The sequence below is a fragment of the Panthera uncia genome, chromosome E1, assembly GCF_023721935.1.
Source record: "Panthera uncia isolate 11264 chromosome E1, Puncia_PCG_1.0, whole genome shotgun sequence".
In the NCBI taxonomy this organism is placed as follows: Eukaryota; Metazoa; Chordata; class Mammalia; order Carnivora; family Felidae; genus Panthera; species Panthera uncia.
Window position 1 is genome coordinate 60598039 of NC_064814.1, and position 128826 is coordinate 60726864.

Sequence of the window (128826 nt, forward strand, 5' to 3'; positions counted from 1 at the left end):
GGGATGGCTATGGTGTTCAATTACTGCCAATATTGCTTCTTTTTCTTAAAATTGTGGTGAAAAACAACATATAAAATTTACTATTTTTCAGTGTATAGTTGTTAGGGACATTCACACTGTTGTGCACAACCTTATTGTGCAATCCTGAGACTCTATATCCGTCAAACAACAGCCCTTCATTTCTTTCCCACCAGTCCCTGGTAACCACCATTCTACTTTCTATTAGTTTGACTTTATCTTTTTTTATTATTATTATTTTTTATTTTTAAGTAATCTCTACACCCAGTGTGGGGCATGAACTCACAACCATGAGATCAAGAGTCACATGCTCCTGGCACCTGGGCAGTTCAGTTGCTTAAGTGTCTCTTAAGTGACTCCTGATTTCGGCTCTGGTCATGATCTCAAGGTTCATGAGATCGGGCCCCACATTGGGCTCTGTGCTTACATTGAAGAGCCTGCTTGGAATTCTCTGTCTCTCCTCTCCCTCTGCCTTTACCCTGTCTGTGCATGCATGTGCACACACACTCTCTCCCTCTCTCTCAAAATAAACAAACAAAAAAAGAATATAAACTTAAAGAAAAAAAAACCCCACACAAGAGTCATGTGCTCTACCGACTGAGCCAGCCAGGCAATTCCCCCCCCCCCCCTTTTCAAATCATTATTATTTTTTAGGATTTTTCTTTTTAAGTCTGATTATTATACCACTATATTTACCACAGAATATATATCATTAATATACCACATTTTGTTTATCCAGCAACAGCCATTTGCGTTCTCCCTCCTCTTGGCTGTAGTGAATAATGCTGCGCTGAACACAGATGTGCAAATATCTCTTTAAAGCCCTGCTTTCAATTCATTGGGATATATACCCAGAAGTGAGGTTGTGGGATCATATAGTACTTACATTTTTTTGAGGTTCCTCCATACCGGATATTGCTTTTAGAATTACAATTATTAACAGCTTAATATCATCTGCTAATGTAGATTGTTTAAATCTATGGTATGCAGTAATCTCTTTTTGCATCAGCAGAATTTGCTTTATAGTCTCCCGGGAGGGGACATTCAGACATTATGCATTGTAGTTCAAATGTAAATCAACTGTAGATCTAAAACTATAAAAATCTTAGAGGAAAACACAAGGCAAAAGCTTCACAACACTGGATTTGACAATGGTTTTTGGTTTTTTTTGGATATGACGCCAAAAGATCTAGGCAAAAAAGAAAAAATCATGAAAAATTAAAAAATCTGTTTATCAGGGTGCCTGGGTGGCTCAGTCAGTTGAGCATCCAATTTCGGCTCAGGTCCTGGTCTGCTGTCATGGCAGAGCCCACTGCAGATCCTCTGTCCCCCTCTCTCTGCCCCTTCCTTGCTCGTGCACTCTCTTTCCCTCTCTCTGAAAATAAACAGTTAAAAAAAAAACTATCATGGGGGCGCCTGGGTGGCTCAGTCAATTGAGTGATTCTTGCTTTCAGCTCAGGTCATGATCCTGGGATCAGCGTGGAGCCTGCTTGGCATTCTGTCTCTCTGTCCCTCTCCCCCTCTCCCCCACTCTCTCTCTCTCAAATAAATAAATAAATAAACGACTCAAAACCACTATGAGATACCACTTCACACCCAATAGGATGATGCTACTACCAACAAACAAAAAACCCTAGAAAATAACAAGGGTTTTCAAGGATGTAGAGTAATCAGAACATTTGTGCTGTTGGGAATCCACAGTGTGTTGATGGGAATGTAAAATGGTACAGCCACTGTGGAAAAGAGTATGGTGGTTCCTCAAAAAAATAAAAATAGAATCATCGTATGATCCAACAATTCCACCTCTGGGTATATACCCAAAATACTTGAAAGCAGGGTCAGAAAAAACACATTTGTACAACCACATTCATAGCAGCATTATTCACAAAAGCTAAAACATGGAAGCAATCCAAGTGTATGTTGATACATGAATGGATAAGCAAAATGTGGTATATACATATAATAGAATTTTATTCAGCTTTAAAAATGAAGGAAATTCTGACACATGCTATAACATGGATGAACCTTAAGAACATTATGCTAAGTGAAATACGCCAGTTACAAAAGGACAAATAGTGTATGATTCCACTTATATGAGGTAGTTAGACTAGACAAAATCACAGAGACAGATGGGAATGCAAGCTGGTGCAGCCACTCTGGGAAACAGTATGGGGGATCCTCAAAAAACTAAAAATAGAACTACCCTACGACCCAGCAATGGCACTACTAGGTATTTATCTAAGAGATATAGGTGTGCTGTTTCAGAGGGACACATGCATCCCAATGTTTACAGCAGCACTATCAACAATAGCCAAAGTATGGAAAGAGCCCAAATGTCCATCGATGGATGAATGGATAAAGAAAATGTGGTATAGGGGCATCTGGGTGGCTCAGTCGGTTGAGCGTCCGACTTCAGCTCAGGTCATGATCTCACAGTTCATGAGTTCAACCCCGCGTTGGGCTCTGTGCTGACAGCTCAGAGACTGGAGCCTGCTTCAGATTCTGTGTCTCCCTCTCTCTCTGCCCCTAACCCACTCGCATTCTGTCTCTGTCTCTCTCAAAAATAAACAAACATTTAAAAAAATTTTTTAAGAAAATGTGGTGTGTGTGTATATATATATATATATATACATATATACACACACACACACACGATGGAGTATTACTCGGCAATCAAAAAGAATGAAATCTTGCCATTTGCAACTACGTGGATGGAACTGGAGGGTATTATGCTAAGTGAAATTAGTCAGAGAAAGACAAAAATCATAGGACTTCACTCATATGAGGACTTTAAGAGACAAAACAGATGAACGTAAGGGAAGGGAGATAAAAATAATATAAAAACAGGGAGGGGGACAAAACAGAAGAGACTCATAAATACGGAGAACAAACTGAGGGTTACTGGAGGGGGGATGGGCTAAATGGGTAAGGGGCACTAAGGAATCTACTCCTGAAATCATTGTTGCACTATATGTTAACTAATTTGGATGTAAATTTAAATAAATAAATAAATAAAATCATAGAGACAGAAAGTCGAATGGTGGTTGCCAGGGGCCTAGGGAGAGGAGGGAATGGGGAGTTTGTTGTTTATGAGTGTAGAGTTTCAATGGATGGTGGTGAATCAAAATCAAAATTTTGAATCAAAAATCAAAATTTTTGCAAGAGGATAGATGAGGCCAGATTCAGTGCAAACAACAAATTCTTAGATCTAGTTATCTGCCCCTGAAATGACTGTTTATTAAGATGCATGTTGGGGGTACCTGACCAGCTCAGTTGAAAGAGCATGTGACACTTGATCTTGGAGTCATGAGTTCGAGCCCCACCCGGGATTTAGAGATTACTTAAATAAATAAAACTTCAGAAAAACAAGAAAAAATTTTTAAATGTCTATTTATTTTTGAGAGGGAGAGGGAGAGAGAGAGGGGGAGAGAGAGAGAGAGAGAGAGAGAGAAAACTAGTGAGTGGGGGAGGAGCAGAGAAAGAGGGAGACACAGAATCTGAAGCAGGTTCCAGGCTCTAAGATGTTAGTGCAGAGCCCGATGTGGGGCTCAAACTCACGAACTGTGAGATCATGACCTGAGCTGAATCGGACACTTAACTGACTGAGCCACCCAGGTGCCCCCCTACCCTCCCAAAAAATGTTTTTATTTTCTTATTTATTTTTTAATTTAAAAAAATGTTTATTTACTTTGGAGAGAGAGGGAGACAGTGTGAGCACATTGAAATGTTTTCAATGTGCAAAATACATCACAAAAATTGGGAAAAACACTCCATATCCCATCCCAGAGAGACAGTGCAACCTGCATTATTATTTCGTTGTGTCTCAAATGGAGGTGCACCAATGTATTCTTGGAGCTCTGAAGTTTTACTATACCTAGTGATCTGATTTTTTACAGTGACACGTGAAATATTTTGACAGACACAAAATCTGACTTTTGTGGTGATAATTTACAACCAAAGGGCATTTTCATAGAAAAGACTGTCATTTGCTAAGGTGATGTTTTTCACATTGGAGTCCACTGATTGCCAGAGGATCTGGAGCTTTATTCTCCGTGTCTGTAATCTTTGTTTGTTTGTTTCCTTTAAAAGAGTCCCTTTCGGGAGCACTGGGGTGGCTCAGTCCATTAAGCAGCCGACTTCGGCTCACGTCATGATCTCATGGCTCCTGACTTCAAGACCCACAACGGGCTCTGTGCTGACAGCTTAAGTGCCTGGAGTCTGCTTTGGATTCTGTGTCTCTGTCTCTTTCTGCCCCTCCCCTGCTCCCACTCTCTCTCTCTCTCTCTCAAAAATAAACAAACATTAAAAGGGCCCCTTTCACTTCTCAGGTTTATGAAACATTAAGTTTAAGCCTCATTTGGGCAGAATAATATTTAGCTGCGAGCCAGAGACACCTGTGGTTTATTTAAAAGGTCGTTTAGGAAATTATCAGCATGGAGGTCCCCCTGGGGAACACCCAGGTGATCAAGGCGAGGACGCCCCATCCCCCATCCCAGTGTGACACTGCATCTCGATTATTTTGTTGTTCTGTAAGGAAACTGCACCCACACGGATGTCATTCGTGCAGGGTCACACATCTGAGTTACACATTCCACACCTCCTTGGAATTGTCCCGTATCCTCTTGGAGAGGAAAAGAAATGCTACAACTAGAGAAACAGCTGCCTCTTGTTGCCTCTGAAGAGACTGGCTCAGGCCCTTCTGTCTTCCCTGGAAGGGACCCTCACTCACCAGGGGAGGAGAGCAGCCAGCTCATGGGGTGGCCATGGACTCTAGTCCTATTGTGGTTTGGGTAGTCAGAGTCTGCAGGAAATCACCGACTAGACCATACTTCAAATTCCTTACTAGCTCTCACTGATCTCACTGCCTCAGGAGAGTGGCAAAGAGCCCAGTGGGACAGGGTAGCGACAAGTGCAGAGGTGGAGTGAGTCTTGTGCGCCTTTTGCAAGTAGCATTTGTTTCTCCTCAAAGCTACGGCTTTTGGCTTTAGACTGGAGAAGGGGGGTGGGTGGGTGATGGACACATGACACACTCTGCCTGGGGGCCATGGGGAGGCGTGGCCCGCCCATGTGCTCATTCTAGTTTTTGGCAACAAGCCTAGGATGGGTCATTTTGTGTCCTTTAACAGCTGAAGTCCTTGGAAGGCAGTGAAACATTCTGTAGGTGGGGTGGTAATAAATGCACGCCCTGCCCCGCTTTTGTTGTGAGAAGCAGAGGAGATTCAGCATGAGAAAGTACAATGTAAACTAGTAAGGGCTTTTCAACCAGAGTTATTGATCACAATAACAAGAAGGTGCATGGTTTAAAGGGAAGAGCTCTGGGTTTTGTTAGGGGCCTGAGTGTAGATCTTGGCTCACCTATACACTGGCTCTGTGACCTTGGATGAGTTCCTCATCTTTCAGAGTTTGTTTTGTTGTGGGCGGATGTTTTTGTGGGGGGGGGGGGGGGGGGGGGGGGGGGTTGCACAGAGATGCGGGGGTGGGGGAGGAGTCCCTATCTAAACATGGGAATATTAGTCTTTGCCTTACTTCAAAAGATTGTGATCAAAATAGAAAATATGACAAAGTTCTTTGTGAACTGAAAAGAGAATGTTCTTGAAAAAATTGTTTTTAAGGTTTATTCATTTTTTGAGAGACAGAGCATGAGTGGGTAGGGGCAGAGAGAGAGGGAGACACAGAATCCAAAGCAAGCTCCAGGCTCTGAACTAACAGCACAGAGCCCAACGCGGGGCTCAAATTCACAAACTGTGGGATCACGACCTGAGCCGAAGTCAGACGCTTAACCGACTGAGCCACCCAGGCACCCCTGGAAAGAGAATGTTCTTAACACAGCTGAAGTTTTCAGATCTCTCCATAGCCACCAAGTACCTGAAATCGGTCCCACAGACATTTAAAACATGACACGTCCAAACAACAGTGACTCGCCATCTTTCTCCCCAAACCAGCTCCTTTCCTGCGTTTTTCAGCTTAGCGGTGGGGGAACATAAAGACGCTTATTCACCGGCCCCCAACAATTATCAAATCAAGATGATCCAGGTACCATGGACCAAGGACCTCTGTTGTGAAGATTTCCAGAGGCTTGTAACTTACCCATGTTTACTAACTGTATCATCTCCGGCTTCTCTATAGTGACTAGCAGTGAAGGGGACCTTGTACAGACCTAGGCTGCTCTCATCAGGGAGTCTTTCCGGAGGCCTCCCAAAAACCTGTCTTCCTCTCCTTGGGTAGCCACCATCACCCACTCCATTTCCTTGGGGTTCTCCGCTTCCTGAGAGGGCATGTGGGCTCCCCAGCAATCAGCCTTCCTGTGATCCCCTAAAATAAGAACGCACACCCCCTTTTAGTGTGGAATTTTACTGTTAATCACGATGCGGAAATAGATGGGGGGGAAACTAAAATACCAAAAATATGAGGAAGTTACAAAGCTGACAAAAGTTTTCATATTAGTGAGCTCTTCTCTGGTACCTAACTCCCTCTTACGTGGTAAATGCAAGTCTCTTTGCCTCTTGCTGTCAGCATTTACTCCTGAAAGTTGTACTTCTCAACCCCAACCCTCCCCCACTCTTTCCCCCTAGGTTTTGTGCTCCCTGTTGGTAAGTAAAAGTGCCTGAATCCTGCCTTGGTATTCTCAGTGCTTACCACAGAGCCTAGTACATACAGCTAACATGTACTGAGTACTTACTATATGCCGAATACTGTATGAAGCCTTCACAAGGACTATCTCAACTCATTCCTCAGATGGTCCTTTGAGGTAGTTACCAATATGTCCCCGTTTTACCGAAAGGCAACTGAGACACAGAGAGGTAAACTAAGTTGTCCAAGGATACACAGCCGGTAAGTGGCAGGGCTGGGATTCAGTCCCTGGCAATCTGACTCCAGGGCCCATAATCTTTTTTTTTTTTTTTTTTAATTTTAAAATTTAAGTTCATTTACTTATTTTGAGAGAGAGAGAGAGAGAGAGAAGAAAGCACATGAGCGAGTGCGTGCACACAAGGGAGGTAAGGGCAGAAAGGAGAGACAGAATCCCAAGAAGGCTCTGTACCATCAGCGCAGAGCCCAATGCAGAGCTTGAACTCATGAACTGTGAGATCATAACCTGAGACGAGACTGAGAGTCGGATGTTTAACCAACTGCACCACCCAGGCACCCCTCTTTTTTTTTTTTTTAGAAGTTTATTTAAGCAAACTCCACATCCAATGTGTGGCTCGAACTCACGACCCAGAGATCAAGTGCCACATGCAGGGCACCCCCAAGGCCCATATTCTTAATCACTATGCTGAAAACATTTAAGTATCGATTGAATATATTCAATGAACTCGTTTCTCCACTTCTCACTTCACGACAAGCTTTGCATTCTCTAAAAGGCCTCACTGCTAGCTTCCCTAGCCCAAACTCTCAACTTCTCCTTATATTTTACAATAGCCTTGTAACTTTTTCACTACACCGGTGGTTTTTAAACCTTTTTGAATCTCAGAGCCTGTGGAGAATTTGATCAATGAAAGCTATGGCTATCTATGCAGATTAACATCCACATCCACAAAAATTTGGGTACAATGGGTAGAAGTGGCAAAGAGCACACTTCATCTTAAACCCATCAGTGAATCCTCAGGTTTCCTTCTTATTGTTTGGGGTGGTGGTCGGGGGTGTGTAAGCTGAAACTCCTTAGTAACGCTTACTGGGCCAGATTCCAGCCTCATCTCCAGTCACACACCCTAAGTTTAGGGCTTAGGCAAACAGGGCAATCACTTTCGCACCTCTGAGACATCTGCTTTTGAAGTGTCTGCTGCTTGGAATACTTCTCCCCTCCATCTCTATCTGACGCACTTTTCATCAAAGTCCAACTGGAATGTTACCTCTCAGATGTCTTCCCTGACACTCTAGTCTCCGCAACTTGTTCCAGAAACCCCTCACTTCCGTGTCTCTAACACGGTTTATATCTACAAGAGCACTGATCACGTTATGTCAGTTGCTAAGGAGCCGGTCTCTCTCGATTCAGAGTTTGCTCCCCCGAAGCAGGGATGGCATGTCATTCACCGTTGTATCCCCAGGACTCGACAACGTGCGTGAAACACAGTAGGTGCTCACCAAGTTTATTAAATTCGTTTGTGCGGGGCTCGGCTTTCCCTTGGCGACTGGCAAGTTCATCACAGGTTTGCAGGAGCCTTAACACGCTCAGGACAGAACCGAGTGATCAAAGTCAGCCCCGCGGAGAATCAGCTAGAGAGAAAGTGAGCTTGAGGCCAGGCTTTGGAAGTAGCGCAGAGGCCCCCACGAGCTCACGCTGACACAAAGTGAGCAACACTCACGCAACACTTACAGCATCAGGTCAGGGGGAAAAGACCGCGCACTGCATGCTGGGACTGCGCGACTGACGGCAGCATTGCACGCCGGGATATGTAGTCCGGCCCTTCGCGGGGATCCTGAGACCAGTTATAACCGAACACACTCAACCACGTATCTACATAGATAAGGTACAATATTGGCCATACATCACAGAATGACGAGGTCCTTCACGGCACGCATACCTAGTTGCACCCCTCAGAGGAAGCCTCATTTCGTTGTTGGCAACCAGAAAGTCGCATTGGGTGCTGCTGCGCATGCGCAACGCTTGCGCTTGTGCGTGTGCGCGCGCACGGGCCCCGCCTCCGGAAGCGCCATCGCAGCGCCGGCGCGCTGTCTTCGCGACGCCTCCTTGAGACGGGTGGCGCAGGCGCAGTGTCCCTGGGCCAAGATGGCGGCGCGGTGCCCCGCACGCTGGTTGCTGGTGGCTGTGGGGTCCCCGCGGCTGCCGGCTACAGCGGGGAGAGGAGCCCGGCCGCCCAGGGGGGACGTGGTGGGGGCTTCACTGGGCCACAAGCTGAACGTCACTGCATTCTCGCCTTCCCTGAGAGCTCGAGGCTCCGGGGCGCTGCTGACATTGAGAACTGGTGTCAGCTTCAAAGGTGAGGGCAGGCTCCAGCGCCCGAGTGGGGGCTCTAAGGCCCAGAAGGGACTGACTCGATTCGGCTACGGGGGTAGCGGGGTGGACGGTATCTTCTGACCTGTATGCAGAATTTCTTGGAGAGACCGGCGAGCAGGAGGCAGAGAGGCCCAAATGGCTACTGAGAAATGGTAAACCAGGGAGAGTTGCATGGAGCCCTCGGCGGCAGTAGTGAAATGTTCCGTAGGCCTACAGTCTTCTCTTCTCTATCAACATTTCTAGAAGCCTCTTTCCAGCCTGCCACTGCTCCCTTACCCTATGCCGGTCCTGTCTCCTCCCTTCACCTTATAGCCGGAAGGGAGGAGGTAACTGCCATTCGGTGAGCACCTGTTACGGTGCTAGGTACTTTGTGCCCCATCTCACTTGGTGGTAACAACCCTGCAAGAATGGAGTCGTCATCCCCATTTTAAAGAACGAGAAACTGAGGTTCTAGCAAGAAGAATTGACCCGCCCAAGGTCATAAACCTAAAAGAGTAGAGTTGTCCTTTAATAGCTCACGCTCTTTCCGTCACGTGGTTTTAATCGAAGGATACACTTAGTAGTCTTTTATAAGTTCTTAAATTGGCAACTGTAATAAAAATACAAGCTAACATTTATCGAGCGCTTTTCTGTGTACCCGGCATGGGTCATTTCCATGTGATAGATGCTATTACATTTTATAGACAAAGAAGCTTAAGCCTAGATATTAAACGACTTGTAGAAAGTGACGAAGTGAAAAGATGGTAGAGCCCTCATTCAAAACCAGCTTTCTTAATTGATGGAGGCGATACCGAAGTGATATGTATTAAGCCTTTAGGTGCTTGTCTGTGATGGTTCTGCTCTGTGTTGGATGACTTCTGTTAGGAGGAAGGAGGAAACACTGAATAACCAACCATGTGTCTGAATTGTCTTACTGGTTGTGTTCCCTACAATTTGTGCAAGTGATATTTATCTATATATTTACAAAGGTAATGAATTAACAGGCCCTGACAAGATAACCCACACAAGATAATTGCCTGTTGGGGTGCAATTTTGTAATGCTTGTGTAATAAGGGAGTCATTAAAGCATCACTAATCGTTATTCTTTTGTAAAGTGAACAAACTCACCTCTACCAGTGTGTGTGTGTGTGGGGGGGGGACCTGGGTGAGTTATTTAATCTCTTTGAACCCCTGTTTCCTTAACTGTAAAAATTTGTTCATTGACTCAGGTATTTATTGAGAGTCTGCCATATGCTGGCCACTATTCTAGTTACTGGGGATACAGCAGAGAACAGAGAGATTGGATGAGGTTTTGGTCAAGTGATCCCATTTTTTAATTCTGCTCTTGCCACCAGTATTTCCTCACGGGTAGAGCAGTAGTCTGTTCAGGTTTCTTCAGGGTTATTCGGAGTGATGTCATGGTGTATTTCTCAGTATGAGCAAAAGTGGTAAGTTTCAAGTTTTGCTAACTTTTTCTAATGTCAGTGTTGTTTTAAATAGAATTTGGCTGCATCTTTTTGTTCATTTATTCCTTAGGTAATTATTAAGCTATTTCTGTTCATAGTACATTTGTACCAGTTTGGGGAGCATTTTTGTTGATTGTGTATATATGAGAGAGATAGGCACTGAGTACTGAGCCTTTGGGGGACCCTTACTAAGGAACTGCAATCAGCACATAGCCCAGAATGGGCATGTTTTGTATCACATGATGAATATTTTTGAGAGATGACATCCTTCAAGACACACTCTTGTTATTACATCTAAAGTCATCAACTCAGCTCCCAAACATGGGTCTTTGATGTTCTCTCAAATCTAGTAATACAATTAGAGGACATAAAACAACACTTTAATTACAACTTTTCTTCCAGGGCAGAAAAAAATGTAGTTATTTGACTCTGGGTTAGTCATTCTTGGAGTGACTTGGAGGCTGATCCTATTCTGGGTTCTAAAAAGGGCAAGACATTGTTCTTGGGGGAAAGTTTGTCTATTAAATGAACTTTAATTATTTTTAAAAATTTTTTTTAAATGTTTATTTATTTTTGAAGGAGAGACAGACAGAGTGTGAGTGGGGTAGGGGCAGAGAGGGAGGGAGACACAGAATCCAAAGCAGGCTCCAGGCTCCGAGCTGTCAGCACAGAGCCCGACGTGGGGCTCGAACTCACAAACCGTGAGATCATGACCTGAGCCGAAGTTGGCTGCTCAACTGACTGAGCCACCCAGGCGCACCAAATGAACTTTAATTATTGTTAACCATTGGTGCTTTTTGGATAATGTCAAAAGTCATCAAATTTGTAATAGTTAAATGTGATTTGTCTTTATTCACATGCAGTTTTGCACGTTACGTTGTTACATCCCAGTGTTTCTTGAGTCCAAGGTCTCTGCTCACGTTCTTGGAGCTGCCACTACCAGTCTCTTCCTGGATTGTAAGGAGCCTGAGGGTGGTGGGGGCTGACAGGACCAGGGCAGCCCCTCACTCCTGAGTGAAGAGGGACTCAGTATAGGAGCACTAGGCCGCTAGCTCTGTTTCTCTCAAATCTGACCAAAGAAAGACCTCTCTGGTCGCCTAACTCCCACTACTTCCCCGCTGTCTGCTCCTTGTGTTCTGGGGTGTCTAGGGTGCGGGACAGGAAACAGTATGAGGATACTGAAGGTCGAGATTGACTTGCTGCTTCTGATTTCTCATCATTCTGACTCTTTCCTACTCGTCCTCCTGTCTGGTTACCTTGGCCCCCTTCCTGGATATCCCTCAACACTCCTGGTTATGTTTTGTGCTCAGATTAATTTTAAGTAGTCTCCCAGTCCTCCAGTTTGTTGTGGGTTGTTTTTGAGAGCTCTTTCTCATGCAAAGGCGTTCCCTTCCCTGTTTAACACTTGCAGTGACTCCCTGTTGCCCTCAGGATAAAATCTTGACTCCTTAGGATAGCTCAAAGGCCCTTTGCCTATTCCTAGGCCTCATTAATCAGCATCATTATCTCTAACCACATCTCTACTTGTATAAAATGTATACAAGTTACATCATGCAGTTATTAGGTGCATGTGAACTTTCATGTGAACCAAAGATGATCTATGACTTAGCAGCCAAATGAGGCACTTTTGAAAATATAAGGGGAATCTGTTGCAAATGACATAAGGACTACAGGTGTAATTCTGGGCAGATTCATACCTTTCCTTAGCCTAGCTAATTTCTACAGTTTAACAGCAGCTGCCTTAAAAGGCCTTTCCTGAACTTTTTCAGTTGGGTTGTCAGTGCTTCTCAACTGGGGATGATTTTGCCCTGCAAAGGACATTTGGCAATGTCTGGAGACATTTAGTTGCTCTCTTGTGACAGGGGTAGAGGGGCAGTAGAGTGTACTACTTATAAGATGTTGGTGCTGCTGAACATCCTTTGACATATAAGTAGTTTAGTTTGCCAGGGATGCCATAAGAGAGAACCACATTTATCCTCACATTTCTAGAGGCTAGAAGTCCAAGATCAATGTTTTGGCAGAGTTGTTACACATCTTACCTCCAGGGGCACCTGGCTGGCTCAGTCAGAAGAGCATGAGACTCTTGATCTCAGGATTGTGACTTCTAGCCCCACGTTGGGTGTAGAGATTACTTAAATAAATGAAAACTTAAAATTAGGATCCTACCTCAAAATACAGTCACATTCTGAGGCACTGGGGATTAAAGCCTCAACGTATGAATTAAGAGACATAGCCCATAACAATTGGAAAGCCCCTTCACCAAGAGGAATCCAATACCATCCTCAATGTTGTGAGGTTGAGAAACCCTGGTTAGGTGACCCTATGTGTGTTCTCACTGTTCATGTCCTTGTGTACTGTTTCTTTGTACACTGTCTCCCACGCTCCCTTGTGGACTGTAAGCTCCTTGAGGGCGCTGGCTTTGGTCTTGTCTTCACATTGTATCCTCCCTGCCACTACAGTATTAATATCTTGAATAATGTAAGCTCTAGGAAGGCAGTGTCTGAATGGTCTGCTGCCTATTCCCAGCACAGAACTCAGTGCCTGGCAAGTAGTACATGTTCAGTGAGTATTTACTGAATGAATGAATGGTGCATCCAGAACCTTCTCTGTAGGCTGAAGTTCGACTTAGAAACCTGGAGCTGTCATGATCTTCATGCTCTTTCTTACTTGGCTCCCTTCCGCTCCCAGCCCCGTGTCTTCAGTTGTCACGGAATGGGTTGGAGGTTAGGCAGGGCTCAAGTTGTGGGGCAGCTCCTCCTGCTTCACTTGGTGACAGACCAGTCCAAGTTAGTTCTCTGCTCTGTGCACAGAGGGCAGTTGAGTGGATGTGTCCGCCAGTGGACGTTCCTCCTACTGCTGATGCCAGAAGCATGAAGGGGGGCAGGGCATGTGGCTCTCTGCCTTGGGCTTTGACCCCAGTTAGCTGTTAGTTAGTTTCAGGCATAGGGCCTTTTAACCCCGTGTGTCTATTTAGGTGGTTTTTTTTTTTGTTTGTTTTCTTTTTTTTGGGAGAGGGGCAGCACTTTTATCAGATTCTCTTAGATCTGTGACCTTAAACACTGAGAACCATTTTTTCTTCTTTTTCTTCCTTTCTCTCTTTCTTTCTTTCAGAGAGAGAGTGCGAGTGGGGAAGAGGGGCAGAGGGAGAAAGAGAATCCCAAGCCAGCTCTACACTCATCACAGAGCCGATGTAGAGCTTGATCCCATGACCCTGGGATCATGACCCCAGCCGAAATAAAGAGTCAGCCTCTCAGGGTGCCTGGGTGTCTCAGTCAGTTAAGCGTCTGACTTCGGCTCAGGTCATGATCTCGTGGTTCGTGAGTTCGAGCCCCACATCAGGTTCTGTGCTGACAGCTCAGACCCTGGATCCTGCTTCAGATTCTTTGTCTCCCTCTGTCTGCCCCTCCTCCATTCACACTCTGTCTCTCTTTCTCAAAAATAAATAAACGTTAAAAAAAAATAGGGGCACCTGGGTGGCTCAGGGGGTAAGCATCCAACATCGGCTCAGGTCATGATCTTGTGGTTCGTGGGTCAAGCCCCGTGTCGGGCTCTGTGCTGACAGCTCAGCTCAGAGCTTTGTCTCATGCTCTGTCTCAAAAATAAACATTGAAAGAAAAAAAAATTTTTTTTAATTAAAAAAAAACTTGGCTGCTCATCCGACTGAGCCACCCGGCACCCTGAGTACCGTTTCTTTAGTTCTTTAGTTCTCACATTGAGCATGTGGCAGAATTGTCACCTGGAGGGCTTATTAAACACAGCCTGCTGGACCCCACCTCCAGAGTCTCTGATTCAGCTCAGGGGTGGGGCCTGAAAATGGACATTTCCAACAAGCTGATGATGCTGCTGGTCCAGGGACCACACTCTGAGAACCACCCCAGAACCACATCCCCAAGGTTGTATGGTGGAGGCAAAGAACCTGGAGAATTGTTAAGCATTAAGGAAGACAGCATATGAAGGTACGTGGCACATGGCAGGTGCTCAGGTAGTGTGACAGTGGAGCTAGGTCCCTTTCTAGTCATCCCCCCCGGTGTAGCCCCCATCCAGGGTGCAGACATGAGGGTACGACCTCACTGTGTCGTGATCCAGCAGAATTAGCCCTGCCCAGTACTCTTCGTTTTATGTTCATTGTACACAGTGGCCTTGGCCATCTTTGAAGTGCAGTGAGTTTGGTCTCCAGCGGGCTTGGGGGGAAAGCTGACCCTAAGCTGTGACCTCCGTTCCTTCATAGGTGTAACCTGGCTGGGTGTTTACTCACAGCTTCCTTTTGTTGAGCACATTCCCAGAGTGATTGTCTTTCCTTTTTTTTCTTTTTTAGGAGTAAAAAGTTACCCTTTTGTTCGTACTGCATCCTTCCACACGAGCTCCCCTTTGGCCAAAGAGGATTATTACCAGATACTAGGAGTGCCCCGAAATGCCAGCCAGAAGGAGATCAAGAAAGCGTATTACCAGGTCTGTATGGAAGCCAGATTTTAGGGACAAGACTGTAGAAGGGATGCTGTCAGTCTAGTCTGCTCACCAGTGCAGCGTGTATGCCCATACGTGTAGGTGACATGTGGCTCACAGTGTAGAATGAGGTGATGGGCTTTGCTGGACTGTCCCTCAGGTGCATAGTGTCCCACTGGTTAACACTTCAGAAAAAGAGGCAGAACCCAAATTTTTAAAAATCTTTTTCCAAAGCTGTTTTCGTATTTAAAATTATTCTGTGCCTTGTAACTTGTATGAAAATTCACTACAAGATTCTTGATTTTTTTTAAATTTTGTTTTCCTTTGTGTGTGGGGGCGGGGGAGGGCGACAAAAACTTTGAACCTAATATTTGTGAACTGATACTGATCAAGACCAGACCTAGCAGCCATGGCTTGGATAGCCAATCCCTTCCCTTACGTTTTTTCAAAGCGTACAATTCACTGGTTTTTAATGTATTCATAGAGGCTTTACAACCATCCCCACAATCAGTACATTTTCAACTGCTTAAAAAAACCCCGTACCATCAGCACTCACTCCCCAGTTTCCTCTCTCCTCTGCCTTTGCAATTACTAACCTGTTTTCTGTTGCTATGGATTTGCCTGTTCTGGGCATTTCACAGAAGTGAAGTCGTACATCGTGTGAACTTTTGTGATGGGCTCTTTCACTCTGGAAAGAAGCTTCATCAACGCTGTGGCATGTATCGGTTCTTCATTCCTTTCAGTGGTCGAGTAATATTCCATGCGTGGATAGGCTACATTTTTATTTATCCATTTGGACATTTGGATCGTTTCCACTTTTTTTTTTTTTTTTTTTTTTTGGGCTGTTATGAGTAGTGCTGCTGTGAACCCCAGGTATAGGTTTTGGGTAGACTTACATTGTAATGGAATGAGCAAAGGCAGGGGGTTAGGAAACAGAGACCCTGGCTTGGAAACAGTGAATATCATGTCTCTCCTCTTTGAACTGGAAGGTAAGGTACCTGATGTAAGGGTGGGAGAGCAGTGAAAAGATGGAGGCCGGGACCACAAGGGAACACATGAGTCCCTCTGCAAGCACTAGAAACTTAATTTAAAAAAAAAAAAATTTTTTTTAACGTTTATTTATTTTTGAGACAGAGAGAGAGAGAGCATGAACAGGGGAGGGTCAGAGAGAGAGGGAGACACAGAATCCGAAACAGGCTCCAGGCTCTGAGCTGTCAGCACAGAGCCCGACGCGGGGCTTGAACCCACAAACTGCGAGATCGTGACCTGAGCTGAAGTCGGACACTTAGCTGACTGAGCCACCCAGGCACCCCTAGAAACTTAATTTAAGAGAGTGGGGACCCATTCAAGTTTTTAGGTGTGGAAGTAAAAAGGTGAGGTAAAACTGTGCAATTTAAAACGACATTTTTAAAGTAGTCTTTACAACGCAATTTCTGGGGTCAGGACTTGATGAAAGCTTTGTGTGTATTGCATCATTTCATCCTCATGGCAGAGGCTTGGAGAGGTTGTGACCTACGCCCAAGGCCCCATAAGTCACTATGTGTCACACATGAGACTAAAATACTGCAAAAAGGCCTCTTTTTTCCTTAAGCTAATCTCATGAGTACACCATTGTTTCTTGCCGTGGCTTTTGGGACCAGCCTTTGTGGCCCACCGTGATGTCCTGGCTGTTCCCTGAGACCCTGATCCGGGGCTTAGCACGCAGCCTCTGGTGTGCTCCCACGAGCTGCTGTGAGGACCAGCGTCTCCGGAAGCAGGACTGAGCTCAGAGATGCCAGTGGAGCCGTACTCTGCCTTTTCCACTGATGGCTCTTTTCATTCTGGATGGCTGGCGCTGCCTTCCTTCTGTCGGCCTGCCTTTGGGGAGTGGGTGGATGTTTCTGGCCACCTGCCACCATCCTCATTCCTCCCGGAAACCAGAGTTGCATGGCACATGACCAGTTCTTTCTTTGCAGGCTTGGTGACGCGTATTTCTTCTTTTGCTCCTGTGGAAGATTGAGAGCTGTTTGTCTGGCCCTTAGCATAAAGAAAGGACTCTCTGGGATCATGATATCCAGCCTCAGTTATTTGCTGGGCTGTTTTGTTGAAGAGGATTAAAGTCACCCATGTAACCAAAAGCAGGGGTGGTTAGGCTTATTCTGATGAAGAGCTTTCTAACAGTGAAGGCTGTCCATCATGATACAACCCACCTTGGGTAGAAGTGAGTTCCCCATCACAGAAAAGAATCCCATCATGTTTCTCAGATGTGGGTAATGTCCTGACACCCCTCCCTTTTTTTTTTCTTGTGATGGATGTTTAAAAATTGTGTTAAAATATGCTCAACTCCCTTTCAAGCCATGTTAATCTCATGTGATCATGTTTGTCTAAAATCCGACTGTTTCATGTTGTGGTCATTGTACTTGTTTCTCCAGCATGGGTCTTTGGGAGTCGGCCTGGCCCGTACAGCCCTGTGATGTCTCCTTGTACTTTTCTGAATTTGAACTCCTTTGCATCCTCGTTTGGCATTATGAGCCATGACACCGTTTCATCTTGTCTTGGCTCAAATGCACTATTTACATGTGACATCTCCTTTCTTTCTTTTCACCTAAGCCATGGACGTGGTATCTCGTGTGCAAGCTCTGAGGCTCTCTGCCTCAGTGCTGTATTTTCCGGTGGTCATCCTGGTGATTTGGGGCATACTGTTACTCAGTATCAGTGATTTTTTGGCTTGTCGTTGAAAATTTGAAATTCCTGCCAGATGCCCCCACCTCCTGACTACATCCTCTGCTCCCTTCTGTGTCCTAATAATGGCTGATGTCGCCGTGGGCCGTGCCCTGTGTTCATTTTAGAATATGTGGTGTTTCATCTCATCCCTGCCACAACCCTGTGGAGTAGGTACCGTTATCGTCATTTGACAGATGAGGAAGTTGTGCTTAGTGACATTCTGTCTGGGGTCTCAGGGCTACAGACAGTGGATCCGGACGCTCTGACCCGGAGGCTGTGCACTTAACTTCCTGCACCCTAACCACAGCCAGCTGCTGGTGGCGTGGCGTCCGAGCCACATGACTTCTTCGGTCCGCGGTTGGATTCCGTGTGCCTTCTTCCCTCACGTGAGGGACCTGTAGTGACCCAGACTTGGAAGGGGTCAGCAGCCGCAGCAAACAGTGAGCCAACAGTGAGCCACCTGCAAAGCACAGCACTGCTCAGAGTGCCTGGAGGGTAACCGTAGTTTTAGAGCGGCTCGGTTCAGCTGCGGACAGCCTAGTGAGATTTTACTCTTTTTTAATATTTAAACTTGTGTTTTGAAGAGGCAGTACGTTTCCTTTGTTCAGAATTAAGCAAATACAAAAGAGTATATTTGGTAGAAAGTCTCCCTCCTGTTCTCTTACATCCCTCCTTTTGCAACCAATGTTACTAGCTTGCTATATGTTTTCCAAAATAACTTGTACAGCAGATACATCTACGTATCCAGTTATTTTCTTCTCTTTTTACATAGTTGATGGTATATCAGACACACTGTTTTCCACTGCTTTCACAAAGGTGCCCAAGTTCTAAAGCATTTGTTCTTTTTGGCAGAGATTTGTTGTGGTTAAAAAATGTGTATATGTGTCAGATTTGAAGAGATGGTTTATTTTATTTTACTTTTATTTATTTTTTAAAGACATTTTAAAAATATTTATTTATTTATTTTGAAAGGGAGCGAGCATGAGCGAATGTGGTTGGGGGGAGGGACAGAGAGAGAGGAGAGAGGATCCCAAGCACGTTCCATGCTGCCAACACAGAGCCCGATGCAGGACTCGATCTCACAGAGTGTGAGATCATGACCTGAGCCGAAACCAAGAGTTGGTCAGACACTTAACTGACTGAGTAACCCAGTTGCTGCAAGAGATGGTTTATTTTAAAGTCTTAGGCCTTGTTTTAAGAATTGCTGTTGGTTGATGGGGCTCCTGGGTGGCTCAGTCGGTTAAGTGTCTGACTTTGGCTCAGGTCATGATCTCACAGTTCGTGAGTTCAAGCCCCACATCAGGCTCTGTGCTGACAGCTCAGAGCCTCGAGCCTGCTTCAGATTCTGTGTCTCCCTCTCTCTCTGCCCTTCCCCACCCCACCCTTGCGCTCTGTCTTTTTCTGTCTCTCAAAAAATAAACAAACAAACAAACATACATTAAAAAAAAATTGCTGTTGGTCGCAAAATCTCAAAACAGACTAATGCTGTAAGGGAGGTGAGATTGTGACTGTTATTTGAGGTCCAGTGTTAGTAATCATCATGTGTCCATTGTAATTTATGGTTTTCTCCCTTAGCTGGCCAAGAAATACCACCCAGACACAAACAAGGATGATCCCAAAGCCAAGGAGAAGTTCTCCCAGCTGGCAGAAGCCTATGAGGTAATGCGACCTACCTGTGTGTGCAGTCACTGTCATTCAGCTGTGTGGGTACATCAGCGTGTGCTGCCCAGGGTGACCTGACATGTCATAAGGTCCATTGTAAAGACTGTCCCATACCAGATTACCTCCTTGAAGAAAAGATTCCCAGGTCTCCTGCTAGATCTCACTTGGAATCTCAGTAGGAAATGGTCTGATAATCTGTATTAACAGAGCTCCCAGGTCATCTGATTTATAGCCAGGTCTGGGAGCTCCTGGTTGGATTAATTAATTCCACACTTATTTGTTGACCCCCCTCCTTAGGGCATCTCTGTCTAGTGGGATGGTGCGTATTGTAAAAGTAGGAGGCCGCCCGTGAGGAACTTGAAATGTAGTCAGAGGGATGAAGCGCACACTGTGGCGGGCTACTGAGCCGTTCCAGAGCGACCTTCCCAGACTTAGAGGGTCTGTAGGGACTCAGGATACGTAGAGTATCGTGTACCTGCTGTATGAGTGTGCACATCCCCCAGCCATCTGAAAGTACGTCACAGACGCCGTATCTCTTTATTCTTCAGTACTCGAGTGTGAATTTTCTAAGACCAAGAACATTCTTTTACGTTAACCACAGTACGCTTGTCAAAAGCAGGAAATTTAATGCTGATCCAGCACCCTTACCTGTACACACGGTGTGAACTTGTGCCGTGTCCTGGGCCTCGGGAGACCTGGTGGCGCCTGACCGCCGGGCCTTTTCCTGTAGGTGCTGAGTGACGAAGTGAAGAGGAGACAGTATGACACCTACGGCTCTGCGGGCTCGGACGCCGGCGCCTCCGGACAGAGCTACTGGAAAGGGGGCCCCACTGTCGACCCCGAGGAGCTCTTCAGGAAGATCTTCGGGGAATTCTCATCCTCTTCTTTTGGGGATTTCCAGAGTGTATTCAGTCAGCCTCAGGAGGTAGGCTCCTTGTTTTAAAGAATCATTCACATTTTAGCCGCTCATTGTGAGGCAAACATTTTATGTTTCTTTTTCTCAAAAAAAAAAAAAAAAAAAACACAACAACAACAACAAAAAAAAAAAAAAAAAAACCCAAAGCAGCTTCGATGGAATGATCTGGAGGCAGCCATTTTGGTAGGAAATAATTCCCATATTTAAGAAAAACCATGTAGGTAATCCATGTAGGATTACCATGTAGGTAATCCTTTTTAGCTGTACAATTGCTTAATCAGGCAGCCTGAGGCGAAGGCTTTGAGGGTCCATGATTCGGGTGCGTTTTGTCTGGAGCTTGCTGCATTATTGTAGAAGAGCTCGGTACCAGAACGGAGACACAACACCAATTCTACCTCTTGCATATTTATGTCCTAATAAGACATTATCAGAGCTGAGAGAGGGAGCATGTTTTGTGACTTAAATTCTGTTTGGGGATCATTCGAGCTGTCTATAAGGACTATGTACAAATATTATCTGTGAACAGTTTGTTGAAAAGTACATTTTCACTTAAAACAAGCATTCCCTCTTGAAAATCCTGAGATGTAGGGCAGAGTCAGTCGAGTCCCATCCATTCCTACTTGGCAGAGGACAGGTGAGTTAAAAAATAAGTAGCTGGGTGAAGAGATGAACAGGTGGGGCATGGAAGATTTTTGGTGAAATTTCACATTTAGTGAAAGTCCTCTATGATTTTGTAACAACAGACCCGTGTCATACATTTGTTCAGGCCCTTAGGAAATACACCACCAAGGGTGGACCCTGAAGTGAAAGACGAGCTTTGGGGGACTCTGATGTGTCCATGTGGGTTCATCCTTGATAAAAAATGGACGTCCCGGTGACAGATGCTGACCCTGGTGGGGGCTGTGCATGTGTGGGGGCAGGGGGCGATCCTGATACCTCCCTCTCAATTTTATAAACGTGTAAAACCGTCTTAAAGAATAAAGCCCACTTTAAAAGAAGAGGTAACGTGAATGAAAACCGCTGACCATTGCCCTCCTTTACTTTCAAAGTGGAGGATCACTTTGGTAATTAACCAAAGATGACAGGCTGCCCTCTGACTTCTTTAGTACATCATGGAGCTGACGTTTAATCAGGCTGCCAAGGGGGTCAACAAAGAGTTCACCGTGAACATCACTGACACCTGCGAGCGGTGTGACGGCAAGGGGAACGAGCCTGGCACCAAGATGCAGAACTGCCATTACTGCGGCGGCTCCGGCATGGTGAGAGTGTGGCAGAGCCCCCCACCCCCCCCGCCTGGGATCCCCCGCCTCTGGGCCCCCCACACCCCTTGCCGGCCCTTTTTCTACACTCCTGTGGATAGCCTTGGAGAGTTATCTGGCAGTGCTTGGTGCTTTTGAGTGTCCGTGACTAGGTGGGACTGTTTTATCTAGATCTTTCTTTTCCCAAGAGTACTCTGGCTTGGTCAGTGATCCTGTGCTGTCTTCCCTGAAAATACACTTCCCTGAAAATTTTGGTAATTTGAAACCGTTGCTGGGGGGCGGGGGGTTTAAATTTTGCTTGAAGTGTAATCATTTTTTTCTTTTGGTAAGTTTTTTATATAATACAAACATACAGAACAGTATAAAGAGCCACTCCCTTATTCCTTACCCAGATTCACCAGTTGTTAACATTCTGTCCCATTTGCACTGTCATATCTGTTGTGTATTTTCAAGGAACAAGAATGTTCTTTTATGCAACCACAACACAGTTGTCACTATCAGGAAATTTAACGTTGCTAGAATACCATTTTCTATACTCATTCTCATGTGTTCACTTGTCCTTACAATGTCCTTTTTTTCCTGATCCAGGATCCATGCTGGGATTTTGCATAGTGTTTGGTTGTCATATCTTTTGTCTCCTTTAATCTGGGAACGGTTTCTCGGCCTTTCTTTTTCTTTATGACCTTGACATTTTTTAGGATTACAGGCCAGCTGTTTTGTAGAATGCCCTTTATATTGGGGTTCATCTGATATTTTCTCATGACCAGATTCAGATCACATATTTTTGGTGAAACGTCACAGAGGGGTAGTGCCCTTGACACTGGATCACGTCAGGAGTCGTGAGGTGTCAGTTTGTCCCATTAGTGATGACGTGACATTGGATCATGAGTAGTTAGTTAAGATAGTGTCCACCAGGTTTCTTCACTGTAAAGTTGTTAATTTTCCCTTTGAGATTAATGAGGAAGTTGTGGTGAGGCACATACTGACTTCTGAACTCCAGATCACCGCGTTGATTGTAGGAGACTGAAAAATGGGGTGTACTGCCTCTCTGTAACCATTCCTGAAACCTCTGGGAGCTGAGCAGTTACCTTTTAAAGAGAGTAGTGCCCCTCTGATTACAACAGCGATTGCTGAGAAAACAAAAGAGAAACCTGGCCACCCAGAGCAGCTAGTCTGGTCCCTGAGGCCACTACTGCCCTGTTCTCACTGTACCTGAGGGCCATGTGGGAAGAAAGGGGGGCTGGGTCCTCCCTATCTTCCCCCGGCCCCCACCACTGGTGCCCCAGGAGCAAGGAGGCAGGCAGCCCCTGTTGCTGGCGTGGTGCTGCTTGTTCTGCCCCCCGCCCCCGAGTGTCCTCTCCCCCATCCTCCCTGCGCACCCCCATCCTTCAGGGGCCTCTTGGCCCCCAGCCCCTCCCACAGCTGGTGGGGCCTTGTGTTCTGTGGCTACTACCCCCAGCTCCTCACTGGTTAGAAAGTGGTTACTTCTTTTGTTTAACCTAACTTCTTTACACTGTTCATTTTGTTTTGTTTTTTTTTAGAAAGCGGGAAAGGGGGAGAGAGGGCGGGAGAGTGCGTGCACGAGTGGGCAGATGGACAGAGGGAGAGAGACAATCCCAAGCAGGCTCCATACTCAGCACAGAGCCCAACAAGGGCTCCATAGGACGACCCTGGGATCATGACCTGAGCCAAAATCAAGTCAGATATTCACTTGACTGAGCCACCTAGGCGTCCCCCTGCCTGTTTTGTAAATTATCGAAAAGTACTTGTTCTGACACAACAGTCGGAGGAATACATAAAGAAAATGTCAGTAATCGCCCCTTGCCTGGACTCCCAAGTTAGTAACTTGAGGTGTTCTTTCCACAACTCAGTCTCTGTCTCCATACAAAAAAATTTCTTTTTAAAGCAAAAACTTTCTAATGAGAGTATATTACACATACTCTTTGTTGTGCAACTTGCTTTGGTCTTTGATGGATCATGCCCATTCCTCCAGGCCGATACATGCAGATCTCATTTTCCAACTTAATACTTAGGTTTCAGTGCTACAGGAAAACCCTCTACACATATGGCCTTCCATCTGATGCCTCTACTTTCTGTGACACAGACCTCCAAAGGTGGAATTGCTGGGACAAATAATTCTTACATTTAAAATGTCTCTAATTTAAAATTTATCATGTTTAAAAATGTACGTGTTTATATTTGCACACTGTCCAGAATTCTGAAGGAAAAACGAAAGTACAGTGAAAAGTTAAGTGTTCCTCCCCAAGCCCCACCCCCTAATTGTTCCAGGCATCCTCCTTAGAGGCACAGCTCTAGTGACCTTCTTGTGTATCCTGCTTTAGACGGACACGCACATTTCAAGCCATCTGTATGGAGGTTCCAGTGACCCAAGGTAGCACTCTGTACATGGTGCTGCACCGTTTGCTTCGGTTTTTACAACTCAGTGATCTCAGAAAGCATTTCTCACCCATGTGCAGTGTTCTGTTAACGTGGTTACACCATGATTTTTCAGGCAGCTCACTCCTGGTGGCCACCCAGGCTGCAAGGGACGTACGCTGTTGCACGAGTGTGGTCTGTAGGGCACAGCCCCACAGATGCACACTCAGTTCTCATAGCTGCCAGAGTGTTTTCCACACGTCTGTGACTGCATCATCTTGCATGACGTCTGCATCCTTTGGGAGAAAGGTGTGGGTCCCTGTGTTCTTAGGCAGTATGTTTTAGTGCGTGTTCACACAGAACACGAGTCTTTGATGAAACATTTCTCTGCCGTGCATTGTGTTCTCAGAGGCTTGGCCATTAGAGTTTACCTGTGTACCTAAGGGTTCCATCTTTTTCGTCTCTTTATCAGGAAACCATAAATACAGGCCCCTTTGTGATGCGCTCCACGTGTCGGAGGTGTGGTGGCCGAGGCTCCATCATCACGACTCCCTGCGTCATATGCAGAGGAGCCGGACAGGCCAAGCAGAAGAAGAAAGTGGTGATCCCTGTGCCTGCCGGTGGGTCCTGGGCTCCTCCACGTACCGGGGCTGGGACAGCTGGGGCCTTTGTTTCCCTGTGATTGGGCTGTTGTAAAAGCTGTGGTGAAGGATCTGGAGCCCCGGATTGGAGGGGGAACTGGAATCTCCTTGCGTTTTCCTCTCTGTACTAGTTGTCCTTAAAATCTACCCTTGCATGCCTCGTGGGCAGAAGGTACCTGACACGCCTGCTCTGCTCCCCTGTGGAGCTCCTCCACCTTCGTTCAACGAGGCCAGCATTGTCACTGTGGCCAGCCCTGTCTGCACCACTACCCCTTCCTCCTAGCCCCCAGGGGCCGCCTGTGACTGCTCTCGCCAGCTGGGTCTTGTTCCCAGGATGGACTTTCTGCAGGGCAGTCTGATCGTGTCACTTGCCCTGAAGCCTGTGACTCCTGGGGTGAGAAATGCCACCTGTCTCAGCCCCTTCTGGCCTCTGCAGCCTCTCCTCTTGTTGCCTGCCCTGCGGCCTTCCTGCAGCTGCCTTCATGCAGCTCTTCGAATGGGCCATAATGCCTCTAGACAGAGCCTTGTCATATGTCACTCCCTGTGTCTGAAGCTCACTTTCCACCTTCTTTTCTCAGCGGGTTAACTCTTCTCCCAGAGCTGCTAGCTTGAGTGTTGCCTCTCTAGAGCAGCTTCTGGAACTCTCCCTGTTCCTAGATGTCCTTTGTCCTTGCTTCTACGAACACGTTTCTGTTTGTAATGATGCACTTGTTAGTGTTGTTATTTGGGTGATAGCTGTCTCCCCTACTAAATTCTAAACTCACCGACATGCTACATGGACCTGGTAGGAGCAGGTGTCCAGGGAACTTGGATAAACGAATAGAAGGCGCTCTTGTTTGGGGATCACTTGCTGTACTTGCTCCTTTGAGAAGTTGCACCCATTGGATGTACTGTGGATAATTGTGTTGTTCCTCATTAATAGGAACGGGTAAGGAAGTCAGTGGTTTGTAAATGGATTTAGGGCAGGAAACTCCATGGGAGGTCCCCAAATAAATGTTCCCTTTTGAACTTTTGTTCTTACAGGAGTCGAGGATGGCCAGACGGTGCGGATGCCTGTCGGAAAAAGAGAAATTTTCATCACATTCAGGGTGGGTGCTCTGCTCGCACAGCTTCTCGGGCCCTTGCCCTCTTGCAGGGAGGTGGGCGCTCATGGGGGCGTGTCTAAGGGAAACAGTGGCCACCTCGGTGGGGTTATGAAACATGTATCACGTCAAGCCTTTGTGCTACGTTTGGACAGAACAGTTTCCTCAAGATTTTTATAAGTTGGAAAACATAGGACACATAAAAATATAGAATGCATCTCTGTAATTTTTTTAAAAATTTACTTATTTTGAGAGAAACAGAGACCACACAAGTGGGAGAGGGGCAGAGAGACAGGGAGAGAGAATCCCAAGCAGGCTTTGCACTGCCAGCACAGGGCGCCTGATGTGGGGCTTGATCCCACGAAGCCATGAGATCATGACCTGAGCCGAAACCAAGAGTTGGATGCTCAACTGACTGAGCCACCCAGACCCCCCTCCTTGTGATTTTAAATTTATGTATCAAATTGTTCGTGGGGGTGGTAAGAGCCAAAGGTGCAGTTTTACCTACTGTGTGCAGAGACAGACCTGGTTTCTGAGACAGGAGATGGTAAAGGAGATACAGTTCTTGTCCCCACATTTCTGCCGTGTGCCCCAGGAAAGCCATGTGAGCGCAGCAGGGGAAGGCACAGGCTGTGTGCAAGACACCCTCACTCATAATAGCAAGACACTGACGACAGTCTGCTGCCCTCGGATAAGAGAGTGAATGAGAGAACCGTGCTGTGGCCAGAGTGCCTCAGAGCAGCCACGGGAAGAAACCAGAGCCATACGTTCAGCACAACTGAGACTTCTCAGTTACTTTGAGGGAAAGAAAGCAGATTGCGAGTGGATGCAGGGAGGGAGACTGTCTATAAACACTTTTAAAGCACGTGACAGGGTGCTACATATTATTTGGGGACATGTACATATGTGGGAATGAGAACTGCTACAGTCAGCGTGGGGCCACTCTGGAGGGGGAGGAGCCAGGGGCTTCACTGCATCGCGATGTTTTATTACCTCCACTGGGTTGTGGGCGTTCTGCGTGTGTGATGTAATTTACTTTGCCTGTTCAAAAAATTTTTTCTTAGTGTTTTATTTATTTTTGAGAGAGAGACAGAATACCAGTGGGGGAGGGGCAGAGAGAGGATGTGTCCATCGTGAGACACAGAATCCCAGGCAGGCTCCAGGCTCTGAGCTGTCAGCACAGAGCCCGACACGGGTCTCGAACCCACGAACTGCAAGATCATGACCTGAGCTAAAGTCTGACGCTTAACCTACTGAGCCATCTAGGCGCCCCTACTTTTCCTGTTCATGCGTGTGTGAGATATTTTGTAATTTAAAACACAGATAAAAATACCGTAAAGCGTGAAGTGCTAGACGAGGAATCAAAGACAAAGGCAGCCAGCTGTCAGCCAGGCTCTCCAGTGGGCTTGGTGGGAGTTTCAGACCCTGCTCCCACCTGATAATAGACAAGAACAGAGAGAGGGGAAATCACTGCAAGGCAAGAAGTGTCTTTGAGGCCCCAAAAGTAGTGCTTGTGCATCAGAATCATTCCACTGCTGTCTGTCTGTCTTGAAGGTAGTTTGTACCAGATGACTGTTTGGAAAATAAACTGTGCCTTTGTAGATGTACTAATCTCTGTTTCCTTATACCTGCCAGTAGAGTAAGCTTTTTTTTTTTTTTTATGTTTAATAAGCCAATTTTACTTTTTTTATTTGCCCATTGGGACGGCTTGATCTGAGACCGACACTCTTGTGTCGCTATGTAGAAATGAATCTGACCTGTAACTCCCGGAGCCTGGGGTCATGTTCTGCTTTGGCAAAAGTACATCCTCTCCCTTGATGCTGTGCTCTTCAGCAAAGAAGCAGCGTATCGCATGCCGGACCCTGTGCCCAGGCTGCTGAGATGGGCTGTTGTCCAGTCTCGAGAAGGACTTCTGCACGCATAACCACATCTCTCCTGCTTGGACCGTAGGTGCAGAAAAGCCCCGTGTTCCGGAGGGACGGTGCAGACATCCACTCCGACCTCTTTATTTCCATAGCTCAGGCTCTTCTTGGGGGGACAGCCAGAGCGCAAGGCCTGTACGAGACGATTAACGTGACGGTAAGAGGCCGAGAACGTGTTTGCCACTCTTGTCCTTTGTTGCTATTTTTTTTTTCCCCTCTGTGAACCGGCTGAGAAGTGGCTAGAACCTGTGGCCGAGCAGCCTGTTGGAGACTCAGTGATGGGGTCTGGGGGAAGTAGGGGAATGTTAGGCCATTCCTTGGGTGTGAATCACAGACTGTAGACCCTGATGAAGGAATCACCAGTGAAGGCAGGTCCTGGGTCACATCCACGCCTCTGCTGGCACCAGGGAGCAGCCCCAGCACTGTGCCCCTGTGTTGGCTTTGCCCCCTCCCAGGTCACACTCTCTGTGCTCCCTCACTCCTGCTGTGGGCTCAGCTTCCCGAACTGCCTGCCCCCACATGCTTGTTTTGGGCTCTGCTCCAGGTGGACCCCGGTTTAGCCAGCTTCCATGTGGATGTCTGGAAACCTGAATGGGAGTTCTTTCCAAGGAGTGAGTCTTAGTGTAGTGAAATGTTTCCATTTGAGCAACTGTAGACCAAGGAAAACCACAGATTTCTTTTCTTTATAGATACCCCCTGGGATTCAGACAGACCAGAAGATTCGGATGAGTGGGAAAGGTATCCCCCGGATTAACAGCTACGGCTATGGAGATCACTACATTCACATCAAGATAAGAGTTCCAAAGTGCGTGCCCACGTAACCATGGTGAGGTCCGCCCAATCTCTGCATTTTCCCCACCTAGCAGGACCCGGTTTTGAGGGCTTTTTACCTGCCAGGCCTTATGCCGACCCAGACCGCCCGGCCCGTTGTGGGTCCGCTGCCGTAAGCACTGAGGCTTGTGCCAGTTATTTCTACCTTACAGTCAGATGTGTCCTGCCCAGGTTCTCCATCTGCAAAGTGGGCATAATAAGGCCACCCTCATTAGTTGCTGGAAAACTGAATAATACATAAGGGACACTTAGCAATAGCTGCTGTTGTTGGTTTTATCATTACTGCTCTCAGGGCACTGGGGGTCTCGTGGGAGACACGAATCTGTAACTGGATCATAGCACATGACGTCTCCGTTCTTTGGGAGAAAGGTTTGAGTCGAGTGCTGTGGCATCCAGGATAGGCATGGCTCACCCTATTGGGGAGGGTGAGCGAAATTTCTGGCACTACTTTTTTTTTAATTAAAAGGTTTTTTTTTATTTTGAGAGAGAGAGAGAGAGAGAGAATGAGCAGGGGAGTGGCAGAGAGAAGGGGACAGAGGATCTGAAGTGGGCTTGCGTAGACAGCAGAGAGCCCAACGTGGGGCTCGAACCCATGAACCATGAGATTATGACCTGAACGGAAGTCAGACGCTTAATCTACTGAACCACCTAGGTGCCCCCTGGTGCTCCTTTTAATTAGTTAACTTTCTACATATGACACTTATAAGAGCCCCTCCCCCCTCAACTTAAGGTATTTTAGGAGATTTTTTTTTTTTTTTTTTTTTTTATCACGGTGCTTGGGTAGCTCAGTCGGTTAACCATCCAACTCTTGATTTTGAGTCACGTCATGATCTCACAGTTCATGAGATCAAGGTCCTCGTCGGGGCTCTCTCTTTCCCTCTCTCTATGTCCTTTTGTACATGCATGCACATGTGTGCTCTCTCTCAAACTAAATAAACAAAGAATTAAACATTTTTATTATCAAAGTATAATCGACTTACAGCGTTATATTAGTTTCACGTGTACAACATAAAGATTCAACAGTTTGATATGTTATGCAGTGCTCACCATGATCAGTGTAATTCAGGTTTTCTTTATTGAAGCTTTGAGGGGGTGGCTCTTAGGTTCGGGGTGTGTGCCTCTGCCTTATTGTGTCCCCACATTTTCCACATGCTTACGTGGAAACCGGCCCAGCCCATCATTTAAAGGGCTGCCCAGAGGAAACACTCAATTTGTTTGCTCCACAGGAGACTCACAAGCCGGCAGCAGAGCCTGATCCTGAGCTATGCCGAGGATGAGACCGACGTGGAGGGGACGGTGAATGGTGTCACCAATACAAGCACGGGTAAGGTGGCAACACGTGGAAGGCCTCTCAGTCCTTGGAGGGTGCATGGTTCAGAAACACGTTGGGGTCTGCCCTTGCGGGGAGCATGACAGAGGGGCGCTGGGAGCCAGGAACAGCCTCCCGCCGGCCACTCTAACTTGCCCTGTGTGTGCAGAGGTCAGAGAGTGTCAGCTCGCCTCCTGCCGGAGGGCAGCCATGTGTCTGCGAGAGCTGTTCTGAGTTCTGTCCGTGGTTCTGCCGCTCGCCCTGTGACCTTGGGCACATCCCCACATGAGATTCCTTGTAACAGCTTAAGGAGGAGACAGATGGGAAGACTTTATGCAATCCTGACCCAGAACGCCTCCCCAAGATTTCAGAGTGTCTTGTAAGTGACAGCTACCAAAGCCGTAAAAAAGCCAGTCGACCGAGCGCAAACCTGCCTGTGCACAGCAGGTCTAACTTTGAGTTCGTCCGGCAGCGAACAAATGCTGCGTTTACCCTGAGCTCGGATGTCAGGCTGTATCTATAGAGTGTTTTTAAATACTAGCTATTTGATACCAAAATGCTGGCAGGCACAGGCTGTGGTGATGGCCGCCTCTGCTGCAGCGCCTCTTCCCGTGGGAGGTGGGGGCCCTGCGGAGGAGATGCTGGTCCTCCGTTGGTGGGGACTCGGCCCGGGATGGGGCGAGCTGCGTGGTGAACTGGCCTCAGCTGCACAGGTGTTCCCCCCTTACATCATTCTGCTTGTGTGGGTCCTGGATGCCCCTCCCTTGTCCTCAGAGCCTGAACGGCACTAGGGAGTGTGTGGTCACTCAGAGCAGGTGATGGCATCCAGGGGTGGGTTTCCAGGAAGGGAGGGCTGGTCTTGGAGCCTAGGGCTGGAGGTCCCAGCAGCAACTGCCTTTGCGTGGACTTGCTGGGCTTCTGTGGAGTCCAGGGGGCCAGGTCGTCTGTGACAAAGCAGCCACCACAAAGCCTGTCGGGAGCCTGACCAAACATGGAAAGGTTTGGTACCTGGATTTCTTACACTCTTGTTACAGCCCTTGTACTGAAAAGTGGAAATAGCCGTTCCACGTAATTGTAGTTGTGCTTCCTGAATTGCAAATGTTCCCAGTCACCTGGCAGGGGAGATTTTCCTCCTCTCCCAACCACAGGAGAACTTGAGGTCGGCCCTGTGAGTCGTGACGCGGGCCTTGTTCACTAGATTAGAACATTGGTGTTTTTGTTAAACTCTTTTCTGGTAGTTTAACTTGAGAGTTGATCATACAGTCAGCTTATGAGTATCCTTTGAACCCTCGTGACTTCTGTGGTTCCTTGTCCTCATAGCTAGTTCCCCGCCCTCACTCAGCCTGGATTTATTGGGAACCTCTGGTGTGACAGACACTCTGTCACTTCTTCCTTTTAAATTTTTACTGACATAATTTTGTTGAGCATAGTTTAACTTTGATGCATGGATTGAGCGCATTTCTGAAAAGTTGTTGTAAAGTGATGTAGTACGCCAAATTCTTTTTTCCCTACTCACTTTCATTGTCATTTCAGAGCTGTGTTCTCGTGGGAAATTTGGCTCCCAGATGTAATTTTTTTTTTAATGTTTATTTATGAGAGAGAGAGAGAGAGAGAGAGGCCGAGTGTAGGTGGGGGAGGAGCAGAGAGAGGAGGAGACACAGAATCTGAAGCAGGCTCTAGGCTTTAAGCTGTCAGCACAGAGCCCAACTCACAAACTGCAAGATCTCGAACTCACAAACTGCAAGATCATGACCTGAGCCGAAGTCAGACGCTTAACCCACTGAGCCACCCAGGGGCCCTGGACATAATTTTTTAAATAGCATTTAAGAATCTTAGAATTGGCTTCAAAGAATGCTGCCCAGACATGGTTAAATTTCATTATACTGTGAAGACAGTTATTTTGCAATCTGCATGTGAAAATACGACAGTACTTATAATTCTCATTTCCTGACAACCTCACTAACAGTGGGTCATATTTATTTAAGTAGAGTCTGAATCTCTTATTTCAAACATTTAACAAAATCTAAACTGAAGTTATGTTAGAAACAGTTATGTTCAGGGGCGCCTGGGTGGCTCAGTCGGTTAAGCGGCCGACTTCGGCTCAGGTCATGATCTCGCAGTCCGTGAGTTCGAGCCCCGCGTCAGGCTCTGTGCTGACAGCTCGGAGCCTGGAGCCTGTTTCACATTCTGTGTCTCCCTCTCTTTCTGACCCTCCCCCGTTCATGCTCTGTCTCTCTCTGTCTCAAAAATAAATAAACGTTAAAAAAAATTTTTTTTAAATAAAAAAAAAAAGAAACAGTTATGTTCAGGTATCATTGCTTTGTGGAATAAAGTGTTACTCAGATCACTTTTTTTTTTTTTTTTTGAGACAGAGACAGACCATGAGCAGGGGAGGGGCAGACAGAGAGGGAGACAGCAGGCTCCAGGCTCTGAGCTGTCAGCACAGAGCCCGATATGGGGCTCGAACTCACGGACCATGAGATCACGACCTGAGCCGAAGTCGGACGCTCACCGACTGAGCCACCCAGGAGCCCCTCAGATCACTTTTTTAGTAGCCTCCAAATACACGTGAGTCAGGGAGCCCTCAGAACCTGACAGGAGCTGTCAGGTACAAACTGATTTCTGGGCGTCTATACTTTCATTAGGGAAAAGGGCACCTGAAGGGCATTTGGAGTAGATATAATTACATAGGAAACCGACCCAAAAGGTTTGGGGGATTTAATATCCCTTGCCTATTTTTGGTCCCTAGTACAGCTGGTGAAAACCTTAACAGCTGACCCTTGCTTCTTCCCCATTCTGTGAATCAGAAAGTCCAGAAAGACACCGTGCACTCAGGGACTCTCAGTACTCAGGGCGGAGCATAGAAGACACAGGGAGTCGGCAAAGTCTATTATTGCGAGACTGAGTTAGAGACAGTGTGGCTCAGGGTTTGTGCTTCTGGGTCCTCGTTAACTCTTGGTGACAGTACACATACATTTACCTGGAGTTGTAGAAAGCAGTTCCAGAGCTCACTGTCTGGGAATCCCACCTGCCGTTTCTCCTCTCCGACAGAGTTGGCAGCGTTGACCTTCACACAGGGTGCTGGCAGGAGGAAGATGAAGGAAAAGACAAAATTTTAGTAGAACGAGAGGTACTTTGCTGGCTCAGCCTGTGTGTGTAGTCGGCTCAGGGAGTCAGGCTGTGTGTATAGACCTGCACCTCCACCTGCAGGGCGGCCCCGGTCCCCAGAAGTCAGGTCCTGGAGTCCTCTCGGTCTCTGTTTCTTCAAACATAAGTTCCTTTAGCATTTGTTACGTGCTAAGAGATGACACAGAGACAGAGTCCGTGCCGTCATCCAGCTTATAGATAACGGGAGAAGACAGCAAGCACTGAGCCCCAGATACGTACTGAACCCTTCTCTTTTAAAAAAAAAAATTTTTTTTTTTAACGTTTATTTATTTTTGAGACAGAGAGAGACAGAGCATGAACAGGGGAGGGGCAGAGAGAGAGGGAGACACAGAACCGGAAGCAGGCTCCAGGCTCTGAGCCATCAGCCCAGAGCCCGATGCGGGGCTCGAACTCACAGACCGCAAGATCGTGACCTGAACTGAAGTCGGCGCTTAACCGACTGCGCCACCCAGGCGCCCCTACCCTGAACCCTTCTCTTAAGAGAAGCTTGTGCCGGGGCGCCTGGGTGGCGCAGTCGGCTAAGCGTCCGACTTCAGCCAGGTCACGATCTCGCGGTCCGTGAGTTCGAGCCCCGCGTCAGGCTCTGGGCTGATGGCTCGGAGCCTGGAGCCTGTTTCCGATTCTGTGTCTCCCTCTCTCTCTGCCCCTCCCCCGTTCATGCTCTGTCTCTCTCTGTCCCAAAAATAAAAAAATAAAAATAAAAAAAAAAAAAAGAGAAGCTTGTGCCGATGGAAAAAACATTTTGGCCCATATTCCTGGGATGATTGTTACTCTTCCCCTGGGATCACAGTATAAACAGCTATCAGGCAGCTCTAACTTGGAATCCCTGCCTAATAAGTTGGCGTGTTTCTTCTTTGAATCCCCCAACACTTTCCATGGCGCCTGGCACAGGGCTGGTTCACAGGAAATGTTGATTGAGTTTATTTGAATTCATTTTTCTCATGTCGCTGGGAGATACTCTGAGAGATGGGAGTACAAGCTCTTCCCCAGGAGAGAAGAGACCTGTGGCCTCAGGCTGGACCTCTGTGTTGGCTGAGCAGCCCCTCTGGGTGTGGTCACCTTCTGAAGGTGTAGACTAGAAATGGTCATGTAGTGCCCATTCAGCTGGAGTGGGCATTTCCTCTTTATTCTAAAGGCACAAGTGACATGCTGGCTGTATTTAAAGAAGCTTTAGAAGCACAGTGCCTTTGTTTGTATCCTGTCCTGAGACCAGAAGGCATCTGAATGTCCGCGACATCCGTAAGGACACATCCCTCCTCCTGTCCTAGGTTAGAAAAACAGTGTGTATATAGACTTTGTCATCTATGTGTGTAGTTTATTCCTGACATTTGGTTCAGAATTTTAAATTTAGTGCTTATAGCCTTTGATGTCCCTGCCAGTGAACCTTATTCCTGAAGGAGTCCTTTTATCCAAATTTAAAATAGAGATAAGACCGGAGTTCCTGGTGGTAGAGGGTGATCTGGCATGTTTGCGTTTTGTTGTTTTATTTTTGTTGTTGTGAATCATTAACCTGTTAACTGGTTGCTTATTCTGGGGCCTTTGGCCACTGTGGCTCACATACCTGTAGCCATGGGGGCATCACCGTTTCCCACCTTCTGAATGATGAGGACAGCAGAGTTGCGGGGAGGAGGGTGACGGCAGTCTGAGTTTCTGTGCCCTGTTGTGACTCGTAGTTAACAGCTTGGCAACGTACGAGGCAAGGCCCCACTCTGCCCTTATCATCTGTAAAGGCTTGGGCAAATTACTTAAGCTCTCCAGGCCTCAGCTTTACCATCTGTAAGTTGGAAATGATAGCAGCCTGTATTTCATAGGGTTCTTACGTGATTAAATGAGATCACGTAGGTAAAGCATTTGACACGGTACGTGGCACACATTAAAAGCTCCGTCAGCTAGAACTCATAGTGACCCATGCGCACGCACAAAGGTCTGCCATTCCCAGAGCAAGGGCACGATAAAATCAGTCCGTACTCTCCTCTCCTGTGTCCAGGGAGGCCCAGGAGTGATGGGAAATTTCTGGTTTGCGGGTTGCTTTGTGTGAGGAGGCTCTTTGTTACTTAAGGCATCACGTCAGAACGGGGGATGTGAGGGACTAAGGGAAGGCACACATGGCCTTGCAACCTGTGGCGGTGGGCACCTCTCACGGGGATCTGCTCTGGTGACTCTGCAGTGCCCGGGGTCCTCTGCTGGGGAACCCTGGGAGTCGGGGATCACTCAGCCACCTTGACTTTGGTGATAGCTCACACCTTGGTTAGCACATCCTTGTTTGGGGCTATTGCTCTCTCTGAAGACGTTTCTGAGCTCTGAGAGCATGCCAGGTCCACAAGACTGCCCAGGGTGCTGTACCCAGGGGCGACTCCACCCACCCCTGCTTGGAGCCTGGTGCCCAGATCTTTGGGCCTCTTATTGATGAAGGCATCTTTTTTTTTTTTTTAATGAAAAAAAAATGTTTATTTATTTTTGAGAGAGAGTGCAAGGGGGAGAGGAGCAGAGAGAGAAGGAGACACACAATCCCAAGCAGGTTCTAGGCTCTGAGCTGTCAGCACAGAGCCCGATGTGGGGCTTGAATCCACGAACCGTGAGATCATGACTTGAGCTGAAGTTGGACACTTAACTGACTGAGCAACCCAGGCGCCCCTCACTAATGATGGCATTTTAGACTGAGATCTTGGGAACCGTGATCCTTTTTTACTGCGCTATGCATCGTACTTGGCATATACAACCTAGCATGTTAGAAACACGCCCTGTGCTGAGTACAGGAGCTCATGGCAGAAGCTTGTCCTGCCTGCCTAGTGGTTGGCAGTTCTTGAAAAGGACAGATTTATGCAGCAGAGTTGATCTCCATAATCTCAGCTTGGGCCCTGAAAAAACGGCCAAGTAGCTTCCCTGTTTCTAGGGCATGTAGGGTCACATGCCCTTGACGGGGAGTTTGCCCAGGGACGCATAGGGTGCCCAACTGCTGTTGTTACAGGGAAGAAGTGCACGTGTCGTGGGATTCCACAAGGCAGCGAGTCCCTTCCCTGGGTGTCCCAGAGACCCCAGGTGCACACGTATGGAGCGTGGAAGCTGGTCATTTGGTCTTGGTATGTGTTCTTCACCTGCTTGGAGTCAGTGACTTGGTTGTTAGGAGCTTGGGCTCTGGCCCTCGCTGCTTGTGTTTGAACTCCATTCTCCCCACCACCTACCGGCTCTGAGACCTTGGGCAAACTATCTAATATAACTCTCTCTGTGCTTCGTGGTTTCTGTTGTTGTTGTTTTGTTTTTTAATGTGTGAAATTTGTGTGTAAAGGATTGAGTGAGCTACTGTGGGATCTGCGTGGCCTGACCTGGAAGGCATGTGGCACTTGGCGGTTGTTACAGTTGTTCAGGTGGAGTTAGCTGGTCACTGTCCTTCTCTCTGTCTTGTTTCCCTGTTGTGGGTCAGTGACTCGAGGAGCAGTTGGGATACACTAAATAAAGCACTGAGAGGCCCTTCTGCTTCAGTCATCTAACAGGCGAGGCCACGCTGGCTGACCTGGGAGCCACCCCCTCCCCTCTCAGGGTGGTGCTTGGTGGCTTCTTGAGTGGCAAGCCCCTGGGTGGCCAGTGTGGGTAGGCGGAGCGAGGGATGGGACTCCTGGAGGTGGCTCCCTTGACCCCAGTTCTTTCTGCTGTTTGTGCCCAGGTGGCAGGACCATGGATAGCTCCGCAGGAGGCAAGGCTAGGCCTGAGGCTGGGGAGGACAAGGAGGGATTCCTTTCCAAACTTAAGAAAATGTTTACCTCCTGATATCCCAGGCGAGGTAGGAAAACCCCAAGGTTTCTTCCCCCTTTGTTTCCCTCTATGAACTAACCCTGTTTTCCTTCACCTTAACCAATATCATACCCCCGTCTCCCTGCTCCCAGGCTCGGAAGGGTTGCCAGTGTAAGTGTGGCGTATCTGGCTCCACTCAGAGCCAGGCCTCCCGGCCCGTGGAGAGGCCTGCATCAGGGCAGGGTGGTGGCGTTGGCCGGCGGTGCTGGGCGGAACCAGACTGCAGCGGCCGGCCTTCTGCCATGTCCACTTCTGGAGAGGTTGCACGGGGGGGGTGCCTCACAGTCCTCCTTCCACCAGCTTCCAGGGGGGCCGCGTCCCACAGTGGTGGGAACCAGGCTGCCCACAGTCACAGAGGGCGAGTCACAGCAGAGCCAGGCCTAGAACTCAGACCCCCCCCCCCAACCTCCTGCGGAGTCATGTTCCCTGCCTGGGAGCCGCAGGGCCGTGTAAACCTCAGGGGGCTGCCACGAGTCGTGCTCGCTCACTGTGGTGTCTCGGGACTCACTCTTCTCTTGTTCTGGTCCCTGGTGGCTGGGACTCCTCGTGCAGCTCCTTCCCAGGGATGATAGAAGCTCACCCGCAGGGCGCCTTCTTCCTGCAGTGCTAGTGAACCGTGACCATTTGTGTCTTGGCTCAGGAAAACGGTCCACTGGGAACTAGGCCGGGAGCAGCAGCCCCTCCGTGTGGCCAGGGCCCTGGAAGGATTCCGGAACAGCAACACTGCGCCCTTGCCTGCAGAGGCCCTGGACCACCTTGGCGACAGCAAAACCATGTGACAATACACCTCTCCACGGACTAGTCCTAGGGGACAGCCCCTGGGCAGTAGGGCGTGGCACCCATAAGGGATGGTGGAAGTTTCCCGTCCCTGGGTAGGTAACTTGGCCTCTTCTAGCTCAGGCAGAGTAAAACAACTGGCCATTTCTTGCAGAGCTAAAACTCTAATTTGGAATCAAAAGTGGTGGAGATATTAAAGAATTAAAGGCCATGCTTACAGCTTAAAAATGAAGCCTTAAGCTGCAATGAGTCATGAAGTGATTAATTTCCCTCTCAGCAAACCTCCGGGAGCTTCTGGAATGAGTCTTTTCTGCCAGATTGTCTTTTTGAGGAACCTGGAGCTTGCACGTCCCACAGTGTCCTCCACCCCTCAGCCAGGACACCCTGTGCTCTTGTCGGAGTTTATGTCCCAAAGATCCCAAACAGCTGGAACGTAGGCACCTTGGGGCCTGGGGACGCACATACCAAGGGGGTCCCCAAAGATGTCATTCCTGACCATATGGGCCGAGATCTTTATCAGGACGGATAGTCCTTCCTTCCACCCTGTGTGGGGTGGCTTCTCGTCCCTGACTGTTGAGTTCTGTTGTCCTGCGGCAGGTGTTAAGGGGGACTCTTGCCCTTCTGCTCAACCCCAGCTGGTCACAGCTACAGCCCAGGGCCGACTAACAGCCTGTCACCCCAGAGACCTGCCCCTCTGCCTGCCAGTGGCTTGGTTCTCACCACTCACATTGCTGACATCGGTTTTTAGAAGTGTGTGTAAACTATTCAGTGCTGAGAACTGCTGTCGTCTCTATAAATGTTTGTTCAGAAAAGGAAAGCACAGTCTGAGAGGTTGAAGGTTTCACCATCCAGCCAGAGCAAAACACACTGTCACCAGTCTCAGCTTGTAGGGTGTGCGGGCTCCACATGCTTCCAGATCCTCCCACTGGTAAGACAGGCTAATGGAGAAGGCTTACAAATAGTTTCCTTTTTGTTTTCCTTCATAATTTACAAAATAAAGCATCTATTACTGTGATCTAAGAATGTAAAATGATTCTGTATCCATGTAAATAAGATTACTGCAAAAAGTTATTTAAAGCCTAAATTGTGGTCATATTCTTCTTTGAAAGAGTTCAAATTGCTTTTCACAGGGGGCTCAGCAGTGGGGTTGCTGATGTTCATCTACACATGGGGGCCATCCCGCATCACCTCTGGCCTTCCTGGGGCTGCCCCCATCCACTGAGTCACTCCAGCCCAAGAGCACACGCACCATGATGGCCACATGGTGCTCTGACAAATGCTGACCCTCCAAGATCCCAGTGCGGGGGCGCTTTCCATGAGACTATGCTTATTTGATTGAATGTTCTGGAATTCTCGGCGTGTAACTTTCTTTGGGGGCCATGAGAAGATGTGCAGTGTTGGCCTACTTGGGGCCCTGCATGTCACTGTCTTCCTCACTAGATTTTTTTTTTCTCCTCCATTATTTTCAGAGGAATGTTGTTGTTTTTTTTTTTTGCATTGAAGTTTTTGCTGATTGTAGTTTAACTGGTTTGGGCTCCCAGCAGAGGCTGTCCCACAGAAGCCCTGATGGCTGCACAGCTGCAGTGACCCTGAGCACATAGCTCAGACCCATCCCAGGGTTCCAGGCTGTGCACATGAGGTGTGAGAGCACTTGCTGGGCCGGGTGAAGACGTTGGGGAAGACCTTGTGGGCACAAAGAGGCTGCGCGGTGACTTTGTGCCAGCATCAGATGCTTCTCCCTTCACCAGAATGGGCCCGGCACGGTCCTAGATCCCAGGTCCAGCGGTGGGACCTGGGCAGTGCCTCATGACAGCTTAAGTTTTCTTCCTGGAGAAGTCCAGCCAAATCCCATTCATGTCTTGTCTTTTGAAAGCACAAGTCTGGAGGGAGACCTTGAAAGAGAAAGGTGGTTTTCTTGCTGGCCAGACACCATCCCTGCTGCACCAGGCCGTCCTTCCCCTGCTGGCCGGAAGGGGGCAGTGCAACACCTGCCCAATCAAGTCCCACTCAAGACTCAGATTGGGCTTCTTCCCACAGGAGGGTCTCGAGGCGTTGGTCTCCAGACTTTGCAGCCTCTGAGTTGAGGCTGGAACGTGAGACGAGGCCCTCAAAAATATAAAAAAATAACTCCGCCCCTGAGCCTTTGGGGATTGAGAGGAGTGGAAAGGTAGGTGGGTAGGGAGGATGGGGGAAGGCACGGTCACGTGTGGGTGATGAAGACCTGGGCGCTGGACCTTGGCTCTATCACACCAGCAGGTCTCTGCTCTGATCTGTTTCTGACCTGGGCCATTCTCCTGAGGCCTCTGGGTTTAGGTGGACTTGAACTCAGCCTTCCTTGTCCTGAAGACCCCCCTCAAAGACGAGAATCCTCTCCAGTCCCACAAGCTTCTTGGCTACCGTGTGTCCAAGGATGGCCCTGCCCTCACTCTGCTCTCCTCCCACCCTGGGGCCTGTCCCCGAATTAAGTGAACACTCGCACCTCTTGCAGAAGGAGTGTTTTAGCACTGGGAAACCCGCACTTTGTATCTTGTAATTATTTATCTATAGAAAGATTTTTAAGTAATCTCTACACCCAACATGGGGCTCGAACCCACACCCTGAGATCAGGAGTCGCTCACTCTACTGACTGAGCCAGCTAGGCGCCCCAGATCTTTTAACCAAAAGTTGTATTTACTTGGCATGATCCTCATGAAGGGTCACAGATGAGCCAGCCGGCAACTTTACATAAAGCAGTGGGCCCTGACGTGCTTCCCAGTTGTGCAGAACCCAGGAGGTGGTGGGGGTGATGGACACTGGCTGCCCTGTCTCAAGGGGGTGGCTGTTCGGCTCCACCCGAGGGGGCCATGTGGGAATTCAGACCCTGTGCTACCAGATCGTCTGGTGCTCTGCAAGAGAAGCTAGGCATCCAGATTCTTCTGTGGAGATTTTAGTTACCTCATTTTTGGGGTTACCTATATTGTACAATTCACCCATTAAAGCATACAGTTTGGTGGATTTTAAGTCCAACGTTGTGCCTCCATCACCACAGTCCATTTTATTTTTTTATTAGGAATTTTTTAGTGTTTATTATTTTTGAGAGAGAGAGAGAGAGAGGGGGTGAGTGGGGGGGGGGCGTTGCAGAGAGAAAGATACACACACACAGAATCCAAAGCAGGCTCCAGGCTCTGAGCTGTCAGCACAGAGCCTGAAGCAGGGCTCAAACCCAGGAGTTGCGAGATCATGACCTGAGCCGAAGTTGGGTACTTAACCAACTGAGCCACGCAGATGCCCCAGTTAATATTTTTTTAAATGGGTTTCTTATAGACATTTAATTGGATCTTGTTGTGTTTGTTTTGGGAGAGAGGCAGAGCAAGCAGGGTAGGGGCAGAGAGGCGGGGCAGAGAATCCCAAGCAGGCTCCACACTGAGTGTGGAGCCTGACTCAGGGCTCGAACTCACAAACCATGAGATCGTGACCTGAGCCCAAACCAAGAGTTAGATGCTTAGCTGACTTAGCCACCCAGGTACCCCACCACAATCCATTTTAGAACATTTTCATCACCCTGAAGAGAAACCCCAATTCCATTAGCAGTCCCTCCCCATTTCCCCGGGTCCCTCAGACCCTGGCAGCCACAAACCCACTCCCCATCTCTAGGATTCATCTACTCTAGCACATTTCATGTGAATGGGATCATACAATATGTGGTGGCTTGTTTCCTTCTGGTTTCACTTAACACGATGTCTCAGGCTTCATCCATGTCGTGGCACGGATGGGTACTTGTTCCTTTTTACGGCTGAGTCAATTCCATTCTGTGGATAGACCACTTTTGTTTTCCAGCCATTCACTGATAGACATTCGGGTTATTTCCAGCATTTGGCTATCATCAACAACGCTATGGAGTTGTCTCATTTTAAGATGTTGGCAGCGACTTGGGAGTCATCAAGCTCATAGAGACAAAGTAGAATGGTTCGTGCTGGGGGAGGGGGAACGGGAAGCTAGTGTCTAACGGAGACAGTGTCAGTTTGGGAAAATGAAAAAGTCCTGGAGAGGGATGCTGGTGAGGGCAGCACAATACTGTGAATGTAATTAATGCCACTGAATTATATGTACACTTAACAATGAGTAAAATGGTAAATTTTCTGTATAGTTTACAAGTTAAGAAAATGAAAAATGTTGGCAGCGAACTAATGTATTTCAGGTACCAAATTTCAGAAAACCAGGCACACGTGGCATCCACCCAGCTGGGGACGCCTCCACCAGCAGATGTGGTGCTAGGAGTCATCCCCTCTGTGCGGTGCTGACCCAGACTCCCCAGGGCTCTGTGAGCTGTGATCCACACATGCTTCCTTCCTGTAGTGATGCACAGGCGGGGCAGGAGCACCCTGGGCCAGGCAGGCACCTTGACTTGAGTATCCAGGGCATGGGAAGGGCCATTTCCTCTCCAGCCCCATTTGGGGATCGATGGGGGCCAAGGGAAGAGGATTGACATGAATGTCTATTACAGATCAGATGGTTTAAATACTAGGACTGTTGTCTTTTAACCCTCTGGCCCCACGTGCACAGCCCCCCTCCTCCCGTACTATCAGCACCTCCACAAGAGTGGGACATTTGTTCCAACTGATGAACATCATTTATCTCCGAAGTCACGTTTTCATTAGGGTTTGCTCTTGGTGGTGTATATCCTATGGGTGTGGACAAATCTATTGTGACGCGTGTCCATTGTAATATCCTACAGAATAGTTCTACCACCTAGGATCTGGTTTTTGTGTGCAGTGTGGACAGCTCATAGCACATGGAGCATCCTGACTGTTGTCTATTTATTTCACTGGCTTTGGGCTATTCCCACTGAGATCCACTGCTTTGGCCACACTTAGGATGGGGGCAGGGAACAGGCTGAGGGCACTGGAGGCTAGCAGGGCTTGACCATGTGTCTCAGAAGGAGGGGGAGAGTGACCCGGGGATGTCAGACACTGCTCTGCACAAATGATCTCATGGCATCCTCAGAACAGCCTGGCCAGGCATCCTCAGAACAGCTGGCGAGGCTCAGCAATGTGCCCAGCTCCTATCCCTTTGGGCGAGGTGCACCTGGAACCCGACGCGGGCTTGCTGGTTTGCTCTGCATCTGGGCACAGTGGACTCCTCCCAGGCTCTGTACTGACCACAGGCCACTCCAGGATCTCATCACAGTGACTCAGCCCCAAGCTGGTGAGTTTCCCAACCTCGGGTATGGGAGACTTGGGCATCACATAGGGCTGGACGCAGATGGCCTCTCACATTCTGTTGCTGATGCTGCTGGGCTTGGAAGCCTGTGCTGTCATGGCCTGCCTTCCCGCCCTGTCTAGGGGCTTGCTGCCCTCCCCTTATACCTCAGTCTGTCCCTGTCCCCCTAAAGTAGGCCCCCTCCTCCCATTATTATTTGTGCTTCTTATTTAAAAAAAAATTTTTTTTAAATGTTTATTTCTGAGAGAGAGAGAAAGAGAGAGAGAGAGAGAGAATAAGCGGGGGAGGGACAGAGAGACACACACAGAATCCAAAGCAGGCTCCAGGCTCTGAGATGTCAGCACAGAGCCCAATGCAGGGCTTGAACACACACACCACGAGATCATGACCTGAGCTGAAGTTGGATGCTCAACCGACTGAGCCACCCAGGTGCTCCCGTGCTTCCTATTTTCTGCAGCCCTATGTCAATCTATACCTCTTCATGCATATCTGTATCTGGTTCTCCCACCAACCAAAGGTCAAGGTAAAGACCATAACCTTTTTGATTAACATTGTTCACCTGGCACAGTGGTAAGCTGTCAGATGCTTTTTCAAGTCATCAATTAATGGATCAAATGAATCTGGTGGGACTGCTGTCGGTCTCCATGACTGCAGGTACCAAGGCTAAGGCAGGGTAGCAAAGAGCTGTGACGGACAATACGCAAATCCGTACAGGGAAAAGCATGCCTGCCGTGGAACCTCGGGCATTTGACCTGTGTTCTCTGGGTGTTCCTCCCTCTTCTGTAAAGTGAGCAGGAGAGGAGAGGTTGAACCACACCTACCTTCCCGGTCCTATGTGGACACTACAGGCGAGGCAGTGCTTTCCCTTCCTTGGCTTTATTCCCCAGCCTTTGCTGTAAGCAGCGTGTTACTTTTTCTCAGTGGTGTGCAATATGGTGACCTCTGGTCCGGTCTGTCACTGCCCTCCAGATGTTTTGCCTGGCCTGTTTTGAAGATGACCTACTTAGGGCTGCTGCCACTGGGGGGAGGAGAGACAGAGGGATAAAGGGCCGGTCTTGCCGCCTTCAAGCTTCAAGAAAGAATGTGTGGTTGGCCTCACCAGCTCTCTGGAGATGAAGGCTGTATTTGCCTCGATGTCAAAAGGCATTGCTTATGGTTGGTATGCGGAATCCCCTCTGTCCTCAAACGTAGTACAAACAGTGGTCAGAGCCGCTCCTCTGGGCTGTGGTCACAGCACGGTCTCCCACCTGCCGGACTAAACTTACAGTTGCACTTAAGTTGTGTGTCTTCAGCCCTCGAGTCCCCTGCAAAGGGAGGGGGCTGCGTCTCCACCACCTGATGCTTCCTGTTGGGATATTCATGCCTCAGCAGCTGCCACCCCAACCCCAGTCCCTGAAACAAAGCCCTTTTCTCTTGGAAGCCATCTGTGAAAACAATGGCCTTTATTTAAAAAAATAACTTTTTGCAACACGAGGACGGATCACTGTGACTGTATCTCCTGTGCCCCCAGACGGGGCTGAGAGATGGCAGGGTCAGAGCCCAGCAAAGTCCCCTTTGTGCTGCTCCAGCCACTGGTCCAGTGTCTTGGCCTTGGGGTTGAGTCTCAGGGTCAGTTCGATGTCACGGTCAGGTTTCAGGGCATAGAAACGGAACATGTTGGCAAGGTCTTGGGCGCCAGGGAAGTCATACTTCTCGTAGTCCTCCGGGGTCATCTGAAAGCAGAGGGGAGTCTTTTGGGTCTGTCAGCATCTCCAGCACCCCGGCTATTGGCAACTCAGTACCAGCCCAGGTCCTTACCAGTAAGTTCATCTGAAAACCCCTCTACTAAAAAGATTAAAGTTCTAGGGGCGCCTGGGTGGCTCAGTCAGTTAAGCGTCTGACTTTGGCTCAGGTCATGATCTCACGGTTTGTGAGTTCAAGCCCCACATCAGGCTCTGTGCTGTCAGCACAGAGCCCATTTTGGATCCTGTCTCCCCCTCTCTCAAAATAAATAAATAAATGTAAAAAAAAAAAAAAAAAAGATTAAAGCTAAAAAACCACTGTTCTAAGTCAACTTAAATCGTTCAAGGGGTGCCTGGCTGGTTCAGTCCAAAGAATGTGTGACTCTTGATCTCAGGGTTGTAAGTTCAAGCCCCACAGTGAGTGTAGAGATTACTTTAAAAAAATCATAAATGTTGTTCTTTTGAGATCAGAAGATGGAAACTTCTCAGCCCTTTCCAAACCAGAACTCTGCAAACATCACTTCCTTGCTCAAAAACCAAAGCTGTTCCCAGTTCCTGACCAAACTGAACCTGAACTCCTCAGCTCCTGAAATCCTCCATGGTTGCCTCAGACTTTTGTTTAGATGTAATCCATGGCCATTTAGGGCTCGTTTTCTAGAGCACCTCATTGCGCTGAGGAAGTGCTTACCTCGATTATTCTGTTAAATTCTGACAACCAAGGAAGGGAATTCTATTCATCCACCCATTTTACAGATGAGGCTACTGGAGCAGAGAGGGTCAGGGATTGTGCCCCAAGGCCCGCATGCTGGTGGGCCGTAAGGGCTGGGAGCAGGACCCCATTCTGGGGGTCTGACCCACCTGAGACATGCCCTGCCATGGCCTCCCCATCACCGCTCTGCTCGTGTCTTGGAACTCTATAGGTGGTTTCTGTCTTTTAATAACGTGGGAGTTTCTCAGACTTTAATAAGTCTTACTTCCACAATGGGAAGGACAAATAAGAAACAAGGCATCTAAGGGGAAGACTGAGGGTCAGCGGGGACACAGCCAGGCCAGGAGGAGGCAGGGATGGGGCCCATCTCTCTGGCCTCCTTCCCTGCCCAACACACCCTGTGTGTTCACTCCTTGCTTTGGCCCCTAGCGTCCCCTCTTCCTAGAAACCTTCCTTGCCACTTAGTCAATTGCCTAAGCCAAAAACTTCTCTCGGTGGCCACCCGTGGCTCCCAAGAACAGCATGACAAATGCTCACAGTGACGAATTCAGATTGACTTTGCCCAGAGAGTGGGGCAGCCCTAGATACCATACCACTTCCCTACCAACCATAGCTCCCTCTGGGGATCAGAACGACCAGACCCGGGCTGCCGGAGCACCCTGGTGGGAGCTGGGACTTCACCCAGCCTGGGCCCGGGGGGCAGCAGGGGCCCACCTTGGCACTGCGCACGGCCTTGCCGGTGTGCTTGGAGAGCAGGGCGGCATACTCTTCCGCCGTGTGCCTGCAGGTACTGAGCCCGATGTTCCGGCCGATGTATTCTTCTGGCATCTTCAGCAGGCTTAGCACCACGGGACCCAGGTCGGTCACAGATATGCCGTCCATGGGCACATCACCCATGGGCAAGCCTGGGAGGGAAGTGGGGGGAAGAGGGATGTGCTGGGGTTGTGGCTGATGTTCCCACCAGCCCATCGCCCAGACACGTGCACACGTCAGCACCCTCCGGTGTCTGTGGCGGCAGTAAGGCAGTGCAGCTCAGTAAGGAAACGGGATCCAATCTGAGCTCTGCCACCCTGACGGTCCCCTGTTGACACCCTGAGCCCTTGTTACTCCATTTATAGAGTGGAGGGAACCCGGGACCTACGACCCCCTCAGGGCTAAGACCAGAACAGGAAGGAAATGGAGGGGCTGCTCCCAAAGCGCTGGACCCAGGGCACCTGGTCACGTCTGGAATTCCTGCCGTGGAAAACCAAGTCTGCTAACAGGAGTGCTAGAGAGTCAAGGCCAGGGCCTGGACCAGAGCAGCACATGGCAGGTGCTCCATAAATGTGCTGAATTACTAGTGATTCCACCTGCCATGGTGGTCTGGTGGAGAGCAGGGCAATGTCTAGATCAGCGCCAGGAGCACATGGGTCCCGCCACATTCCTCGCCCAGGCGAAGGGGCCACCGCAGCTGCCCGTTCAGGTCACCCAAAGACCTTGTAGGGACAGAGCTCCAACCAGAGATGGAACACAAGAGGGATCCCCGACCAGCTTTGCAAACTATAAAGGGTGGTGCCAGTGTGCCAACACTAGGACCAGACTGCTCACCCTCCCTGCTGGGCAGGACTCAAGCGAGGGTGAGCCTGTGTTCATGCAGAGGGTGAGGGGTGGTTGGGTCAGGACACCGACTTCACTGGACCTGATCTTCCCAACTCTCTTACTTCTGAAGGAAAAGTAACAAGTGCGCTCTGTAAAGCATCGCATCACTGCCTCTTGGCAGATTTTCTCAACGCCCCTGCAAAGGTCAGTTATGCCCATTTCACAGAGCAGGAAGCAGAGGCCCAGTGTCACAGGCCTGACACTAGAGAACCAGGGCTTGGACCCGGAACCATCTGAGGACTAGCCAGCTTTCTCCAACACCCACTGCTCCCCTCGGTGACAGCGGATGCTCGAGAAGGGAAGAAGGGCACTCACTCAGCAAGTAGCTCTTTCCATCTGGAGCTTTCTGGGGCAGGAAGTAGGAGAGCAGGTTCTCAAAATAGCAGGCCAGCCGCACGCTGGTCATGGGAACTCCGATGTCCCGGAAATATTCCTCCACCTCCCCTTTGCTGTCAAAGTGGCCTGCTGCCAGCCTCCCGGCCGTTAGCTTCCTGATGTTCTCCAAGCCACTGTAGACCACGTAGCGAAGGCCCAGGCGCTTGGCCACATCGGCCAGCAGCTTTCCCTGGTGGGCAGGAAAGGAGAAATCACAGAGCTGAGAAGGAAGAAGTGTATCCCCAGCCACAGCCCTGGCTCTCCTGCCCTGGTTGCCACCGTGCCTGATGCAAAGAGGCCAACACCACTTCACCCTTGTCCCTTTACTGGAACGATGCTCACACGTGGTTCCACACGTGGACTGTGAGCCTTCTACCTTAGCGTCCCTTCTCTAGATCATCTGGGTTGTCCTACTTCTCAACATGCTCAACTGTGGCCCACATGTGTGCATTATGACAGGAGGGGTGGAAGGTCGGGAGAGGGCCACACAGAGGTCTCCTAGCTCAGCTTACTCCGTGCAAAGCCACCGTCGATGGAAGGCCCCAGCAGTCCGCTAGCGAGGTGGTACAGCTCAGCAATTAGGCACACAGACTGCTCAGGTGCCACCCGGGGCTGTGATGCACTTAACTGTCAGTTAAACATGGAGAGCCACACCACCTGCTGCATAAGGATGTGTTGGGTGGTGGCCTCCAGAAAGATGTGTCCATGTCCCAACCTCCAGAACCTGTGAACGTGACCTTACTTGGGAAAAGAAATCTGCAGACAGAACTAAGGATCATTCCAGGTGGGTTCTCAATCTGATGACAAGCATCCCTACAAGAGACCGAAGAGAACACACAGAGGAGAAGGCCCTGCGTGAAGGCAGAGATTGGGGTGAGGTGGCCATGAGGAGAGCCCGCAGCCACCAAAAGCTGGAAGAGGCAAGGAGTGGAATCACCCTTAGAGTCTCCTGGAGGTTCCTGGATTTTCGACTTCTGGCCCCCAGAATGAGAGTAAATTCCTGTCGTTTGAGCCAGCTGGCTGGTTATGGCAGCCACGGGACATGAACCCAGGCCATCAGGATAATGACCTAACATTCCCTCCATCAACCAGAGAAGCTGTCCTTCTCTACTCTATGGGAAGGGCTCCCCTGTAAGTGGATTCAAAGAAAATGTCAAGGCTGAAAACAACTTTAAAGACCAGTGGGCCCGTCCAGTCTCCCTTTATTTTACAAAGGCCTTCTTTTTCCCTAATAAAGCCCAGGGCAGGGAAGGTCCATGTCTAGAGCAGAGCTGCAGCTGGTCATGGACGAGGGAGGGCTGAAAGATGAAGTGACAGACAGCCGGGGCCTCTCCCCTGCCACCAACAATATGTCCCACAGATACCTGAGTCTATGTGACAGGCTCTGTGCGAGTGTCCCCATCCTCAGAGCGAAAGATGGCTATGTCTCATGTTCTCCGTCCCATATCCCTCCCCCTGCCACCTGGGCTCCATAACTAGAGAGAATGTGGGTGGAAAACAATAAACAGAAACATACAACATACAAAGGGGACATGGGCTTTCTGGGATGATGGAAATGTATTTTGATTAGATTGGTAATATGTGGGTTTATTTAGGAGTGCTTGGGTGGCTCAGTCAGTTAAGCATCAGGCTCTTGATTTCAGCTCAGGTCATGATCTTGCTGTTTGTGAGACGGAGCCCCATGTTGAGCTCTGCAGTGACAGCACAGAGCCTGATTGGGATTCTCACTCTCTCTCTCCCCCTCTATACCCACCCCCCCCAATAAATAACTAAGCTTAAAAATATATATATGAGTATATTGATTTTCAAATTCCATCAAACTATACAATTAAAATGTGTGCATCTTATTTCCAGGAAATTATGGGTCAACAGAGTTGTTTTTCTAGAAAGTGTAAAAAGTCAATGGATGACAAAGTAGATTATTGGTTGCTTGGGGCTGGTGGGGAAGGAAGAATGGGGAATAACTGCTAATAGATAAAGGTTTCTTTTTGTGGTGATGAAAACATTCTAGAATTAGGTAGGTAATAGTGATGGCTGCACAATATATACATATATATAAGTATGTGTATATATATACATATGTATACATACACATTGAATTATACACTTTGAAAAGGCATAGTGTATAGTACTTGAATGATATCTTAAAAAAAATCAGGGGGCCTGGGTGGCTCAGTTGATTGAGCACTCAACTCTTGGTTTGACTCAGGTCATGAGCTCACAGATCATGAGTTCAAACCCCGCACTGGGCTCTGTGCTGACAGCGCAGAGCCTGCTTGGGATTCTCTCTCCCTCTCTCTCTGCTCACTCTCTCTCTTTCAAAATAAATAAATACACTTTAAAAATTAAAATAAAAACCACCAGAAAAGAAAGCAGCTGCCTCCTATCCTCATTAAAGTCCAGATGGACTGCATGGAAGAGGAGGGGAAAGGTCTGCAGTGGTCAGTGGGTCACAGGCAGGGTCAGTCCCTTTCTAACAAGTTGGAGCTGCCTCCCAGGGAGCTCCTAGTGAGATGCCCTGCTCCTAGCCCAGCCTCCCCACGCCCTCCCCCCTGCCCTCACCTGCTTGACCTCCTGCTCCTGGCTGCAGTTTTCCCAGTAGTTGGTCACGATGAAGGTAGCATGGGCCCCGGTCAGGGCCAGCTCCATGCTGGCCTCGTCATCCTGGTCTCCCCACACCACTTCTGCACCCTGCAGCCTCAGCTTCCTTGCTGCCCTCTGCCTAGGGTCTCGAGTGACCACTCGGACCCTGAATGTCCCATCTTCCAGGAGCGTCCGGGCCACTGAGCCTCCCTGAGCACCTGTGAAGAGTCAGAAAGGCCTGCGGGGATGGGCCTGCCTGGGAGTCCGGCTGAGGGGAAGCCCCTCAAAGCCCCTCAGGGAAGGCTCCACTACAGCCAGACACCCAGGCCCTTTCCACCTGTGATCCTCATGAAGTGCCTTACACCGTTAAAAAAAAATAACAGCTTTATTGAGATAGAATCCGCTCACCTTTTACAGGGTATACAGTTTATATTTATTTAAAAAATATTTTGGCGGGGCGCCTGGGTGGCTTGTTCGGTTAAGCGTCCGACTTCGGCTCAGGTCATGATCTCACGGTCCGTGAGTTCGAGCCCCGCGTCGGGCTCTGTGCTGACAGCTCAGAGCCTGGAGCCCATTTCAGATTCTGTGTCTCCCTCTCTCTCTGCCCCCTCCCCTGTTCATGCTCTGTCTCTCTCTGTCTCAAAAATAAATAAACGTTAAAAAAAAAATTTAAAAAAAACAACAAAAAAAATATTTTGGCAAATCCGTACTAGTGGGCTGATTTTAGCCAGAGTAAACAGATACCTCTATGAGGCAGCTGAGACTTCTGCTGCCGTCCACACACCAGACTTGCCTGGAATTTCACCGGTAAGACTCACTGCTTCAAGTTAAATAAATAAGGAAAGTGTACAGTGCAGTGGGTTTTTGTTTTTTTGTATATTCAGAGCATGCAACCATCATCCCAGTCAATTTTAGAATATTTCGTGCCCCCTAAAAGAAAACCCACACCCATCAGCAGTCACTCTCCATTCCCCTCCCTCTCAGCCCTGGTAGACCACTCACGTACCTTCTGTCTGTATTGATCTGTCTCTATGGATCTGATTATTCTGGACATTTCACACAAATGGAATCATATAACATGTAGCTATTGTGTCTGGCTTCTTTCACTCAGCATACGGTTTCCAAAGTTCATCAATGTTTTAGCATCAAACCTTTTATAAAATGTTTAAAATGGGCGCTTGGGTGGCTCAGTTGGTTAAGTGTCTGACTTCGGCTCAGGTCATGATCTTAGGGTTGTGAGTTCAAGCCCCGCAGCGGGCTCGCTGCTGACAATGCAGAGCCTGCTTGGGACTCTCTCTCTCCCTCTCTCTGCCCCTCCCCTGCTCACGCTCACTCTCTCTCTCTAAAATAAATAAACATAAAAAAAAAAAAGATAAAAAATAAAATGTATTACAAGGGCAGCTGACCGGCTTAGTAAGTAAAGCATGCAAATCAAAGTCGGGGAGTTCAAGTCCCACTTTGGGAGCAGAGTTTACTTGTAAAAAAAATAAATCTATTACAAAATATTTAGCACATACACAAAGGCATGCCAACACCCATGTACCCACTGCTTAGCTTAAGAAATAAAGTATTACCTACATCTTTTCTCTAAAAGACTGAGGGGCACCTGGCTGGTTCAGCTGGAGGACCATGCAACTCTTGATCTCGGGGTAGTGAGTTTGAGCCCCATGTTGGGTACACAGATTACTTAAGAGAAAATTACAAAAAGTAAAATCATCAAAAGGAAGAAAATAAAAAATCATCCATAAATACATGTACGAGAAAAGTGAATGCAGTACTACGTGCAATAGTGGAAATTTGTAGAAACGAGATGTCCTTTGGTAAGAATCTGGCTAAGGAAGTGATCAATCCATGCCAAAGTAATCACTGGCAGATTGGCAGATCTGTGCGTATGACTTGGACAGGTGAACGTGACCTATCCTGGAGTGGAAAAGGGAAGCTGCAGAACCACAATAACCTTCACACAGTACTGGTGGGAACAGAAAATGGGACTCTTTCAAAAAGAGTCTGGAAGTTTCTCAAGGTGCTAAGCACAGAGTTACCCTATGATCCAGCAATTCCACTCTAGATATATGCCCAAGAAAATTAAAAACATGTTCACACAAAAACCTGTGCATGAACATTCACTACATTGTTCGCAACAGCCAAGAGCTGGAAACAAGCCAAACATCCAGCAATGGAAGAGTAGATCAACACAATGCAGTCTACCCATAAAATGGAATATTATTCAGACATAAAAAAGGAATGGAGTACTGACACCTGCTACAAAATGGATGAACCTCAAAAACACGATGCCGAGTCAAGGAAGCCAGGCATAAAAGACCACAGAGTGTATGATTTAATTTATATGAAATGTCCAGAATGGACAAATCTACAGATCGAGAGTAGACTGATGGCTGCCAAAGGCTGAGGAAAGTTGAAGAAACCGAGAGTAAAGTAACTGCTGGTGGGTGTGAGGTTTCTTTTGGGAGTGATGAGATGACCTTGTTCTAAAACTGCCAAGGATGAGCGTAAAGCTCTGTGAACATACCAGAAACCAGTGAATTGCACACTTTAAGTTTATTTTGAGGGGCGCCTGGGTAGTTCAGTTGGTTCAGCCTCCAACTTCAGCTCAGGCCATGATCTCATGGGTGGTGGGTTCGAGCCCTGCAACCGGCTGTGTCAGCACAGAGCTCAGAGCCTGGTGCCTGCTTTGGATCTGTCTGTCTGTCTGTCTGTCTGTGTCTCTCTCTCTCTCTCTCTCCCTGCCCCTCCCCTGCTCACGCTCTGTCTCTCCCTCTCTCAAAGGTAATAAACATTAAAAAATTTTTTTGAATAAGAATATTTATAAGTATTTATTTTGAGAGAGCAAGTGGGGGAGGGGCAGAGAGAGGGAGAGCAAGAGAATCCTAAGCAGGTTCTGCACTGTCAGTGCAGAGCCCCAGGTGGGGCTGGAACTCACCAACCTGGGGATCATGACCTGAGCCAAAGTCAGAGCCTTAACCGACTGAGCCAACGAGGCTCCCAAAAACCAGCGAACTGCACACTTTAAATGGGTGAATTGTATATGTGATTTAGATCTTAAGCTGTGACACATATTTAAAAACATACAGTACATTGGGGCGCCTGGGTGGCTCAGTCGGTTAAGCGTCCGACTTCAGCTCAGGTCACGATCTCGCAGTCCGTGAGTTCGAGCCCCGCGTCGGGCTCTGGGCTGATGGCTCAGAGCCTGGAGCCTGCTTCCGATTCTGTGTCTCCCTCTCTCTCTGCCCCTCCCCCGTTCATGCTCTGTCTCTCTCTGTCTCAAAAATAAATAAACATTAAAAAAAATTAAAAAAAAAAAACATACAGTACAAAAAAGAACAAAACATGATGGCAAGACACTTTGCCATTAAAAAAAAAATCTTTGTACATATCTAATCTGGTAGGATACTCAAGAAACGATGACAGAGATGGATGGGGTTGCGGAGACAGAAGTAGGAGGGAGATTCAATTTTGGTATTATGTGCAACTGTCACTTTTTCAAGAAGTTAAAGTAATTATTATTTTTTTAATTCAAACGGAATGTGCTCCCAGGTCCTGCTCCAGGGCCCCTGGCCGGGTCAGGAGTCCGAGCCACAGGACCCTCCTTCCAGCCCTGCCCCACCCCCACCCCCACCCCCCTCGGTCTCCCAGGCTCTGCGGGGCGGCCCTGGGCTCGCTCACCTGTGGCTCCAAACACCACCACCAGTTTCTTGTCCGCCATGCGGGCCGGAGCGGGAAGCGCGGTCCCTGAAGCCTGGGAACCGTGGGACGCTCGGGTTGGCGAAGAGGACAGGGGTCCCCGCCTGGAACCACCCCGGGAGCGCACTGCGTGGGCCCGACGGGCAGCCAGCCCGGGAGAAGTCGGGGCCCCGCGACCCCCGGCCCGCTCCGCCCCCTCTCCGCGCCCGACACCCCGGCGCGGTGGCCCAGGCCTTGCGGTACCTCCTCGCCTCAGACCAGGCGGGAAACTAAGGAGGAGGGAACAAGGGCCGCGGAATTTGCAGCCGAGTCCACCGCCGCGGGTGGGGGGAGGAGGGGTGGAACCTGAGAAGGCGGGTCCCGCCCGCAGCTCCAGCCTCGTCCTGGAAAAGCCACGCCCTCTAGGCCGTCCTGCGTGAGGGGACCCCAGGCCGCGCGGCTTCTGAACTCCCACCGTCCCGGCGCTGTTGGCGCGCGGAGCTGACCCACCACCCCCTTGGCGGGCGCGGATGGTTCGTCCCACCCAGGCTAGCGTTCTCTCGGCTAGCAGCCCCACGGGCGTGCAGAAACTGGATTTGCGGACCTCGGGGCTCTTCTGAGTTCGCGTGCGGAGCGGGTTAGCGGGATGCTGGCGCTGAAGCCTACGGAAGCCGAAAACCAAGACCAGAAGCAGAAACGCACGTCTTTATCCTGCATGAACATCTGAACTTGCAGATATAGGTGTCACCTAAGGATAATTAAATCTGCATCTGGGACTCTCAACACCCAAGGCCTGAACTCATGTTTGAGGTTGCTTCTAGTTGTACGGATTTGAATTATTTTTTTACAGGAAAAGTGAGATTTCTTTGTGTTCAACTAAAACACTCCTCTCCTGTCGCTCCTCACCTGAAAATTTATTAATGGATAAGAGCTTTCATTTTTTTTTTTCTTTCATTCACTCATTCCTTCCAAAATGTATTGACCCGTCCGGGAATGTCATCTTCATAACATCAGGCACATCTCTGTATTCACTGCTAAATTTCAAGCACTTAACAGAGCACCTGGGAGGTAGGCGCTCAGTAAATATTTGGTGATTGACCTGTTGTCTAAATACCCTGGCACTGGAGTTACCGGGAAACCCAACTAAATCTGCTGCTGTTTCCCCCAATCTACTGGTGGAGATAACTAACCCACAAGGTAATGTGCATTTTAGGCTTCCTTATGTTTTATCATTTTTAATTTTTTTTTAATGTTTATTTTTGAGACAATGCAAGAGACAGAGTGCAAGCGGCCGAGGGGCAGACAGAGGGAGACACAGAATCTGAAGCAGGCTCCAGGCTCTGAGCTGTCAGCTCAGAGCTGGACGCGGGGCACGAACTCACGAACCATGAGATCATGACCTGAGCCGAAGTCAGATGCTTAACCGACTGAGCCATTCAGGTGCCCCTGTTTTATCATTTTTAAATGTTTTTGTAATGTGTAATTTATGTAAAATATCGGTCTTTATTTATTATAAAATGCATGTATAAAGGTGTGCCTGGCTGGCTCAGTCTGTAGAGCATGTAACTCTTTATTCCCAGGTCATGAGTTCGAGCCTCACGTTGGGCTTAGAGATTACTTTAAAAAAGGAAATAAATAAATAAAATTCCAATGAGATAATGTGGGGTTTAGCTTATGCCTGACACACAGGGGAAGCTCAGAGAAGGATTCCCGCTGTTATCATTATGAACACATGTCACTGGGCTGGGTGAACTGGCAAGAGCTTTTCAGGAAGTCTTCGTCAGATATAAAGTCCCACAGGAAGCACAGAGTCTCAGCTAAGAACACCAGTCGGTAGCCAAATCTTTCCCCTCAGGCCTCAAGAGACCACTTGGTTGTGGGCTGGGTGGGGCTTCAAGAGACAAAACTTTTGCCCAGGCTACCAATAATGCCCGCTCACTTCCAGACAGACCCCTGGCACCCGCACCACTGACCAGAAGCCCAGGGGCAGAGACACCATTCTCTGCCACTCTTTCCTGCTCTGATTTCCAAGCTGTAGATTCAGCAAGGCCAAAAGGCAGTGGAGTTCCTTGTGTCCTACTGTGGCCCTGTGCTACTCAATTAAACCTGGGCGCTAGGGCTGGCTTCACGGGCTTGTAACCTGAGCAGTTGCACAGGATCCCACTCTGAGAAGGACACCCATGCTTGGTTTAAGCCTCTGCTGTTACTTTCTTGAAATTCTTGATAATTTTTAAACAAGGAACCCTGAGTTTTCATTTTGCACCAGGTCGTGCAAATTCTGTAGCTGGTCCTACTGCTTGTTTGGATTTCTTTTCTTTTTAATGTTTACTTATTTATTTTGATAGAGAGCACGAGTGGGGAAAGGTCAGAGAGAGAGAGGGAGTTAGAGAATCCCAAACAGGCTTTGCACTGTCAGCTTGGAGCTTGACCTGGGACTTGACCCGGGACTTGAACCCATGAACCATGAGATCATGACCAAGAGTCTGACACTTAACCAACTGAGCCACCCAGGTGGCCCTGGGTTTATTTTCTTAAAGAAAAACATCATCTATAGGGGCGCCTGGGTGGCTCAGTCAGTTAAGCATCCAACTTCAGCTCAGGTAATGATCTCATAGTTTGAGTTTGAGCCCTGCATCGAGCCCACATAGGATCCTCTGTCTCCCTCTTTGTCCCATGATTTCTCTTTCTCTCTCAAAAATAAACATTAAAAAACCCTCACTTATTATCACAGTAATATGCACTTGGGTTCCATTTAATAAGTACTTATTGAGCTTCTAGTAAGTGCTGGGCATTGTGCCAGGAGAAGAGAGATACAGAGAAGACATAGGCCAGCTTTCAGGAAGCTCTCCTATTATGGTAGACAATTATACCAGTGGGATGGAGATGAAAGCAGAATAGGAATAGTTAGCCTAGCTTAGGGATCAGGGAGGGCTTCCTGGAGGATGTGATGGTTATGTGGAGTCATAAGGAATGAGTAGGAGTTAGCCCTAATGCGGTGAGCCCTGTCCAGGCAAACTTTATAGTCTGAGCAGAGAGGCATAACATAACAGGGCATGGAAGAGACTGCAAGAGAGTTATGCAAAATAAACACATAGATAAAAATCTTCATTTATAAATATAAACACGAGTGAAGTATATTAAAATAAATACATGCATTTTATTATTTTTTTACTTTTTAAAGATTTTAAGTAATCTCTACAGCCAGTGTGGAGCTGGAACCCACAATCCCCAGATCAAAAGTCTCGTGCTCACTCTACTGACTGAGTCAGCTGGGTGCCCCTTATTTTTTTTAAGATTTTATTTTTGAGTACTCTCTGCACCCAACAAGTGCTCCCCCCCATTATCTCATTTGAACCTTCAAAGCAACCCCTCCTTCAATCAGTGCCACTTGGTTTAATTCCATTTTTTGTGTATGTGTTTGAGGCAGGGGACAGTACAGTGTGTACTTCCAATTTTTACTTTCTTAAAATTCATTATTTTTAAATTTTGGTTGCTTTAAAAATTTTTTTTAATGTTTATTTTTGAGAGAGAGACAGAGACAGAGCATGAGTGGGGCAGGGGCAGAGAGAGCCGGAGACACAGAATGCAAAGCAGGCTCCAGACTCCCAACTGTCAGCACAGAGCCCGACATGGGCCACCCAGTTGCCCCTTAAATTGGGTTTTGATAGCTAAGGAATGTATAATGCGTTTATGCATCTCATAAAAAAATGCAAATGGTACAGATAAACCACAAGTGACCCTCGACCTCCCTCTGTCATTCTAGTGTGTAAATCTTCCCGGCTTTTGGATGCATTTAGATACCTAAACGTGAACGTGTGAAAGAACATTTTTTAGTTAAAAAAAAAAAACCTAAAAGAGATCATATTGGATATATTTTCCCCCAATTTTATTGTGAAAATATGTAGACATATAGAAAAGTTGAAATAACTGTATAATGAACACCCACACAAATACCACCCGCATTCTACAATTCTAAGCATTTTGCTAATATTTATCCATAAGACACCTATTATCCATCAACTTTCTTATTTTTTGATATATTTCAAGTAGATTGCAGACATCAGTGCTCTTCACCCTTAAACAGTTCACATACACACTAGAGTTCAATGTATTTTTTTAGGTTAAATTTACACACTATCAAATGTTATTTTTGTATTTTCGTACATCTGGCTTTTCCTTTCTGCTGAACATCCTAAGGTGGTCTCTGCGCTTCCCTTTTTAACAGGCACATCTCCGTTGAACAGATGTCCCCCTGTCAATCCCCACCCCATCTTCCTTCAAACAACATTAAGATGGTTTCCAGATTTTCACCCAAATGGCGCATGCATCCCTTTACATGGTGCAAGGACCTTCGTTGTTGCGTCTCTTTGGGTTCTTGCACGCGTTGCTCTCCAATAACTACCGAGAAGTGGAATTGTTTGAGCACAGAGAAGACCCATTCTAAACTCTAACAGATCTCAATAAATTGTCTCCCGTTCCCCAGTAACTCCCACGAACACCGCATATTGCGCACATCTTTGTCAACAGCTGACTGGACCGATCATTTAATCTGCAGCCAGCCCGAAAGGTAAGGAAATGACGAGAAGCCAGTGTGGCTGGAACAGAAAGGGCAAGGTTGGAGTCCAGAGGGAGAGGAGCCTGGAAGGTGGTGACACCGGGCATGGAAAGCATGTACCCCGGATCATCGTCATTAACACCTGCTCTTATCAACGAACTCTCTCGAGAGGGCCCCGATACCCTAGCAGCCGCGAGCCCCGCGAGAAGGGCCGCGTGTCCGCCGCAGGGGCGTGTCCTCTGCAGGGCCCGCCCCCTCTGCGTGCGCACGTCGGGCCGCACTCGCGCCGCCCGCTTGGCTGCGGCGGCCGCGGCGCCTCAGGGAGTGGGTGACTGACGCGCGGACGCTGGGACCTACCGACGGCGGAGCGGACCCGTGGCGGGTGAGTGGCTGGCGCCCTTTCCGGCTTTTTTTCGGGCTCCTCAGCGAGTCTAGCCCGCCCGGGCTTTCGGGAGCTGGGCCAGGCCGAACGCGGCACTCCGCGTCCCCGTCGCCGTCCTGAGGGAGACCCAGTGGGCCGGGGCGGGGGGCGGCCGGAAGCGGGGTGAGAGGGGAGAGGGCTGAGCTGGGGGTCCCCGCTTCCTGCGCGTCGTTTGGGAGGGCCGGGGAGGCCGAACGGCCGGTCCGCGTTGGTCCCCGTTGGGCCCAGCCCCTCGCGGCGTCACGAGTGCGTTGGGCGAGGTGACCCCAGGGGCGCCGCGTGCGGACTGGGTGTCCCCGGCGGAGGTTGCAGCCTTCGTCCGCAGTGGGCCCGCCGGGACCCGGGCCTGGCCCGGCGCGGGAGATTCGTGTCCCGCGTGGCGGCTGCTGCGGGCTCTGCCCTTCCTCCTGACTCACCTCACTCGGAAGGGCGCATTGAGTCACTGTCATGACTTCATGGGTGACCCGCGGCCGCCAAGCGATCGGGAGGGATCCACGCCCGGGGCAGCCGGTTAGTCTGGGCAGGGAGTTTACCGGTCACCTCGTCGGCGCGGTGATGTAGGTGTATTGATTGCCTGCAGTTGCCAGGAACGCCTTGCACGGTCTTTGCAGGAGGCTGTCTGCCCGTGTGTCATGCTATTTAAATGGATTCTGAGGAGGGGCTCCTGGGTGGCTCAGTCGTTTGAGCATCTGTCTCACTCTTGATTTTGGCTCAGGTCACGGTCTGGCGGTTTGTGGGTTCCAGCCCCGCATGGGGCTCTGTGCTGGTGGTGCAGAGCCTGCTTGGGCTGCTCTCTCACCCCCTCTCTCTTTCTCTCGGAATAAATGAATAGACTTGGGGGAAAAAAAAAAAAAAAGGATTCTGATGAACCTGTTGTTGTAGCCGGTGGCTGTTCTTGTTCATGGCTCTGTGAACCAGACAAGGCAGGATGGGATTGGGGGACAGCCCCGTATAAGGCTCTGCTGTTTACTGTCATCCCCTTCCAAAACCTTGCGAATTGATAGGTTTTTCACTTATAAAATGGAATTAGTGATGAAACTGGTTAAGTGACTTCACTTGCATCGCACAACTGACACGATGCACACATGGGCTTGATCCTGGTCGTCTTGCCTACAAGATCTGACGCTCTTTCCTAAATAGTGTTGTAGAGGTTGGGTTATGTCATTTAAACTCTCTTCCCTCTCCCTGTTAACTGTCATTCCAAGTAGAAGGAAAGAGGAGCTTAGTGGTTTTGTGTATTTGAGTTTCTGGTATGGTGTTACTGTGTTTTTTTCGTTTGTTTTGTTTTGTTCTAATATTTATTTAGTTTTGAGAGAGAGAGAGAGAGCACACCTCGAGAAAGCGTGAGAGGAGGAAGGGCAGAGAGACAGGGGGACAGAAGATGCCAAGCAGGCTCAGCACTGACAGCAGTGAGCTCCACATGTGGGGCTTGAACTCCCCAACCGTGAGATCATGACCTGAATGGAAGTCAGACACTCAAGTGACTGAGCCACTCAGACGCCCCAACCAGTGTGTTTCGATTAAAATTTTAACTCCAGTAATAAAAATGTTAGTTTTTCTTTTGCAAAGAGTGGATTAAAGAATACACATTAGTAAATCTATGCTTTATTCTTTAAAAAAACTTAAAAAAAATTTTTTTTAATTTATTTTTGAGAGAGAGACGGAGCGAGTCAGAGAGGGGCAGAGAGAGAGGGAGAGGGAGAATCCCAAGCAGGCTCTGCACTGTCAGCACACAGCCGGATGTGGGGCCTGAACCCATGAACCGTGAGACCATGACCTGAGCCGAAACCAAGAGTCAGACACATAACCAACTGAGCCACCCAGGCGCCCCTAAAAAAAAATTTTTTTTAACATTTATTCACTTCTGAGAGACACAGAGAGAGCGCTAATGGGGAGGGGCAGAGAGAGAGGGAGACAGAGAATCCGAAGCAGGATCCAGGCTCTGAGCTGCCAGCACAGAGCACAACGTGGGGCTCGAACCCAGGAACCATGAGATCACAACCCTAGCTGAAGTCGGACACTCAACCGACTAAGCCACCCAGGCGCCCCAATATATGCTTTATTCCTTAGGATCTTTCTTGCTTTCTTTTATTTATTTTTTAATTTTTTTTAATGTTTACTCTTGAGAGAGCGCGCACATGCGAGCGTGAGCGGGGGAGGGGCAGAGAGAGAGAGAAGAGAGAGAGAAGAGAGAGAGAGAGCGAGAGAGAGAGAGACAGAGTCCGAAGCAGGCTCCAGGCTCTGAGCCATCAGCACAGAGCACGATGTGGGGCTCGAATCCACAAACTGTGAGATCATGACCTGAGCCGAAACCAGACGCTTAACTGACTGAGCCACCCAGGTGTGTGTGCGTGTGTGTGTGTGTGTGTGCGCGCGTGCATGTCCTTCCGTCCATCCTTCCTTCCTTCCTCCCTCCCTCCCTTTCTTTCTTTCTTTCTTTCTTTCTTTCTTCCTTTCTTTCTTTCTTTCTTTCTTTCTCTCCCTCTCCCCCCCCCCCCTTCTCTCTTTCTTTCTCTCTCTCTCTCCTTCAAAATCATCACAAGACAAAACATCACAAGCTTTCCAGAAGCTCATAGCTCATTTGGGCATTTAAAAGTTTACGTGGTGACATTGGAAAAACTTTCAAATACAGTACCTTAAGGCGAAACACTGGTGAGGGTGTGGAAATTAGAGGGGCCTTGGAAACACTCACTAAATAACCCCATTTAACTCGGAATGTGAGGAGGAAAATCTGTGGTTCTCTTTTTGTCTTAGTTGCTTTGCATTTTTCTATTGCTTGGGTCAGTAAGGTGAGATGCTGTGTCACCAGAGTCAGGAGTAGGAGCTACCCTAGAAAGGACATTGCCTCAGGAGAAGATGGCATTCATTGCCTTTAGCTGGCCCCTTATTAAGTCTGTTGAAATGTATAACTGGACAGCTGGGGCCTTTGGGCTACCTTGATTTTTTTGGTTTCCCTTTTTTTTTTTTTTTTTAATGTTTATTTATTTTGAGGAGAGTAGGAGCAGAGAGTGAGGGAGATAGAGAATCCCAAGCTGGGCTCCACAACGTGGAGATCATGACCTGAGCCAAAATCCAGAGTCAAACGCTTAACCGACGGAGCCACTCAGGTGCCCCTGGTTTCCTTTTATAGCTGACTCTCTTCATAGGACAGTTGAACTCTGCATCAGTATTGTACCAAAAACTAGAATATCACTCCTTAGGAGAAAGATACTTTTGAAAATTGGAATTGTGGGGGCGCCTGGGTGGCTCAGTCGGTTGGGCGTCCGACTTCAGCTCAGGTCATGATCTCACGGTCCGTGAGTTCGAACCCCACGTCGGGCTCTGAGCTGATAGCTCAGAGCCTGGAGCCTGCTTCCAATTCTGTGTCTCCCTCCCTCTCTGCCCCTCCCCTGTTCATGCTCTGTCTCTCTCTGTCTCAAAAATAAATAAACGTTAAAAAAAAAAAATTAAAAAAAAAAAAAGAAAATTGGAATTGTGTATTTATAATAAGTTTAGAATTCAGCTTGTAACTCCTTGGAGAGAAAAGAGATGAAAAATTATAAATTACCTACTGGTATGTTATTGGCCACAGTTAACTAGAAAGTTATAAATAGACATTTAATGCAATTTTTTTTTTTTGGTAAAGATTTTATTTTTAAGTTATCTCTACACCCATTGTCAGGCTGGAACACACAGCCCCGAGATAAAGAGTGCTCGCTCTTGCAACTGAGCCAGCTGGACGCCCCCCAATATTTTTTTCTTACAGTAGTCAATGAGAGAATTAAGAGCTCTGGATCACATCTTCTTTTGTGTTCAACACAGTGTGAGTTATGTGGTTTTTAACTAAATGTATCTGTTAGGTTTGTGCAAAAACATAAGATGAAAGCTTTGTCTTTTGTAATCTGAATAATTTCTCAGGATATTTTTGCAGTACTCAGAAGCAGTGCCATTAGTGATTAGCTTTTGGGAAGGAGGGAAAAGTAGGAAGGGAGAGACGGAGGAAGGAAGAGAGGGAGAGAGAGAGAGAGAGGAGGAGGAGGAGGGAAAGGAGGAAGGGAGGGGGAATTTTTAATTGGAACAGTTAATTGCTTGTACCAATGTCTTTCCTTTTTTTTTAAATGCTGGAAGATATTTCACTCTGGTGATCACTCAGGTGCCCTGTAATATTGTTCACCGTATGGTTTACTTTTTTTTTTTTTTTTTTTTTAATTTTTTTAATGTTTATTTTTGAGAAAGGGAAACAGAGTGCGAGTGTAGGAGGGGCAGAGAGAGGGAGACACAGAATCCAAAGCAGGCTCCAGGCTCTGAGCTATCAGCACAGAGCCTGACACAGGGCCCAAAGTCACAAACCCCAAGATCATGACCTGAGCCGAAATCAGACGCTTAACCCACTGAGCCACCCAGGCGTCCCTGGCTTACTTCTTTATATTGACTGAGTTTATTTACCATGAGATGTCTCCCATTGTATTACACATTTTAAAGCCAACTAACAAGGCAGCTAGGTCCCTCAGAAATTTCGTTTCTAAATTTCTAATAAATTTGACACAGTGTTGAACTACAGCAGCCCATAGCTGATGATCTGGCCTAGCAACGTTATGTGTATTTATGAATATGTGGTTACATTTATTTATATATATTGCAAGAAATCTTTTCTGAATGACCATTGTGTTTCCATTTAAGAATAACACTGGTTATTGGAGTTCACTATAGATAATTTAAAGGTGTACACCTATTGTAAAGGGAATCCATTTACAAACAGCCCATCAGAGAACTACATCCAAATCGCAATCATGGAGGACTGAAATGGAGCCAACAATGCTTTCTGGGTCGTCATATCAACGCATCTGTATTCAGACCTGGCAAAGCAATATTCTAAACTCTGAACTCAGCATTTCAAAATAGCAATTAAATTCATAAGGCTCTTATCAGTGAACAGGTTTTTTCTTATTGCTTTGATATAATTTTCAAAGGCTTTTTTATCAAACATGGCTTTGTCTTTGTGATAGATTTCTTTAAGCAGATATTGTAATAGTTATCCAAGAGTTGTCTAGTCCATTTGTGGAGTAGGATTTTCATCAGAGTGCATGTATTCTTGCTGTTTAATGATGTGATGTTGAGGAAGGTTCTTTTTTCAGATGTGTGTTTGAATGCCTCTATGAACATACACAGATAGACTGACTGACTGTTTGTACTTCAGAGTGGTTGAATTGTTGGGGTGCCTGGCTGGCTCAGTCAGTAGAGCACATGATTCTTGATCTTGGGGTTGTGAGCTCCAGGCCCATGTTGGGCTTAGAGCTTACTTAAAGAAAAAAAAAAAAAGTGATTGAATTGTTAAGCACAAAATTAAGCTAATCAATTGGTAACAATCTTTTTCACTCACAGCTGTTCAAAATTAGACAATTTTGTTTTGCATGTACATGTATGTATCCAAATACATACATATTCATTTGTATTAGAGTGAAAAATAAATGGTTTGTTTCTCCCAAAAAAGGAAATTGTGATGATATATTTTTGACCATGAGAAAAACATTTAAATCATTTGAACTGTAGTTTTTGTGTCTGAAAAATGGGGTTAATACTTAATGAAGTTAAGGTTAATATGTTAAAATACCTTTTGTGCCTTGAATGCTGCTTATGGAATCTAGGGCAGGGGTTTTCACACTTTTCTATTTGGGTAAGTTTGGGGGCCCGGGAATCTGTGCTTTTTAAGGTTTTTCATGTGATTCTTGTTTAGGGCCCCCTGTCACAAACACAGGCTGGACAGAAGTGGGAATGGACTGGCAAGAGGGTAGAGAAGTAAGTGAATGGGGTACATGAGGAAGGGGACGGCAGAAGAGGAAAGAAAGGGCTAATTGTTGCCTGGCGATAACTGCTGTCAGCTTGTATGCCAGAGGCCAAGCAAGTAGTCTCTTCTCTCTGCTTAGGGGAAAAATTAATTTTTGTCACACGAACAGATTTGTTTCTTTCCCAGGAGTATCATAGGCCTAATTATTGTCATAGTTCTCAGTAACTTTAAAAGGGCTTTGGAGAAGAATGGCATAACAGAGACAGGTGTCTCGCACCCTGCGTGCCTGACTTTTTGTAAGTACTCCCAGTGTCCTGCCTTTCTCCTGATGAGCTTTCTCAGTCTCAGAAGACTCAAGTTTCACGGTCTTGTTCTGTGGGTCAATGCCACAATTACCTGAGGGCTGTGGGAAGGCACTGGCATGATTTAAACAATCTGCCATTATGTTTTTGCTAACCTGATTGATTGGCCTGCCTCATCACTTGCTACGATGGGCAGATTTTTTATGCCAAACACTGGGACCCATAGTCTGACCATACAGGTGCACTAAAGTACTAAAGGAACTGATGAGACAGGATATTTGATTTGAAGCAGAACTGTCCTGGAAAATGTGGAACATAAGGTTCAGGTTTTGTTTTGTTTTTTGTTTTTTGTTTTTTTTTTTTTGAGAGAGAGCTCAAGTTGGGGAGGAGCAGAGAGGAGGGAGGGAGAGAGAGCGAATTCCAAGCAGACTCAGCACTGTCAGTGCAGAGCCCAATGCTGGGCTCTAATTCATGAAACATGAGATCATGGCGTGAGCCGAAGTCAGACACTTGACAGACTTAGCCACCCTTAGGCTCCGCCTAAGGCTCAGTCTTTAGCACTGTTGTCTGCACTGTACAATTAATGTTTATACTGTGGTACACCTTGTGTTATCTTCTTTCTCTTTCTTGATTGAAAGGTACTTAAAGTTCAAAACAGGGCCTTAAGGCCTCTTAAGGTCTTAAATCACAGAGCCCATGAGCATTATAAATGTTTGGTGATGATGCTGTGGTGTGTCACTTGCCCAAGTGTAGCCATCCCTTTCCTTAGTTATTGGATCTGCTCTTCTCTATAGCAGGACCACTACACGCTGCTGCAGAGGAGCTCTTGTCACCTGGAATTATTTCCAGGACAGGCTGGAGGAGGGTGGGCAGGTGAAGGGAAAGAATTGGTGAGCAGAATTGTGTTTGGGTTGGGAGAGGAATCTAGGTAGTATTTGAAGGCAGTTGTAGTGAGTTGTCATTGACCTTCACTCCCTTGGTTTTCCACAGGAAGGCAAGGGGAGAGTCAGGATTTCTCTTTGTTTAGTAATAGGTGTCTCACTAATTAGGAAATAACTTTTAAACATTTTTTTAGATTTTTTTTTTTAATCTTCTGAGTAATCTCTACACCCAGTGTGGGTCTCAAACTCAAAACCCCGAGATCAAGAGTCACATGCTCCACCGACTGAGCCAGCCAGGAGCCCTTGGAAAGTAACTTTTAAAACACTCCATTCCTGTACCACACACTTGTGTTTTTGACAACCTCAGCAAAATTTACAGGTGTCTGTATTCAGTGTCATATTTGTCCTGCTTTTTGTGTTTGTGGAGTCATACTAGAGGACCTGAAAGGAGAAGAGTGGGGGTGATCAGGTTATTCTTTCTTGCTTTTATATTTGGCTTTTCCAGGGCATATGTCCAGTTTTAAAGAAGTTAACGTTCAGGTGCAAATGCCTAAGGTAGAAGGGCAAAGAAGCAGTGGCATCTGCCTCTTTGGCAGTATGTATTGCCTCTGTGGTGTACAGAGAATTGGCACTGAGGGGGTGTGCAAAACAGCAACAAACCCAGCATAGTCCTTGTTCACATGGAGTTGGCTGTCACCTTGGGGAGACTCAAAACTGTAAAATTGTAAGGTTTATGATAGTCTCTTGCACACAGTATTTTGAGAGGTCAGGGAAGTGAAGGGCTGAGAAAGAGAAAAGACAGGAGAACTTGAACTGAACCCATTGGGGTTAGGTAAAAGAATTCGAACAGAAAAGAAGGGAACTAAAGAGAGGGGAAACCCCTCTTTAATAACTATTCAGGGTTTCTTTAAAAACATTACTCACAAAGGGAATGTCTCTCATAAAGAGACTCTACTAGAGTAGGGATTCTTAACCTGAATTCTGGGTCCATGGGTAAACTTCAGGGGCTTGTGGTTGCTCTGGAATGGCATTGGCCACATTTTTTATATGCATTTGTCCTGGAGGATTTGAAGCTGTCATCTGATTCTCAAAGGGATTTGCAACCAAAAAAGTTACTGATTTTTCTATTCTGGCAAATACCCTTCCTACCCATCTTTAGAAGTACATGTCTCTGAATTTCTGTCTTCAGATGAGGAAGTAGTTGGGTGGAAAATTAGAGACAAACTATAGGATTCCTTTGTAAACAAACAGACATTAACTAAATACCAACTGTCATGGGACTTGCAAGAGTGCACATGCAAAGGACAGTGAGTTCTCACTGGTTCCCAGGAACAGGGCAGCTAAGCACTCTCACTTTCTAGTGTGGTTGAGACTCCAAGTCTGGCCTCAGAGACCTTACAGTCAAGTGTAGCTGATACAGAGGTACAATTAAGTAAGAGTATTGGGGATGGAGTGAATTGAAGACACAGAAACCACAGGTTTTTGGGAATGTCAAAATGTTTCAAGAAGCTGCTGGACTGTTGGAAACAAGGTGTGAAAGAGTATACGGAGCCCTGGCCCAGCAGTCAGAAAGCCATGGGCAGCTCTGAGAACAGTGGCTAATCCAGGGCCAGTTTCCTTCTGTTGCTTGGACACACACAGCCTAAGAGACTGTCCAAGAGCCACTGTCACTTAGCACACGTAGCAGGAAATGGAAGCTGTCTGTTTCAAAGCAAGTGACCTAGTTGCCCTAGACCACAGCCGGCAAACTAGGCTGAGCTCAGAATTCCTAAGGATGATGGAGGAGCTGAGCTCCTGAGTACCTGCCACCAAAGCCGCTATCAAGGCTTTATTTTTTATTTATTTAAATTCAGTAAGCTCTGCACCCAACGTGGGCCTTGAACTCATGACCTGGAAATCCGGAGTTGCATGGTCTACCTACTGAGCCAGCCAGGCACCCTGCACCACCACTTTAACTGTGGATGCTCCATTCACTATACAGTACTTGCTTTACATATTGGCCTTTTGTGTAGGGTTTGGTTTCGAAAAAGGGTTGAGATACCTCTTAGAGCCGAGGAGCCCACAGTCCCTGCCTTTCCTGGCCTATAAGCTGTTGAACATTTGCCCTCCCTATCTTGCCTACCTCTTTAACCTTAAAGTTATTCCTTCATTATTGCCTAATCATGTCCTTGGGCAACAGTGGATGTTCTGGGCTATTTGAATTTCTTTTTGATAATGATTAATAGAGACAGTGATGTTTGACCAGTTCTTGGGAACTCTTCAGAATTATAGGCACCTACTTCATGTATCTTTAACTCATGTAGTTTTGGGGGCTGCCTCATGGAAGAGGAACTTACTCAGTTTTATAGTGGCAAACTGCTGCTGTTGTTTTTTCAGTAAGTTGTGATCCCTGTAGCATTTTGCTTTATGCCCTGGCAATAATGATAACCTAATTCCTTGGTGTATTTCCTCCAAAATGTGCTTAGAAACAGGATATGGGCTTATTAGGAGGTTGTACAGCTATTGCCTTCTTTAGGTTGGCCGCTTTGCTGGAGTAACAGACATGAAGAAAATGGTCCTGTGCATCCCTTCTCTCTAAAGCCAGCTGGAGGAATAAAGCGTTTTTATATGGAGGTAGACATCAGGAAGTTTCAGGTAGTTTGTGCTTGCCTGGGGTGGTGGAGTGCTGGCAAGTGTTTGTTACCTTGACTGTTAAAATTTTGCCTATCATTTCTTTAAAAAGAAGGTGGGGGAGGGGGTGGTGCAGTAAGGCCAAGTGCTCTGCTCCCAGTCAGGCTTTCACAGTCCTTAAAACAAAATCTAAAAGGTGTGTTCTCAGTATCTGTATCTGTGGCATGTAAGGAAGCCACTTCGAAACCAGTGCAAACCCAGCATTTCTCCTTCAAACGTGAAACTATTATTATTTTTTTAATTTAAAAAAAATTTTTTAATGTTTTTTCATTTTTGAAAGACGGAGAGACACAGAGCACAAGCAGGGGTGGAGCAGAGAGAGAGGGGGACACAGAATCTGAAGCAGGCTCCAGGCTCTGAGCTGTCAGCACAGAGCCCGACGCAGGGCTCGAACTCAAGAACTGTGAGATCATGACCTGAGCCGAAGTCAGATGCTCAACCGACTGAGCCACCCAGGCACCCTGAAACTATTATTTGAGCACAAAGTATTATATGCTTGGTCTCCCCACATGGCCATTCTCATCTCTCACCATCAGTAGAAATTTCTCCAGTAAAAACACTGCTCAAAAATGCTTACTCACCAGCCATTTTTCTTATTTCCAGGCTTCATTTTTAACTGTCGTATTTGTCATCCGCTCTTTGAGAATAATCTTGATTTTGAGAATACCTCAAATTCTGGAAATCATTCATTGACTCAGCAAACCCTGATTGGGTGCCCTGTGTTGGGTGGTAGGAGGGAAAGATAAATAAACTATAATCTGGAATGGAAATAAATAAATACTGTCATGGGATACAAGTGCTATGGTAGATTGTAAAAGGCTTGGTTAGATCGCTGTTAATATAATATCAGGCCTCCAAGATGATCAAGTTCGTTGTTTTCTAGGCCTTATTTTTAGAAGTAGCACAACCCCATTTTGGGAGGAAGTATAGCAAGGAATAGGGGAGTTGCTCCAGCTGAAACAGATGGGGGAAGCCCACAGCTTTTCCTGCTATGCCTCATGTTAAATGCCATCCTCCCTGCAGCTTCCTGAGGAATGCCTCTCATTTTATAAATGAGGATGTTGGAGTTCTAGGGAAGTCATAAAATGTAGTTAGCCAGTGTGGGCTTGGTCGTAGAACTTTAGTTCTCCTGATTCCTAGCTTACTTGTCAGTCACACACCAGACCGCTAAACAGTCATTAGATTTCTTCCAGTTTTTTGTTCCATTCCACAAAGAAGTCAGTAAACACATTTCTTTCAGGGGCTTCACCTCTGCCTGGCTTTGTTACAGAGCTTTAAAGGTTTTGCCTCCTAGTGATCCAAATACAAATCAGTCCTATTCCCAGGAAGGTACTGTGACCCCTTTCATTGTGATCTGTGGACAGTGCCAAGTTGCCCCATTTGGTAACAGCCTCTTCTGTTTTCTGGTCGAAATTCAGTTTCCCCAGAAATCTCTGTAAAGGATATTTGATAAAGGTGTGACAAACAGTGTGAAGCATAGTGCCAGAATCTCATATGTCTCTGTAAACTACTGAAGGGACAGGAAGAGTATTAGATGCATGTCCTTTCTTGAATGACCTTAGCACTGCTTCTGAGATTCAAGCAGAGTTCCTCAGCCTTGGTGCTGTTGACATTTTGGGCTGGATAACAGTTTGTAGTGGTGGTGGGTGTGTGCGTATGTGTACACACGTGTGCATGAATGTACTTGTGTTTGTGCTTTCTGTGCATTGCAGGATGTTGAGCAGCATCCCTGGCCTCTACCCACTAGGTACCAGTTGAGTGGCCAAACCCCCTCCCCTTCCCACTTATGATAATCAAACGTGTCTCCAGACATTTCCGGATAACCCCTGGGCAATCCTGGGCAGAGCAGGCGGTGGGGAGGCGTTGCCAAAATGGTCCCCAAGCTGAGAACCATTGGGTTGGGGATTGAGTGTCATAAGATATAAGTGCAAATCAGATTGATTACAGAGTCAAGCAAATTTTTCAGTTATCTAAACCTTTATTTATAGTGATGAGCTACTCTAAAGAAATAAAACAATAACATGCCCTTGGCCTCCATCCTGACCCTCCACAGCATGAAGGGGCCTTTATCTAACTCATGTTCAGAGTGTCCCTGAAAGAGTTTGAACTTAGGTGATCATCTTCTTTTAGAGCCTTTGCAAAGTTTATTTTGCTAGAAATTCCAAGATTTTTCTGTTCCTTTCTTGGTATCTAGTGTTGTCAGAATGAAAACAGAGGTTCTTCACAGTGAGCCTTCAACTCAAAGTCTGTGACCCCAGTACAGATTTGACGTTGCCTGTAAGGGTTTTCACAGACAGGGGTATTTCCATTTCTTGTGTAAAAGTATATGGGAACATGTGTTAACTTTAAGTGGCCCTTTCTTCAGTTTGTTAATCAATGCTATACGATATGTCGCAGTTCTATAAGTAACTTATTTAATTCTCATTACATACCTTGCATAGTTGTTATTACTATCAGATAAAGAAACTGACCCTCCGAGAAGTTAAGTACCTGGTCCAAGGCCACCCAGCTGGTATGTGGCAGAACCAGGGTTTGCTCTCAGTTGTGCCTGACTAGAACCTGTGCCATTTATTTATTTATTTATTTATTTATTTATTATTTTTAACGCTTATTTATTTTTGAGACAGAGAGAGAGCATGAATGGGGTAGAGTCAGAGAGAGGGAGACACAGAATCCGAAGCAGGCTCCAGGCCCCAAGCTGGCAGCACAGAGCCTGACGCGGGGCTTGAACTCACGGACCATGAGATCATGACCTGAGCCAAAATCGGACGCTTAACTGAGTGAGCCACCCAGGCGCCCCTATTTTTTTTTAATATTTTTTAAATGTTTATTTATTTTTGAGAGACAGAGTGCATGTGGGGAGGGGCAGAGAGAGAGGGAGACACAGAATGTGAAGCAAGCTCCAGGCTCTGAGCTGTCATTATAGAGCCTGATGCGGGGCTCGAACCCGCAAACCATGAGATCATGCCGTAAGCTGAAGTCTGATGCTTTAACCGATTGAGCCACCCAGGCTCCCTGAGCCTGTGCCTTAACCATATCCCTACTCTACCTTTTGGCTTGTGTGCCAGTGTATTCTTTCTTGGCTGAGCTCAGTTCAGGTTAACATTTGTTAGGTGCCTGCTACAGGTCAACTCTGCAGATCATGCAATTCAGCCATTGCCTCACCTCCTTCTATGTCATGTCAGCATACTAGCATTGTGCTGTGTAGAAAGGACTTGTATGGATATGTCTGCTATTAGATGTGTTGAACCCATCTTATAGAAACTTTCAGGTGGAGGCATTCAGTCTCCATGTCATAGGATGTATACTGAGATACAGATACTTACATTTGTGTCTAAATTAATAGTATCAACATGGATGGGCCCAGAGGGTATTATACTAAGTGAAATAAATAAGGCAGAGAAAGACAAATAATGTATGATTTCACTTATATGTAGAATCTGAAAAACAAAACTAATAAAACAGAAACAGGCTTGTAAATACAGAGAACAAACTAATGATTGTAAGAGGGAAGGGGGAGATGGGATGGGTGAAATAGGTGAAGGGGATTAAGCAGTACCAATTTCCAGTTATAAAATAAGTAAGTCATAGGAATGTACAGTATAGTTTATGAATTATAGTCAGTAACATTGTAATAACTTTGTATGGTGACAGATGGTAACTACACTTAACAAGGTGATCATTTTGTAATGTATATAAATGTTGAATCCCTGTGTTGTACCTGAAACTAACACAATATTGTATGTCAACTATACTTGAATAAAAAGAAAAGAATTAACAGGCACATATGGCATTTATGCAGACATTGAGTTATTGCCACAACTGTTGCATGGAGAGATCGTGTCCTGGGAACTTCATACTAATGAGGAAAAGAAACCTCATGGTTGTAGAAATTTCACAGATCAGGCAGAGTAATTAATGCATGATGATCTGTTACTTTTTCCCCTCTATGCTAAAAGGCTTCGTTGAACAGCTGGAATATCTAGAGTTTAAGGGCATTTTGCTAAGTAACACCCTGTATCACTTTGATTTTTCTGCCTTTTAAAAAAGCATGGTTTTGGGGTGCCTGGGTGGTTCAGTCGGGTAAGCGTCCGACTTCGGCTCAGGTTGTGATCTCAAGGTTCATGGGTTTGAGCCCCGTGTTCAGTTCTGTGGTGACGGCTTAGAGCCTGGAGTCTGCTTCGGATTCTGTCTACCTCTCTCTCTGTCCCTCCCTTGCCTGTGCTTTATCTCTCAAAGATGAATAATAAACATTTTAAAAACTAAAGAAAAATAAAAGAGCATGGTTTTGAGGTTACAGTAAAGTTTATGACTGTCTTGCCTTTTAAGGATTATCCCTGTAAATTGGCTCTTATTCTGAGAGATTTTTTAGAATAGACGAGAGGGCCACTGTTAAAACTAACTGTGGTAATTTCACATTACTTACAACATGTTTTCTCCGTACTCTGGCCCCTGGCTACTCTTATGGGACTTTGTCATTCGTGTACAAATGAGGCTAGATATACTGAGAGAGGAAAATAACTAGAGCCTCCATTCCAAGGAGCTCTTGTCACCTTGTTCACTAATACAGGGAGCCAGAGTAGGCAGCAGCAGGCTGACTGGTCTGTACCCCTTACCCTTCTACCAGTGGAGGTAGGGCCTGCTGGGAAAGCTGAACTCCTTACTCTGAGAAAGTCCTAGTAGCCACTGTTGCTGGTTCCCTGCTGCCATAGACCAAGCCTTTGTAGGATGGAACCAGCCTCTTGGAGTTAGCAATTCTGAGTCTGGGCTTGCTTCCTTGCCCGCCACTCCACCCACCCACCTCTTCCCCTGCTGTCAGAATCTAGACAGTCATTGTGAAAAAGCCTGGGAATAATACTTGCCTCTGGACCTATCCCTTATAGGTCCAAAGTGAGATTATAGGAGCCACCTTGTTAGATTGACCAATACCTTGGCCTATGGAGCTGCTAATCTTATATGAAGTTTATGTTGACACAGTTCTATCCATTGCACTACTTTTTTCAAGTAGACATATATTTTCAGTAGACAAAGATGGGACTGAATAGATTTTAAACACAACACATGGAGGACACACTTATAGATTCTTGAAACCAGATCTCCTGTTTTTTTGTAGTTACCATGGCGATGGGTGCTATAGAGATGTGCAGACCTTACTGTGACCTCTTCTTGGTGCAGGGATGCCTGGCTTCATTGTCCAGCTGGGCCTGGCAAGTCTGGCTGGTTCCCTCCATGCCCTGAGAGGTGGAGGTGCCGTCTTCCCCTCTGGGACCAGCTGTCTCCAGTCTTGGCCTGCCCTGCTGGTCCATTAAAAGCAGGGCTCGCCAGGGAACAATCTTCTCGGGTTGCCTGTAATCTGAGTGAGCCAAGGTAAGTGTTGTAGGATGGGCAGCAGCAGCTTCTGAAGCTTCCAGTGGGAGCCTGGGCATTTACTTCTCAGAAATCATAGGATTGAGCTAATGTTTCATACTAAAAACAAAAACAAAAACAAAAAACAAAAACCCAAATGACAATCAGTGGTTTAGAAAACCCCTCCACTGCACACATAAATGCAGTATAGTACAGCCTCATTTTCCATTTGTTAGTAGTCTGTGGTGACATCATACTGATTTCACATGCATGTTAGCTGGGACATAGGACGAATGACCTTGCATTCAGAAGGACTCCGGCTTGGTCCCAACTCCACTATTAACTTTCTAAATGACGTTGGACATATCACTTAAATCTCTCACTCTTCATTCCTTCATGGTCAATTGGACCCTGCTTGGAAGTGACTTAGCCTGGTGTGCCCAGGTGTGTTAGACTTCAGTCTGGTGCTTTGTCTGTATCACCCTCCCAGGGTGAACTCAAGGACCTTCTGTGCTTTTTGAGGTTTTGAAGCACTCAAGGGGTGCTTTTGAGGTTCTGTTGAGTCTGTTTGTAGAGAGGGATACATCTGGAAGCTGGTAGCACTTCTAGGTTCTCCAAAAGGGGGATCCAGCAGAATGCACCCTGTTGAGCCACTGTCTGCCTCCACCCCCAAATGCTGTTCACAGTCCTCATCCACGAGAGAAGCTGAAGCCACATGTGACAACTGTTGCACCTGAGTGAAAGGGAATATGATGACTCTACTTAAGTCACAGGACACATGCTTTCAAGATTGTTCCAAAGTTAGAATCATTTTCACTTGATAGTACCTAGGGGTGACCCATGGTCATGTCAACATTTCCTCTGTTAACACCAGCCCTTGTGGGATGTCTGATGCCTGGGCTTTATTCTTACAAAATGTGGTCCTACCCATTTCAGAATTCAGTCAGGGCTTCTGATCCCACCCCAGATGCCTCTTATGGGAAAGGGTCTTCTTCCTCTCATCCCTGAGATCTGGTGTCTCATATGAGGTGAGGAGACACTCAGAACAGGGCAAGTCTTAATTTGTTTCATTTGTAGTAGGGAGTCTCTTTACCAGGACTTTGGCAGCATCAACAGTAGACTCCTGGCCCGTACTCTGAGCTCTTTTCAGTGCTTCAGGTGTCCTTCCTGGTGTCTGCTTTGAATGCTTGCTCTCTTGCATTTGGACATGCTACAGATGAGCACACCCCTGTCCTCGGTAAAAAGAAAGCCTGCAGAGCAGTCTTGGACTTCTGAGCGATGTCAGTTGTTGGGGTTACTAAGAGGCCGGTACTCTTGGACTAATTAGTAGTTGTATTGCATTCTGGTTGCTTATTGTCCAGATGTGCAAAAAATGGGTGTTTAATAAATCTGATGCAAGAATTTTGTGTCCCTAGAGTCTCTACTTTTCCAGGATTCTTTGTCTGAAACTGCTCTTTATCAAGAGGTTAATAGTCATCCAGTCAGTGAACTGTGGGATTGAATTCACCCAGTGATTAAAGTGAAAAGGATGAAGGTTGTGTGTAAGATTTCCTGAGCAGTGGCAGCGCCAGGGTTCAGAGGAGACCTCAGGCCATGTATTGTATAAACTCAGAAGCTGTTGACCTAGACAACCTGGTTTCCTCAGAGTTTTGGGGAGGCCCCACTTGCATTCTAGCCTCCCTGAGGTCTGGGAGCAAAGCAGAGCCAGTTAAGTGGCTGTTGACCTGAGGCAGATGGCACTTCTCTGCCTGTCCATTTCCTGAGTGGCCTGCAAAACTGGTGCTTGGTGAGGGGCTGGATTTCAAACAGTATTAAGGAAAACAAATTCTCCACACCACATCCAGGAACAGGGCTTCTTCCCCCTGTTGAGAGTTTCCTGGTGTCCTGATGAGGTTTGAAAAGCTCACTGGGAGTGTCTCCACGCAGACCAGCTGGTAAACAGTTCTGAGTCCCTTCTCAGTTCCTTTTGTAACACTTGTTAGGAAGTGGTTTCATGGTCATTATCTTACTTGATCCTCCAAATAGTCTTGTGGTATGGGACACTGGGCAGGTATTCATTCCTGCAGGTGAAAAATGTAGAGCTAGATTTGGAGGCTCTGAAGAGATTTATGCCTTCCTGCGCCCGGTTTCTGCCCTGCATAGTAGCTCTGCGGTTCTTTGTTCCCAGATCACGTATAGGGTTTGTAAGTAGGATGTTAGAATTTACTCTATTTACGTAGCACGTATCCAGAAAAGAATTTTTTCCCCCCCGAAAATAACTTTTGGGTAAACAACCAGTTGATGTATGTCTCCTGAGGCCTGATGGGACTTTGTGGAGCCATTAAGAATTGACTTGGGGCGCCTGGGTGGCGCAGTCGGTTAAGCGTCCGACTTCAGCCAGGTCACGATCTCGCGGTCCGTGAGTTCGAGCCACGCGTCAGACTCTGGGCTGATGGCTCGGAGCCTGGAGCCTGTTTCCGATTCTGTGTCTCCCTCTCTCTCTGCCCCTCCCCTGTTCATGCTCTGTCTCTCTCTGTCCCAAAAATAAATTAAAAAAAAAAACGTTGAAAAAAAAAAAAAAAAGAATTGACTTGGCCTGGGGAGCCTGGGTGGCTCAGTCGGTTAAGCGTCCCACTCTTGATTTCGGCTCTGGTCATTGATCTTACAGTTTGTAGGATTGAGCCTCTCATAGGGCTCCACACTGACAACACGGAGCCTGCTTGGGATTCTCTCTCCCTCGCTCTTTGCCCCTCCCCCTCTCCCTCTCTCAAAAAAAAAAGAAAAAGAAAAAAAAGAATTAACTTGGCCTGATTATGGTGTTGTTTTTCAAAATTTTTAAATGTTTATTTACTTTTGAGAGAGACAGAGTGTGAGCAGGATGGGCGGGGGGGTGGGGTGCGCAGGAATGGCAGGGGCAGGCAGAGAGAGGGAAACACAGAATCCGAAGCAGGCTCCAGGTTCTGAGCTGTTAGCACAGAGCCCAGCATGGGGCTCAAACTCACGAACCATGAGATCATAGCCTCAATTGAAGTCCGAGGCTTAACTGACTGAGCCACCCAGGCGCCCCTGATTATGGTATTGTTAAATGGAAACAGGTATTCTCCAGGTGCCTGGGTGACTAGGGTGCCTGGGTGGCTCGTTTGGTTAAGTGTCTGACTTCGGCTCAGATCATGATCTCCTAGCTCATGGGTTCGAGCCCCGCATTGGGCTCTGTGCCAACAGCTCAGAGCCTGGAGCCTGCTTCAGATTCTATGTCTCCCTCTCTCTCTCTCTGCCCCTCCCCCGCTTATTCTCTCTCTCTCTCCCTCTCTCCCTCTCTCCCTCTCTCTCCCTCCCCCTCTCCCTCCCTCCTTCAAAAATAAATAAACATTAAAAAGAAAAATTAAAAAAAAACAGGTATTCTCTCAAAGGTGAAAAGCCTTTAGAGCATATAAAGGAGGAACAGATCTTCTAATCCAGGAAAGAGAGTCTGGGATTCTTGTATTCTGTGTTTATCTAGAATCATTTATGGGGCACACAATGTACATGGTTTCTGTAAGAGGTAATACATTATTTTTGAACTGTGACCCTCCTAAATGTCAAAATATGTAAGTGGGTGAGGTGGGATCATAGACGAAGATGTATATAATTGAAAGGTATTTATTGAAACCAAAGAGTGGAAGACACACACACACACACACACACACACACACACAGAAAACCATGGGCTGCAGAAAAGAAGCTGCACCAATGACCAGAGGTAGACCTTTGGACAAAAGAAACTAGAGTCCTCTTCCAATGCTGGCTAAGAAAAGTAACCAGAGTCCAATGTAGTGCCTGCCCTTAGAGGCACATGGGTGAGGAGCAGCCTCCCTGGGCAAGGGGAGGATGGATGTGGAAATAGGCCTGTTTGGAGGGGTTGGAGTGGGGCAGGGAGCCAGTGCCCAGTTCTGATGTGGAGACAGCAGCTGAGGGCAGGGACTACAGGGGAGACCTGTAGGGAGGGGAGCAGCAGAGAAAACATAACACAGCCAGATAAACGCAGAAGCTAATCTCACTGGGCCCTAAGGGGTGAGAATGGTCTTGGCCAGCCTGAGGCATGGGAAATACAAACAAATCCTTAGTTAGAAAATCCAGACCCTAAGAGAGAGAGGAAGGGAAAGAAGGAGGGCAATCTGAAGAAAGATAAAACTAAATTTCATACCAGTTAGAGGCATAATACCCAATTAAAAATTTTTTTCCTAATTAAAATTTTTATTGTATTTGGTATTTTATCTATTTAGTTTTTTAAAGTAATCTCTAAACCCAACATGGAGCTGAAACTCAGAGCCCTAAAGTCAGGAGTTGCATCCTCTTCCAACTGAGCCAGCCAGGTGCCCCTGGTATTTAAAAAAAGTTTTTTTAATGTTTATTTTTATTTTTGAGAGAGAGAGACAGAATGAGAGTGGGTTGGGGCAGAGAGAGAGGGAGGCACAGAATCTGAAGCAGGCTCCAGGTTCTGAGCTATCAGCACAGAGCCTGACGCGAGGCTGGAACTCACGAGCTGTGAGATCATGACTTGAACCGAAGTCGGACGCCCAACTGACTGAGCCACCCAGGCACTCCATGCCCCTGGTATTTTAGAATTTAACCAATATTTTCTTGTCCCACACCCATTTAAGTTAGCTTTCTCAGTAGGCATTCTGTTTCTGCATCTATAACAGTTGTAGTTCAGGTTGGAGACTCCCCAGGGTGGGTTCTAAGTGATTTGGAACGTGGCATTGGACTCTGAGAAACTGAGCCTACGGGAGTCTTGATGATCTGTCTTGTAGGAAGCTTCTGGTTTACCTGGGGAAACAAGATGACAGCACTTGTGAAAGCCAAAGAATAATCTCTTATTAATGTGATGCTAGTTCTATACAGGAGTAAACTGAGCTGGGAACAGCCTTCTGGTAAGCAGGCAGGGACTCCTGGTGCCCAACCACAGCTGTTTAGTGGGGAGGGGTGGGAACTGTGGCAGAGCCATACAGGTGTCTGAGCAGCCGCTTTCCTTTTCCCTGTGGCTGTTTCCTTCTCTGTGCATGGGAATAACAACACTAGCTCATGTTGTGGGCATCTGTAGCTGGTAGCTGGTCACTGTCAATTCCAGAGTCAGGTGGGAGAATTGTTCTAATTCCAGGGAGCTGGTTGCAGTGCGTTTTCTTACCCCTTCCCCCACCTTGCTCTTTAGTGCTGGCTGAGCTCAGCAGTCTGCTCCCTTCTTCCTTGGCTTTCCATGGCAAAGAAGAATCAAAATGAAAAAGAATTGTTATAGGTTAGGTCTTTTTTGTGCCTTTTTGAATCACTAAATGGGGAATGAGTGATAATGTAGTCTGTCTGGTATCATTGCACTGAACTTACTGACTTCCTGAGGTTTGCAGGATGTGTGTCCATGGAGGAGGATTTAACATCTTTGAACACATGAGTTCTTTCAAAAGCCCTAGTGCCTTGAGCCTGCAAATTACCAGGAGCAAAGGCTTTGAACTGAGTGTTCTGGAACTCCTGGGCAGGTCCACAGGAACGATCTTTGCTGGAAGGAACATTGGTGATAGGAACATTGTTGCTGCTTCTATCAGACCTGATATGGGAGTGAAAACCTTTATCAGTCAGGTGAATAGGTAGTACAGGAGTTACGGAGGTATGGAGGTAGATTTTATAAACAGAGGGTCACAGTTTTCTGGAATTAAAACACAGAGGGCAGGTGGACCTTTCTGAAATTTGTAAGAGCAAAGTAATGGCCCAGGTGACTTCCTGTGGACTCGTGTAGTGCAGGATCTTAGCTGGTTTGCTTGGTCCATTTCCTCTCTCTTTCTCTCTCTCTGTCTGTCTCTGTCTCTCTCTCTCCTTCCCTCTCCCTTCCCCTCTTCCTCTCTCCCCTGCCTTTCTTCCCCCTTTTCAAGAGAATTTGGCCACTTTATATAAAAGAAGTAGCCAGTTTGCCAAAAAGTCAAATAACAAGTTTTATACTCTTTTGTTTTTATTGATTGATTGATAGCTTGATTGGAACTGGTACGTTGAGCTATATTTTTTTCTTTTTTCTTTAATATAATTTATTGTGTGTTTTATACTCTTAAATAGCTTTCCTGTTACTGTCAGTATACTTCAGTACTTTTTCTCTTTTTACTTACATACTTTTGTGCATGGTTGTAGTCAGCGTTTTGAGTCCTTTATTTAAAACAAGTTTATGTAGACTTTTCCATAGTGGTTGCAGCCTATCAACTTGTCCCAGCTGTGCCAGGATTCTATTGTTTGCTGTTGTTTGAGCAGTCCAACCCTGTATTATTAGGCTGTGTGACTTTTTTCTAACGTCATATTATGGCTACTTATCATTTTGGTACAGATTACTGTTAATCTTTTGGGATATTTTCTGTTGTTGTTTTTCCTGGTGGAGTGAGGCAGCTTCTCGATAATGGGAGGTTGAAGTCTAGAAAGGTTCTACATTTATGATTTGACCTCTGATTTTCTAGGGATTCCAGGGGATCCTGCAAAGAAAAAAGGATTCAGGCATAGAGGGCCAGTCAGACCAAATTTGGACACGTAGCTTTTCAGAAGTGAATTCTTTTTGTGACATTGCAAGGTGGCTTCTGAATGCTGTACTACCCAGCCACCCCCTTGAGGAACAGTGACCAGGCCACATGATGGACACAGGCCGCCCTACCTGGACCCTGCTCGTATGGGTTGAATGTGCTAATTGAGCCTTTCTCAGAGCATTCTTCCCATCTGTGCAGATGGTGCTTTGAGTCCACATTAAGGACTCCGTATTCCTTTTTTTTTTTTTTTTTAATTTTTTTTTTTTTTAACATTTATTTATTTTTGAGACAGAGAGAGACAGAGCATGAATGGGGGAGGGTCAGAGAGAGAGGGAGACACACAGAATCTGAAACAGGCTCCAGGCTTTGAGCAGTCAGCACAGAGCCCGACGCGGGGCTTGAACTCAACATACCGCGAGATCGTGACCTGAGCCGAAGTCGGACGCTTAACCAACTGAGCCACTCAGGCGCCCCTCTTCCTTTTTTAAAATATATTTATTTATTTTTGAGAGAGCACAAGCAGGGGAGGGGCAGAGAGGGAGACACAGAATCCGAAGCAGGCTCCAAGCTGTCAGCACAGAGCCTGACGCGGGGCTCGAACTCACAAACCATGAGATCATGGCCTGAGCCACAGTTGGATGCTTAACTGACTGAGCCACCCAGGCGCCCCATCTGTATTCTTCCTTCTGAGTGAAGTAGGCCAGTACCTATCTTTCCTTCAAAAACCAAATTGTTAAATCATGTTTTGAGTTTAGAAAACTATTGAAGTAGTCAACAGCAGAGTACTTTTTGTTGTCCACAGGTGCCACGTTGTTGGCAGGATGCATGAGATCATTGCCTGCCTGCTTTCTTTCCTTCGGATTTTTTTAAAGTTTTTATTTATGTAAGTAATCTGTACACCCAGCATGGGGCTTGAACTTACGATCCTGAGATGAAGAGTCGCATACTCTTCCGCCTGAGCCAGCCAGGCACCCCCCCCTTCCCCCACCTTTGGATTTTTAATTTAACAAGTGTTTGTTGAGAACTTGTTATTTCCCGGGCTCTGGAGCTCCAGCAATGAAACAGACACCTGTGGCCCTGCCCCTGGGGCCAGAGTTGGACCTCCCTTGAGTTGAGAGGAGGGGATTAGGGGCTCTAGGGCAGGACTGAGGTTGAAGAAGGTGAGAGGAAGGTGTGCCTGAAGACTGGCACAAAGTGCTGATGAGGAGGCATCTGTGGCAGCCTGCTTTCCCTCCCCCTTTCATATTTGTAAGAGAAGCAAAAGGTCCTGTTGGTCGAGCAAGACTACACCCTCCCAGAGTGTGCAGTCATTATCAAACAAAACAATTAATGATCAGATTGAATAACATATATAATGACTGTTGTGCAGCATGATAATTAGGTGCAGAAAGTTTACCTAAGTTACTGCCGCTGGTAAACCTAGGGCAGCCCGATTGCACACTTGTTCTTGTGTTTGCCTACTTTCAGTTTCACCTGCAGGCAGCATGGGAGGTGCAGTCCTAAGGTACCTGGGGTACCTTCAGCATGGCCATGTGGGCCTGCCACCTGTCTAGAGGCTCTGGGACCTTTTACTCTCCCCTCTTCCCTCTACTGGGTGGCCCATCCAGCACCTTCTCTTAGCAGCCTGAGGGCCGACTGGCCTGAGATAAATCTTGGCTCTGAGGGTCCTCATGGGCATAGAGCCCAGATGTTCTTTCTTAAGTCTGTAAAAGGAGGTCAGCATGGACAAGCTGGTGTGAGGCTTATTCTGCAGCCGACAAAGTCTGCCTTGGCCCCTTGGTAAAAGGACACAGGATGCATAGCTGGGCACCCTTATGCCATCTCTATGATCTGTCCCATTTTACTTTGTTTACATTGTTCCTTGATCCAGAGGCCCTTCCTCTCCTCCACCCTAAATCCTGTATGGTGTTGAGGGACCTGGGTAAGCACCCCCCCCCCCTTCTCCAGGAAGCCTTTCTGAATAGCCTTCTCTCCATGTGATGACCACCTACTTTCACATCCTGGACTTAACGTTAATGAACCATAGCGTTCATCAGCATTATTAGAGATGAAAGTATATGTGATTTGGGAGTCAAGAGAAGGTCCCATTTTCTATATATTCTGTTTTTCTTTTTCCAGCTTTATTGAGGTATAGTTGACAAGTAAAATTATAATATATTTCGTGGTGCCTGGGTGGCTCAGTTGGTTAAGCATCCGACTTCGGCTCAGGTCATGATCTTGTGGTTTGTGGGTTCAAGCCCTGTGTCAGGCTCTGTGCTGACAGCTTCAGAGCCTGGAGCCTGCTTTGGATTTGTGTCCCCCTCTCTCTCTGCCCCTCCCCTGCTGGCATTCTGTCTCTCTTCCTCTCTCTCCCAAAAATAAATAAGCATTAAAAAATTTTTTTGTTGAGGGTGACTGGGTGGCTCTGTCAGTTAAACATCCATCTTTGGTCAGGTCATAATTTCACAGTTTGTGAGTTTGAGCCCAGCATCCTGCTCTGTGCTGACAGCTCAGAGCCTGGAGCCTGCTTCAGATTCTGTCTCCCTCTCTCTGCCCTTCCCCAGATCACGCTCTCTTTCTCTCTCTCAAAATTAAATAAACATGAAAAATTTTATTTAAAAAATTAAATTATAATATATTTAAAGTATACAATGTGATTTATAATTATGGATTCTCATAATTGAATGAACATCTATCACCTCAAATATTTTTCTGTGACAACGCTTAAAAGCTACATTTCTTAGCAAATTTCAGTTATGCAGTAAAGTATTATTAACTCTAGTCACCATGCTGTTCACAGATCCTCAGGTCTTATTCGTCTTACAACTGAAAATTTGTACCCTTTTACCAACATCTCCCTATTGCTCCCACCCTTATCCCCTGGCAACTACCATTCTACCCTCTGTTTTTATGACTTAAGCCTCTTTTTTTAGATTCCACAAACAAATGATACCTTGCATGTCTTTGTCTGGCTTATTTCACTTTCTGCTATTTATTTTCTAAGCATTCTAGGACAACAGCAGTTAAGCCTCAGTCAAAATACAAAGGCAATCATATCTACTATTTAGTGAGTGCTTACCATGTGGTAGGCACTGTGCTAAAAGCCTTATCTTCCCTGTTCTCACTTAATCCTGTCAATCCCACTGTATAAATGCTAAATATAAAGGTTCAGAAAGAGCATGCTGAGCAAACCATGTATTATAATATCCCAAAAGATAAGATGTAATTACATGTCTGGAGAAAACTCAGGATACGTACTAATGTTAACAGTGAGTGTATCTGTGGAGTGAGTTAGAGTGATTTTTATTTTTATTATTATTTTTATTTATTTATTTATTTTTTATTTTTTAATTTTTATTTTCTTCTTTAAACCTTCAAAGGACCATTACTTACACTTTTTTTGTCCCCCCTTGACACCTGTTTCTGGGTAGAGCATGTAGAAAATGCTCAGTAAATAGATACTGGTTGAGGTAGGAAAATAAAGACCTCTTCTTTCCTTGGCTTGATTGGGTAGTTCTGGTTTCGGGAGTTACACTAGTAACTGGTGAACTGTGCTGCTGTTCATCTGGAAAGTTTCCCAGATGGGCTGCTCCTTTGTGCTCCAGAGCAGAGGCCTCCAGGGGTGGAGGGTTAGCTTGTCTTGTGGGACCGTATTTCCCTGGTTTAGGAAGGTTCGGAAGGTTCAGCAGCAAAGGGAGAGCGGCTGGCTTGTCTTTCTTCCTTCAGCCCCTCAAAGTCTGGAGCAGGCTGGGGACAGTCCACTTGCTTGGTGACTCTGAATACCTGATACAGCTCGTCGAGTGCCTTTCCAGCTGCTCTTCTTAGCGTCTTCAAATGGCCTGGCTCACTGTTCCAGTTAACTGCCCTGCCCCGCAGCTCTGTGCACAAGGCCGCCCTGCCTGTGACAGCTGGGACGGGTTGCTGCCCAACTCAGAGCCTCTCCGCTCGCTGCACCACTGCTTTTGGTTTTAAGCTTTATCTATGATGTTACTTGTTATTTTGTGTTTTAGGTTAACTTCTGATTTTGATTTAATTTCAAACATACAGAAAAGCTGCAAGAATGATACAAGTAACTCTTGTGTACCTTTTATCCAAATTCACTGCCAGTGTTTTGTTTCATTTGCTTTGACTTGAGCATTCCCTCCCTCCCTCTCCCTAACAGGTATGTGCACGCACGCACACTTTCTGAACCATTTTACAGTTAACTTGCAGAAGTGTGGCCTTTAATTTTGAATACTTCAGGATATATTTCCTAAAACAAAGACATTCTCTTATATATTCACAGTACAATTATAAAAAAAAAAAAAAAGCAAGTTCAGTATCAATTTGACGCTATTACCTCATCTCCCGTCCATATTCAAATTTTGTCCATATCCGGATAATGGTCCCAGTAATGGCAGAGTTTTATTTTTAAAGAAAACACTCCTGAGGCGCGTGGGTGACTCCTCCGTTATGTTGGCTCAGAGGAGAGCAGAACCAGCAGGTGTCTGGGGGAAGTGATGCTGTGGGCGCCACATCACCAGCTCCTTGTGTCTCTACAGGACCAGAAGAGTGAGAGCAGCAAGAATCTCACTCGGCAACCATGTCAGTGGAACTGGAGACCTCAGAGGGGGTGGATGAGTCGGAGAAAAAGAGCTTTGGGGCCTCAGAAAAAGAAAACCACACCAGGTGAGTGGTGGTGGCTGGCTGTGTTGAGTCATGTGCCCGGGGCCTTGTATGTGGGAGGCACCAGGGTGTGGGGAGTGTCGCTCCTGTTTCCCTCGGGATCCCTGATTGGGATTGCAGAGAGAAGTGGCATACAGCACCCTGGGCTACTCAGCTTTCTCCCTATTTGTTCCCGAGGAAGCAGGACAGGCACTGCTAGGAGTGCTGAGGAATAGAATTTGATGGTTTCCCTGATCCTTGTTTCTTTTGTGGTGAAAAAGGGTAATCAGGCAAAACTGGCATCTTTTCCAGTGTTTTCCACCCCTTAGGATGTGGGAGCAGCTCTGACTCCAGGGGTTTTTCTTACTGGGTAGAGACACTTCATGTATTCCCAGAGCCTGTTCTTCATTGTTCTTATCTTATCGTAGCCCTGTCATTGACAAAGTGCTTTTTTATATCTTGAAATAATTGCTAGTAAGAAATGATTCTCCGCATGTAGGTGATAGGAGCCGATCTCCTAAAGAAGCCAGCAGAGGGTGGGCCGTATGGGGCCGCGTTTTTATCTCTTTGGTGGATGGACCGTGTGGACCACACGGGCTACTGCGCGGCGCCTCCCGTCTTCAGGGTCATGGGTTCTTTGTTTCCCTCGCTGGTTGCTGTCTGTGGCACCTATCAGCACAGCTCCATCCTGTATAATTTTGTTAAGCGGTACAAGCCCAGGTACTGGCTCCAACTTCCTCAGCCTTTGTCTCCTTCTCCTCCTGCCCCTGGGCCAAGCCACATGCAGTCCTGAAGAGGCTGTGGGTCCCAGGTGGGAGGAAGGCAGCAAGGCTGCCCCGGGACATCCACAGTCAGTCCATCACAGCAGTGTGGATTCCATGAGACACATTCCCAAAGGCTCGCTGTTCCTGCAGAAGCCAGCACACACTGTGCTGGGATTAGAGGTGGGCTTTTTATCAGGCACTAGGTGGCCACAGAGGCAAAGCATTGTTCATTCAGGTGGTTCAGACATGGACACTGTTAGGAAGTAGGCCACAGTCCTCCACATGTCATCCAAGTCCTGGGGGCCGACTCACATCTGCCTGTTCCGTGCTCCCTAGCAAGACCCTGTATCCAGGCTGGGGTTGAGTTTCTCAGAAGCTCCTGCGTCCATCTCAGCGAGGGGACACCCTGAAACTAGGAAGGGCTAATTCACACATGCACACGTGCGTGTGCGCACACCCTCCATCTCCACAGGATGGCTGACCTCTCCGAGCTCCTGAAGGAAGGGACCAAGGAAGCACATGACCGGGCAGAAAACACCCAATTTGTCAAGGACTTCTTGAAAGGCAACATCAGGAAGGAGCTGTTTAAGGTTTGTGCCCTTGGTCATGGATAGGGTCAGGTTGGGGGCCTCGGTCGTGTCAGGAACATCCCCTTGGAACAGTTCTTCAGTGGAAGCTGGGCCTTTTGCCACCTGCTCTCCATTCTTTTGACAGCAGACTGTGGTTTTCAGGTAGCTTAAATAGAATAACATAGTGATGGTGTGAAGCAGAAGTATCCACGTTCCGTGTCATTCCTTTAAGAAACATAAAAAGTTGCCTGGGTGTGTGAAATAATCCACTGTATCAAAATGGGCCTGCGGGAATTAGAGGGGGCATGCGACTGGAGCCTTCCTCTCTGGCTGCTCAGACGCAAGGGCATTGGGCTCAGGAGGGGTGTTTGCTGGTCAAGAGCTGCCAGAACTGCAGCCCTCTCCGTGGTCTCCCCTGTCACCCTCAACAGCTGGCCACTACTGCACTTTACTTCACATATTCAGCCCTGGAGGAGGAGATGGAACGCAACAAGGACCACCCAGCCTTTGCCCCCTTGTACTTCCCCACGGAGCTGCACCGGAAGGAGGCACTGACCAAGGACATGGAGTATTTCTTTGGCAAGAACTGGGAGGAGCAGGTGCAGTGCTCCCAGGCTGCCCAAAAGTATGTGGAGCGGATCCACTATGTGGGGCAGAATGAGCCGGAGCTGCTGGTGGCCCATGCATACACCCGCTACATGGGGGACCTTTCAGGGGGCCAGGTGCTGAAGAAGGTGGCCCAGCGGGCCCTGAAACTCCCCAGCACGGGAGAAGGGACCCAGTTCTATAAGTTTGAGAACGTGGACAATGCTCAACAGTTCAAGCAGTTCTACCGGGCCAGGATGAATGCCTTGGACCTGAACCTAAAGACCAAAGAGAAGATCGTGGAGGAGGCCAACAAGGCCTTTGAGTACAACATGCAGGTACTGCTGAGGTCAGGCAGAAGGGGGCCTCTGACTGTGGGGCTGATACGGAGCTGCCGTAACAGGCACCAGTGCTTTAGGCCTGATACAGGGCAGCCTTCCGGGGAGAAAATCGTAGGACCAAATAGGCCACAGAGGGCATGAGCCCATGACGGCTTCGCTTTGATGGACAGCTTTTGTGTTTTTGTTCCGAGGAGGGCAAGGCCCTAGCACGTAGAGGGAGGTCACTCCCTCTCACCACAGGATTCTGGTCTTGAGTGGATTTCCTCCTTTTTAGCAAGGGCTGCCCCACTTGATCAGTTCAAGGAGAGAACCAAGCAGGGTGAGAACTCAGCTGACAAGTTTTTTTTAAATGGGGCTAAGCCTGGGGAGGCGGATTCTGTCCTGGAGTCCAGGTTGGCCCTCGGCACCAGGAGGGTGGCCGAGGCGGGGAAAGGAAGCACCAGCCCCGACACAGGCCCATCAGATCAGTCCCACATCAGTGAGCCTCCGTGGGCCACTTAGGATGGGTCAGCCCTGCTGGGGCCTCAGTTCTCCCACGTTCCTCTCCGTCATTCTTGCTGAAAATACCTAGCGACTGCGAATGGGGAAGGACCAATGTTAACGTGGTATTTTGGGGCAGCACTTTTGTTCTCTCCTCATTGTTTCTGCCCTGGTAGCTCCAGCTGTGGGCTGTGTGTCTGGTCAGTGCCCAGGGAGGAGCTCCCACAGTCAGCAGCACAGGTGTGGCCCCACCTCTGAGCTTGTGCCAGGGAGCAGCGTTGGGTCCGTGTGGCTGCCCCCGCTGCAGATTCGGGCTACTCCTTGACTGGTTTGCACTTTGGAGTCCACTGAAAGCTGTTCATCCCCTGCTCCTGCAGATTTTCGATGAACTGGACCAGGCTGGCTTCTTGTTGGCCAAAGAGACCCTGGAGGATGGGCTCCCCATGCACGATGGGAAAGGAGATGTGCGTAAATGCCCCTACTACGCTGCTAAACAAGATGGAGGTAGGTCTTGCCTGTCCAAAACTCTCCTCCAGGGTGGGCGGATCAGCATTCTCCACTGATGCCCTGTCCCCTGTTGGTGCCGCCACACAGGTGCCCTGGAGGGCAGCAGCTGCCCCTTCCGAACAGCCCTGGCTGTGCTGACTAAGCCTAGCCTCCAGTTCATTCTGGCCGCTGGCGCGGCCCTTGTTGCCGGCTTCTTGGCCTGGTACTACGTGTGAAGGACCCATCATACCGCCTTGGCGCCATCCTCCCGATTGACCACTGGCCCATCCCCACCTGTGACTAAACTACCACCTCAGGTGACTTTTTTTTTTTTAATGCTGGGTTTGAGAAAACAAGCAACCAATAAAAGCCAGACGCTAAAGCCTGTGCCTGTAGCGTCCTCTGTGTGGGCTAGATGCCGAGCTGGGTGCAGGCCCTCCATTCCTGCAGCCGTTGGGCCATGGTAGCGGGAGCAGCCAGTGCAGCACAGCAGGCCAGTCTGAGTCTCTGGAACCAGCTCTGCTCCCAGGGCACCCACACCGCTTATCCTGAGGCTCCTTCCCTTCATCATTCCTTGTGCTGGCATTTAGGTGGCTATTTTTCCCCTAGTGGGAACAGAGCATCCAGCAAGCCCAGGTTGCTGTAGCTCTGTGGGAGGGAGGGGGCCTGTCCTTGGAGTGGGGGGAGCTTGCATCCTGTCTCAGAGGCCCTGGGAGCTCCATCCTGAGTAGCCAGTCCTCTTCCTGCTCAAGCAGAAACCCGAGAGGGGGTCTGTTTAGCCATGGCGCATCCCCTCCTTTGACCTGTGTAAATGCTACAGCACTCAATAAAGTGGACTCTGACAGCTGCCTCCCTCTTTCCTGGCGCCAACATTATCCTTCGCAGCCAGTCTTGGCCTTGTGCTCTCAACACTCCTGGTCACCTCACAGCCCTCTGCCCAGAGCCAAATCTATCATCTGGTCTTGTGATTTTCTCTCAGAAGTGCTTTGAAGGTTTCCTACATTTTGAGATAGTTTGTTTATAAATAAGGATCAAGAGCATTATGTAACAATTCATGGTCTAAAATACAAATGTGAATTTAAATACTTTTATTGATAGGAATCTGTTTCCTGTTTTATATTTTGAGGATCTGCAAAACTTTTATTCAAAAAAGGATTAAATGGTGAGGAAAACTTGTCTTCAACTCGTGACCAAGCCAACCCACTTCACAGTTAAGATGAGGGGTAGGGAAGGAGCTGGCTCAACCTGGGGGCCGATTGCCTACCTCCCATTAGCCTTCAGACCAGAAGCCTCAGCCCCAGTGGCTTGCTGTCTTGCTTAAGGGAGCGAGGGTATTTGCCTGCAGGGTGGGATGACCCTGAGCTCAAGCCAGGGGACTCCAGCCTGCAGACCGTGTGGGCAGATGCCATGGTGTGGAGACGGGTGAGACCAGGATCAGAGACAGTAAGGTGACCCTACAGTGCAGTGAAGTGGACTCATATCCCATCCAGGTCACAGCTAGGATCCCAGGGCTCGTCCACCTCCACACTGGATTCCCAAGTGGCTTATTGTCTTCTCTGGGCAGTCAGTGCGTCATAAGTGCTAAGACCCTGAGGACTCAAGCCCCTGCCCTTTGACCACTTCTAGCCCCACCCTCTTTCCCTTGAAGAAGGAAGCCAGGCAAGAGAGCAGAGGCCCAGGGCAGGGGAGTGAAAGGGCCAATTTAATGAGAAACTACAAACTGAGAGCAGCCATGATTCACAGTGACAGGAGGCCATGCAGTGGCAGTGCGAGACGAGGAGAGGGGCGGCGGGTACAGCGGTCCACGTGATCAAGTTCACAGACAAACCAGGAAATACAGTGTGGGCTCAGGCCCAGGGCAGGTGTCCACCAGGGCACTTCCGCCACGTGTGGCTGCTCCTTCCTCATCCCCAGCCTGTCCCAGTCCAGTGCCACAGCTGCTCCTGCTGCAGTACCTGCTGCTGAAACAAGCACAGTGACAGCAAGTCAGCCAGGAGAAGGGGCCCAGCGTTTACTGGGAAGAGGATCCATGAACGCACTGCAAATCTGAGCGTGTTTGCAAAGCGGTCCCCGTCCCCTCCAGTCCTGGCCGGGCTACGCCAGCCCCTGGGCAAAGGTCTTGCCCACACACAGCAAGGATGGCAGATGGGCTAGGCTCCTGGGTGTTCCTTCTGGCACGAGCAAAGATGGGTTTGTGGAGGGGTGGCCAGAAAGGGAGCTGGGCAGGGGCCAGAGGCAAGTCCCTTCTTGGCAAACGGGAGCCATAACTGCTTACCCCATTACCTGCAGGTGTGCTAACCTCTCTACCTTGCCCCAGGTGACTCCTGGGCACTTGGGAAAGGTGTTGAGTTTCTAAGTTCTGAGGGCCAGAGTCATTCCTTCTAATACTCATGCCCACTTCTGGCACCCCAAAACAGAGCCAGGCCTTATGTCTCTGTCCTGCTTGGGTCCACTCCCCCACTCTCGGCCCTGCAGATCAGAAATAACCGTGGCTACAGATACAGCCCCAGTGCAGGCCCCAGTTCTGCTCTGGCTGCTTTTGGTCCCAGGGAGAGTCAGGACCAAATCTATACTTTGTACAGAAGAGGAATGAGAGAGACCCCAGCAGGGAGACCGTGCGAGGAGACCCTTCCCAGTTTATCTTCCTCATCACAAACACCAAGCAAACCAGCAACATGCGGCTCAGTGCCATCCCCCTGCCACTCGCTGACCCTTGGCCTTAAATCCAACAGAATTCTTGCCGAAGAGTCAGATGCTCAGGGAAGGGCAAGCCAAAAAGGACAGGACTTCCAGGGGACCGGTGGAACGGCTTCCATCCCCAAGTGGGAGCGGGGAAGCGAGCCACTGAGCAAGGGGAGCAGAAGCACAGGGGGCCAGACTGACAGCAGGGAGTCCAGTCCCGGCTCCGTTAGCACAGGCGCTTGTAGGTGTAGATGTAGGCTTTGCAGCTGGGGCACGTGTGCGTCACGTCCTTGAAATCGTTGATGAGGCAAGGGATCAAGCAGCAGCCCAGATCACACCTGAATCAGAGACCGGGAAGGCACGGAGGTCAGAGGAGAAGGCACTGAGGGCACCGAGGGCACCCAAGCTTACTCCAGCCCCTACCCTCTAGGCGCCCACACCACCTACCCCATGAAGCAGCAGAAGAAGCCCAGCACGAAGTTCATCAGGCCAATCTCATAGGAGATCTTGGTGGTGATGGCCTGCTGGCAGTGGGGACATACCGTCTGTACAGGCGCACCTTCAAAGATCTCTCCCTGCAGCACCGTCACCGTGGTGGCGGCCCCTGAAGGAACTAGGACTGTGGCAGTGTGGCCCCCAGGGCCAGGATAGGGCCCTGGCGGATAGGGCCCTGGCGGATAGTAGCCCATGGGTGGGTGGGGGCCTGGAGGAGGGTAGAAACCTGAAATGGCACAGAAAACAGAACAAAGACATGGCTGGCTTGCCACCTGCCCCACGTGAGAGGTAAGCACAAGGCCCCAAGGACCCCAGGACACAAAATGAGGCCTCAGGGACCAGGTCCTGGGCCAAGGTGACCATGACAGTCTCCCAGCCCTTCCTGGTCCCGACCCTGTGAGCACCAGGACAGAGCAGCTACTTGGTCCAGCCAGACATGGCAGAGCTGGGAGAAGGCCTCATCTCTCCTTGGTCTCCACCTCATGTGTGTGCTCCCTGCCTCTGGCACAAAGGGGACGGGGCGCTGTGTCCCACAGGAGGGAAAGCCTTGCCGCACACCAGCCCAAGCCCCTCTCGCACACAGGGCTCTCCTTCCCACCAGCGTCAGATCCTGCACTGAAATACCTGGGGCCGCCTGTGCAAGAGCCCTGGTACTTTCTCCAGCCTGAGGAGTCCTTCTGGAGAACTGCTGGGTGAGCAGGAGCCCAGACCTCCACCAGACTCCACACCCTGGCAGGGAGAGGCCCCTGCAGCACCCATGAGTCAGTACCTCTCACAGGCCCGAGGAGCCTTCCCAGGAGCTAACCCTACCCCCAGCAGGAACCAGGGCTCACATGGTTTGCCCACAATACCTGCACAGCAGCGCCTTGCTCTAGGACACTTGTGCCCCACCCCCAACTGTCCACACCGAGGGGCCCCCCCCCCCCCCCGCCCCCGCCTTACTAGAGAACACACGGCAGGCAGACCACCTGCCTACACCAAAGGGTGGACGGCAGCCCAGATAACACACTGGGTGCCGGGCAGGGCAGACCCTGTGCTCCCCTATCCTACTTACCTGGAGGCATGTACGTGCCGTCTGCATTCATGTGCGGGGGGATGAAGCCGGGCTGAGGCATCGCGTGACCTGGTGGCTCATAGGGTGGGGGACCGATGTCTGCGGGGGGCATCGACATGCCTGGTGGGGGCTGCATCACAGCTGGGGAGGTGCGGCCTGGACAGAGAAGGGCAGGAAGAGGAAGCTCAGAGGGCAGTGGCTGCAGAGTCAGGCACCAGCTTCTAGGAGCTGGGACCCTCAGGGGCACTGAGCCCTACCTGGGGTAGGTGGGGCTCCACTCTTCTCCTCCAGAAGGGGGGCCGTGGGGCCTCCAGGATAAGGAGGGGGTGGCTCGTTGGACATCTCTGCTGCTTCTCCTGGGCCTGGAACAAAAACCCAGACGTGAACCAAGCTCCCAGCCTCTGCATGCTGGTCAGGCATCGTCCTGTGACCGTCCTCGGAGCCCAAGCACACAGCCTCCCGTGAGTGCTCCCACAGGTGTGCCCTGCCCTTGCAGCTCGAGTCTATTTTACTCCTCCACGTAAATCTCCGTGCTGTGGGTGGGGACAGGGCTTATGGACTAGGACTAATTCCTTCAGGAAAGGGGTTTGGAGTCAGTGGGCTCCCTCTAGGCCCTGGAGATGCCCCACCATTGCCAAGGATATGCCAGGCCCAAAGCCACCATCCTGCACCATCACCCATGCTCCTGCATCTGAGCCAGAGGGCAAAGGTGCCCTGTGAGGGCAGAACATGGTAAGGCAGACCCTCCCTCCCTCCCTCACGGCAGCAGGCTGCCTCCGTGCCGGAGCACTGCGTGGCTTGCCTGTGGGAGAGGATCTGGGAGACTTGTTACCTCGAATCCCAGGCACTCAGAAGGGGAAGCAGGAGAGGCTCCTTCCACTGCCACGCAGACACGCAGGCCTCTGGGGAGCTGTTGGGGGGTGGGCGGGGGAGAACAGGCAGGTCTCAGCCACACCCCCTCCCCCATTCGGGGCTGGTTCCGCCCCTCCCAGCACAGCACCCTCCCACTTGCCCACCCACTCAGGTCCCCTTCCTCTCCGCTGCTGGTCCCAAGTCCCTCCCCAGCAGGCTCAGACTGGCCCCCACAGACCCACAGCCACTGCAGGAAGAAATGAGAACAGGCGTCTCCCTACTCCCCAGCTCTCACAGCCGCTGTGCATGCGGCACAGAGGCCCTTGTGCTTGTTGAGGACGGGTAGGAAAGAAGATGCAGAGTCAAACATTTCCCTCACTTCTTTCCCTCCCAAGGCTCCCTGAGCACCTGCTGCTGGGCCCTGGGGAGAAACGGGAAACCTGGGGCCTTCCTGCCCTGGGTTGGCATCCTGTCTCCTTCAGCAAGGCCCCTCCTTTTCACTGTGCCCAGCATAGAAGGCTAGAAATTAGCATTTTGAAGTAGGCCTTCATGTTTTTTTAAGTGAAATAAAATAACAGGAACTAACTCTAAACAGGACAGAGAGACATGCAGTGAAACCATCTCTGTCCTAGAGGCCCACGAGTGAAGTTCAGAGCCACATGGGGATGAAGGGCCCCAGACGACCCTACAGGGGCAGAGGGAGCCTGGAGCCTCGTTAAATTTCACACATCAGTGGCAGGGCCTGAGAGACCAAGTCGAAGCAGCAAAAGAAATAAAATGGATATCAGCAAAATTAAAAGCTCGGGTTTCAAGGGCACCACCAAGAAAGTGGAGAGACTGCACACGGCACAGATTTTTACACACCCTCTACCTGCTAGAGAACTTGTATTTACAATATCTATGTAAAGAACTCTAACTCATTAACAAAAAAACCCAATTAAAAAGTGGCAAAGGATCTGAGTACACATTTCTCCAAAGATAAAAACAAATGTTCAACGAGTACATGAGAAGCTGAACACCTGGCCAAAAGGAAATGCAAGTCAAAACCACAATGAGGTACCATTTCTTGTTACCACAACGAGAAAGTAACAAGTATTATGTAGAGAAACTGGAACCCCCACACTGCTGGGGGTGGGGCACACGAAAGCACAGCACCTTTACACTGCCTGGTGGTTCTTCAAAAGGTTAATACAGTTACTTACCACATGACCCAGGTGATTCCCCTCCCAGGTGTGTATACAGGAGAACGGGGAAAACACACAGAAACTTGTACACAAATGTTCACAGCAGCATTCTTCATAGTAGCCAAAAAACGTACGCAACTGACAGCATCCAACCACTGATAGGTCGATAGCCCAACTGTACATGTGCTGATGTGTGCCCACAGTGGAATGCTACAACCTGGATGAACCTGGAAAACAGGCCGCTCAGTGAAAGAGACCGGACACAAAAGGCTACATACGGTGTGATTCCTCACATCCAGAACCGGCCAATCCAGACACAGGAATCATATTCATGGGTGTCAGGGCTTAGGAGGTGGGGGTGGGCAGAGAGTGATGAATACGGAGTTTCCTTTTGGTTTCCTTGCCAACACTGGTAGTAATGATGGTTGCAAAACATATTAAAAACCAGTGGATTGGGGCGCCTGGGTAGCTCAGTCGGTTAAGCCTGACTCTGGATTTCAGCTCAGATCATGATCTCACAGTTCTAGAGTTCAAGCCCCTATCAGGCTCCACACTGACAATGCAGAGCCTGCTTAGGGTTATTTCTCTCTCCCTCTCTCTACCCCTCCCCAGCTCAAGCTTGTGCTCTCTCAAAATAAAGAAAATTTTAAATATACAAGAGTGAAGCTCACACATTAAATGGGGAAATCATATATTTGATTATGTCAATAAAACATTAAAAAAAAATTGCCCGATCTCACGCAGCCAGTCTCTCTGTATATCCCTGCCTGTCTTATGCAGTCACCCATATTTTTATATAGTTGCTGGTGTGACGGTTTTAATATGTGTCACGTGTATTTTCTCCATCTTACAAGACACCACGACCATCAATTTTAATATTCCCTAAAATGGGCCCATCACGGTTTACCAACCCTTATTAAGGCATTTAGAAGGCTTCTTGTTACTTTCAGAAAAAAAAAAAAAAGAGAGAGAGCGACACAGAAAACCTTTGGCTAACACTCTTTCATTTTCTTGGGTTATTTCCTTTGGTCAAACCTGCCAGAAGTGAAATTATTAGGTCCAAGGGTATGGCCACTTTGTGCTTTTTGGGAAGGATGATGGCAACTTACAGTACAAACTTTGGATACTACTGTTAATTGCTAATTTGTAATGTTAAAATGACAACTTGGTTACTTACTTCTTTGACCACTATGAAGCAGAACATCTCCCAAGAGTTTATATATTATGACCTGTTCTTTTGAGTTGCTACTTTTTTTTTTTTTTAATTTTTTTTTTTAACATTTATTTATTTTTGAGACAGAGAGAGAGCATGAACAGGGGAGGGTCAGAGAAAGAGGGAGACACAGAATCTGAAACAGGCTCCAGGCTCTGAGCTGTCAGCACAGAGCCTGATGCGGGGCTCGAATCCACAGGCTGTGAGATCATGACCTGAGCCGAAGTCGGACGCTCAACCGACCGAGCTACCCAGGAGCCCCACTGAGTTGCTACTTCTAATAATCCTTTAAAGACATGGAAACCAAGAAACGATGGGGACTTATCCAAGGTCATGTGGCATATAAGAGGAGGAGGAGACTTATCTGAGGTCACATGGCATATAAGAGGTAGAGTCGAGTCTAGGACCCTGGCACGACTCTCCCACCAACCAACCCTGCCTGCAGGAGAATTTCAATAGTGCACAGTCAAGAAAGGGAGGCCACAGAGTCTCTAAAGGGCATCACACGAGGTCCGCTTAGGCAGGACTGGAATGTGTGTGCTGGGCCTGGGGATCCTTACCAGCCCACCAGGCGCCCTCCCGACGGCAGGAAAAGGCAGCTTTCCTTAAGAGACTTGACTTGCGTCGGCGGAACACTCTGTATTACACTAAGTCTCTCTGATATGGGCCAATACCTGCCTTAAACTCCTATCCTACAACCATCTGGGATGCCCCTGAGGTGGCACCACTGTCTATCTCCAGGTCCCAGCTCACCAGGGACCCAGCCAGGAAGAAGAGCTTCTCGGGTGCTGGGAGAGAGGAACCAGTCTGGGTCTTCCAGGCACCCCCGTGTCCCGGGGCCACATGCACACTTGTGCCACCTCTGAAGACACAAGAGTGGCCTGCCTTTTCACCATCTAGATCTAATTCCATGGTTTCTGAGAGCACGAGATTCTGCTTCTGGAATTCCACCGTCATAATGATGGCACGAGCCCGCCACACAGGGCAAGGCCCTCCCCTGGTACCCACCCGACTGAGTCAACTGCTGTTCCTAGAGCAGGCACAGCTGCCAGCCACATGGACACCTGCAGTGTGCACAGGGACACTGCCACTCGGGCCACAGACCATACCACCACCTGCCTCCATGCCTCCCTTGCACAGCAGGGCTCTATTGCTCCCCTGTCTCACCCCTACTCCCTCCCCTCCCCTCTACATCCAAACCGAACCATCCTCCAGCTGCCTTCTGGAACTGACCTGTGGCAGAGACTGGGGTAGGCCCCTTCGGTATGGAAAAAGGTTTCTGAAAAACGGATCATCAACTTTTCTGGAATTCAATCTCCACCCCCCAGCACCTCCCAATATAAAACCAATGTGCATGCCACAAAACTGCATCATGTGAGGTGTAATAAAAACTGTAAGACTGCTATGATCTTAAAAAAAAAAAAAAAACCAACCCACATGTCCAAAAGCACAACAGTTTTCCAATAAAAATGCACACTGCTCAAATTAAGCTACAAATGCAAACGTGTAATCTGAGATCACACCCTGGTCGGAGCATGTATCACCAGAGGCTAGGGAAGGCCGCCAGACCCCGTCCCCGTCGGTTTGCAGTTCCCAACAGAAGAGGGGGGTCTGGGGGCCAGGGGTCCTGGGAGCTCAGTGAAGTCAACATGCAGTCCTGGAAACCCAAGACTGGCCTCTCAGTCTCCCAGTTCGGTCCCCAGCAGCGCACGGGTGTGAGGGCAGAGAGACGGGGCACCCAGGACACCAGGACTCCATACGGGAGCAGAGGTGCCCTCCGTGAGCCAAAGCGCATCACACAAGAAGGGTGATTCTTTTTGTTGTTAAGTTTGTTTATCTGAGACAGAGCGAGTGAGCAGGGGAGAGGCAGAGAGGAAGGGAGAGACTCCCAAGCAGGCTCTGTGCTGTCAGCGTGGAGCCAGATGCGGAGCTCAATCTCACAAACCGTGAGATCATGACCTGAGCTGAAACCAAGAGTCAGACACTTAACCAACTGAGCCACCTAGGTGCCCCCCAAAAAGGACAATTCTTAAACGAAGTGGTCATGTCACAGAGTCACAGTGCAGGCACCCCAGTCAGGGGCACGCCCCATGCAGGCTTCAAGGGCAGTGTACTCCAGGAACACAGACCCCCCCACACCTTGCACAACCTCAGAAGTCCAAGAGATGTTCCTGAGTGAGGACCTGGTGAGGCAGTCTCTGGACACTCCCGGGGTGCTTGCTACGGGTGCTAACCTGTCCCCCTCAGTCCCACGGGGCAGCCCTCCTAACACCCCCACCTTGAGAAAGTAAGCATGCTCCTGTCACACCTAGGGTCACACATCCTTACAATCACAGTGTCAGGTGTTTTCAATGGCTTCTCTTTAGCCTTCAGTTCCTGTTTCCCTGTTTTCCAGTGAAGGTCTAGGGACACTGAGGGATTTCCCACTTAGTCCTGGATGAAAGTGATGCCCCAGCCCCAACAGCTCCTACTTTACAAGCCAATGACCCTTGGGAAACAGAACTGCTTTCCAGAGGCTGAAACTAAGCAGGATCTGGAAATGTGTGCAGGGTGGAGGTTAGGTTACTGGTTGGCACCTGGTCACAGGAGCCTCGAGTCAAAATGACAGAGGACATCAGTGTCCCCTTGACTGCATTTTCAGGATTGAGGCTGCCCTGGAAGTAACAGTCCTGACCTTGGCTGGGGGAGGGAGGCAGCTTGGGCCAGGTGGCTCATGAATTAGAAGGCTCAAGACTCCTGAGAAGGTGCTGTGGACTGTAAGATACACCTTGTGCCTGCAGCACCCCCGTGCTGTCCACTGTGATTCTTTGCACACTCATTTCCTTGAGATTGTCAAGAAAACCCTTAGAACGGAAAGGGCCATGGCCTGCCACAGGACAGTAAGGCCCTGGGGAGCTGAGGACAGATTCAGTAGAGTCCCAAAGGACGGGGGCGGTATGCCCAGGAGAGAGGTCCCGAGTGGTCGCTGGCAAGAGACGCATGGGCAGGCCTGCACGTGCTCCTTGGCCCACTGAGAGACAGGATGGGGCCACCTGAGGCCCAGCCTGGCCCCCACACCCACAATCAACATAGGCTAGGACCCACTGTGCGTCCACGTAGAATGGAATTACTCAAGTCACCCTAAACTGAGATGAAAGCCACCTCCACGTCTGTCTGTCTGTGGACCTACGGCTGGCCTGTCTCTGCCGTGATCTCACTTTCCCAAGGGCAGCAGGTGCTAAGGCTTCTGGGGGGACGGCATGGATCTCCCGGGCACAGAGCCAGGCCCCTTCTGCAAAGCTGCCCACAGCTTCCCTCAGCCCCGTGGAGTCCTGAGTGCCACCTGCTGGACCAGCAGCCACTGGAGCCTGGCCCCACTTGGCACTCAGCGCAAGCCCACTGCAGAATACAAACTTCTGCCCTGCACCCCAAGGTGGGTTCCACCCTAAGCCGTACCACAGAGAATAATCAGGCCTAATGCCCATGGACAGGTTCTTGCTTCTCCTCTGATGAGCTGGAGGGGCCAAGTGAGGCTTCCCCAGGTGTGAGGAAAGAAATGATGTCCTGAGGTGCCTGCTAGGGGCTTTAGGCTGTGGGGCCATGAAACCAAGCAAACTGTCTTACTGCCTCACCACCCCTGCTCCCACCCCACCAATCCCAGGCCCTGTCTGCATCCAACACAATACTTTAAGCAGATGAGGAACGGGATAGCTCCAAGGACAGGACACGGTTCCAATGTGGGGGCAGGAAGGCAAGAACCCAAGACCCCACCCCCTTCTCCCATTCACAGCACGGCAAGGATCTGCCTCATGTCAGTCACCGGTTAACGGGAAAACAGGGCATACATGGAGAGTGTGGAGGTCTGGAGTCAGCCCTGGCCTTGAAGCCGGTGGCCCTGAGCGAGTCACAGACCCTCTGTGAGCTTCGGTCTTCCTGGGACTAGAACCCCTGCCTCCTGACCAGGCTGCATGAACAGTGATAATGACACGTGCCTGGCAGACTCACTGTGCAGGGGAGCAGAGCCCTTTAGGGTCAAAACACACGTCTGCTGGGGGGAACAATAAGGCTCTGGAATCAGACAGCGGTGAAGGTGGCAGAGCTCTTTCAACATACTAAAACCACTGAACTGGGCACTTTATCTTTATTTTAGAGAGAGCCTGCAATCGGGGGAGAGTGGCAGAGGGAGAGAGAGCATCTTAAGCAGACTCCACGCTCAGCATGGAGCCTGACTTGAGGCGCGATCCCACGATCCTGGGATCATGACCTGAGCCAAAATCAAGAGCTGGACATTCAACCAACTGAGCCATCCAGGCACCCCAGACTGTTTACTTTAAAAGGGTGGATTGGATGGCATGTGAATTATAATTACATCCCCCAAAAGCAAAACCCACCCAGGTGTAGCTATCTGTCTCTGCGTGTGCACCGTTATAAACCAAAGAGACAAACACCCAGACCAAGATCATCGTCTCTGGGGTTGAAGTCTGGCAGTCACGGTCAAGAGAGGTGAGACTTCTTTCATTACACACATGCGCAAGCACACACACATCTATTAAACAAAGAGGTATCTGTATTATTTGCTTGGCTAAAATCTTGAAAAGAATACACTTTTAGGACACAGCAGCAATGGGCAGCTTTGGTCCCTGGTGACACAGAGGAGGCGTTTCACCTCCTGGTGCACCGATTTCAGCTGCTTTCCTCTGTCCCCTCACATCACAGGGAGGAGTTACAAGCACAAGACCTCGGGGCCCTGGGAAATGCCTCTGAGCTCCACTGTGCTCCCAACTGTTCACCCTTTGCTGCAGAAGGTGCTGCTGATCCAAGGCGGGCTTCCCACGGGAGCTGGGTGGACCCGGGCCCAGGCCCACAGGACACACTCCTGCAGACCTGAACCATCCCCCGCACACCGCCAAGAGCTACCCAGCCCTGCCCCCACAGGACCCCAGACCCAGGGCAGGGACAGAACGCCTGGTGCAAAGACCCATCTCTGCATGAGAGGGCTCTCCTGGAGGACGGAGGAGGGGCACAGGGGGAGGAGGCAGAGACACAGGCGGAGGACAGTGCCCAGAAGGAGGAATTTGTGGCCTCAGTCTCCCCAGGGGCCTGCAAGAGCAGTTCTCTAATGTTCTGAGTCTCGGGACTCCCTCACACTCAATTACTGAGGACTCCAAAAAGGTTTTGTTTTTGTGGTCTACCAATACTTGCCATACTAGAAATGAAAAATGAGGACTTTTTACAAGTATTTATTAATTCATTAAAAAACAATAAATGCATTACATGTCAACATAAATAGTTAAAATAACTACCTTCGCAAACAACTACCTTCCTAAACAACTGTAATGAGACAACTGGCATTGTTTTACATGTCTGGAATCCTTTTTTTTTTTTTTTTTTTTAATTTTTTTTTTCAACGTTTTTAATTTATTTTTGGGACAGAGAGAGACAGAGCATGAACGGGGGAGGGGCAGAAAGAGAGGGAGACACAGAATCAGAAACAGGCTCCAGGCTCTGAGCCATCAGCCCAGAGCCTGACGCGGGGCTCGAACTCACGGACCGCGAGATCGTGACCTGGCTGAAGTCGGACGCTTAACCGACTGCGCCACCCAGGCGCCCCTGGAATCCTTTTTCATTTCTGGCCTACGAGAAGTCTGCTGGGTTCTCTTGTCTGCCTCTCCCTCCAGTCGGCTGTGCTATGTTGTTTTGGTTGAAGTACTAAAGAACATCCAGCTTCCCACAGATAAGTATCTGGAAATGGGAGGGGCATTTGAATAGTCCTTTCAGATCCGTAATTGTGGACATTCTTTCATACCACAGCCAAACCTGACAAGTGGTACCTTCTCAAAGGTTAGCTACAATATGGAATCTGAATCCTTAGGGAATTTTTCCCATGCCTGTTAACAATTCATTCTTCTACTCTGCATTTTGAATGGCTCTTTTACACGTGCATGGCTTCTAACGGCACGCGTGGCTCATCTGGAAAACACGGAACCCCAATTACGTAGAGCTAACAGCGCTGACACACCTTACGATACGTAGCATTCCCCACACTCAAATCACACCGTTAACACCTCCAATCTCATCAGAAGAGTCTGTAACTAATGGGAAACTGTCAAGCTCACAGTGGCAGATACAAGTTTCCCATAATTCTAACTTCCCCTTGAAAGTTCATTTTATCACTGGCCACAAACAGAAGAACAAATTTATCACTGGCGACAATTCTAAAAACAGAGGGCAATTGTTTTCCTTGAAGTAGCGGGCTCACTGTTCATTTTGAAGAAAATGCCCACTAAATCTCCAAGCCTAGGTAACCATGGTTTGTATATCAGTCGTTCTTTTAAGGAAACGTGGAGCACCACGAAAAAGCTAGTTCAGCTCACAAGTCAAATGACTATACATGTGCTTCTTCCTGGGGCATCTATCATACTTGGTGTGTGCATTGATCTGTCACATGTTTCATCGTGTAGAATGTTAAAAAGATGTGTACTCGAGGGTCAGGATTATTTAATAAAATTAATCATTTTTACTGCTTTCTCTCGTAGGAGTTGTGGGTGTGGTGAACAGAATCCCAACAGCAGTTTGGTGTCCTCGCTGCTTTTGCACCACAAAAGCAAAGCCAGCACGCTGAGAAGGGCAATGCCACGTCTTAGCGTCACTGGATTTGTGACCGTCAGACTCCCGGAAGCCTCCAGGAGACCGCACGCATCACCGCTTGAGTACTGCTGGGCTAGGGGAGCCCGCAGACTGGAAGGGGCTCCACGGCCAGGGAGAGCTGGGAGAGCCGGAGTGGCCGAGCCGGTGAGCCCGCCCCGCCCAGGGACGTGGGCTTTCCAGAAAGCATCTGACCAGCTCACACCGGCTGACCACTTTCCAGCTGTGTGACCTCACCGTGTCTCAGATTCCAGAGTTTGTAAATAGAGGAAAGCATGCCTACCTCGGGGGGTTGGAGCAAGGTTTAAGGTCAACGGTGTGTGCAGTAGCTCAGGACCTAGCACAGAACACCGAATAATGGCACCTATTATCATCGTTCACTCTGAACAACCTGCAACAGGCAAGAAAAGGAAACAGGCACCAAGGCCTCTGCCACGCAGCTCCTGCCCCTACAACTGTGGGGGTCCCGGTGTGTGCTCCCCACAGGATCCTGGGGTGACTCGGAATCTCTGCCACACAGCTCCTGCCCCTACAACTGCGGGGGTCCCGGTGTATGCTCCCCACAGGATCCTGGGGTGTCTCAGAATCAAACCCCCTCTGAGTAGCTCAGTCCCGCAGAGTTCCTTGGTGACAGAGCCAAGTTGAGGCCACTTGCTCCGTGGGACTCCTGAAGAGATGCTACGTACGAGGTACCAGACGGCTGCTCCCAAAGGGCCCACCTTCACAGGCAGTGACGCCCCTGGAAAGGGTGCTCAGCCCGGACACTCTGGGCATCTGCCTGAAAGCCTGGGGCAGGGCGGCCGGGCGGCAGCAGCTGCGGGACCTTTCTGAAGGTGGGCTGGCCTGCGCACTGCCCCCCTCTGGAGGAACCACCTTCCCGGCAGCAGTGGCACTAGGAAGCCAGCTGGCCCCAGAGGGGCTCCTCTGTCCCCAGGATGCATGTTCCAGGTACCTGGCTTGGAGCAGGACTTTGGGATTTGTTGGGGAAACTCAGCTTTCCAAGTTGCCCGCAGCCTCCCACGTGCTGGACAGACGGGCACCCGCTGCCCAGGAAGGTTAGAGGCCCGGGGTACACAAGCCAAACACCCTCTCGGTGTCCAAGAGCCACCCAGAAAAGGGGGAAGGAGAGCCCGCTCTGCCCCCTGCTGAACCCCCTCACAGGAGGCCCGGCCCACACGTGAGTGCATCATCCCAACCTTACCTGCCCTCCCTGGAGGCTGTGTGAGAACTGAGACATGGATGTGGAGAAGCCACGGAAGGACCAGGCCAACGGGAGGTGTCACTGACTGGGGGACTTACTTGCCAGGGACGGTCACAGACTTCCGGGGCAACACCATGCACCGTTCTGTTATCCCAAGCCCCCCGGGCTGGGCTTAACAGTCTGTGTGATCACCACTTCACAGAGGTCCTTGCAGGGTGGGACGGTGCTTCTTCTGGGAGTAACCAACTGTCGGTTCACAACAGTAGTTGTGTAGCATGTAGGAAGTGACAGCACAGTCCCTGCCTTCCAGAAGCTCACAATCGACCAGGGGAAGACAGGCATTAAATAACCACACCAAACGCCAAACCTAATTACAAAGTGTGCAGTGTAGTCTAGGGGACTTTGAAAGCACAGAAAAACTGGACACGTTCTGGGGGTCAGGGAGTGGCTCTCCGAGCAAGCCAGGAGGAGGTGGAGTTAATGAGACCAGCAGGCCAAGGAGGGGATGGGAGCAGCGGCTGGACGGGGAGTGACAGGTGAAGGACAGATGCCACACCGCTGTGGGTGGCCAGGTCCCAGCCTGGAGCCCGTTCAAGCTGCACGGCCACAGGGGGCTGCTCTGCCGGAGCACACAGACCGTGGACCCCCATGGGGGAGCTGCACCAACAGGCAGGGTCAAGGGCCGGGAAGCCCACAGCACCTCCACAGCAGCGCCCTGGCCTCTTCTTTCCTGGCCTGTGATCCTAAATGGTGCCCCGCATCCCCAACCACTCAGTCTTCAGGAACAAAGATGTCAAGTTTCTTTCTCAACCAGCAATAAAGTTTTGAGAGCACAGGGTTCAATGGCATCCTGCCCACTATGACAGACTGTAGGACCTTGGACAAGTTACTGAATCTCTCTGAGCCTCAGTTTCCTTACGTGGACCACCACACTCCATTTTTATTCAGGGCAACAACGTCTTAGCTAAGATACTCCCAAGCCTTTTGTCCAGTCCCCTGTGACCACATGACTACACTCTGGCCAGTGAGTCATAGAGTAGTGATGTAAAGACTGGCAGGAAGGTGCTAGAGGGGAGCCACCTTTCGTCCTCCTGCCCTCCTGTCCGCTGCCTGGAATATGGATGCAGCAGCTCCCAGAGCCATGCTTGACCACGAGGTGACCCTGGGCATGGAAGCCACACCAAAGACACGTGACGGTGCCCAGTCCGTGGAAGACCAGAGACACCAGAGACACCACGCAGGCACTGAGATTACCACTTCTCGTCTCTTCCGTGTGAGAAAGAAACAAACTTGCTTTAAGTTGGTTTCTTTGGGTTTCCAAGTAAATGCAGCCAGACCTAATTCCAGTAATCAAAGAGAAACAGAAGTGCTAGTTTTCCAGCAATTCTCATACTACAGTCGGAAATTACTCATGACTGGTAAATTTCAAGTTGATTATTCTCAAGGAAGGAATACAAGTGTCATTAAAAGTATACAGTGCTGGGGTGCCTGGGTGGCTCAGTCGGTTGAGCATCCGACTTTGGCTCAGGTCATGATCTCACAGTTGATGGGTTCAAACCCCACGTCTGGCTCTGTGCTGACAGTTCAGAGCCTGGAGCCTGCTGTGGATTCTGTGTCTCTCTCCCTCTCTCCCTCTCTGCCCCTCCCCTGCTCATGCTCTGTCTCTCTCTCTCTCTCTGTCTCTCAAAAATAAATAAATGTTAAAAAAATTAAAAAAAAAAAAGTGTACAGTGCTAGGGGCACCTGAGTGGCTCTGTCAGTTAACCATCTGACTTGGGGTCAGGTCATGATGTCACGGTTCGTGGGTTCAAGCCCCGCGTCGGGCTCTGCGCTGACAGCTCAGACCCTGGAGCCCGCTTCAGACTCTGTGTCTCCCTCTCTCTCTGCCCCTCCCTGGCTCATGCGTGCGCTCGCTCTCTCTCTCTCAAAAAGTAAACATTAAAAATGCTTTAAAAGAAGGTACAGTGCTAGTTAGGCTGAAGGTATGTCGACAAGTGGTCCATAGATGAAAAGCTCCCATCGTGGACTTCCCATGGACTTGGCTTTCTCTAGCCTCCGCACAGGTTCACCAAGCAGGCCCTTGAGCTGCCAAGTTCTAGCCCCAGAGGGCCTGGGAAATCCTGCCCGTGGCCCATTTCCATTGTTCTTACCGATGGAGGCGGGATGAGAGACAATCCTTCCCTCAGATAGCATCGCTGGTGGCTGCGAACGACGTATTTTTACACGTGAGTAGGGGCTTATCTGATGCCAGGGGAATTCTAAATATTCAAAACAAGCTAAAGACACGGAAAGGACCAGAAAGCAGATCTGGTTTTCCCATCTGCCTCTCTCATCCCACCCAGCCGGCACACTCCTCCCTGATCACGATCACCACGTCAAACAGCTAGTACATCAGCCCAAGCCAATGGCCCCACGAGCCATCACCGGTGCCCTTTCACAGGGAGGCCTGCGCCCTCAAGTCCCAGGTTGAGCTGAAAGGACAGAATCCTCACCCGGTGCCCGGGCGCCAGACCCCACACCAGCCGTCTGGTCCCCCAGCTTTCTCATGTGTAACATGGCAGCAGCAGCCCCTGCCCCCGCAGACGTGTGCAGAGGCATAAATGAGGCTGGGAGGAGCACACAGCTCAGAGCCTGTCACACGGTGCTCAACGCAAATTCTTGCTCATGTCACTTGTATTTATGGAGCCGCAAGCAGAGCATGAGAAGTCCACAATTAAAAGAGAGAAAATACACTGGTTGCTCTTAGAAGCATAATCAAAAGGCAGACAGATAGGACTCAAAGAATGGGTCTAAACTAAAAAGCAGTAAGATCTCCAGGAGCTGTGACGATGACAACGGTAATAACTGTACAATTTACATCATGCTGAATTCTTGTCAAAGCCTCAGCAAACCACTCTGAGTCCCCGAGTGTCAGGAGCACGCGGGCCACAGCAGAGCAGGTTAGTAGGGCTTGTCTGGAGGACAATTTTGCTACCTCTTCATTCTATTTGACTAATTCCATTTCAAAGCACTTGTCCTAGAGATAAGTGAACACGTGAGCAAAGAGTCACATGCAAAGTGTTTGTATGTATCAACATCTTGTGTTCCACCAAAGGGACTGGTTACCCACGTGGTTTATCCATACAGCATATTTTTCGCCCCAGAACATGATACAGACCCATTTCAGAGGTGGAAAGGTTGTCTTTTTTTTTTTTTTTTAAGTTTTTAATGTTTATTTTTGAGAGAAAGAGAGAGGAAGACAGAGTATGAGCGGGGGAGGAGCAGAGAGAGAGGGAGACACAGAATCCAATGCGGGCTCCAGCCTGAGCTGTCAGCACAGAGCAGAGCTCAAACCAAGAACTGTGAGATCATGACCTGAGCCGAAGTCGGATGCTTAACCAACTGAGCCACCCAGGCGCCCTGTGATTCTACTTTAAAGATATATATTTACATACAAATTACACACCAAATGTGAAGAACTGTTTTCTCTAGGTAATAAGATTTTGGATCACTTGTTTATAAACAAACACACATACTGAAAGTTTTACCTGTAGTTTCTAATTTTTCTAGGATAAGCGGCTCCTTTGACTGGTTCCTTCCCAAAAAGGCTCATAAATGTAGGCATATTCCTCCTCAATCCTGAAAGATACCTCCAATTGTAATCGAATTTTGCCTACAGGAAAAGCAATAGTCCAAGAAGCACACCCGAGGACTGTCGATTTCCCAGCTCTCCTCTCAGAAGCGGTGTGACGGTCTTCACGCTGGTCCCATAAGAGTCTGCTAGCAGGAGCCAGTTCTCTGGACCAGGGCACCTTGCGTCCTCCAGTAAAACTGAGGGCCCGGACCCGTAAGCTGGAACATAAAGGCTATCCAAGGGAGTTCTAACCTCAGAGACCCTGCCTGGGGAGCCAGCAGGTCACATGGCAGAGGAGGGCAGGAAGAAAAGCCCAAAGGACGCATGTAAAACCGAGACGGACAAGGTTACTGGGCTCGCCTGAGGCCAGCAGCTGGGGCAGGCGCTGGTAGTGCAGGCCAGGCCTCTGACCTGTGGTCCAGCATCTCCTCCGCCTTCAAAGGTGCCCCCCAGCAGGATGGGCCTCCGGAGCCTGACAGAGGATGAGGAGGAAACGCAGACCAGAGGAGGAGGAGGATGGAACGGGGGTGGAAAACAGACAGAGCCGCAGCCCCCAATGAATAAACCAGTCATCTGCACCTGTCGGACAGGCAGGGCTTGTGAACTAAAGGGCCAGCTAATTTTAGAAGCAGGAAGAATCTACAGAACCATTACTTAGACAACCATGAAGCCCTGAAAAGAAAGAATCCTTACCTCTGCCTGCACTGAGCTGACACAAAGCAGTCTTTGCATTGACTCCATTTTAATCAGTTATCTCAGATCAAGACATACCATTCTGATCCATGTAAAAGCACGAGGCCCTACGTGCAACCAAGCCACATGGCCACGACAGTCAGGGCCACCCGGCTGTTAGAATCTTACTTCAGACACAAATGACTACAGCGTCGTTGCTGGCCCAGCAGGGGAGCTTAACTAGACCTTATCCAGGTCTCCCTGCCCAGGCAGTGAGGAAGTATTCGTACATCATTTACATCCTTCCTGTTCCAGGGCATTCTCCCAATTATCTTAAACAAAGCACAGCTGGGTGCAGAACAGGAGTTGCAACAACCTCACCAGTGCCAGTGTGACATGCTGCTAGAGGTCGTCTGGATGGCACCAAGTGAAAAAAAGCCAAAACCAGTCGACATGTTGCAGATGAGTAATTCTTCCTGGAGACCACTGCAATGGTTGGATGTTGTCAGAGACAAGCATCTGAGGAGCACACAGTAAGAAGCTATGTTGCAGGATCAATGGAAAAAGCTGAGAAACCAGAACAGTCCAGGGATACGCTCTCCAGTTGAAGCGTGCCAGTCAGGCGGGGCTGGCGTCCACGACGACATGATGTCCACAAAGGTGAAAGGGAAGAGTGGGAACAAAAGTGCTCCGCACGTGAGTGAGGAATACACCTAACCCGTATTTTGAATTACCTTACAAGAAATAGTATATGGAAGGTTAACGAAATTCCTATCACTGTCAACGGACATCTGGCCCAAAGAGTTTACTCATGCCACTTGGGACAGAAGAACTATTTTCGATCTTCTCCTTGGGAAAATGGGAGCTCACACTATATCTGGAGTTGCCTTATTTACGGCCATGTGCATACTTCTCTATCAGTCACACATCTAGAGACCACCTTTCAGGCGAGAAAGACCAGAGATCACAAAGTCCAGAGTCTCAGCTGACATTCGTTACTCTTCAAACATCACCTAAACACCCACCAGGGGCAGGGGGCAGTGCCGCAGCCAGTGACGGGCAAGGACAGGCAGCACCCACCCTCCCCGGCTGCTCTCGGACTGCGAGCCGGCCCAGCTTCTCGGAGAGGGGTCCGGCCTCGTGCCCGACGTGCATTCAACGCACCGGTCTCAGCCCAGTCTCTTTTCTCACACGTACTCAAAAGTATGCTCCAGCGGATCCCACACTCCCACAGAGGGCTGCGCACACGGGAATGCCGCCATGAGTTTACAGGGATTTCACTCACCCAGAACTGAAAGAGAAAACAACTCAAGTGAGCTGACCAGTCCCCCCGCTTTTCCCTCAGTGAAGGCCGGGCTGGGGAGGACCAGAACGTGGGAGCCTGCGCGGCCTCGTCAGGAGCCCAGTTCCTGCAAGCCTCTGAGCTCACAGACAACTCAAGCCCTCTGCAGGGCAGGTGGACCATGAGGTGTCTGCTCCACCAGCCGACTTTAGAACCCAGCCACTGAATGTTCAGTTGGGAATTCAGCTCTGTATTCAACAATGTATTACCTGTACTTCACAGAGCACCAGGGCACACGCAGACCATGGTCCCTACACCTCAGGACTTTACCAGCCCTTACAAAGACAGGACAGCTGAAATGCAGACACACTCTGCAACTTTCTTCAATACATAAACACCCAGCACACCTATAAGCCAGGCACTACCTACGCCCTGAAGATGGGGAAGACATGTCTTAACAGACCTTACGTTTGGGGGGAGATAGAACACAGAAACAGGTAAAGATTACAGTTGTCAGACAGTGATGCATGCCATGGAGGCACACGGAGCAGGGAAGGAAGTGCTACAGGGATGCAATTTTTAAACAGGGAGGGTTTCTCAGAGTGGGCAGCCCTCAGGCCAAAGATGGGACAGGCCACGTGCACAGCTGTGCAAAGAAGGTCCAAGCAAAGAGGGTTAAGTGCAGAGACCTGGAGTGTGCCCACACCACGCTGGGGGCTGGGGAGCGTGGGTGCCAGGAGAGTGGGAGGAGCTGAGGGCAGAGAGACCGGCCCTCGGGGGGAGGCAGGCCAGGTCCTCAGGCAGCTAGAGGAAATCCACTTTTATTCCAAGTGAGATGGAGGGCTTGGGAAATCAGGTTGTACGTTTGTCCCACGGCTCTCTACTTCCTGCACGATGCCTGGTGTACTAATGTGGGTCCCCAAAGTCCTGACATCAACAGGGGGCTGCTAGAGGTTGGGAACCCTTAGCACTCAGCCCCCACCTCTAGGAGGTATGCCTTATTTTTGGCCAGTTTGAGTGGGGCCACAGAGAATTGGGACAGGCAAAGCAGGTAAATGCACACAGAAATACACATAACCACAGCTTGTCTACACAGGACAGAAACTGAGGCCTGAGCCTCAGACAGCAGAGAATGCCCCAAGAGTCCAACAGGTGAGAAGGGGTCCGAGGGGGCCTTCCAGCCTGGAGCAGTGAGGAACTCTCCCAGGACCGGCAAGGGCCAGCGTTACCAGCACAGCTGTCACTATCTAAGTCTGTCTTTTCTTTCTTTCAAGGGACTTAGATTCTTGACTCCTTAATTCAGCCAACATTTCATGGGCCCCTCCATGGAGGTCACTCATCTTGTGGTCCCCGCCCTCAGGGAGCTGCACATCCTGCGACCAAGCTAGCTCACACTCAGGAAGAATTTGCAAAAGATACTGAGCAAAACCCAGATGAGAACCCAGGACAGCAGGTGCTCCCGGTGAGAAGGGGCTTCTGTGGGTCAGGGCACTGGAGAGGCTTCAGGCCATGTGGGCCCTGCAGGAAGGAGGGTGGGGATTCCAGGCCTGGGACACCAGAGTCACCACGAGCAGAGGGGAAACAGAACACTAGGGTCAAGGGCTCAGCTTCCCCAGCAGAACCAGCAGCTCCCGGATAGCACAGACAGGGTCTGGGGCCAATATCTCCACAGCTGGGAAGCACGTCAAATACTGGCCGCCTCGGTGGATAAGTAATGCAGCCTGGCTGGGACTCTGGGCAGGGGCTCTTCCCCATCCCATAGGCCCTATGTCATTAGCAGTGCCCCAGTCCCCAAGACGGATGTCTGAGAGGTGTTCCAGACTCTTTTCTGGCCCTGCTCTGGCAAGCCCTGCCAATGTCATGGTTCAGAAAGGTCTGAGATCCACTTTCTCACCTACTGGTCAAGGTCTAAGGGGGAAGAGTCTAGACCTGGCCCCATGTTCCCTGTCTCTCCACTGCACTCTACTGCAGCCACCCAGATTGCAATGTGCTCTTCTCCAAACAAAGCAAACCCCACCCTTATGAAAGGACCGTACCCAGAACCCTCCCTCAACCTCCACACACCTCCCCGGACCCCTTGCCTTCCCTGTGACTCCCTTCACACTTTACTCACCTCCCAACCAGAGCAACTGGGGGGGGGGGGGGCTCTCCCACTTGGGTCCCCACAGGCCTAGCCCAGTCCCTGGCATGGGTATACAAAATAAGCGAGTCCGTGAGGGTTGAGGTCAGCCTAATCAGGTTTCCTGTGCTATTCCTGGCCCAAATGCCCACCACCCACAGCCACGGGGCCAAAACACAGCCGTAGCAGAGATAGAGTCCCTGATTTCCTGATGAAAGCGCCTTTGTTTATGGTCAAAAATCCAAAAGACCCCTCTTCTAGAGTCACAGGCAATGCCCTAGAGCACTTTTCACTATGAGGCGAGGACAGCCCATGTTCCCCTCAGCATCACCCCCTTCAGCCCTGCTGTGCCAGTATCTGGCCATCTTCCGAATCATTCCTCAGCTGTGAGACGCAACACAGGTGAGGACGCTGCCAGGTGGGCCCAAAGCAGGTACAAAGAGAACTCCCTGCAAACACAGCTGCATTCACTGCTGCCTCCCCAGCCTCTAAGACCTTTGCCCTTAATACTGATTAGGACTGTGACAAGTTTCACTTCCTCCCGGAGTAACAGAGGGTTCGAATTCTCCCCAAACCCCACCCCGGACACACCTTCAGCCCTCTCTACCTCCTCTGCCTTCCCTGGCCTCTACTTCTCCTTCAAGGGAAAACAAAGACTTTGGAAAAGATGTGAATTCAGACTGAATCAACACTTATTGGACACATCATGTATCCAGCACATCCCCAGTTTTTACTGGACCTTCATGAGAACTCGTGGTAAGAATCAGTGGTGCTGGGGCTCCCAGTGGCCAGACCACAAAGGGGACACGAAGGGGCTCATAGTACCCATGGATAAGGAGCACCAAAATGACGATGACAAACGCTTTCTGGAAAATTGATCCGACATTCCCAAAAAACATCACAACCACTTCTATGGAAGCAATCAGGTCACTGGACTTCCTTACCCTGCACTGCATGGCTCTGTGCTGGTTTTAGTTCGTCTGCCATGAGGGGACACTAATCTTTTAGTGAGAACAGACACAGGTCTATCTCACCTGGGTGTTGCTTTTCACCTATCACAGATGTAGCAAGTGAGGTTCTGGGAGGGCAAATGCCTGGTCACACAGCTTGGAAGCGACAGAAGTGCCCCCAGCACGGTCTGCCGAGTCTAGACAGTACTGGCCCCAGAACCCCACCATTGTCACCAGAACCTGATGACTCACAGAGCAGGAGAGGTGCTTGGTCTGCAGGCTCAAGAGCAACCAGACCTGCCTCTCCCTGGGTGGGCTGCCCTCTCCGGGGAGAGGCTTTGCCACAGGCCCAGGCCCAGCGCCCCTCTCCTCTGCAGCACTGAATTGCAATGCAGTATTCCCATCTCCTGGGGAGACGTGCCTGGGAGAGTCCTGACTGCAAGGATGAGAAGCCGGAAGCCGTCTGTAGGGTTCTAGAAACTGGCACGCTCCCCCTCTGTACACTCCATTTCCAAGTCCCTTTGTGGAGGCATAATAAACCTCACGCCACCCCTGTGAGCCTGGCTCTCCTCTCTCCTCCCCACTGAGGGCCAACATTAGCTGCTGAGCTCCCCCTGCATGCTGCCTTCCCACCAGCGTGACCGCTTCCATTCATGTAAGGACACAGACATCAATATAAGGTGCCGTGACTCTAACCGCCACAGTCCCCTGTGTCCTACATGGATAAAAAGATGTGCATGCCCTTTGAATGGTGTTTCTGAAACTGGAGACAAATTTCCACAGGACTGGTCACTTCTCTCCCTCTCAGACAACCAGAAAGGATTAAGGGTTGGTGTTTGTGGCTACAGAACAAAGTACTCAGCCCAGGGGACTCAAAGCTTGTCAACTGGGCTATGCAGCGCTGTTCCCTTGGAGCTTTAGAAAATACACCAAACAGGCAGGCTCAAACCAAGCAAGCTTACTCTGTGAAGAGCAGAGACAGAATATTCAGGCTGACAACCTATCACTATGGCTGGCATGATATGCCGGAGCAATCTATTAGGATATATTTCATTCGTGGCCCCTCAAAACAGTTTTGGTCCCTGACATATTACCCTACATCCCACACTCCATGTTTCTGTTCTTAGTGATTTTGGAGCCATGGGCCGCTGTTTTCCAAGTCTTTGTAAGAGCACGTGTAAAGTTCTTTCCTGGTTCCACAGGCCCATCCTATGGAAAAACCTCGAAACTCCTTCAGCTCCTCAGGGGTGGGAGACAGAGAGATAAACCTTCAACACCCAGGGCTTCTGTTAGTTAAAAAACAACATGCAAGATTCTACGACTCTATTATATACGTGTTTAACTATTTGGGAGGGACACAGACTGATGTTCACACTGACTTTGATATACATAAACAAACAAGGTGGCCTGTTGGTTAGATTTGTGATAAAATCCAATAAAATATTCTAAATTTTAGGTGGTGGCCTATGGGCATTCAGCGTAAAGTTCTCCCAACTTTTAGGTATCTTTCAAAATCTTCATAATTAAATGTGGGAATTGAGGGCAAGGCAGAGCTGGCACACCTCCTCCCACCCAACTCCTAAGTCAGCCTGGAGATAAGAAACAAAGTGCCAAGGAGAGAGATCACACTTATCCTGGCACTGGCCGCCTTGCAGGAGGGACCAGGTTACATACAAACCTGGTATAAATGCTCTGCCCCAGGACCTCCGTCCTTCACTTTGATAAAGCTTCTCAACCCCAAATGTGACTGAGAATTAGCTGGGGAGCTTATTAAACAGTCCTGGGCACATCCCATAACTGCTGAATCAGAACCCGGGGGAGGGGGGGCTGCCCCCAGGAACCAACCCTTTTAACAAAGGCCCTGCCCCGGTGATTCTGAGGCAGAGGATCTCAAACCCACACAGGAGAAACTCAGAGTCGCTAGCTCCTTACCTGACACCTGTTGAGAAGCCTCCTAGGAACATTTAGAGGAAAACAGAAACGCATACCCACGAACAAGTGCCCAAAGCCGGGCTAGAAAAAGCTGCGAGAGTTCAACTACACCGAGGTCCTCGACGGCACGAAGCCGGGCTCAAAGCCAGGCCAGGTCACTGCCTCCGGCCGGGCGCGGACGCGGAGACCTACAGACGTCGGCGAGCGGGGACGGGCGGGGGAGGGAGAGGCGCGCGGGCCCCTCGGGCCTGCCAAGGTCACCGAGGAGCTCAGCAGGGGCTTCCGTCACAAGGACCCTGCCCCCGACCCCCTTTCCTCGAGGACACAGCCGCCGCGGAAAGCCGGAGACGGTATTTCCCCGACCTTCCCTACAGGGGATGTGCGAGAGGTGATGAGCGAGCAGGACCCCGAAGAGCGGGCCGGCAGCCCCCAGGGCACCGGGCCCCGGCGCCCGCCCGGGCCTGGCGAAGCTGGAACCACAGCCCCGCGGGGAGCCGGCCAACCCAGCGACGGTGCGACGTCAAAACCCCGAGGGCCGCTCTGGATCGCATCAGCTCCCGCTGCGCCGCCCCCGGGGACCCTTTACCTCGGGAGGCCGGGCGCCCGAGGCCGAGCGAACGCCGAAACAGGCCGGGGTCCAGGCGCTGGGAGGACGAGACCCTCAGCCCCGCGGGGCTTTGCGCGCACGCCGCCCCCCGCCCGCCCAAAGGTCTCTGGGAGATGTAGTCCGTCTGTGCGCCTGAGGCGCGCTCCGCGGGCCGGGGAGACCACAGTGCCCGACATGCACCGCGCAGGCGCCGCAGGCGGGGGCTGGGGGCTCCGCGGTCCGAGGTCATCCCCCCTCCCCCCGGGGGCCGCAAGCGCCCAGCCCTGCTCCTGGGGGAGGCTCCCTGGGAAGCTGTCTCCAGTAGCCGAGGCGACTCACCGACCCCGCGGCACCCGCTGCGGCCGCAGCAGCACGAACGGCCACCTCCGCAGCTCGCCGTCGCGCGTCTGTCAGAAGGAGGCGGGTAGGCTTTGGAGCAGGGCGTCACGGTGAGAGGCGGAGCCATGAGGTCAGCGCGGGGGCGGGGCTTCTGGCAACACGTGACGATCCCTGGTGAAGTCAGGGTGAGCAGAGGCGCTTCGGCGAAGGCTGGACACGTGGGAGGGCCGGGGTAGATGTGTCCAGCGAAAGAGGAGCCGGAAGCTAAGGGAAGGACCCAATTAGCGCTCCCTCCCACCTTCCGGGCACCAGGGCATCCGTCCAAGCAAGGTGCACCTTCCTTCCATTATTTAGTCAACAAATGCTTATTGAGAGGAGGTGCTGTGAGTTCTGCAAATGTGCGCAGAATGGGAGAAGCTTTAGATGCCTGGGGTGGAGGGGCCAAGCTGAGGTCAGTTAAGGCAACATTCTGCCCTATTTTAGCTCTCATACCGTGAAGTCGTGTCTTTGTGTATGTTTAGTACCACGTCTTTTGCCTTCTTGCGCTTTTTGTTGATTTTCCTGTTTAAAATGGTGTCTGAGCATAGCCCCAAAGCACTGTCCAGTGTTCCTAAGCACAGAAAGGCTGTGATGTGCCTTCAGGAGAAAATACCTGTGTTAGAAAAACTGTTACGGTTATAAGTTATAGTGGTGTTGGCTGTTAGTTCAGTGTTACTGAATCAGCAGCATAGAGTAAATAAGATGTCTTTAGATAGAAACATTCATAAAACATGGTTATGTACTGATTGGTTAATGCAAATGTGACCGGATGCTGGCAGGAACCCTACCCTGTATTTCTCCTAGGAGTGGTAGTTCACTACTCGCTAATCCAGTGTTTACAGTGACTTCATAGAATATAACTACCACTAATAATGAGACTCCACTGTTTATGATCAGTTGACATTTTAAGGAATCATTATGATTGTCATGTGGAAAATGGTTTATACCAAAAGAAGCTGAGAAACAAGCACATATGTAATTCTAAAAGTTCTAACCATATTTAAAAAAAAGTAGAAAGTGGGGTGCCTGGGTGGCTCAGTCAGTTAAGCATCTTACTCTTGGTTTCAGCTCAGGTTGTGACCTCACAGTTTCATGGGTTCGAACCCCATGTCGGCCTGTGCTCTGACAGTGCGGACAGAGCCTGCTTGGGATTCTCTCTCTCCCTCTCTCTCTGTCCCTCCCCTACTCACTCTGTCTCTGATTCTCTCAAAATAAATAAATCAACTTTTTTTAAAAAAGTAGAAAGAAACAGGTGGTGTTAATTTTACTAATATATTTCATTTAAGCCAATATGCGTGCAAAATATTATTTTTCAGTATTTAGTCAGTATAAAAAATTATCCATGAGATATTTTATGGGTTTTTTTCCAACCCTAAGTATTGGAAATCCAGTGTGTTTTTAGACTTGAAACAGATCTCATTTGGGATCAGCTAGATTCCCAGGGCTCAGTAGCCACATGTAGCTTGTAGATGCCATATTGAACAGTGCAGATATGGAACATTTATTCATTTGCTTGTTCAACCGTGCAAAGTTTTGGTCTCTGCCTGGAAATATACAGAATGGAATAAAGCCCAATATCCGTTCTCAAACTGCACATAGTCCAGCTAGGGAGACGAATATAATAGTCTGTGTTGAAGACATCAAAACAAGGTGCTCTGAGAGGTCAGAGAGGGAGCAATCAGATGAGGAAAGCTTCAGAGAGGAGATAGACATTTAAGATAGGACTTGAAGGATGTGTAAGAATTCCCCAGGTAAAAGAAGTTAGAAGGGCACTCCTAGCAGTGAGAGTTGCTTATGCAAAGTCCCAGAGAAATGACATATGGAGGTGCTTCTGGGGAAATGCAGGCAATTCTTTATGGCTGGATTGTAGGGTGTGAAAAGGGAGAGTAGTGGGTGGGAAAAGATGAGGGTCTTATAGACCAGTCTATGGAAAATAGAACTTTATCCACTTCCATAGTAATGGGGGATGTGAAGCATTGTATCTTGAGTGATATGACCAGACCTGCATTTTCGACAAATCATCTGGCAATGTGCAAGGGGTGGAAATTGTGGGCAGGAAGAGCCATTAGGAAGAGAAGGGGCTGTAGGCAGGATCCAGAGGAAAATCCAGGGACACTAAGAAGACGATCAGAGAGAAAGGAGGGCAAAGGGCGGTCCGGAGTATCCTGTGTGGTACAGGTCAAGTAAAAGATGGCAGGTAAACCTCACTATGCTAGAGGCTCAGGAGAGATGCTCTGACCCTCCAGAATCCACCCAATAGCAGAGGGGGCCAGTGAGAGCCTAAAATTGAGTAAGATCAAACTGGAGTCAAGTTTTGGACCACACCACTGCATGGCCTTGTTGAGAACACTTAATCTTCTGACCGGGAAGTGGGGATAAACATAATAGTAGCCCCCTAGGACTCTCATAAGGATGGAATGGCTTACTGTAGCTAGGTCCCTTTGCACAGTGCTTGGCACAGGCTGGCACTTGACCCAGATGGTAGCTATTATTATTTGCTCTCCTTAGAGTGCCCTGGGCCCCAGTTCCCCTGCTTACAAAATTGGAACTTCCATCTCCAACTTGCTGTTAAAGGAATCAAAGAACAAAAGAGATTATTGAACTGTATTTTTTTAATGTTACTTTTTATTTTTTAAAATTTATATCCAAATTAGCATACAGTGCAACATTGATTTCAGGAGTAGATTCCTTAGTGCTCCTTACCCATTTAGCCCATCCCCCCTCCCACAGCCCCTCCAGTAACCCTCTGTTTGTTCTCCATATTTATGAGTCTCTTCTGTTTTGTCCCCCTCCCTGTTTTTATATTATTTTTGCTTCCCTTCGGTTCATCTGTTTTGTCTCTTAAAGGCCTCATATGAGTGAAATCCTTGATATTTGTCTTTCTCTGACTAATTTCACTTAGCCTAATACCCTCCAATTCCATCCACGTAGTTGCAAATGGCAACATTTCATTCTTTTTGATTGCCGAGTAATACTCCATCATAAATATATACCCCATCTTCTTTATCCATTCATCCATCGATGGACATTTGGGCTCTTTCCATACTTTGGTTGTTGATAGTGCTGCCATAAACATGGGGGTGCATGTGTCCCCTCGAAACAGCACACCTGTATCCCATGGATAAATGCCTCATAGTGCCATTGCTGGGTCATAGGGTTGTTCTGTGTTTAGTGTTTTGTGGAACCTCCATACTGTTTTCCAGAGTGGCTGCACCAGCTTGCATTCCCATGAACTGTATTTGCACTTAAAACTAAAGGCAGGGGCACCTGGCTGGCACAGGGGATAGAATGTGTGAGTCTTGATCTCGGGATGTGAGTTTGAGCCTAACGTTGGGTGCAGAGTTTACATTTAAAAAAAAAAAACAAAAACTAAAGGTGGGGTGCCCAGGTGGCTCATTCGGTTAAGCATCGAACTTCAGCTCAGCTCATGATCTCATGGTTCATGAGTTCAAAGCCCCACATTGGGCTCTGTGCCAGCAGCTCAGAGCCTGGAGCCTGTTTCAGATTCTATGTCTCCCTCTGTCTCTGAACCTCCCCAGTTTACACTCTGTCTCTGTCTCTGTCTCTGTCTCTGTCTCTTTCTCTTTCTCTCTCTCTCAAAAATAAATACATACAAAAAAACGCAAAAACTAAAGGCAAATATTCCTCAGAAGATTAAACTGAGCCACTAACAATTCTACTCCTAGGAATATGGCCAAGAAAAAATGAAAATATATGGCCACACACAAACCTGTATACAAACGTCCATAGCATTTGTTCACATGCATAGCACGAATGTTCACATTCACTCGAGCCAAAAAAGTGGGAACAACCCACCAACAAATAAATACACCGTGGCTTATCCATACAGTAGAGTATTAGTCAGCCATAAAAAGGAATGTAGTGTTGGGGTACCCGGGTGGCACAGTTGGTTAAGTGTCCAACTCTTGATTTTGGCTCAGGTCACGATATCACAGTTCGTGGGTTTGAGGCCCACTGTCAGTACAGAGCCTGCTTGGGATTCTCTGTCTCCCTCTCCCTCTGCCCCTCTGCTGCTCACACGCGCATGCATGCACACACACACACACACACACACACTCTCTCTCTCTCTCTCTCTCTCTCTCAAAATGCATGAATAAATTTTTTTAAAAAAGGAATGATGTGCTGACACAGGCTACACCGTGGATGAACCCTGAGAACATCATGCGTAAGTGAAAGAAGCCAGACAATAAGACCACACATATTGTATGATTCCATTTGTATGAAATGTTCAGAACAGGCTGGTCAGTAGAGATGGGAAGATCAGTGGTTGCCTAGGGCTGGGGGAGTGCAGGGAAAACGGCGGGGGGTGATGGCTAATGGGTGTGGATTTTCTTTTTGGGGTGATGAAAATGTTCTAAGATTGACTGTCATGATGCTTGTTGCATAACGTAGCGAATGTACTAAAGCCACTGAATTGTGCCTTTAAATGGATGAATGTGGATTATATCTTAAAGCAGTTACCAAAACAAACAAACAAACAACCAGGGAGAGACTCTACCCAAAGCAACTCAGGAAGAATCAGACACATCATAAGACACACCTCTGTGGAGAGTGATGTTATCCGTGTTATTTGCTCTCGAATCCTCATGGGGCGCATCTGAGACCAGAAGCCCACTGTCCCAGGAAGCGTCAGGAGCTGTCACTTGTGGCCTTGCAGCCTAACTGCTGATCTCACCTTTTCCCAGGAGTGTTTGCTTTCTGCTGACACCTGCCTTTCTCACAGATGCACACACGAGGCTGCTTGTACATCACCTACTGCCCCCTCCTACAGCCCCTGAGCCTCACACCTGTTCTCACACCTGTACTGCAAAGCCAGCAGCACTTTATTTTTAGTCCAGATTATACCCTAACTGGGTCAGCCACAGCGCATAGCTTCAGTGGTCCTTCTGCTGGCCCTTGCCTCCGGATGGACACCTGTCGGCTTTCAACTGGACTGTCCTCCCCCCCCCCCAGCCCGCCGCGGCTTCCCACGTTTTACAGAATCAGCCCAAAGGTGGGGAAAGTGGGAGCTCCTCCATCCTCTCTACCACCACTGCCATCTGCTGGCCAAATGGTGGTGCCGGGGACATGGTGTCTCCTCTGCTTGCCTTTCCTTCCTGGACTTGGAGCCTGTGTTACAGAGTCCTGGAGGTAATGTTCATCCCTCATAGTTCTCTTAGACCAGAGTTTAAGCCAGACCTCATTCTCACATCGAGACCCAGAAAAGTGCCCGTGTCTTACGTGTTGAGGCTGATGCGTTTTCGTGAACCTCACTCTTAGTGCAGCAGACACCAGGTGAAGACACAGAGAGTGACCATCCCCAGCAAGCTCCTCTGTGCCCCCTCCCACCACTCGCTGTCCGCCCACAAGGAAGTCACCAGCCCGACTCCTAAGAGTAGATTCGTTTGCATGCATTTGTATCTTCATTGCAAGTTGGAGCCGGTTGGAGCATGCAGTGTGCAGTTTTCGTCATGCAGCAAACACTCCAGGCGACCAAGGGCATTTTCAGTGCAGTTCTCTCCAATGGAGCAAAACCCAGGCATCACCAAGGGTGCCTTCCTGCCCTCCTGCCACAACCCTCTGCCTCCTCCTTCACCCTCTCTCCCATCATTGGCTCAAAAGCCTCAAACAAAATCATGTGATCGTTTTGGGAGACTCAACCAACAATCACTGAGCACTGAGTACTTGGCGCCAAGTACTGTGCTAAGCACTCTGCACGCACACCTCTCTTGACCCCACAAAGAGCCTGCACACACTTACCTAAACCTAAGTAGAGAGTTGCAACGCCGGTGGCTGGCAGACGTGACTCTAGACCGGTGGTCTCCTCACCACCCAAGCTGCTCTCCAGAGACAGCATGAGCCAGGAAACTGTCACATTTGTAAAAACCTGCCTTTATACCCAGCACAGGACGGGAAGGGAGCCTGCTACCCCTGTGGAACCCACCTTGTAAGGTCAGTGATTTGTCTGAATGGTGGCGGCTTCTCAGACCTTTGATACAGAAAAGCGCTCTCATCGCAAGTGCACGGCACGGTGCATTTTCAGAAACGGAACACGTCGGCGTGCGTGTTTCCCAGCAGCCCGCCTCACCCTCCCTGGGTGTGAGGTCACCCCAGGGTCACCACGCTGCTGACTTCTAACAGAAAAGACCGTTCCACCACGCTCCCTTTTTGTGCTTTTTATAGAAAAGGATTCATACAGTATGAGCACCTTTCTATAAGGCTTCTTGTGCTCAATTTTCTATCAGTGAGTCATCCCTGCCGGTGCACAAGGCTGCCAGTGTTCATTGTCATTGCCATATGATGGTCCATTGTGTGAATATAGCATGGTTCATCTGTTGTGCTGTTGCTGGGTATCTGGGTAATTCCTGGATGGGAATTCTTAGGGATTGTGAGATTGCTGTCACAGACATTGTAGTGCATGCTATGAGTCTCTTACTTTTGGCTGCCCACTGTGGGGTAGAACGGCTGGGTCATAGGGTCTACCCGTGTCCAGCCCTGCATACCCTGTCACAGACTTTCCCAAAGTCCTTCTCCCAATCTACACTCCACCAGAGGGTGGGAGTTCTGCTCATCATAGGCTCACCAACACCTGGCATTTCCAGACCCTCCACCCAACCCTCCAACGTAAATGCTAAATGATTCTAAATTTTTTTTAACGTTTATTTTTGAGAGAAAGAAAGAGAGACAGAGCATGAGCAGGGGAAGGGCAGAGAAAGAGGGAGACAGAGTCCACAGTGGGTTCCAGGCTCTGAGATGTCAGCACAAAGCCCAATGCGGGGCTCGAACCCACGAACTGCAAGATCATGACCTGAGCCAAAGTCAGATGTCTCATCGACTGAGCCACCCAGGCGCCCCTAAATGCTAAATGATTCTAAATGGAAGCATGAATGATTTCAGTGTTAGCTTCTGTTTTGTAATATTTGTCGTTGACACAGCCTGTGAGAGTGGACCGCTCCTTTGGAGCTGTCATCCACTTAGCAAACATTTACTGAGCCCCTCCTGGGTGCGGGGCTCTGTGTTCTGGTGCTAGAGAGACAGACAAAAGGAAGAAAGGTCTCTGTCCTGAAGGAACGCCAGGGACATCCTGTCTTCAGCTCAGATGTCCTTCCCGAGGCCTCCCTGAGCACCTGCCTGCATCACCTCATGGCCCGTTTGTTGACATGTTTGCTGCTCTTGTGAGGGCAAGAATCTTGTCTGCTGGGGGTTCTCTGTCCTGGAGGGTAGTTTCTGGCCCGTAGTCAACATTCAGTAAATATTTATTGGGTGAATGAATGATTGAATACCTAAGTGATAAGTGGAGTGAGACCTGAGATCTTAGATTCAGATCCTGGCTCTGCCCCTCATTAGCTGTGTGAGGCTGTCAGTAAATTATTTAAGTTTCTGATCCTCATTCCTCATCTATAAAACAAGGGTGGTTGAACTGGCAAAAGAAAGAACAAATGAGCTTGAAGCTAAATTGATAGAAATTATATAATCTGAAAAACAGAGAAAATAGAATAAGGAAACATGAACAGAGCCTCGGAGAAATGTGGGACACCATGAATTGCACCAACACATGTGTAATGGGAGTACCAAAGGAAAGAAGAGAGAGAGAAAGGAGCAGAAAAAATAGTAAAAAAAAAGTTTAAACATTTATTCATTTTTGAGAGACAGAGTGCAAGTAGGAGAGGGGCAGAGAGAGACGGAGACACAGAATCCGAAGCGGGCTCCAGGCTCCAGGCTGTCAGCACAGAGCCCGACACCGGGCTCAAACCCACGCATCATGCGATCATGACCTAGCCAAAGTCGGACGCTTAACCGACTGAGCCACCCAGGTGCCCCAGCAGAAGAAATATTTAAAGAAATAATGCCTGAAAACTCCACAATGTAATAGAAGAAAACAAAAAGAAGAAAGAACGAACCCACATTAATCTACACATCCAAGCATCTCAGCAAACTCCCAAGTAGGAGCACTGTAAAGAGAGCCATGCCCGGATACATCATAGTTAAAAGACGAGACAAGGGAAACAAATTTTGAAAAGAGCAAGAGAAAAATGACTCATCGCCTACGAGGGAACCCAAATAAGATCAGTAGCTAACTTATCCTCGGAAACAACAGAGGCTGCAAGGCAGAGGGATGATATATCCAAAGTGCTAATAATAATAATAATAATAATAATAATAATAAAAGCAAGGGTGATCCTTGTCTTGTAGTATTATTGTTTCAGGTAAAGGAACTGAAAATTCAGTGTCTGATCACAGCGGTTCCCTGAACACATTATTAACGATCATACAATGTCGTTTCTGATTGCCTCTTTTGTGTTATTTAATCCACCCTGTGTGAGCGACAGGAGGAGTTCCCTGTGGTTGCGGCGGAAGGTAGAAATCAGCCCTTCTATACCCATCTGGAGGTTCAGCCAAAGGAAGCAAATGCCTCCTTTGTGGACCTTCCTCAGAAAAAGGCTTTCTGCAAATGACTCTGTTTTATTCATTCAGTCAGCAAGTATTTATGAAGTATCAACTGTGTACTTGCTAGAAGCCATCTCCCGTTAGAACTCACATCTGCCTCCAGGAACTCAGAGTGGTGAGAGAGAATGGCACTAACCAGATAGCCACACAAATGACCATGGCCAACATGTGAAAGACATGGGAAGTACTAAGATCCCAGAGTATGGAACGTTTATTCCAATCAAGGAGGTAGGGAAGGCTTCCCTTGGAAAGTAATGGCTGAGCTGAAGTCTGAATGATGAGTAGGACTTTCGTTTCTCTCATAAATAGGGGCAAGAAAAATGTTTCAGCCACATGCCAAGGACAGGGGAGGGGCTAAGGAGCCTCCAGGTGTTCCGGTCCTTTTCATGGGTCAATTGGAGGTCACATCTTTTTGATCACGTTCCTCAACAAGGACTAAAAGAAAGTTAATTGGAAAATTGTATGTCTGATAAGGGGTTAATATCTAGAATATATAAAGAACTCCTACAACTCAACAACAAAATTTTAAATGGGCAAAGGACTGGAATAAACATTTCTCCCGAGATATACGAATGGCCAGTTAGCACGTGAAACGATGCTCAGCATCACCAGTGACCAGGAAAACACAAATGAAAACCACGAGTTCTCGCCTCACACCCACTGGGGCAGCTGTTATCAGAAGATAGCAAGTTCTGGTGAGCACGTGGAGAAACTGGAGCCTGGTAGGAATGGTGCAGCCACCACAGAAACCAGCGTGTCAGGTCCCCAGACACGCTGAATTCTACATACGGTAGAATTGCTGTATGACTCAGCAATTCCACCTGTGGGTTCGAGAACTTACAGCAGGGACTGGAACAGGCGTTTAGACCGTCATGTTCACCGGCAGCATTATTCACAGGAGCCAAAATATGAACACAACCCAAATGTCCATCGCCCATCAGCGGATGAAGGGATAAGCAAAATGTGTATATACGTGCAATGGAATGTTATTCAGCCTCAAAAAGGAGGGAAACTGACACAGGCTACACCATGGATGAACCTTGAGGACACTATGTTAAGTGCGATAAGCCAGGCACAGAAGGACAAATAGTGCACGATTCCACTTATATGAGGTCCCAAGAGTAGTCAAAAACCATAGAGATGGAAAGCAGAGCAGTGGTTGCCTGGGGGTGGGGGGGAAGGAGGTAGGGGGGGTTAGAGTAGAAGGAGCTGCTGGAATTAAGGCCAAAGAGGGGAGAGTTGGGTCCAGCCATGCAGCCTACAGACCACGCCATGTGGTTTGGTCTTTGTCCTAGGCAAAGGATTTCAGGGCTGCTGGTGGACAAGGAAGGGTGAGTGACATTGGTCGTTATTTAGGAAGAAAACAGGGCTCAGTGAAGGATGTGATGTGAGTGACTGGGAGAGGAAGACCCCCCCAACCCCGAGATCCTTGGTCATTTCCCAAGAGGTTCTGGAAACCTCTGGTCTGAGGCCTCATTAAGGAGCAATGCTCTGTCCAGGTCCCTGTGCAAATGTAAACCTACATTTTATGCCCCCCCCCCCAAGAAGAAATGTGGGCACCCACAGCCTGCACTCCCACCTGGACACACCCTCCTGGCTGGGTGGGCATCGTTCAGGCTCGGATTGGCTGTGTCCTCCCTAGACGCACGTCCCCCTGACCTTCACTGAGTTGCATTTGTGGTTTCTCACCATTTGCCAGCCTCACAAGTGAGCGCTTTGGATCAGTCGGGGCAACAGAACCTGAGTCTGGTTTCCTGAACAGAAAAGGGCTCAAATGGAAGGTCTGACTGCTCACAGAATTATGTTCCTGGCTGGGGAAGAGAGCTCACGTGGGAACCAGAAAGCTGGGGCTGGTCATGAAGCCAACCCAGGACAGCCTGCCTGGGATCACAGAGTGCACCCAGCCACTGGCCCCTCAACCCCACTGGGGCCGTCCTGAAAGCTTCCTTCCCTTTCCATCTGCTCTTTACCCTAGTGAGATTAGAGCCATTAACTTTAGACACAAGAAAGCTGAGGCCCAGGGAGGTAAGAGGCCTTCGTTAGATCAGGTGTCTTGCCTAATGTGGCAAGTGGCTGAGTCCCCCGACCCCACACGCCACCCCCACGACCCCCCAGCTTCCAGCAGACCAGTCCACAGGTGATTTGCACTTGAAAATATTGGTCCTGAATTTCAGAACCAGGAGCAGCAGTTGCTTTGTTGATTTTTCACACCTAACCACAAATGAGACAGAGGCGAGTGGGGTGGCAGAGATCTGACTGGACAGACAGTCTCTGAGCAGGGGGCAGGTTGCCTGCACCTGTCATGAGATTGCCCCCCAACCCCTAACCCTCACCCCAAGTTAGGAGAATGTCCAGATACCAGGCAGCCAGAAATGGCACGCGTTGACTAACCACAAACTCTGAGCCTTCACCAGCAGTACTCGCCCTGGCGTCCAGTTCTTCCTGGAGCTTGGGAGGAAAAGGCACCTGGTTATCCTTCTTAGCCATCTATGCAGCATGAAAAATGGCTGGTCTGGGAAAAATGTATCAACGGCATTTTACAAAACAGATTTAATCATTGATGTCAACTTATTTGGGAGGGAAAAAACGCTAATGGTCATTTCCAACCATGTGAATTGGTTTCTGGCTCCGACCAGCCTCTCAGAGAATGTCCAGTGACAAGTTTGTCCTGAAATTGTCTGAGCGATGGTTCTGCCGTCAGAACTCAGCGTTGCCAAATGACTGGTGATGACCGGTGACCCAAGGGCAGGGTCGCTTCCTGGGGACAGCAAATCCTCCAGGAAGCAGGGAACACCCTGTGGAGCAGCATTGTGACCTCTTCCATTCAGGCAGTCTGGTCTTTAGGTCTTTTGATTTTGTAACAAGTGTTCTGTTTCCAGACCTAAAATGACATGATTTTTAAAGTTTTTGGATCTTCTCTAACACATTGGCTTTTTTCTTTTCCTGCATTTGATCACAACTGTTTTGATTCAGTGGCATCAAATCACCTGCAACATACATAGCTTTCTCAAATCTTGCCATTCTGTGATGTGAAGTGAGTGGATGCATGTGTGTCCATAGATGCAGACTGGGAGTAAACATTCATACGTTGCATCCAGGATACACTGGGGCAGATATACAGGGTTGTTGCTGCAGTGTGGGCGGGGCCACAGAAGGGGGTCTTTGCCAGGGGAGATCTTGGGGGGGGGGCCGTCTTAGAGGCTGGCTACCCCACCAGCCCGCTTAAATTAGTGCCCCTCCCACACTCTCATTTTGTCCCGTCTTATTATGTTTCTAACTCCTATCCCTCCCTGACCTTAGTCTATTTCTTTCCTGTAAAATAAATGTCTCCCCCGCTAGCCAGCAAGCTCTGTGAGATCAGAGACCGCCCCCAGACCTGCTCACTGTGGTCTCCTCCATAATTAAGCGCAGCATTTGGTGGGGCGCCCAATAAATACTGGTTGAAGAAAAGAATGAAGAGTCATTGCCAGGCCCAGTGCTTGGTGCTGGGAAATACATCCGTGTCTCTGCAGTCGGCTTGCAGCCTTATCCTGAAGGCCTGAGACCAGACTGGGTTCTTTGAGATGAGTTTCCACCTCTCTGAACTGTTGCAACCCGGGCTCATTTACTAGCCTCACGTTCTTAGACCCCAGAGGAACATACCCCTCAGGCCCCAGAGCTGCCAAAGCCAAGCACGGGGTCATGCCCTCGCTTCAAAGCGAGCCAGGGAACCTGTGAGCCGTGGTCGCCTCCAACCAGGATTCCTAAAGTGGAGGCTTCACCAGCCAGTACGCGGGTGGTTCCGGATGCCGGGCATCCCCTGCAAATGACAAAGCACCCTCACACCCACTTGCCCACCCTGGCCCCCCAGTGACCGAGAATTGCTTCCAATTCTGTCACTCACATTTCTTTGTAAGGCCCATGGGGAACCCCTGGTCTGGCCCCGTGCTGACCTGTCCCGTCTTGTTTCTGTGCTAACCTGCCTGTTTCCTCTTATTTTCCCTTGCCTGTTGAGGAAAGCCTTGCCCATGGTTCTGTAATAATACAGCTCCTCAGCCCCTTGCCTGCGGTTCCCAAAGCCACGAAACTCTGCCCCCTGAAAGGTTTTCCGTTAAGTTAGCAGAATGAGCCCCTCCAGCCAAGAAGCCACTGTGTTGAGCAAAGTTGGTCTTGTTGACTTGTTGCCACAAGAGAGAACCCACACAGTCCGTGTCCTGATTACCTCCCATTCACCCCTTTGGTGGGGCAGGGGGAGACATGTGCCCTCAATAGTACAACCCCCAGGGCTGGCCAGAACAGCAGTTATCAGCCACATACGCTCACTGGTGGGGGAAAAAGAACACCGCCCGCCACATGGGGCCACTCGGGGTTGCAGTCGGGAACACAGTGAACCAGCACGGAGCTCTGGGCTGCTCTTTCTAATGAGGGGGTGGGGTGCCTGCAGGAGGATGTGATTGGCTTGCAGGCTGGCAGGGAACTGAAGCCCTGCATGCTGAGAACAGGGAGGAGCGTGGCCGGTGTGGCCACTGGGGGACTGGCTGGGGGGAGCCTTGCCCGACAATGGGGGCGCACATCTGAACAAGGGAGGGGGGCTGTGTGTCTGGAAGGCTTCAGGGCGGCACTTGAATTTTTGGGTCTTGTAGCACAAGGGGGAACCCACAGGACTCTCTGGGAGGGTTAAGTTGAAGGGTTTACAGGACTTGGGTCCATGTTAGGTGATGGGGGAATGTCTTGGATCGGGTGCTGCAGTGCAGAGCCCCCACGTGGGGCTCCATTTCGTGAGCAGCGAGATCACGACCTGAGCCAAAATCAAGAGTTAGACTCTCAACCGACTGGGCCTCACAGGCGCCCCGGGGACCATGGTGCCAGGCCAGGTCCCGATGTCAGGGGCCGCTTTTCTCTTCCTCCATCTCTACCCCCATGTAGCCAAAAGCACACACAGTCAGTCCTCAGAAACCTGGCCCACAGAGTCCCGAGCTTCGCTGTCCCAAGTGTTGCTGGTCAGGAGGTTGTTCAGAGAAAGCCATCGCAGCTGGGCTGTGGTTACCACCCTCCCGCTGTCCTGCACAGTGAATCGTCCTGTCCCCTCATAGGACAGCCGCTGCACCGAATACGTCACCAGTGCCCAGAATACGTCAGCCACCCGCCACACAGTTCATTATCAGAAGCAAACCTGTGTCCTGGTTTGCTCTGGTACCAGGTCCTGAACTGGAGCCTTGATTGCCAACCCCAGGCTGTGAATACGTGCCCCAGACTCCAGCTGGTCTTTCCCTAGAGAGCCAGGGGGCTTTTTTTTCTTTTTCTTTTTCTTTTTTTAGAGAGGGAGAGAGAGAGAGAGGATGAGAGCAGGGGTTGGGGGGAGGAGAGCGACAGAAGGAGAAAGAGAGTCAAGCAGGCTCCGCACTGGGTGTGGAGGCTTGATCTCATGGCCCCAAGACCATGACCTGAGCCGGAATCAAGAGTCAGACGCTTAACCAACTGAGCCACCCAGGCATCCCGGTGGCTTTTTCTTTTTCTCTTTTTTTAAGAGAGAGAGGGAGGGGCAGAGAGAGAGGAAGACAGAGGATCTGAAGCAGGGTTGGTGCTGACAGCAGAGAACCGACACGGGGCTCGAACTCATGAATTGTGATCATGACCTGAGTGGAAGTTGGATGCTCACCTGACTGAGCCATGATCATTGACTGGCCAGAGTGGAATATCAGGTCAGTTCTGAGGGAGAGGAATTCTTTTGAGTCATAGTGGCTGGCACTTCACGTGTGTTATTGCTGCACGTGTGCGCACACACACACACACACACTGCCCCTCCCCTCGGCAACCTCACATGGAAGGTTTTGTTTCCAATTAGGCGGCGGGAAGCGGAGACTCAGAGAGGTTAAGTCATTTGCACAAGGTCCCACAGCTGTTGAGAAAGAGACATGCACACATCTCCATGAACCCAGAGTGGACAGGTGCTCCACCCTTTGTGGGGAAGCTGGGGGAGACCGCCCCTCAGCCAACTATACCCCTGAGCAGGGCTCATGCCGTGCACTGTGCAGAAGCAGCGTGTGTTGTGTGCCAGGGACGTGC

The 128826-nt window shown here is 48.8% G+C and overlaps 4 protein-coding genes across 12 annotated transcripts; 2 read left to right on the forward strand and 2 right to left on the reverse strand.

The window, feature by feature from the left end:
- Positions 1-8706: 8706 nt before the first annotated feature.
- On the forward strand, positions 8707-38381 carry DNAJA3 (DnaJ heat shock protein family (Hsp40) member A3). Of its 3 annotated transcripts, XM_049637429.1 has the most exons (12): positions 8707-8957; positions 14735-14868; positions 19141-19224; positions 19958-20152; positions 21250-21402; positions 24251-24398; positions 25443-25507; positions 27452-27580; positions 28113-28228; positions 29481-29578; positions 36393-36509; positions 37161-38381. In XM_049637429.1, the coding sequence occupies exons 1-11, from the start codon at positions 8747-8749 to the stop codon at positions 36494-36496; spliced, it is 1437 nt and encodes a 478-aa protein (XP_049493386.1). In that variant the 5' UTR covers positions 8707-8746; the 3' UTR covers positions 36497-36509; positions 37161-38381. The 3 variants fall into 3 exon arrangements, with proteins under 3 accessions (XP_049493386.1, XP_049493387.1, XP_049493388.1); XM_049637430.1 differs by lacking the exon at positions 36393-36509; XM_049637431.1 differs by lacking the exons at positions 8707-8957; positions 14735-14868 and adding an exon at positions 17538-17732.
- Positions 38382-43921: 5540 nt separating this feature from the next.
- NMRAL1 (NmrA like redox sensor 1) lies at positions 43922-58652 on the reverse strand. Of its 3 annotated transcripts, XM_049637432.1 has the most exons (6): positions 58116-58556; positions 53207-53279; positions 49502-49740; positions 46880-47129; positions 45641-45831; positions 43922-44208 (listed from the first exon to the last, which is right to left on the reverse strand). In XM_049637432.1, the coding sequence occupies exons 2-6, from the start codon at positions 53244-53246 to the stop codon at positions 44029-44031; spliced, it is 900 nt and encodes a 299-aa protein (XP_049493389.1). In that variant the 5' UTR covers positions 53247-53279; positions 58116-58556; the 3' UTR covers positions 43922-44028. The 3 variants fall into 3 exon arrangements, with proteins under 3 accessions (XP_049493389.1, XP_049493391.1, XP_049493390.1); XM_049637434.1 differs by lacking the exon at positions 45641-45831 and having other exon boundaries at positions 44084-44208; positions 58116-58639; XM_049637433.1 differs by lacking the exons at positions 43922-44208; positions 45641-45831 and having other exon boundaries at positions 46748-47129; positions 58116-58652.
- Positions 58026-88338, forward strand: HMOX2 (heme oxygenase 2). 2 transcript variants are annotated; one of them, XM_049637435.1, is made up of 6 exons: positions 58026-58140; positions 84169-84295; positions 85508-85625; positions 86036-86527; positions 87388-87514; positions 87605-88338. In XM_049637435.1, the coding sequence occupies exons 2-6, from the start codon at positions 84210-84212 to the stop codon at positions 87730-87732; spliced, it is 951 nt and encodes a 316-aa protein (XP_049493392.1). In that variant the 5' UTR covers positions 58026-58140; positions 84169-84209; the 3' UTR covers positions 87733-88338. The 2 variants fall into 2 exon arrangements, with proteins under 2 accessions (XP_049493392.1, XP_049493393.1); XM_049637436.1 differs by lacking the exon at positions 58026-58140 and adding an exon at positions 72842-73163.
- An 820-nt stretch (positions 88339-89158) lies between these two features.
- CDIP1 (cell death inducing p53 target 1) lies at positions 89159-114608 on the reverse strand. 4 transcript variants are annotated; one of them, XM_049637437.1, is made up of 7 exons: positions 114295-114608; positions 92560-92637; positions 91985-92089; positions 91728-91883; positions 90626-90899; positions 90380-90516; positions 89159-89454 (listed from the first exon to the last, which is right to left on the reverse strand). In XM_049637437.1, the coding sequence occupies exons 3-6, from the start codon at positions 92067-92069 to the stop codon at positions 90405-90407; spliced, it is 627 nt and encodes a 208-aa protein (XP_049493394.1). In that variant the 5' UTR covers positions 92070-92089; positions 92560-92637; positions 114295-114608; the 3' UTR covers positions 89159-89454; positions 90380-90404. The 4 variants fall into 4 exon arrangements, with proteins under 4 accessions (XP_049493394.1, XP_049493396.1, XP_049493395.1 ...); XM_049637439.1 differs by lacking the exon at positions 114295-114608 and adding an exon at positions 113956-114238; XM_049637438.1 differs by lacking the exon at positions 114295-114608 and adding an exon at positions 113370-113919.
- Between the last annotated feature and the right edge of the window lie 14218 nt (positions 114609-128826).

Excerpts from the sequence above, each read along its gene's own strand:
- HMOX2 (XM_049637435.1), top strand. The coding sequence starts at position 84,210 with ATGTCAGTGGAACTGGAGACCTCAGAGGGGGTGGATGAGTCGGAGAAA. Across the intron at positions 84,296-85,507 it reads GAAAAAGAAAACCACACCAG|GATGGCTGACCTCTCCGAGC; the intron begins GTGAGTGGTGGT and ends CCATCTCCACAG. Across the intron at positions 87,515-87,604 it reads CGCTGCTAAACAAGATGGAG|GTGCCCTGGAGGGCAGCAGC; the intron begins GTAGGTCTTGCC and ends GCCGCCACACAG.
- NMRAL1 (XM_049637433.1), bottom strand. The coding sequence starts at position 58,628 with ATGACAGTGACTCAATGCGCCCTTCCGAGTGAGGTGAGTCAGGAGGAA. Across the intron at positions 53,280-58,115 it reads ACGGGTCCGCTCCGCCGTCG|GCTTCAGGGACCGCGCTTCC; the intron begins GTAGGTCCCAGC and ends CACGGTTCCCAG. Across the intron at positions 47,130-49,501 it reads AGGAGCAGGAGGTCAAGCAG|GGAAAGCTGCTGGCCGATGT; the intron begins GTGAGGGCAGGG and ends CCTGCCCACCAG.
- DNAJA3 (XM_049637429.1), top strand. The coding sequence starts at position 8,747 with ATGGCGGCGCGGTGCCCCGCACGCTGGTTGCTGGTGGCTGTGGGGTCC. Across the intron at positions 19,225-19,957 it reads AGCTGGCAGAAGCCTATGAG|GTGCTGAGTGACGAAGTGAA; the intron begins GTAATGCGACCT and ends CTTTTCCTGTAG. Across the intron at positions 29,579-36,392 it reads TGTCACCAATACAAGCACGG|GTGGCAGGACCATGGATAGC; the intron begins GTAAGGTGGCAA and ends GTTTGTGCCCAG.
- CDIP1 (XM_049637437.1), bottom strand. The coding sequence starts at position 92,069 with ATGTCCAACGAGCCACCCCCTCCTTATCCTGGAGGCCCCACGGCCCCC. Across the intron at positions 90,900-91,727 it reads CGGCACGTACATGCCTCCAG|GTTTCTACCCTCCTCCAGGC; the intron begins GTAAGTAGGATA and ends GTGCCATTTCAG. Across the intron at positions 90,517-90,625 it reads TTCTTCTGCTGCTTCATGGG|GTGTGATCTGGGCTGCTGCT; the intron begins GTAGGTGGTGTG and ends TCTCTGATTCAG.